Here is a 135,723-nt window from a genome sequence, read left to right as displayed (position 1 = left end):
GCAGGTATATTCTGCAGGGTGCAGTCGATTTTTCAACCTGCAACATGCAACCTGAAAATATACCAGAAGTGTAGCAACTCTCTTAAGCTGCTATTGTTTTATTATTGTAGCTGCAGCTGTTATTATTTTAGGGCTTGGAGCAATGTTTCTGTTGTTTGTTCTATTGTTCTCTCAAGGGGTATCAAGCCATTCATGTGAGACCTTAAAAAAGCTGCTACCTGATCCAAATATACCTGCTGATGAAATGTAATTCGCTCCTCAAACCTCAAATTAGCAATGCAATTATATCTGCTGCCTCAAAACAAGCTTGGAATAACTTTTTATTCAAGATCACAGAAGACAGAGAATTTAATTTAATAAGTATATGTCCTCCTTAGAACGAACCATAAACTATAATTAAGGGTTAACCTTGGTTCAAGGACACAATATTTCTACTTTACTTTGTCCATAGCTTCCTCTTGACTTAACCTTGCTTATCCGAGTTCAATGAGATGGTACCACACACTACGATTATCTTTCATTACTTGGACTATTTCTCAGGGTGATACAGTTTAATGTGCTGTTTCACTAGCGGCACTGGTATTGCACAGAGTGTTCACTGCCAACTCTCTGCCTCTTACGGGATTGAAGTGAGTCAAAAAAGTTCCGTATGTCCTCCTCTTGCACCACCTGACAACAAATAACAACCGTTAATGGAGTTACTGTTTGAAATATTGGTCAACTTATTTTTATTCAAAGATGAACTAAATTTTCACGTTTTAGATGAAAAATATACAAAGGATGTTGAGATGCTCTCTCTTCTCATAACTTTAATGTCCTTCAACTTTCTTTCCAAGTAAGACATGGATTTCCAAAATTGAAAACATTCTTATTTCTAGTTGGGCTGTCGAAAGTCAATCATCACTAACAGTCCTAAGTTAGGACCCGCTCTTACATGTATCTGAACATTTCTAAAAGACACATTATTCACAAGACGTTTGTTAGAGTGTTCAATTCAAATCTGACAACAAATATTCCTACCTTTCCTTGAACCACAAACTCTCTAAGATACTCTGTCAGTTCACTCTTCATGTCATTGTATTCTGTAAATAAACACAAGGCTAAAAGATATTTTGTTCACATATAACACTTGTTTCCCACAACAAATGATTTAATTAAGCCAATTCATGACTTAATTTCTCCAAGCTCTAGTAAGGACAAAGTGATAACAAGAAGTTAGAAAATCTCCAATAGGCTTACCGTGCATGACTTCCACTTGTGGAATGCGGTCCATGTTCTGAAGTGCCTGCATGCCACTCTCATATGCTGATACACTGGGTCTCTTCTCTCTACCCCTCTGTTCATACGCAAGCATTGTGTCTGATTCATCCATCAGATACAACACATCCAGGGACTTGTACAGGGACTGCAGTCAAAACAAAACAAACCAGTCTTACTTTGTAACACACTTACATCACACAAAACATTGCCACTTGTGATGAGACTGTCCATTGCTTGTTTTGTAAAGTTTGTTTCATGTTGCCTTGATAGCTCATCCTTTATGCATGAATTACAAATTGCTAACAGCAAAATCTTGTAATTATTTCAGTATGAGAGTGCTATTGTGAGCTATTTGTTAGGCTTGTGATCCATCCCTCTCTTCAGTTATTGTCATTTTGGGAGAGAAGAACAAGCTCCTTTCCTGTTTTTGATGTCTAATAATTTTGAAAGAAATTCACCAATTTTCTGTACATTAGTTGTTTATTGCAGCTGCAATTTTCTTATTTAATGAACAAAAGTCTTTGCCTTATGCTTATTGAATAGGTACCAATAAAAACACTTGGTTGGTTTTTAAAAAGAACTTAAAAGTTTGAGTAATCTACAAGTAGTTTCACAAAATTTACCTATGTCAACAAGACACTGGATTTGTTAACAACCTTTCAAAATAATCTTGGTGTACACCTTACCATACACTTGTCACACTTGCACAAGTTTGACCGCCACCCAGTGTGCCAGTAGGATGCTTTATTATCAACTGTCATCACACTTGCTTGAAGCTGAACAAACTTGCAGTCTGAAGGACTGTTTTCATATTTCACTCCATTACTGATTTTTTCAGTAACTTGTTCCTCTTTATTGGTTGATTTAACTGATTCTGATTGGTCAGAAGAAGTAGGCTCTTGTAAATCAGAATGTGCAACATTATTCAAATCCTACAATCAAGAAATAAAAAGTTTGAACAATAAGAAAGTACCCCTCTCCTTTTTGCCTATTGGAACATCATTACAAAGTGATTTTAACTACCTGATCTCTTTTATTTTTGTCACAAACTTAAGTGGACAGGACATGCACTTTAGGTAAACAAAATGCTTCACCACAAAGGGGAATAGGTTTTCTAATAATATCAACAGCAAAAGCAACAGATGTTGAACTACAACAGCATAAACCATAAAACACAGTGTAAGTGTGATTTGTTCTTCCCCTACAGGGCTGATGAGGGGGAACTGTAACGATGTTATGATGTCATAGGCTGTTCGGGCTTGCGCAGTAGAATGAGATGTATCCTGGATATCGTTGTTGTTGTATTGCGGCTAGTAATGGCAGGCTTTTATGAGCTTTATTGAAACCATTGTGTTATCATCCTTTGGTCTCATTTAGACTATGCTACATGGTGTCAGAAGTGAAACACACATAGTACTGCCGCTTGTGGCCTGGCCGGAAGCCAACTTGGTGAGTTTTTTGAAGTATTTTCTGTGAACTCTCCTGTTGATATCTCTGTACAAGTATTATGCCTACCACGAGTGAAGAAGGTGGTGGTACTTCGGGTTCACAACCCTCGATGATAACTGTTCCTGTGAATATACCACTTCCAGAAAGGATGGATTTAAGCGGTGGAAATCTTCCTGTCAAATGTCAACGATTCTGTCAAGCGTGGTCAAATTATGAAATCGCAGCTCAGCTAAAAGACCCCGAAAACCTGGGCAGAAATAATGAATGACAGGCAGCCACGTTACTTACGTGCATCGGTTCTGATGCATTAGACGTAATTGATGCTATGGAGTTTGAGAACGAAGACCAAAGAAAAGACCCAGAAGTGATCTTAGAAAAGATGAAACAATACTGCACTGGGGAGTGCAATGAGACCTATGAAAGGTATGTGTTCAACCGTCGGGACCAAGAGTCAAATGAATCAGTTGATGCTTATGTCACCGCATTATGAAAATTAGCGAAGAAATGCGACTATGGGTCATTAACAGACTCACTTATTCGTGATAGAATGGTGGTGGGCATCAATGACAATTCTGCTCGTAAGAAGCTCCTGCAGACAAGCAAGCTCATTTTAGGACAATGTATAGACATCTGCAGATCTTCGCAGACATCAGCAAGGCAGCTAAAGGAGATGAATCAAGAGAATGTCCGTTTCGTGAAGGAAGACAAAAGAAAAACAGTTGACAAAAAGAAGACAAAGGTTCCAGAGAAGAACCAAAACGAGTCACAAGAACGCAAGTGCAAGTTTTCTTCCAGGCACCATCCTTTCACGAAGAAGAACTGCCCTGCATGGGGAACATCTTCCAAGAATTGTGGCAAGCCAAACAATTTTGCAGTGTCCTGCCAAGAATCTAAGAAGAAAGTTCTGTCTGTGGATTACACATCCGAAGATGAGGAGTATGAATATGTGGCCGAGATTGAAGTGAAAGAGCAGGTTAATGCATTAGCCTCCAGTCGTCACCCTAACAAAGTTTTTGCCACTCTACTGGTCAATGGAAACCAGGAAAAGTTTCGGTTAGACAGTGGATCAACAGTAAACATCATGACTGATGAGACAGTGTTAAAGCTCTGTGGCCAAAACGGCTTGAGTGAATTGGAAGAAACCCCTGTGACCTTGGTAATGTACAACCAGTCAGAGGTCAAACCCTTGGGCAAGAAGCGATTCAAAGTCATCAACCCCAAGAACAATAAGAAATACAGCATTGAGTTTCATCTTGTTCATGGTGATTGTAAATCCATTTTGGGCTTGAGGGCCAGCGAACACCTTCAGCTGCTAACAAGTCAACAGCCAAAATATTCTTTCTGTGGAGTCAAGTGGTGTGGAGGAGAAAGGTCCCAAGGTGGAAGACTACATTTCGCAGTACACCGATGTGTTCACTGGAGAAGGCAAACTAGAAGGGCTACTCCACCTGGAGATAAACAAGAATGTCCAACCAGTCCAGCTACCTACACGGAAAGTCCCCATTGCCCTCAGAGAGCCTCTAAAACAAGAACTGGACAGATTGTCAAATATTGGAGTGATTCAGAAGGTTGATACACCTACGAACTGGATTTCAGCACTTGTGGTCACAACAAAGAAAAATGGCAAAGTTAGACTGTGTATTGACCCAAAACCATTGAATGAAGCTTTACACGGAAATCATTACCCCTTACCTACAATAGATGATGTCCTGCCTCTGTTATCAAAGGCCCGTGTGTTCACAGTATTGGATGCAAAAAATGGGTTCTAGCACATACAGCTGGACGAGCCAAGTAGCTTTGCTACTACCTTTGGAACACCCTGGGGACGCTTTCGGTGGCTTCACTTGTCGTTTGGTGTATCCCCAGCTCCAGAGGAGTTTCAGAGGAGGATTGATATTGCACTTGAAGGCCTACCAGGGCGGAATGCTATAGCAGATGACATCCTGGTGTTCGGAGCAGGAGACACCGATGAGGAAGCACTCAAAGATCATGACCGAAACCTGAGTCAGCAGAGGGGCATCAAGCTCAACTCAGAGAAGATACAGTTCAGACAGAAGCAAGTCAGCTACATGGGCCACATCATATCGTCAGAGGGTCTCCGGGCTGATCCAAACAAGCTGAAAGCCATCAATGAAATGCTGCCTCCTACGGACAAGGAAGGTGTGCAGAGAGTACTAGGCATGATTAATTACGTGCAGAAGTTTGCTCCCAACCTAGCAGATTTGGCCAAACCACTGAGAGAGCTTGTCAAGAAGGACAATGAGTTTGTCTGGGATAAAGAGGTTCATGGCCAGTGTCTAGATCAAGTGAAGCAGGTTCTAACCCGGGCACCTGCGCTCAAGTTCTTCGACCCCCAAAAGAAGACTGTACTCCAGTGCGACGCCTCTGTGAATTGTCTTGGAGCGTGCTTGATGCAGAATGGGCACCCTGTGGCGTATGCCTCCAGGGCTCTGATGCGTACTGAGACTAACTACGCTCAGATAGAAAATGAACTATTAGCAATTGTCTTTAGCGTTAAGCGAGTGCACCAAAGCGATTGCAGAGAATGCTGTTGCGTCTACAGAAATTTGATTTAGAGGTTTCCCACAGAAAGGGTACAGAGATGCACATGGCTGATCCACTTAGCCAAGCTTACCTTCCCCTGGTTAAACAAGACACAGTTGACACCCAGGAAGTATGGAATGTTGCCGACACAAGATCACCAACAGAAGTTGAGACTGAGTATATAGACATGGCAGAGTCTGTGCCCATTCGGAAACTAACCTTGCAGGAAATCAAAAGTGCCACTGAAGTTGATGCAGAGCTCCAGGCATTAGCTCCTATTATCACACAAGGCTGGCCAGAGAGAAGGGCTGATGTACCCTCCCAGTTGCAGGTCTATTTTCCCTTCAGAAAAGAGTTGTCAATACAGGATGGTGTTGTGTTCAAGGGTGAGCACATTGTAGTACCATCTAGCCTCAGGCAATGCATGATGGATAAAGTACATGCCAGTCACCTGGGCATTCAGGGGTGCCTCATGAGAGCCAAAGAAGCCTTCTACTGGCCAGGCATCTACAAGCAAATCACAGAATTCATCTCAAGGTGCAGCATTTGCAACAGCTACAAACCAGAGCAGCAGAAAGAACCTCTGAAATGTCACGAAATACCTACACGACCATGGCAGAGCATCTCGGCAGACCTGTTCAAGCTCAATGGCACCCAGTACTTGATTACAACTGACCGCTATTCTAATTTCTTCGAGTTGGATATCCTGACGTCTACGACAGCCAGAGCGGTCATTAACAAGCTGAAACCTCATCTGGCAAGATATGGTCTTCCAAACCAACTCACAACAGACAACAACCCACAGTTTGACTGTGCTGAGTTTCAGAAGTTTGCAGCCGAGTACCAGTTTGAACACGTTAAAACGTCTCCACGGTATCCTCAATCCAACGGGAAGGCTGAGAACAGTGTCAAAACAGCAAAGAATATCTTGAAAAAAGCTGCTGATGCAAGCCATGACCCACACTTGTCTCTACTGGACTTCTGGAATACACCATCAGAAGGAATGGACAGCACCCCTGCACAGCATCTCTTCTTGTGTAGAACCCGTACCGCACTACCCATGGCTAGCCACCTGCTTCAGCCAAAAGTCATTCCCGATGCACACCTGAACTTGCAACAGAGACAAAACAAGCAAGCGCTCTCCTTCAACAGAGGTGCATAAGAGTTGCAACCATTAAAAGATGGCGATGTGGTGCAGGTCTGACCATTACCAGGTCATTCAAAGTGGTTTAAAGCGCAAGTGAGTAGTCAGGAAGCTCCACGCTCCCATCAAGTCCGCAGAGAGGATGGTAGGCTCTACCGCCGAAACTGTTCACATCTGTACAAAGTTCCTGAGAACTTTCAAGCGATGCCAGACGGAGACATAGGGGAATCGAAGGTCAATGCTCAAACTCTACTCCCCACCAGGAAACCTACTGAGGAGACACTCCAGGTGCCCCCTGAACCTTCAGCGTTGCAGTTACCAGATGTTTCGCAGCCAGATTTACAGCCAGCTTCGCCAAGTATTCCCACTCCTGTCTCTACTAGAAGTGGCAGGATTGTTAGGAGACCCGCTTACCTCAGGGATTTCACCACCTAGGAATCCACTGTAAAGGCTTTTCGAACAGTTCTGAACCGTGAACAGTGTTAGATTTGTTTTGTTTCATCACTTGTCCTTTCATCCATTGCCTACCTTACCGTCCCTTCATTTCTTTGTTTTGTTTGTTCAAGAAGGGAGATGTAACAATGTTATGATGTCATAGGCTGTTCGGGCTTGCGCAGTAGAATGAGATGTATCCCGGATGGAGTTGTTGTTGTATTATGGCTACTAATGGTGGGCTTTTATGAGCTTTATTAAGCCGTTGTGTTATCATCGTTTGGTCTCGTTTAGACTATGCTACAGGAACTGCTATCAAAAACTCAAATTGTTTGTTTAACAGCTGCTCACCTCTGTCTTCATTCCACCTCCTAGAGTGAGAAGAGGGAGCAGGAAGAGAGAGAGAGAGACCACCAGAGACAAATAGTTCAAAGCCACTGTTGTGACTGTTTTACTACTTTTATATCATTTATATGTGCTCTGTTTTGCTCAAAATTAGTATCATGATAAAATCATTTGCACACCTCTCAGATAATGGACAGAGAAAACAGTACTGTAAATTCACTCTTGCAAGATAGCAGTGGTTCCTCTTATGAGCCTGCAATTGAAGAGATGGAACTACCTACCACTTCTGATTCTTTCTGTTGTTCAGTTTCTTTAGCACTGCAAGTCTTAGTGCTATCTTCATTGTGGCTTGCTTGTGAGTGGCCTTCATCTGAATCACTTGGCTTAACAACTTTAATTTTGGCCTCTGTCTCTTGTTTAGAAACAATTTGTTGACTAGGGCCAATAAATATTGAAGACTGCTGCTGCGGTACTGCTATACATGACATAAAAAAAAAAAATGAACAGAACACCTATAGACATGGCAAAACATGTAATGCATTCTCAAAAAATGTTCAGTAAATAAAATACAAAAACATTGACAGGGCTAAGCCTAAAGTGTACACAAATATACCCTTAACCTTCCATGAGTGATACACATCTGAATTCTCTACACAGTATCAATGTCAGCTGGTCTGTCTCCTGCCAGTTGGGATTTTAACCATGTTATGTCCATTAATGTTACTTGTTTCACTGCTTGTTTCCATTGGCTCTAAAAGTCCCTTTTGGGGAGTGGTCAATTAAGATATTTATTCATTTATATATATTTTTCTGACATGATTTTGTTTACCTGACAGAGAAAGATAAGCTTGAAGGAAACTACATTTTGTCATACAATCATCACAAATCATCTCTTGAAAGTCACCTCCAGGTGGCGGCAGATTCCCCAAGTGCTGAAAACACAGGGTTCACATAAGTTTTCAAGGTAGGGTGTCAATAACGAATTCCAATGGGTCAACTCCCAGTGCTACCACTGAATCATTACAAATTTTCAATTAATTTGCTGGGTCATGTAGCTGATCTTGTCAGGTTTTTGACCTGAGACCCTTCACTTATCTGGAACACTGACAAACATGTATGTGTAGCATTCTTACAGCATATACATGAAAGGTTGACACCGGAGACTCGTTACTATCTCTCAATATGAGTTATCCGCACTGCAAGAGTTCTCAAAGCTCAGTGCTCAACAAAGCTCTCCTTCACAATGGAAAGTTAACCAATGTAAAGGCATTGTACACCTGTATGTTCAAATTAAACAGAAACTAAACAGGTACAATATACACATCCTATGTTGCTATCATTTTATGGAAACTGAATGTCTGATTAACAAGACTAGCCACAAATAAAACAAACAAATTATGATGCTGGTCTAACCTCAGTGCATTTTAAATCTTTAACTTCCATATCAAACATCTTAACAAGTAAACAGGAGACAACAATAGACACTGGCAATTAAGGGACACTGTTTCAAAGTACCACCAAATTTTCAGAACTGATATTTAATAAGGGTAAAGGTAATTTGGCTAAGTTGGTAGCCAGCGGATTCCCTCACATGATGTGGGTAAACATACGGTTTAGCAGGGCCCCCTAAATGCTAATCGCTATGAAATCAGAGCTCTCCCTTTGAAGCCAAAAACCATTTTGCTTATGTTGTGTCATGTGATGTTACATCCAAAGGCTTTTTGTTTAAAACCCATCCCTTCCTCTGGGTATGTACTAAGTAGTGGACCAAGTCAAGACCCGACGATGGAACCCAAGCTTACCCTTGAGTGGTACCAGTCCTCACAAATAATACACTGAATCATTTCATCTTCAATCTGCAAATAAGATCAAACATATTAATGTGTAAAAGTACACATCAAATTGTTGTGTCCAATTAATGTAATGATTTGATTTACCACCCTCCTTCCAACAACCACCACCATTCCAACAATGCCACCCCCTCCCCCTGCCCAACTAAAGTGCTTTTGTTAATAAACAGACCTATTTCAAATAGTGCCCCTTTTCCACTAAGCCCCTACTTCTATTTTTTAGTAAAGTACCATCAGAGTACAAAGAAATAATCCATGGTTTATCCTCCTCTAACATCACTCCCAACAGCCTTATGCGCCTCATGGTGTGAAGAGAAATAACTAACTAAACTAACATCACTCCCACAACTGCTATTTCAACAGGAGAACACGATAAATTATTCCTTTCAGGCCTGGGGTTTCAATAAGGGCTGATAATGGAGCAAATTGACCGGCCATGAGGACAATTTTGCCTAGCTGTTTAGACCATGAAGAGGAGAGATCTTCTTAAACAGCAGTCCAACTCAAAAAGTTTTAAGCCCACTTGTGAAAACCAGCTGCCCTCCCACTGAAAACATTAATGAAACCCCTGCTTTTAACAAGAGACCCTGTCTAAACCATAAAAGATGACAGCTTTTATTACAACATTAGTGAAAAGGCTTCACCTCATCTTCCAGATCAGGATATGGTCTGTGGCAAGTACAATAAACTCCTCGGAAATTCTGATTATACTTGTTCATTGTATTCCCTGCATCTTTTTGCTACAATGAGAATAAGTTAAAACTTGGTTCAAAAAATTGTAGTACTATGTCTGAGTTATAATGGGAAGAATTCCCTTCCTTTAAAAACTTGTTGATATAAACATGCATGTGTAAGCGTACAGACAAATATGATTTACTCTAAAACTGACAAGGACAGTAGTGTCTGAAAAGAAATGAAATAGAAACAAATAGACACTGACAATACATTGATTAATAAATACCTTTTTAAACAATTGACCAAAAAATTTGTCAAAGACAAGAGTGTCAAAAACTTACAGGGTATAACTTGCACTTGGAATTACCAAATTTCTTGTTTCCACAGTCACAACGAAAATTTCTGAGAAAGAATAAAAGCCTTGTAGATGACATATATGATAATATCTGGTGATTGTTGCAAAGGCAACATAAGAGGGCATCAAGAATAGTGATGGTCCTTATTAGTCTACCTGCACAAGTGATGCCAAAGCTTGCTACAAAGGAATTAACTGGAGCTGTCACGCATAACAATGAGTGAGATATATTGCATGCAGTTTTGTGCATGTATAGTACACTGCAGGTGCTGGAATTCCCATGGTCTGTAAGGCACATGAAAATGGCATGACCGGCTTGTATTGCTATTGGTGAGAGTGTCTAAGAAGTCTTTTTAACACTCTTCTATGCACCCTTCCTTCGAGCATCTCCACATTCCCTGTGCTAGAGATGCTTTTGTGAGAGTGTTCATGATTTACAGCAGTGCCTGGGCCAGAAATTCTTTTGGGTATAAATCCAGCTACTACTTTGTGATATTTTCATGTCAACCTGGATGTTTACTGAGAAGAGAGGACAATTTTAACCACTTAAAACCCCTAGCGTAGTAGTCACCTTTTAGTGTACAGCTCATAGAGCACATGTCCTTCATGGCAAGTCAGGGTACAAGCTAAACATACCCCAGCTGGCTCCGCATCTGTTGGTGAACACGTGCCACACGCATAAAGTGCCTGGCGCTTTACATAACCCTGCAAATTAGATATACAGATACGTGATTCTTCTTCTCTTCTTTAATTGATGTTTTGCATGAACGGCATTTTAATAGCACATTTATCAGTGTTAAGAAACTTGATAAATGAAAAAGAATAACTTCTTCAGCGCTGTCCACACCAGCATGTTTGAAAATGCATACTTTTTTTTAAATTTGTTCATGCCTATCATCCACACTTTTGCGATTGAAGACACTCATAGTTTTCTTCAGACATGCACACAGTTGAAAATGCAGTCCTGAGTGGAGACATTTGAAAATGGAAGAGTGGACAGCAAAAACAGAGGCTTTTGAAAACACTGACTGCACAGCACATGTGAAAATGATAGTTGTAGTGTTTTAGCAAACATATCAAGTGTTTTTTGATACATGGACTGGGACATGACACAATAATAGTATTGTGGACACGGATCGTTTGATGCATTTTAGTGCAAAAACAAACATTTTTTAAGAGCGCTGCCTAGGGGGTGGACCATTTGAGTTTTGAGGGTGGGGGATGGGGTGGGTAATTTGTTATTGGCATTTGCAGGACTTGCGTGTGCATTACAATTTTTTTTCTCCATTTAAAATACTCATTTTTCGGCTCACCAAACATGCATGAAAGTTTTCTTGGCAGTGGTCATGTGTATGTGTTTTTTTCTGGTACGTGTATACTTCCAATATATTTCTCAAATTCACCCACCCCGTCTCAAAAGTCCAATGGTCCACCCCTGATAAGTTCATGTCACGATGGCCATAATCCTTGCACTGATAAACTTCCAGTTTTAGAAATTGAATTTTTAAATAAATTAGGCTCAGTTTGGTTGACAGTGAATAGATTGAAAATTGTCTTGAATCATTTCAATAATAGGTCTTAAATGAAGCGTAAGATCTACCCTAAAATGAGCTAAAAACAGTGTAAGCTTAGTTTAAATGAACTTACGGTGAGGTAAGTACAATGTTGATCGTCGCTGTCGCCCAAAACAGCTCTCGCCTCCTCCTCTAGTTCGTTATCCTCATGCAAAACATCAACCATAGATACCACTTCGTCTTCAAGGACTCCAGCTTCCATCTTTTCAGCTGTTTGTTGGTTCTTTCTCAAAAAACACGAGAAAAATTCACACACACAAAACGCTAAGAACAAAATGGCGCGAAACTTGGATTCGATTGCAGGTCACATGTTACGTCACATGTTTACAAAAATAATCGTTACCAGGCTTTCTTGACCGGACTCGCAGATCTTTGGAGCAGTCTGGGTACGTTTAGAGAGCAATCTTTGGACTCCCATATGAAAAGGACAGGGCGCTCGTCGTAGGGTGTTCAGCCTCAGTCCACAGTGAGAGCTTTTGCAGTACCTTTTGTATTGAACCGAAAAAATATGACATGAGATGATGTGTTGTTTTAGAATTGGTCGCTCTTATTAGGAGTGGAAAAAAAAAATTCAAGCCACGCCCACAAAACAGGATCTTGATACTTCTTAATATTATTATAGGGGTTCTTTTCACTATTTTATGGTTAGTATCAAAATTGATTACAAAATGTTACAGGAAATAGTGATGGGTGCAATTTTACTGTAATGTTCACCCTTAACTTGCTCCCCGGGCGGGAACTTTTTCTCGCCTTGTTCACTTTTTGAGTTCAACGAACATGTCAGGAAAACAAGCGACACAGAGTTTTCTTCCGAAATACTACTGACCTCATTACTACCACAACTTGAATCTCCTCTTGTCTATATTCTTGAAAATTGCGACAAACGAGAGGGGCATATTGGAAGATTCAAAAGAAAAGCTTTGCTGAAAACTATGTGCGCCTTGTGGAATTCAAATCGCGGAATCGAGACTCAGAACTTGTTATTAAACGCGGTTGGCATCATGGATAAACTACAATTTTGTTGCTCAGAATTGATTTAAAAGTTCACCGTAAAGTAAATGTAAGGTAACAAACTGCACTTTATCGCTGAGCTTTTTCACCGTAAATCTATTTTGAATTCCCTAACGAACTTGTCTCGGTTTAGAATCTTTCCTTTTCTTCATTCAGTCGCTTTTGTTGCACATTTACGAGCATTTTTCAATTAAATCTTTCGTATCAAACTCTGCCCAGCTGAGCTGAGTTATATTCTTTGGCTCGTTTTTCTGTTTTTCGGGATGTATTGCCCATTATTGTTTTATTTCCGCAGTAAAAAGTTATCCAAATCTCTAATGACTGGTGACCGAGATCACTAGAAACCCATCATCTGAGGATTAGAATTTGAATGATTTTTGTAAGTTATTAATTGTTAAACTAGTTGTAAACACTGATATTTGCTCACTTACTGAATCAGTAAGCCAGTTTGATATCCAACTGATTACGTGTGCTAATTTAAAATATTTACATACACCTGACGTGTGAATACGAATGAGGGAATTTCTTTTAATCCTTCTCTGGAGTACTTATTTTGAAGTTCAAGAGGTATTGTTTAAATCCAAGGTGCACCCAAATTAATTACGTCAAAATGTTTTCAATGGAGATTTGCAAATGATAGAAATTACTAGTCTCAACCGGTGAAATGTATTGAACACGTATTAATCAACGAATAGAGACAAAAAGGGAACATCAAGCTGTTTTGAACAAAGAATTCACCGAGCATTTCCTTTTATGTCATTCAGAACAAATGAGTCCAGCCATTCCTGATATATTAAAAATAAAACTTAACCCCGGGGCGATGAGGAATACAACGAAAATTACTTACTCATACTCAATCTCGGTGCAATTTCTGTTGTTTTGTTCCCTTATCTTTCAGGCGAAGTTAAAATCTCGTACATCGGAAACAGGTTCAAATAGCTTCTTGTGTTAATTGTACTGAAGTCTACTGTTTTCATTGCTATATTCAGTTTACTATCCGGCAAGGACTGGCAATTTATTCCGTGCTCACTCAAACAAGATTGAGCAGCTTCCAAGTTATTACCTGCAAAATTGCTAAGAGTATATCAGGTACGTGAACTGGTAAATCTTTTATTTTCAGTCTTTTTTTAATGTGACCGGTGAACTGAAAATGTTTTTTTTTCATTGCCGTCGGGAACTCTATATCTTGCGTAGGAAGTAAAGAGTTAAAAAAGTAAACTTCTCATTTGAAAATAGGGATTGCGACCAATTTAAAACTTGAGCGAGAGTGTTTCAGGGATACATTAACGTGTTTGTCCTTTAATCCCTGAAGCCCCGTGAATGTGTTGGTAAAACGAATCCACGGCATTGGTGTTTGCCGACTGAACTAAAAGAAAAAAATTAATATTCCCGACTTCGTAACAAAAATTTTAATTTTTCAGTTAATATTGCGATTATCATTGGGTTGGCCTCTTTATGGAAAGCAAGCTGGTAGCTGGTGATCCGCTGCCATATACATTGGATACTTCATAATACACTCTTCAAAACAGAACTGAAAATATATATTTTTATGAATATAGACTAACTAACCCATATTAGTCTGCCTAAATATGCCCTATATATTTGTAATCTGCGACATCATTGACACTCGATGAATGCAAGCTTCAGATTTCTTCGTTCAGCGCGCACCTGTCATTTTTAAACCATTTGAATGGGTGACTGAGTTTTTACCTTCATCATTTTTCCTTTGATCAATTGAACTACAACGCGTCATTTTCTATGGGTATCGTGAGACCACCGATAGTTGCGGTTTTCCTTGCATTGAATTGTTGTTAGTGATTTTTGAGTTACGATTTTTGGGTCCACTGTACCACCAGTGTACCAGGATAAAAAGTATTTTACAAATGACGAATTCTTCAATGGCAGTCACATGAACTGAAAATGATAAATGTGAGACTTACTTAAACCATCTAATGTTAAAAGATGTTAACTGAAACATCCTAGATATTTCTTACTTCTAACAATCAGAACAGAGGTTGCCAGCTGTTTTCGATAATTCACCGAACAAAAATCATTTTGGCTTCGGCTGATAACACTTTGCCTCAGTCAACCTAAATTACTCTGGATATCATAAATATCAAAGTTAAAAGCTCATATAAGAATTGTTTTGACATACATTATACAGTAACTCACGTCAAGAAAATAATGGTTTACATCCATTTGCCTACTAGTGAACACGTATTGTAGGTTTATGTTCAAAAATTTAACTTAAAACTAAGTCTTGCACTGGGCGTGTATATCGGAGTATGCAGACCATTGCCTTCGAGAGGGCAGCTGTGGATTAAAGATACGCTGTATTATTACTGAGAGGGCCAATAATTAAAATAAACCAATCAGTCATAAGACTTGGTGATGTTCCCACAGTACTTGTTCAAGCATTAACGTAATAAAACATGGTCTAGCTCTGATATTAATGAGAATTCAGTGATTTTGCCCTCTATGTTATAAAACTGACTACCTTTTTACAAAGAAAACATAGTGGGCAAGAAAATACACTCATATCCAAGATGTAAAAAGCTGCTTTGGGGAGCATGCGCAGAATCCTTGCACGTGAGTCCCGGCGCTACATGGTCTACAATAATTCTACAATTGAAGTTCACTCAACAGGCTCAGTTTCATAATGCGCTCCGTAGTTTGATATAAATACATAGTTGTCATCATTTACTTCAGTTATAATGGTTCAGACGCAAATGAGAAAGAGCATGCGAAAAACTGAAATGTCCTCAGAACTAATTTCTCTGAACGCAAATTGAAACACTATTTGTCTAGCTAGACACATGTCCTGATTAAGAACTCTCAAATAGCGCTTCTATACTTATGCTTTATCTCATCAATTATAATTTATTTTTAACCGCGTTTTCTAAGACGAAATATTACGCAACCCGAAAACAGAACATTTTCGAACAACCAGTGTTCTGTTGACACAATCATCATTCAAAGCAGATGTAGATTCCCTTACCGGCAAGTTGTGGTGAAATGTTTCCAATTCGTACTTGTTCGTTTTCTCGTTTCGTTTAAACATTAAAGTGCACTAACCCCAAAAATTTTTTTTTCGCTAAAACGAATCTAGACTTTATTTGAAGCATTTGGGCGAAGAAATTTTTGAATTTGGTTGAATCCTCGACTTTCTATGCCCTTTCAAAGTCGCGCTTGAATTGTTTCACGACCGCGTTTTAGGGAGTCTGGGGCGGCGGTACCTGATGACGTCTACCCAGGAACCAAACACAATAGCGCCTCAGTCAACCCTCTGTATTTGCTCGAGAAAATGGAACCCAAAACTGATCGTTCCGATGTATTTTGGCACTAAAACGTCCAAGTTTTGTCTCAGAATCATTCCTTTTTCGTCACTGGAGTCAGAGTTAAGTTTCGATTCGGAAGATTCCGAAATAAACTTCGATCGAGCACGTGCGACAACTGTGAACTCACTGCTTAGAGCTTTGAGAGCAATTTACAATATTTCAAGCGACGAAGGGGAAGACTTCTTTGTGGACGAGCTGCTTGTACATTAGGAATGGAAAGCTAGATACGAAATGGAGGAGCAGGCAAACGAAAAGTAGGAAAGAAAACTCGAGGACTGCTTTGGATGGTAATTTCGTCAACTAAACACAAGATTCCCACGCGTATTTATAGCCCGTTTACATTTGTCCGTAGCGAGAATGTATTTTGTCAAGGTGTGACTGTTCTGTTAAATCCAGTTTGTGTTTTACTTTCAATTGAATGCTTCATGTTTATAAGAGCGACGTACGTGTTGCAGTTTTGGAGACTTGATGACCTCCAAAACATTGGCTTCGATCGATTGAAAATCGTATTGTTTGGACCTGTATTTTTGAAGCTGCGGGAAGCAAGGTGGAAGGAAACATTTCATACAATTACCGATTTCACATTGTCACACGTTTTAACTCGTAACTCCAAATAACCAATGTAAATTGTTCTTAAAGTTTGCAGTGAAATTCGTCGGATAAGCGAAAAGGATGTGTTTCCTAAGCGGTCCGGAGATAATGTTACGCGGTCATATTTTTTACGCTGTTGCACAGAATCTTTGTCGCACTGCTGATTTCCAAACCTTCGAAAAACTCTGTGAGTCTAAAAATTTTGTTATCATGTAATTCTAAAGGATTGATCTTCGACTTTCATCTAAATCGAAACAGAAATAAGTGTTGGTTAGCGGCGTACAGTTGCGATCTATTTACATATCAGTATAACGCTTCTTTATCATGATCAGATCACACAACTTTGCCGGTTATGTTAATATATAGATTTAGGCCAGCCTAAAGCGTAGCTCCTGGGCCGGGTTGTTCAGCGCCAAATAACCCAGGAAATGGTAGAATTTTGATTTAAGTTTTGTAACTTTGCCGTGAGGTTTTCTGTATATTGTTTGGCCTTCTCTTTGGAGTTTTAACGATGACTATATACACAAGACAAAGCAGTAAAAAGCATTTGTATAGACGAAAAAGTTATAATTCGGTTAACTGTTAATCCTGGGTTAGCGTTAACCGGCTTCCGAACAATCCCGCCCTGTTTTCAACAAGTTAACCTGGGATGAGCCCGCGATCCAATCCAAAACCAGCACTTTGTCAGCGGTCAACTTCAAAAACACACGCGACCGCGATGAGCTGTAAACTTGAGCCCACGATATGTCACGTGATACTGGTCAGCGGATATCTTGTTTTGACAGGTGTCAATTGATCATAACATGGATGTCCAATATCAAAGAAATACACGGTAAACCAAGGCTGCATGTCTCTGTCAACCTATTATTTGGAGTATGGCCACCATGTTGCGCGACTCCGTCGTCGTCGTCGCCGTCGTGCGTACGCGCCCACAAGCAATACCGCTAGCCATGATAACCACGAGAAAATCAACTCATGGGTTTCCTTTTCTTTCCTATATGAGAATGGGGCTCCGCTTGGGGGCCCTTCGGGCCGCCGGAGCTCCGCTATAAATACTGCGGGATTGGAAGATATAGGTTGTCAATAGTATTTGTACAAATCGCTGGTTAGCTCTAAGCAGAAAATTTATGAAAATAGCGTTCGAAAGTCTGCGGAACAAATTCTACTGAGAGTTCTTCAATGGTTCTCACAGATTCAGTTCGCTTGTTTCGGTTCGACAAAATCAGCCATAGTTTACGTCTTTATTGCACCATTAGCCGATCATCGCCAGTAAATTGTACAGCATATCTTTCTTTGAATCTGGAATATTGCTGCAACAACCGATAGCACCTCTGGAAGGCGTTTCAGCGCACTTTTCGAATGTGTATTGCACCATCCCGAAGGAAATGAGAGGACGCGAGATATCCAACCTTCCTGGGTAGACGTCACAAGAGCCGCTGGACCCATTCTCCTCAAACTCGGTCGTGAAACAAAATGGCGCTGTTTTGGAGCTATTTTCGAGATTTCGCCGGGGCACAGAAAATCGAGGATTTAACGGAATTTTTTCGCAGAACTATTTCAAATAACAAGTAGATTCGTTTTAGCGAAAAAAAATTTTTGGGGTTAGGTACACTTTAACGATCAGTGGTGTCGATCATGCTGTCGCAGTCTTGTCAGTTTTTTGACACATGTAGTCAATATCCCACTTGAGTGGGCTCGCTGTAATCACTTGCTTTATACACGAAACACACTAAACTCGATTTGCCCTTATGTGTTAGTCCTGCTGGCTGCTATGGTTTGACTTTAAAGCATGTCTTCTAAGCTAACTATGTCTAACTAACCCTTCATCGCACTATTCCTGAATTCTGTTTCAACTTTGAAAGGAAAGGTTACGGGCTCCGCCAAACGCACACTGAATATCAGGTACATGTTGCTTGCTGTGTTGTATTACAAACACGTTCAACGTTTAAAACGGGTCTGCATTTTTTGTTAATTTGATGTTTTAAGTCGAATTGTTTCGTTCATGCTCAGATTTTTTTCTGCTCATAAGAATGGATGGTGAGTATGGAAACGAGCAAAAGATATAGTATGTGGTTACATAGGTTTACATGTCGGAAAATCTGCCCGTATACACCATAAATGATTATGAAAATAGTTTTTCCGGTGAACTCTTTAACTCGATTAAGATCTTTGCTATTTTCTCTTCTTTATCAATCAGCCTAAGCACAGTTGTCTTGATGGTATTTCATTTCTAACGGGTAATTTTTTCTTTCTTTTTGCTTCCCTTGAACCTTTTCCAGCTCTTGTCCCTGTGCTATTACAACAAGCGTTTTTTTTATCTGCAACGAATTCTCATTTGACTAGCGAGAATGTCGCCCACTTGGTAACCTTTTTCCTCTCTCAACATGCTTTCCCCGTTTTATTCGGTTGAAGTTATCTTGACTGACGACAATGTCCTAGACTTGGTAACGAGTCCCTCCCAAAAGTGCATTTACCCAATGGTAATCTATTTTCTTTAGGTAGTAACGTAACAAACACAGCTGTCCGCGATGTCCAAATGAACCAATGTGTTCATTTTTTACTTTGACAAGTGTCTCTGCCTTGTTATCTAAACTGTGAAATGACCCACGATTGATTCACTTATAGACAGCTGACAGCTGAGCCAATAATGTGCAACTGACAGTTCCTCTCAGAGTTTAAATAATGTTGATTCACTATAGCCTAATTGTAGATCTTAAGGTCCAATTCTATTCTTTTGAGAGTGAGAAATGTTCTTAACCTAAGCACGTTGCATTGCTTCTGACAATAGACTTAGTCTCTGAGAATTTCTCTATCACATGAAAACCGTTTCCAAGTAGCTGTTTGTTTGAAGTCAATCAAAATTGACAAAAACAACCATCTTCACAGTCCCTGTGCTTGAAACCGTCAATGCAACAAGTCACGTGATATTCTAAACAGGTGTACAGGAAATTCAATTGTGCACTTCTGTTTCAATTGATTCCACCGGCTACAAGATTACGAAAGAGGAATAGATTTGAAGAAAATTGTCCTTTTTGGTAGTTAGGACTAACATTTTAACAAAGATTAACAAGGGCAATCAATTACAGCAAAATTTACGTTGAAATTCTTCGTCGAAAATAAGATAAAAACTGCAATTTATTCGTTTCAGCAAATTTATACGTTTCCTTTGTTTAAAATGTCACCCTGGATGAAATTTTTATGACATCATTGTCAAGCAAGTTTATCCTAGTGCACCAAATAACATTGTTTATTGTAAATATGCGAGTAACACGTGACATTTGAATATCAAAGTATCAGCTAGACGAAACTGAATGTATAAATTGATGAGGTGATTCAGAGCCGAAAAATTGTGTTACAAATTTTCGGGAGCCAAGCTTTCCAGGAAATCAAGTTAATCTGGTTTGTATCACTCCACGACTGGTAAACGAACAGGTAAACATACACGATGACTTACACGAAGAGTTCGGCGAGCTTAATCCAAAGCTCTATTTCTGTTGTCACAAAACTGAAGTGCGTGGTATTTAAGAATTAGAGAGAAATGTAAAACGAAACAATCCATAGGTAAAAGCGAGGAGGGAGGTTATGTTCTCAAATAATTAGATCATTTTATAAATTCAATATCATTCAGCGGCTTCCTTGATGAGAGAAATTATACACGCGCAGAACTGAGAAGAATCGATTTAACTGCGTTTTAGTCTGTCATAAACATTTTTACCCAATATTAGAGCACACGATATCTCATTTTATTGTTATTTACAATATAAACAAAAAGTGAATATGAAGGAGTCTGAAGTGAAATTCTATATCCCTTAGGAATAGAAAACTGTAGCCATATTCTTGATCCACGGTCACATGATTTTTTATAATTGTTGTTATGCACAAAGGGTTATTATCCTGGCATTTGCATGCACGCCATGTAAACTTGTGAAGAGTGATCTCCATATCGGCTATAGATCTCTGGAGGGAAACAGCTCACAAATAACATTATTAAATATGCCAAGCTATTAACTAGCGAGCAAGTGGGTGTAGTGTGTTGTCGAATAGGTTTATTCTGCTTGTTCATACACACCGCGTGGATGTGTGTGTTTTCTACATTTACATAATGTGCTATCCTACTTAAATATGCGTACACAAAATATAATATACAATAGGTGCTAATTCTCACGTGCCAATATGTTACAGTGGGTGTAGAAAGTGTTAACTCTAACATAATGATATATTATCAGTTTTCCTTAAAATGTATCCTTTCCCTTCCTGTTGAGAAAGTATGTCGAGTTTCCGTTCAAGGAAAAGGCTTGTTACTAGCAGTACTTTAAAGATTCGCTTGCCACCATCAAAACATTTCTGGTTACAAGCGTTACCGTGAAAGTCTTCGGCTCAGCTGAGGTATTATTCGTGGACTTGGCCTAACGGATTTTGCAGTTGACGTTTGCCAGTACAACGATTAGGCAGCTGCACTTTTTTATAGAAACATGTTGCTACGGCTGCGCACGCTTAATAATACCAGAGCACCATAAAAGCAACAAATTACCAAGTGAAAAAACGTACACCAATCATTTCGAGTAATTCTTCTTTTCAATGTTCTTCTCTTCGAGTAAAGCGGATTTAAATGCAAAATTTGGTAAATGGAAAATTCCCTTCGATTTTCAGGTGTTAAAAACAAAACGTCATCAAGCGGTTTCTATTTGTTTTAAAATATAGCCCACGGTATAAATTAGCATATTTCAAAGACGTCCGCATTATCTGGAGTAAAGTTCGTAATTGTAAGGATCGTGATGTGGTGTTACAAGATGACAAAACTTGTAATTTCCTGAGACGTACAAAGGAATGATTTTTCACAACACTTCTTAACCCATTTGGCGTCATTATTTATTTCTGATCATTTATGCAATTAGCACATTCCGAGCACCGGACAAAGAAAAATTTTGAGTCCCCGACGAGACTAGAAGCCACGAGTCCATGACCTCCTAGATACCGGGTGGGCGATCTAACCACTAAGGTACAGAAATACGCATGGAGAAGAAGTACTAGGTTCACATGTGGACCATATGAAGTGGAAACTGTTCCTCATATTGAAATATAAAATCAAACAAATAGCAATCATTGTTATGACCAACCAAAAACATGGCGTAAACACAAAACAAAACATTTCTTGACTCGTCTGAATCGTCCTTAATTAAAAGATAGATTTTGTTTACAGCTTTCTTCCGCTGGTATTCGACACAAAGTCAAGTGAGCTATTTAATTAGTTCGTTTAGAGCAAATATTTGTTGGTTACCTCAAAAAGGGGACTGAACTCAAGAGCTCCAGTCCTCTAGTGCCATAATGTATTCCTTTACCTTGGTCATTATTTACCGAAAGACGATACTGGTGCTAGGTCTCACTGATCTGTCACTGGGTAACTTGCGCGGATTCATAACAAATGCGAACCAGCGAGCGAACGTATCGAGAACAGAGCACTTTTAAAGGTAAGCAGTGTTCAAAATGGCCGTATACAGTCAGGCTCATTCTAACTTCGCTCACTCTTCGAAACAAAAACTTCGAAGAATTGTAATAACTGGTTTTGTCAACGTTATTTCCTCTATAAAGAGTGGCCGGAACACTTAAACAACTACAGAGTTTGTAAATTATGATTTACGCTATACCAGTTTTCGGATATGATGGATCATGATACTGTAAAATGGACTAAAATGAGAGCTTTCGTTATGCAATTTTCTTTCATCGGAAAACTAAGTTGATTTGTTGACATAAACGGTGAAGAAGGAGATCAAAACAAGCTGTTTACCAGTCGCTTTCTTATTATTCTCCAAAACGTCCATGAACTAGCTAGTTTCGGATTCTTTCTGACGAAAACCGAGCGCTAAATTCTGAATATAATTGTTTACAGTCTATCCATGTTTCAGTGAAATATAGTTAACATCGATTTCTTGCTGTAGGGGAAAAATTCTTCACATTTACATTTCTTGAAGACATAATCATATCCAGTTTCACCTGCTCAGCACTGACAATGGCGTCAAGGCTTAAGTAATTTAATAATCTCAATTTTCTCAGTTTTCAATCTAGCTCTAGTAGTGGCTGAGAATCGATTTTTCTTTGCAAAAAGAACCATTCAAGAAACACGTTTAAAGTACTGATATTGCAATCTGTTAGTCAGTGCCTAGGGAGGGCTCGACCGAATTTGGGACATTTTTGTTCGTTTCTTTGTATAATTTTAATTAGTTGAATTGAAAACAAAGAGAGCAAGCTTTTCACATTACGAAGCACTTGTATTTGATAGTTTTCCTTGCCCTGGCCCAGTTCCAGCCCAACATATTTTGAAGTCTGTCAGTTTGTTATAAAGGAACACAACCCCTCCGGAACAAAATGTGATTTTAACAAAGCCAAAAAAAAATTATTTACCAGTACGGACTGAATTATTGTTAGTCACAATTAACGTTTCATTTGGTAAAAGACACTGCCTAGTTGTTCCCCATGACACGCAAATGGCAACTGCACTTCTGAACATACAGGCGGACAAGGTAATCGAGAAGACAGTTGCTACACTTGGTTATTTTGCTCTCGTACTTAATCACGTTGGAAGATGGCTTTGTCAATACTTTCTTCAAGTGACATCAGCCTCAAAATTCATGCTAAAAGTTAATACCGTCATTACAGACGTACGTAGCTAAAACTAGAGGGTTTTACATGTATTTGAGAGAGCTGTTAGACCCTGCCACTAAGTGTAGGAAAAAAGAACCAGATTTAGCCAGGACCGAGTAAAATAATGTTAAAACTGACCAATTCATTAGTTAAAAAAACCTTCAAAACATATTGTTTTGTTTGAATTAACACATTTGATGATGGTGCTGTCTTCGTCAGTTGAACACCTCTATTTTGAGCTTGAGACTGATTATTTCACTTGTGACGTAATGCTCTTCTTCTCGCCACCGCGTGATGCGTCATCTGATTTATAGCAAGTAGATATATATTGACTAAAGCATTAACCAAATGTTAAATGTCCGATAGGTCGTTTAAGACCTATTTTTATATTTTTTATAAGACCTATTATTGTTTTTTTTTTACCACTATATATTTGGTAATTTTTCTAATTTATAGCAAGTACATACATATTGAGCAAACCATTAACCAAGTGTTTAGTGCCCGATAGGTCGTTTAAGACCTATTTTTATATTTTTATGAAACCTATTATTCTATGGTTTTTTTTTACCACTATATATGTGGTAATTTCTCTGATTTATAGCAAGTACATACATATTGACCAAACCATTAACCGAGGGTTAAATGCAGGATGGGTCTTAAAGGGGGGGGGGGGGGGGGGGTTGTCTATCTTTATTAGCTGGTATCTGTTATTGTTTAATGCATCGAATTACTTTCAGGCAAAAGCTTCCTTCCCGTAGAATATCCAAGGAATGATCCAAGATGACCTGATTTGGAAATAAGTTTATGTCCAGCAAGCCCAAAGCGACTTCATGTCCGCTTTCTGTAAACATCTTAGTAAATAAAACTACAGAGAGAATGTGATGCTTCTACACTTGCAAGATTAATTATTGCGTCATACACTTTTCTGAACAACAAACATAGCGTGCTATGGGGTCAATATGTCAAATATTTACGCCAACAAACAACTCTGTTGTTTTTAAACGCTGTTGTTTTAACACTGAACATCAAACTAGGAGTTGGAAGAGTTATCAACAGTTTTGTTTGGAAACGACTACTTGCTAATTTGAAACTACCAGGGGGCAAAGATATTGTCACTTGTTAAAATCATTTTCATGCTCAGGAATTATTTTCTAATGTTCAGTGCCACCTTGGTTTTTTTTTTCTCCGACGATAGAATAGCTTTAAAAGAAAGTGAAAGATTACTCGTTTTCTCTGAGTGGTATTCGCCGGGAAAATCGTAGTTACGTTAAGTAGTTCGTAACATTCGCGTTGCACACCGCGATTTTGAATGTATTATAGTCTAAAGCTGCAAACAGGCCGGCATTCTGTTAGCGTAGAAAAAGTTTCCTGCTCGTAGGATGAAATAGGAAAACTCGAGACACATTCAATGGAATTTTTCTTCTAGAAGAACGCGTTGGATGAGTAATCTAAAACTGAAATGTTCGGAAATATTACTTGCTGTCTGATGTAACAACAGCACGTAGTAATTTCATGGATGTTAAAAATGAGCTTTTTCAGAGCCCGCTTTCATATGGTAAAGGTGAAAAGTTTGTCTTTAATAGCTTATTAAAAAATACATTAAGTTAAAACTACTTCCCCTTTGTACATCACGTTTTTGTTTCTGGCTGAATAATAAAACGAATCGATCACTTTTTATTGAATTTTTTTAAAGTAAGCTTTCAAATTGCTGATTGGGATGTCTTGGAGCACGTCCCACAAGAACATTAACTTCTATCTGTCTACTTAATTTGCTTTCATAGAATCTTATTGGTTTTCAATTTATATTTCACAGCAAATATATCGCGCGCAGCTGCTACAGTTGGTGTATTTTACAAGGAGAAAATAGAATAGCAGATTGTCAGAGAATAGGGAACTGCGATTCACAGTCGACCGGATTCAACTGGATTCTACGTATACAGGTCAGTGAAAAAGACGTCAAATATAAAAAAGTAAAGCTTAATACAGGCAGTTAATATTCAGAAAATCCTTATACATCTTCCCATGGATCCCTTGTCTTAATGAAACACTTTCATCTCAAATTGTTATGAATGAATGTTACTCCAGTTCGCCGACCTACTGGCATCTGTAGTCAAATATGATGTTTCGACTTCCTCGTATAATACCTAGAAAGGTGTTAATCACGAGTTCGGTCGACTAAAACGTGACATTACATGCGTTGCTGTCGACTGCGGCAATAAATTCGTTTGAAAGTGACGTTTTTAAATTATTTTGCCCAGAGTTCATTACAAGACACTTAAAGCATCAAAAGAAAATGGCATGTCTGTCTCAGTTATCTTGATCTCGGCTTTAATAAAGGAAAACGCCAAGAATTATTATCAAGACCTGTCCGCAGTATGGTTGATGACTTGTAGGCGCCTCTTATGGCAGCTTAAGTTTCATTTGTGTCAAAACACGTGTTCTTGTTCAAACAAGGGTTTCAAGATTACATTTAAAGAATTTTCAATTTATTTCTGGAATTTCGGGTATGGGATATAATATTGAATTGTGGGTGTGAAACGATAGCAAATACTTTACACTACAGTTTTATCCTTGTAACAAAATTAAACAAAATTTAAATTCACGGGTAAGAACACCCGTTGAACACTCCTTTCAGTTTTTCTAGAAGTCAAAGCGATCTATGTTTGCTGTTTATATTTCATGTTAGGAAAATGTTAATATTTTTATCTCAAACCATATAAATAAGCATTAGAAAATAGGAAATACTGTAGATTTATCATAATTTCGTAAGATATACATACCGTGAAAACAAAAATAGAAATGCAAGTTGAACAAAATGTTAGATGGTGGTTGATAGTTTGTGTTACCAACCTTAATTAAGGTAACTAATAACAATAGTATGCAGAAGCTTATGACCTTCACTAATGGACATTTGAATTCGGAATAACGCCAAAACTTGAAATGAATTTTAATGGCACAGTTCTTTAATTTAAATTTTGTATTATTATGGTACTCTATATTTATTACGATTGTCAGAGAGAAGTTTTACATGTAATTTTTTTCCTTGTGAGAGAAATCCGGCAACGAAGAAAAATAACAAACATTTCGGTCAGATTTTATCAGCTGGAACCGACAAACAATTAAAAAGCTAAATGTAATATAGAAGTAACTCCCTTTCCGTATTAAAATAAGTTGAGTATTTTAATACATTATTGTAAGTTGGAAATTGAACACCGGAACTAAAGCACAGTGGATTCATATAAATCAGTTGGCCAGCCAATGCCTTGACGTTATTTTTCTTTTTGAGGCTTTGTTTTGAAAACCGTACACAATAGGCCTGAGGTTAAAAGTAAATTCTAAAATTCTGCCATTGTATTCTGATTTTGGCATCGCCGCTTGTATATTAAGAAAACAAATATCTATCATTTAACTTTAACACAAAATAGTACATTTCCTTCGCGAATGAAATTCGTTTTTTGATTTATTTTCATGTTAGGTATTTATATGTTAAAAGCATTTTAAGCACATGTACTTAAAGTAAAATTAAACATTATTGCATGACAATTACTGCACAAATAATATCCATTAGAAGCAGGGCTCTTGCAGTCAGATATTCATAGAAAATCATGAATTAAGGATGAAGGTGATATATTTCTGACTTATCGCAAAATCTCTCAGTAACTCAGAGATCCAGAAATTGAAAGCGAATTACCTCGGCTTTTCACTAGTCTAAAACAATATTCGCCTTTTACTCTGTTGAATTTGTTCAGCATGAAAATAGGCCGGTCTGTTAACGTTTGACGGAAGCGCAGTTGGATGTAACAAGAATGTGGTGCTTCAATATCAGTAAGAGCAACTGTTTTGCTGGAATCGTGCTGTGATATTTAAAAATACGTATATGTACCACTCAAACTGAGCTGTATTTTCTAATAAGTAAACTTGCTTTCCAATGTATCAGACAAACATTTATGGCCTATGATAACACCTCCATCCTTCTCTCTCAACGCTCGAGATCAAGGAAAACTGGCATGCACATGCTCTAAGTAGACCAATCAGATTTGATAGTAAGTATGTTGTATCTTCCTCTTTACAAAGGCGGGCTGACTTTCCTGCCCTGGGGCCCGTTTCTCGAAAGCTCCGGAAACTTTTCGGGTCAGCGAAGCCATTTTTAATTAGTCTATATCTCAAAACAGAGAGGGGTATACACCTGAAACTTTTTGTATGAAGAGAACCTCTCTTCATATTGAGAATACGTGAATAAAACAGCTCTGTAATCATAGGGTTTGAGATTTTGCTACGGTTTTCCGGGTGCTAAAACATTTCGGGACCTTCGAGAAACAGGCCCCTGCTCACAAAACTCAGCATTGAAAAAGGACCATAAAGAAGAGTTAAGTAGAGCGATTGCAGATCAATTGGACTTGAAACCTGGTTGACCTCAAGCTGATTGATGATAAACTGAGTGCTTAGATTTCAGTCATTTAACTTGTATTTAACCACAAGGACCACACAAGTGTTTGAGATCAAGAACCGAGCTTTATCCTGGTTTAACTTGTCAGTCTCAGATGGAAGCAAGAATATTTCTCAAGTTACATGTTATGCATTTCTATTAAACTGGAAAAGTTGATATTTGCTTATAGGATAAGTGGCATATCAGAATATTTACAATCAGTCGCTATGATGGCTATGTCCAATGTTCATTGCTGGGCTGGCGGAGTTTACTCAGCACAACTGCTGTTTGCGTGTATTTATTTTACCTAGAAATCATTGTTTTGCTACTTATACTAGTTACTTTTTTATGCAAGTTATTTTTGCGCTGCCATTTACTTGACCAAGGCGGTATCCAACCAGAAGCTTCTGCTACCTTGGTCACTGCTCACATATAAATTTTATTTCTTTACAGGGTCATATTTCTCAATTTTATCACTATTTTCATTACTTTACCTTATAAAATTTATCTAAAGCCCTGTATAGTGTAAATAAAGAATTGAACTGAATTGAATTACTGTTAAACTACATCCAGTCTGCGCTATAAAAGTTCTTATTCATAAATGTCAACGTCGGTAGCTGTTCAAGAGATTAGTGGAACCGAACTTTATTTATGTACCCCAGTAACTTATTTCAAAACACTTTTCTTTGTTTTTTAGGGAAAATGAACAACTCCACACCAGTCAATCAAACATTGCCATCGCCTGAGACGATAACACCGTTTTCTATAATGGCTTGGAGCGTAGCCTTTGGCACGTTAGCAGCCATGGCCATATTTGGAAACTCAACCGTCATTCTGACGTTCAGTCGAAATATTAAATTGCACACGCGCACTAACTACATTATAGTAGGACTAGCAACCGCTGACCTGCTGGTAGGATTCATTGCAGTTCCACTCTATATCAGCATGATACTTCTGTACAAACGTCATCTTGCAATACCTCTGGTTTTGAGTGTGATTTACCACGCAATGGATGTGTTTGGAGGTTTCGCTTCCATATTTCATTTGATGCTAATAAGCTTGGAACGTTTCTATGCTATTGCGTTTCCGGTGAGTCATCGGAATTCATCCAAAGTTGTCTATTTTGGTGTTTTAGTGATTTGCTGGGCGACTGCAGGATCTCTATCCTTCATCCACTCAATCAGATACAGTAACTACAATATCACAAGAGCTTTCTTCATTCTCTTTTGCGTTTGCTTCACGGTAGCCTTTATTGTCATCTGTTCCATGTATCTCGGAATATGGCGAAAAGCAAAAGCAAAGAAGTTGATGAGGAAGGGTTCAAGGAAGACACTTCAGAAAAGAGATCATGAAGTCATGATTGCCATGTCCCTTCTTATCGTCATTATCATTTTTGCCGTGACCTGGCTGCCATTCTTTTCTATAAACGCAGTTTACTTTTTTCAATCGGAACTAAAACGAAGAGCAATATCGTTTGAAGTCATTCAGTTCACCAAGCTCTTACACTACTCCAACTCCGCCATTAATCCAATTATTTACTCGCTAAAAATTCCCGGATTTAAAAAAACCTTTACAAGCCTGCTAAAGCGGGAGTCAACGAGATCACTAAGAACTTCGTTTAGTATGTTACGACGAGACTCTTCAAAGAAGCCTGTGGCTCAAGCTGATAGGCAAGACCACTGTTGATTGTAGGTGCTGAGAGTAGGACGTAGAGAGAGAGAGAGAGAGAGAGAGAGAGAGAGAGAGAGAGAGAGAGAGAGAGAGAGAGAGAGATAGATAGATAGAGAGAAATCTAAAGGCTGTATATCGCGTTAAGAATATAAAAAGTAATTATTCAAATCATCATACTGAGGCTGTGAATGTTGTAGCATCGAGCGTGGCCTAAAAACACAAGTTCTGAAAAATCGATCACAGGAAATAAAACTTCTCGTCTTAATTAATGTTAGGTCAGCGCTCTATAATTCTACGTCGCACGTTTTACACTTGTTTCAGTTGTTATATCCCATCTACGATATAGATCGTTTTCACGTGACGTCATCACTTTCTAAAATCCAAACTAAAGAGCCACCGAAGTTTTTATCCTCACCAGGCATAAGAGGCGGTATATTTATATCTGTTTACAATTTTACAGCTCAATAGCGTGCTTCGTTTGGAATCCAGAGCATTTTGAATTTTAGGGTTGTGGGGGTGCGTGACACAAGGTTGCAATCGAGTTTGTCGAAAAATGTGTACTTATCTCATGACTTTGAGCCTTTCTAGAAGTTAGAGCATTAGGAAAAGTGCTAATGTAAATGCTTGTTTGATCAGTACTGATAATCAGTCGCCTAGATAGCCAAAGTAAGTTCCAGTTTACACTATTTCCCGGCCGCCACATTGGTGTACCACAGAGGTACACCAACATGGCGTTTTTATACTGGGCTCTGTAAATATCTGCGAAACATTTCGACGAATATCTGAAGTTTGAGAAAACGCACAGGCCTAAAACTTGGAGAAGTGTCTTATTTAGTTATCTTCTGCAACATCATAATTTCATAGCATTTTCCACTGGATGGTTTTCGATTTTTTTTTTATTGCGTGACAGTGAAAACGACCTATTGTTATGGACGCGTTTTTTTGCTCGGAATAATCAATACGCAAAAACGGGTTGGACTTAGGAGACTTAGTGAAAGTCCCGTACATAAATTGTCTAGCATCTGAACATACAAAAAATTTTGGATTTTGTGCACTCTCTGGTTGACTAAAAAACTCCAACGTGGTTATTCGCTTCAGCTGAAAAAATTCGCGTCAAAATCTTAACTTAGCTATAGAATTCTTTAAACTTTGGCTGGGATCGGAAAATAAGTTATTTGTGCCAGAAATGCATATATTGAAAAAGGCGGTTACCGACTTCGTTCCTGAGGTAAAGCGTGTGGAAAAACACCCTGGTTTCGAAACAGTGGCGCATGTTACTCAGAATGTTCTCCAGGATTTAATAACAAATATCGAAGATATTTCAACGGAGGCAAACTGTCGTTGTCTGTTACGTGATAAATTCAAAATGTTTCATTTCTTTGGAGTTCTTTGAAGCCATCGCACCATGGGTATTTCATTTCAACAAAAGTGGTTCCTCCCAAAAGCCTGTTAGGCCCACAAGCAGTTTACAAGGGTCCGGACAAATTTTTGCACGGACGAATTTTGTTCGTGGACCGCCTGTTTACATGGATCCGTGCAAATTCTGTTACAGATTGTAGTGGTGTATACACGGATCCGTGCAAATTTTAGACCAGTCGCGGCACCTGAATGGCTTTTTTACGTCTCTGTTGTGATTGGTTATCGCTAATGTTTTAAGTCAATCATGTTGCAGCCGATGCAGAACGCGGCAAATCAAACAGGGCGATAGACAAAAACTTCACGTGGTCCGATGCTACATGTAGTTATTGACTACAAAACAGGAAAAGCCGGGGAAGGAGTTGATTGGGAAACGGTCCGGAGCAAGTACGAAGACGTAACCAGCTAATCCGGCTAAAATAGCGATGCATGCTGCCAGCGCTCGTCTCCTCATATCTGTAATCTGCTTTTGTTTGTTTCTTTTGTCTTAAATTTCACAAAATGGGACAAACTAGGGACAAAGTGTAACAAACTGTTTCTTTTTTGCTAAGCAACCAGGCAAAACATAACTAGATTCGAGGCCTTAGCTTAACTGCGCTATCCGAGTAAAAAGTTGCTCGGTTCGGGTGTTTGCACGATTCCGTACGAAATATGGAACTGTGTCGGTCAAAAAATTGACCTTCTTTTTTCAGGTCCCAAACTTGCAGAGAGAGACAGCGCGGGGGCCGATCGATTGTGTCGTGTGAATGCAGTGCGAACTCATTCATTCTGGAACGAAACTCATTCCCGAATGAAGATCATTCCAGAATCATGTGACTAGCCCTTTAACAAAGTAAAAAAACCGTGTTCTTTTCAAAAGAAATAAAGCTTCTACACTGACTGTCAACAAAAACAAGCCTAAAAAAACATTTATAATGCTGCATGCTAACTTTACTTTGTTTTACTACTTTTCAGTCACTTTTACGCTGTCTACAAGACAGCACGGACAAAATAAAAAAAAAAAAAATCATAAATGACATTATTACCTTATCTGAGTGCCTCCCTGGGGAATAGGTGTTCCCTTTAAATTACTTAGTAAAAAGAGAAGGCAAAAAGTGCTCAGTAGCAGCTGGCATGTCTTTTAAAGTTTCTAGAGATGCCACTTGGAGAAAATTTAGTGCAGCGCAATAGGGAGAATAGCGTGTTTCTGTCGAGGGTCTATGGGTTGATAGTGGACTCCGTGAAACATCAGCGCACAGACCCTAGAAACACTCTTAATATATAGATTTAGGGCAGCCTAAAAGCGTAGCTCCTGGGCCGGGTTGTTCAAAACCCGATTAAGCTAACCCAGAAAAAGGTAGAATTTTGATTTGAGTTTTGTAACTTTGCGGTGAGGTTTCTGTATATTGTTTGGCCTTCTGTTTTGAGTTTTAATAATCACCATATACACAAAAAAAAACAGCAAAACACATTTGTATAGAAGAAAAAGTTATAATTCGATTAACTTTTAATCCTGGGTTAGCGTAAACTGGCTTCCGAGCAATCCTGCCCTGTTTCCAACAAGCTAACCCAATATGAGCCCGCGATCCAATCGATAACCAGCGCTTGGTCACCGGTCAACTTCAAGAAAATACGTGACCTCGAGGAGCTGTAAACCTGAGCCCGCGATATGGTCACGTGATACTGGTCAGCGGATACCTTGTATTGACAGGTGTCAATTGATCATAACATGGATGTCCAATATCAAGGAAGTACACGGTAAACCAAGGCTGCATGTCTCTGTCAACCTATTATTTGGAGTATGGCCGCCATGTTGGGTAACTCCGCCGTCGCCGTCGTCGTGCGTACGCGCCCACGAGTAATACCGCTAGCCATGATAACCATGAGAAAATCAACTCATGGGTTTCCTTTTCTTTCCCATATGAGTATGGGGCTCCGCTTGGCGGCCCTTCGGGCCGCCGGAGTTCCGCTACTATTGTTACATTACATGATCAGTGAAGAAGCTCATGAAAGGCAGCTTCTTATAAAAAGTTTTTTTTTTAAACGAATTCAAAGTAGAAAGAATTCAAACCCAACCCTCCTCGTCCCAAATATGGATTCAGGTGAAAGATAGCTCGAAGAATAAGTCAATTAACTGGCTGAAAAGTGAGGCAAACTACAATTCTGTAAAACGACAGTTGGACACAGAAGTTTCAGGTTGCTGAGAAACCCAGGTTATCATTTCTCATTTCGCACGCTTTTGCAGGTCAACAGATGACCTTCAAAATTTCTTTTTGAATGTTAATGGTACAATAAAACATTAATTTTCAGACCTCACTACAAATAACAAACCTGACAAGTGACGTCACGCGGGTAATAAAGTGAGGTCACGCGGGGAGTATCTCAATGACGGTTTGAATATTTTCTATTAATAGGAGGTTAATAAACGAAGTTGTCATTTGTTATAATTTCATCATTCTTAAGTTTGTCCCTCGTAATCACAAAATCGCATCCATCGTAAAAAGAACTTGAGAGTAGCTTCTTGTGTTTCTGCTAGGGGGGCTGGCAGCGAGGCCTGGAACCGAGTTTCTATGATCGCCCCAGTTAAGAAATTTGGCCGAGCGAGACTAAGTACTGATTCGTGGAAAACAAACATGGCGGACTTCCATTAGCCTGCGAACGCAGACGTATTTCCGGCTGTCACTTGGTTCCGCCGAAAAATGTCTGCGAACCCGAGCCAGAAAACGATTTCTGTGACGTAGGAATTCTAAGCCAATCACAGTTTAGCTCAAATAACCCCAGAACTACTGCGCGACTCTGCGCGAGGTATTCGCTGCGAGGAGCACTCGAGTTTTATTCTATCATGGAATCTGATTGGCTAAGGAGAAACAAAAGTCATTACGTCACAGAAATCGTTACCTGGCTCGGGTTCGCAGACGTTATTTTTCGGCAGAACCAAGTGACAGCCGGAAATACGTCTGCGTTCGCAGGCTAGACTTCCATGAGCGAAAGGCGTTTGTAAACGTTTTGCATGTTTGACGTTCAAACATCTTAGGAAATGTTCCAGTTGCCCAACATCTAAATTTTGGATATTTTGAGGCATCGGGGATAAATATTCCAGTGTAAACTTGCGAGCGGGAACTCCATTATGAATTAATGTCGATGTTTAATTCAGTGGGTGTGAGCCAGATTGCAGTCATCTATTTCATTCGAGCAGTGGTGCATTCGAGCATTCGAGTAATGGTGTCATATCAACGGGATAAACTGAAGTGTTTCTGTATTTCTGGACTTTGGTGGTAAGGGTTGCCTTTTTTGAACAGCTTCGTGACCCTTTACAGCGTTGAAGTTAGTTATAGCAATACAGTAGGTACGGCGCCTTCCTGTTACGAGCCGTTACGTTAAGGTGGAGGATTTTGCCTCTCACCGAATAACTTATCAGGTGAGGTCTGTTTCAGTTTCAGACATAGCATCTGGCATTATTTGTTGAATACTGGATACGTCCCTCGGCAGTATTGAGAATCATCACCATCTCTTTGGTCCATATTTGAAACTAATAATTTATTTTTATGTTTCTTCATGATCATCCTCAGACTTTCGTTTTGATCTTCTAGACTTTACTGCTTGAATAATTGGCCCCATTAAGCAGTTATGATAGAGATTTTGCAGGAAGTTTGACTTTACTACCTCATTTTGTTGACCTTTCTGTAGTCCACTATTTTTTTGGCTGCCTCTGAAACAGTTTACAAACAGTTCATGCTCCTCTATTCCACAAAGAATTGCCATTTGAGACAAGCACAATTAAAGAATGCATTCATCTGACTTTATTTTAGCTTTCCTTATTGTCTTATTTTACTGTCCTTTCATTAAAGGAGCTAGCTAGGCAACACTTCAGGCCAATTTTGATATGTTTAACTCCTTATCCATCTCTTTGCCTTGAAGGAATAAAACAAAGATCCCTTGCAATTGATACAACTTCTTGTTATTTTCCAAGGCGTTGGAGTCAAGTATCAAAATTGGCCTATTTCAACATCGTGAAGGTTCTGTTGACTCAGGTTTGTCCAAGCTAAAGTCATTTTTCTGGGTAAATGACCATTTTGCCTGTCTAGCTCATTACTAACTAGCACACACATACAGGTAACAGGGCTCATTTGCCTTCCCTGAGTCCCTGGTTTTATTTCATATCTCAATTTGCAGATGAGTGTATGGAAGCCCTATTTCAGTTGATCTCCAGAAGTATGACAGAGTTTTCTTCCACCACAAATCATGCCAAAGCATGTGAGCAGAAGCTGCTTTCTTTATTTCTACGGGTCAAGAAATTCTAAATAGCTTGTAAATGAAATACCTCAACCTAGTAAAAGTTCACAGTCAATCTGTACCCAGCAATTCCATTTTGGGCATTCCCATGCAGAAGCTCAAGAAGGAAAATGCTTTCAAGTTTTAGAGTTCAAACTGGTACTGAACAGTAAGGAATGGAGGTTTCCAAAGCTTTTACTATCACTGCATTATTGAAACATGCCACTCTTGTTGAGTGCTCTGTAACTGTCTTCAAGTTTCATGATTTAAATCACTCGTAGAATGTCTTCAAACTCAACATATCACAGGGAAATCATAAAGTAGATGCGGTGTTTTATAAGTAAATCAAGACGGACAAAACTGTAGATAGAAAAGCCTATTGAATGTAAGCTCGAGTTTATAATACAAAACGCTGAACAGTTAGGAAATATTTCAAAGACTTACATTCGGAGGCTTCGCGCTATATGATGGCAGTCAAGAAACAGTTCGACATCGCTATTTTGCACAGAAATTAGAGAAGAATAATTGCAAAGGAAGTCTTCTCTTTCGTCGGTGTGAAAATGGGAGTTAAGTTAATGAACTTTAGAATTTCCACAGCAAAATAAAAGCAGCATACAATAGTTATCTTCCTGATACAGCAACCAAGAATGTGAAATTCACTTAAGCTCAGCAGGAAAATATCAGCCTGAAACTTGTCGCTAATCTGACACAAAGTTGGCCGTCATTCCCTTAGTCCTGATTGTCTCAGAACTGTTGCTAAAAAGTACTAAGAGCGAATAAAAAAAATATCGAATCGAAGGCAAATCCTGCACAGAAGTGGCGGCGAAACATGTTGCGGTTCCGTGTTATGTTCGCGATCTGTGCATGCCGGCTACGGTTCTCAAATGATTGACAGATTTCTTTACTGGGGCGAACATAGAAACCAGAAAAGCGGCGAGATCAAAGGTAGCTGCCAGCCCCCCGCTCCTGATTTCTGCTTTCGCTCCAAACCATATCGTACGATCTAATCAAGGCCATGCATGTGGCTTATACACGATAATATGTTAATTGTATGACGTTTGAATGATCACCTTTTTATCCGTACACTGTAAGTATTACTCTCAAGTGATGTATTCAATGTGGAAGTGAAAGTAGTTTTAAACTGCTTCGTGATCGATCCAGCTAGTTAAGAATGCATTAAGAATGCGTTAAGAATGCGTTAAATTAATAATCTGACTAAAGTATTGCTCGACTAGGAATTAAATCTTGGGATTTACTTCTAGTTACGACTTCAGATGGCGTTGTTACGGTTATGGTGGGAAGGCTGGCTCGTCTGGCGCAGTTGTCTTCAGCTAGTCGTGTTACTTTGTGGTTGTTGCCATGAGTATCCACAAAACCGTTAGCGTTATCTCCAAAGCTTCGCGGAGAATTTTTTACAGCGAGGCTATCCAACTCGATAGAATCACGTGCAGGAATCATATACTTGAGTCCGAGAAGTTTGAAGAAAGTGTCTCTGTATTCTGGAATGCGTAAGCCGTATACCAGTGGATTAACTGCAGAGTTACTAAAATGAAGCAACTTGGTAAAGTAAAAGATTCTCCACGAGACACAATAGTGTCTACAGAAATGAAGTACCGCGCGAACCACGAAAAATGGTAACCAGGCAACAAAAAATAAACCAATGACAATGAACAAGGTGAGAGACGTCTTTAAAGCTGTATCCGGGGCTTTCCTGAGGCGAGTTTTGGCTTTGAACCAGATACCAGTGTAAGTCACAGACATTATCAACAGCGGTATCACAAACAGAATGTTAATTAGATAGAAACGAAAATCTATGGTTGGTTTGCTGACTGGCAGAAAGAAAGAGCTGGAAACAAGAGCGGAAGTAATCCAAATTCCCAGTAAGAAGACATGGTACATCCTTTGCGTGGCTCTTCGATGTCTCCACGGGTAAACTGTTGCAAAGAACCGCTCGATACTTATTGCAGTCAAATGAAAAATGGAGTTTAACGCGGCAAAAACATCCAGGACGTCATAAATTATGGTTATCTTGGTATTTCCGGAAGTACTGTTACCTTTCCAAGCCAAATATAACATGTACATCCACATTGGAATAGAAAGCAGCCCCACCAATACATCAGCTATAGCTAAACCAGCCACAAAGAAAGTCACGTGGTGACGGAGATTGGAAGACATGAAGAACGAAGCAAGCACCAATGTATTGCCAAATATGGCAGCAATAGCAGCAAAGCCACAAGGTAGGCACCAGGCCACAAGCTCACCAACAGACAGCTCGGTCAGCCAGGGATCTGGTGATATGCTTTCAGTTAGATTCGTCGTGGTAGGATACATGGTTCCTCGAGCTTAAATTCTGTGAAGGAAAAAAAGTAATATACACTTAGATTAAACACATAGATGCATATCTGGTGGATCAGAGTTTACTGTCTGCAGTAACTGTGGTCATTTTACGTTAATATTTTGCTCAGTAGGCTTCAGAACAGTGCCAATATGCAAACAGACGCAAATTTACTGTTCATTAAAGTACATTAAAGTCTTTCTCGGCGACATTGTTTGGCGACATTACTTCCATCTCGCCGATAGTATCGATCGTTGCGATCACATAGACACTACTAACATGACTGGCAAGTAAATCTGACCAATAAGGATATTTAAAAAATACGGGATGTGCTGTAGTCACCCGCTACCAGTGCTCAGATGTAATTTATTGGACTGTATTTGTTTTTATATTCTTCATGTCAACACAGAGCTGTCTTGCGCGTTCACCGATAACTACATACATACATATACGTTTTATTGAGCCTCCCCATTGGGGCATTTCAGGAACAATCAATTTAAAATTTACAATAATTAAACTGTTTTAAATGCACGTCACGTTAAAATGTTAAAAATATGTTCAATTAAATAGAAACTAAGATAGCATCGTAAATATGTATAAAATACTAAGCCATTTAAAACATTAAAATAATTTATCGAGATGCTTAGAAGCTAAAATTTTTTTTAATAGCTGATGTAGCAAGGTCTTCTTAAAGGTTGCTACCGATTCGCACAGTTTTAAGGTCGGCACTGGAGAATTCACCAGAGGAGTAAAACCAGCTATACATCAACGATGAAGCATGTGAGGTCCTTCCATTAACCCCAATTTTTTTCTTTGTTAAACAGGAGGCAAAAAGTTTCTTTTTAATTCCTTTGCTGAATGACGAGTTACATTTCTGTATTTTTGTCCCGTCGAAATGGCTTGAAATGGCGAGATACACTCTCCTTAAATGTAAAGCTTTGTGGATGAATAGTGGAAAGAAAATGTTTATATCTCGCTGAGCCCCTTCCCGCAAAAAAACCTGAGACGGCATCTGCCACGGAGCCCGGGCTACGTAAATGTCTACCGGTACTTCTTCTTATTCGGGGCCGCTTTAAATTCTAACATTTGCTTTTCTTCTCCATAGACCTCAATTATGATTTTTTTCTCTCTATTTGTGGTAGGTCTTCTTCTAGTTGCGCCTGCCTGTACACTGCTACTAAGCTACTGAGCTTCTAACAGAAAGGAAACGGCCCGGGGGGGTACTCCCTTATATGAGTTATATAGGTACGTGCGGCCCCAAAGGGTATGGTTTTTCAGCCGTTTTGGTCCATTTTAGCTGATTTTGGCTATTTTGGTCAAATATAGGGTAAGGGTTTTGGGAAGCGGGCCGCACACCCCCTAAACATGAGTTTATTCAGCTTTTTTGGCCGCTGACTTGAAACCTACTTACATTAGGAGGAATCTTTGTCTATTTTTCTCTTCTTTACGCGCTGCACGCGTGGACACTTGCTGCCAAGATCTCGCGACAACGTCTGCTTTTACTCGGTTACCGTCGGTTACTGAACTAAACCATGCCTGATGAGGCGTTCAACTGTCGACAAACCTAGGTTGGCTTACTTTTGGTTTTGCCGCCATTTACCGAGGTTTCCTACTGTGATTTCACGATTAAAAATTTCACCTCACTAAAGTTAAAAGAAAACCAAGGTAAACATCTCTCGTGATAACAAGGGCCTGTATGTTGAATAAAGAAAATTACGAATGCGCGCGCGTCAATTTCAACTGCAGGGCAGATTAAACATTAATGATTAATAGGCCTGCTCGCAGCCACTTAATTGAAGTAATTCTCTCAGTCTTAAAATAACGCTATGAATACCCTATGACGGTACATTTGTCTTCACGGCCGATAAGATTAACTGAAGAACAGAAATTGATGAACACCATCTCAGGAAATTCATACTTGAGAAATAACACATTTTACCAAATTTGGTCATATAACGATACAGCCCATGATACCTAATTAGTGAGTTTTCACCTGTTTATAAAGACATATGTTGCCTTATTTAACTAACCAGCCACAACACTACAGACAGATATAAATTACCAATGATAATCGAAACATTGTCAGCTAAATGATAATTATTGGCTCAGTAAAACCTACGTAAGCGAGAGCTTATTCACAAACACGTTAAAATTGACACTGATCTGTTTGAAATTGGAAAACACAAACTTATCACAGTTCCGTCCAACGTAGCAATTTGCTGACTTTCCTCGTGTTTCCTCAGGAAACGATCATATCTACCTATTTTTGTGTTTTCCTCTTGCTGTCTTCCCTGATAGACAGGACCTATTGTTCTTCAGGTAAGATTCTAAAACTTTAGTTGTTTGATAATGTTTAGCTGTTAATGCTTTTAAGCAGGTGATGTGTCCAACACACTTTAAAAACAAATTATATAGAAATGTTATAAGAAACGATTTGGAAATACATGAGACAAGAAATATAAGTGATAGAAACCGACGTTTCGGTGCATCTTGCGCCATTATCAAGGTTACATAATTAAAGATAACAAGCGGTTTGTGAAGAGGCTAAGTTGAAGCGAATTTGCATAAAAGACTGCGAAGCTAATAGACCAATTTCGCTATGTTAAAATTCACCCTAACAAAATAGACCTCAGCACGAGGCTCTGGGGAATAACCCCAAAAACTTTGTAGTTATTCCCCAGAGCCTCGTACTGGGGTCTATTGTTTAAGGCTGAATTTTAATATATCGAAATTGGTCTGTTACATGAATACTTTAGCACGAAGAGAGTCAGACTGTATGCAGATAGAGAACCTAAGTTGTTGCATTATCAGAAAGGAAATTCCACCAAAATAACGAAATAGTCGAAACACCGTCGGCGGAAAAATTTCACACTTTGTTTAAAAGTGAACGAATAGTGTTTTGCTTAATTTCTTTGTCAGTGTTTTGTATTCGGTTAATAGTTTCTTGCCATTTGTATTAAGCTTCTTTCAAGGCCATGCTAGGCCCCTAATTCATTACAGATTTAACCATATATAAGACATAAGACGAGGTTTTATTACGAGCAATACTAGGTGGCGATCTTTGTTAGCCCGCTTCACACAGGCAAAACGAGCACTAAAAGTTATCGCATTTACTTCAATGCACATAGCTTCTCATAGCTGGGAACGATTTTGTTCGCCCAAGAAGGGGACGACTATTCGAGAGTGAGGGCTATTGCGTGATTGGAATGGGGGTGATTTCTTCTCAAATACTGCGCGTATAAGGTACGATGTACTCCTTTAATTAGGTACAACTTGTGTAAGAAGGGCAAAAGATAAAGAGCAAAATTAGATGATAAGTATGCGGTTGGTTTATTGAAAACAGTTAAGACAGCATTGGTGGCTCTGATGTTCTCATTCAGCATGTATTTATTGAACATTTTATCTCGTATGCCCATTTCTGAATGCAGATAGCAGTGAAAATGATACTGAGATTATCCGACCCTAGAAAGGGTTTTTGAAAGTGTTTTTGGCCCCAGCACTTTGGAGGGGTGAGGGAGGGTGATTATTCCAACTTGGAGACCATTATTTTAAATGTTTCTACCACATGGGGGCGGATACTCGAGGGGAGACTGATCAATCGAGTGAGGGCTATATTGTTATTGCTCGAGGAAACACAGACCATCTTATCGCATACTGTAGTGTATTGTATCACGTTATCTTTTTATAAGTCTTGCATAATATGCAAGTCCGTATGTGGTATTTTTTCGTGCGTGATTTGCACTCTTCTTCGTACAGCTGGATCAGTAATAATAAAAATACCGCTACTTACATGCAGCTTTAAGAGCTTTAAGGTCTAACGACGCGGGCAGAATGAAAGCTAACGGAATTAAAATTTCAAAAATGGCTACCATTGCGCGTTTTGGCAACCCAAATCCGCCACGTCCGTACTAAAGACGAACGACCTGATGGTCAATTGTTTCTGTTGTTGACGCACTGTAAGTATTTCAACGTAAGTATTTTCTAGCAGTCAAATGTTGCCCTCAGTATATACTAAAATGAGCCAATGATTTACGTGTTCTTGAGCAGGGTATATATGTTGTAGGACACCAGAATAACAGCTTAGTTGTAATTTTCTGCTGTCCTTAATCGTTCTTAGCTCGCAGAATGCAAAACCCAGCTAAAGATTGCGAGACTGTTAAAAAAAAGATTCTGTGATACTATACACACTAAAATGTCAGATAAGATACAACTACTCGGAACTGTTAAAGAAAACTTACATTGAAATATTTCCAATCAGTCATCCGGTAGTCATACCAACACCTGACAGCGGGAGAGTGTGCAGAGGAAGCGCTTGATATTACATCCCATGAAAAGATGACGCCATTAATTATTGTACATTATTCAACGATAAGCAAAGCCATTAAGGAGCTTGAAATGGTTCGATTACTTAGCCATTAGTAGTGATGGTCTTATCAGACGAAGTATGTTATTTCTTTAGACGAGACACTCCTTTCTACCAGGTGGTTACATAGCCTTTGATATATGCATTTTTCGATGTTATCAGTTGTTAAGTATTTATCTCTGCTGTTGCCTTTTCTGAATTCCCTGTAACTTATATAAAGCAATTCCCTAAACGTACATCCCAAGAAACTCATTTTCGCTGAAATGTTCCCGCATGGATATATAACTGTTGAGATGAAGCTTCATAACCAATGACCGAGTCTTATTCAAAAAACGTAATCATTTTTCGCGCCCCATCCACTCCTCCCCCTCCAAGGCTACTAAATTAAGACTTTATTTTTTCAAAACGATATAAGTTTTTTGAGATTACGACACTCACGCTAGGCATGGAGCTTGCCTCAAACTGAATAAGACCGTATATTAGCAGAATTCGTTTGTTGAAGCTACGACAGCGGAGCTTAACTTAACTTAAATTTCCTTCGGAGAGGAAAAGATAACCGCCAGATAATAAGCCCCCCACTAATATCTTTTTCAAAACTTCTTCGTTATAGGTGTATATAGTCTATACTGCCATTTAGTGGGTGTTAAATATGAATTCAAAGCAATATCTTTTTGTCAAGAACTCAACCCTTGGCCGACGCAGTGGAACAAAATGATTACTCTTGGTGAATTATTTTAATGGAACGTAAACGCCAGAGCAAAGCTTAAGAACAAAAAAACAGGTTTGCTATCAAAATAAAGTACTCTAAGTCTTGCCGGCGGTTATTTTCACTATAAGAAGATAAATAATTCTGATTAAGGTACAAAAAATTTGCAACAAAGAAAACCGCCTTCTCGCCGTCTGGTCTCTTCCTTGCACGGCGACACTTTTCATTTCCGTAATTCTTATTTTGGTCACAAAGCAAAAAAAAAAAATTCTCTTGATTTTCCTAGAAAATTTTTATAACGGTTTAGGCAGTAAATCACTCATGTCGTTTAATTGCTTGCTGTGAAAATTTAGAGAACAGACAAAAAGTGCCATACCTTCATAGCTTCGAATCCTTTTATTTAAGTTCCCACGGCTGTGTTTGCTAATGGAAACAGTGAAGGTCGAACCCAAAATATTTTTCGTGAGTCTCCAATGTACTTTACATGTGATACAAAAGTAGCATTGGCTATCCGTGAACAGTGTTGTAAAGAGTTAAGTTACTTGCAAATTTTAGATGTGCATCTATTTTGCAGCAGTATTCCATTACCCAAAACATTCGATGTTTTCACCGGACTCATACTCGTTTACCGTGAAGCACAAAGCTTATAAGGAAAGCTTAAGACATTTGCTTTAAGATTTCCACCCACAAAGACAAAGCTCGAAATGAAATATACCTTCAATTCCAGCTGGATTATTTCCTTCCTGAAGACCCCTGCTATTCGTAATGTTCGACTCTGCTGTTCAGCAGCCTTGAAACTGTCTGGAAACAAATTGAAAGGTCTTAAAATCGAGCTGTCGAACAACCACCTTTTAACTTATGAATTTAATAATGCATTTTACTGGACCATCAATTAGCCGCTACTGCAAATGGAAACGAAGAAAATACTCGAATTTGGGAAGACGTGGCACCTATTTTAAAAGAATTTGATAGGTTTTATAATCTAGCTGCTAACCACCCACGTTCTACGTTTCATATTATCAGAATGTTGAAAGTGAGATTTCCTCGAAAAGTGTACACTGAATAAAAGTGTTAATTAAATGCAACAGTGAGATCGAGATGCAATTTCTGGATGCATTATGACATTGATGGCACAGCCCAGGTCAACCCAGTTTGCTTACTTAACGTGACTCTTACGATTTGCTTGAAGGGTAAAACTGCCTGGTGATTTGGGTTAATACCCAAGAGAATGCCTACTGGGGTGGTGTTGGTGGTGGGCTCAAAAAATAACTGCACAAGGGACAGTGAACTGCCATCACTTCGAATAACATAGAGCGCCGGTCTCGGTTTTGGATTCCTATTGTCCTCGGAGCTTTTGAATTTATTTTGTGTAGCAGGAACACTCTTGTCTTGTCTTAAATCATGCTTTAAAATTCAGAAAATGGTCGCGTGCAACAGAACTTTAAAAGGATGAGGAAGGAACAAACGATTGGAGTTGAAAGAGTTATTGATCAACAAATTTGTAACTGCGCCGCAAAGTTGACTTTAGTGGCCAAACAGTTGTCTTATTAATTGTTTCTTTTTTTTCCCCAAAATTATCTGGACGTACTTACGACTTTAATTACGCTCTACTATGGCGAGGCGTTTACATGGAAATTTTGGCCAACTGATGGACGGAAAACAAAACTAATTCTGACTTAGTAACCTAAAATTTATCTGGGCTGGATCATTGCTCTGGCATGAAATTAAACAGTAAGCGCAGCACAAAACTTGATTTACCGAGAAAAGGATTAACGTCAATCCCACCGAATTCACGAATGAACTCTTTACCCTAACCTCCAATATTCAGTTCAACTACGTTTTATAATTAGCGCCTGATAAGAGCGCGGGAATACTCCCAAATCAAACGGTTCGGTGATATTTTCAGAGTAACAACCAGGCAATCAACAGATTTGGCTAGTGTGGCTAATTCTATTTATCCTTATAACATTGCGACTTTTTGTTACTTGGGATTACATACCTTATCGATGCAAAGATTGGAAACTTTCTGATTCTGGAAATGACGAGACGAGCGGGAATGCGCGCGGCGTCCTGCGGTTCGTTCTGAAATTCAACACCGACCGTGTGCGGCGAAACTCTTCAAAGGAAAGGAAGATTGAATTGAAATTCTGTTTCATCTGTCGCTCTGTGAGATTGAGATTTCTTTTATGTAACAAACAACGTGGTAGGCTGCAAAACGTTTTAATGCTATCAATTGTAAACAGATCTCCCTTCCACTGCATATGATCACAATAGAAATCCGGTGCTAACACGGCTGGTGACAAAATCAATTTGCGAGCAAAAGATATTTGATTTCAAAAGCCAGCACTGAGTTGCAATTTGGATTTGGGTTGAACAGCATCATTTTAGAGAATTCTTTTATATGGCATGAATCGGCGCTCTGTAAAGTTATCGTATTGTTGTTGTATTTCTAAGGCTTGTCTTGTTTTAGTTATGTGCAAAGACGTTTTTCGTTAGAAAAGGAAATTTGTGTACATAAATGAGAGTCGTTAATTATCTTCTTGAATGCAAATTACTTTCCCTGGCTGAAACTTAATGAAACGGTGTGCTTCAAAGGAACTGAAAAAAATAATAATAAATGATGATAATTAGGCGTGTAATGATAAAATTCAAAATAATTCATCTCAACGTAAATTTATCCACATACAGTACACATATAAATAGCAAACGCTATATTGCTAGTAAAGACTGCAATAGCGGACTCAGATACAATGTGATCGAGCTTTCTTCTAAAACGCAATTTAGCTACAAATGAAAAGAAGTAGAATTAAGAGCAGGCCATTGATGGCCATGACACATACTACCACTGTTTCATGGGTGCAAATCAAATAACTCTTTCACGATTTAGTGTATACTATATTTGCTCTTCGTTACTTACCTTATATTAACGTACAGATATGTCAAGAAGGCCATCAACTAGGCTGAGTGGAAAATGAGCCTGGGGAAAGGGGGGGCGGGTTCTACTCAACCAACCCCTTAGCGGCTTGTATACCATTTTGACAGAAAAGGTACCCCTTTTGAATATCTTTAGCTGAAAAAGGTGTCCCTTTCACATACTTTTATAGCCGACCCGTATCATCAATAAATCGCAAAAAAGGGAAATCTTCCCATCATTTTTATGTAGTGTTTAATAAATTAAATGATGCAGCCATCAGGTGCGTCTGTTCGAAATGTTTTAATAAAAGTCCCTTTTACAAAAATATCTAAATGACAGATTTCCCTACCCTTTCATTTCATTTCACTTGTGCAATCCCTACCGTTTTATATACTTGAAGCCTGAAAAAGTTACCCCTCTCGACCAGAGCCATATAGGCCATTATGGAGAGTACCCCCCGGGCCAGTGAGAGCCTTGTCGAATCACTGAATACTAAATACACATAACAAAATGATGAACGTGACTCCATCGTTGTTATTTGAAAGCCGAAGTAGAGACGACTCACTGCTGTTAGCCAAATGGAATAAAGCATACGCTTTCAAAATATTCACATCAAACAAGCTGAAATAGCTACAAAGACTGCAAACGCAATGGAGAAACTAAATACCTCATCCAAAACACACATTGCCGTAGTTACGCTAGCTTTTGACCCGTATGTTAAGACGCTTACCGGTTTCTCTTTAAAAAGTTATTGGTGTAGTTTTTGACCCTTCAGGATTTTTCTGAAAATTTCTTTGCTCCGTTGTTTTCTACTTAGATTATCCAACAACAGAACACCTTCAATCTAGCTTAATTATTCAAAACTTTTGCTGGGCTTCATTTCCGCGACTTGAAATACAATTTTAGACCCGCCCAAAATAGCAAACGTGAAAATTCATCATCGTCGGAAGGCAGGTGACCATAACCTTCCTCCAACCGCAGCAATCCGCTTGGGCACGCGACAATTTGGCTTGGCCGCAGCATCCCTTAGATTTTATTTATTTCATTTTTTTTAGTCAGCAGGACCTCGTTGATAACAATTTTGCTGTACTGAAGGGTCATTTAAGTTACATATTCGATTATCTTCCAGAAGGTGCTGTACATACCGTCGATACAGGCTGTGTGGTAGTTCTGGCTTTTTGTTTGCGTGCGTTCGAACGTATTGTGAATACTCTTTCACAGGCTCGCCTTGTAGCCGACGAAACACTTGACCCACAAATATGAGTCAGCATTTCCTCACTTTGGCAATCAGCAGTTTATTGATACGACGGCCATTTTGAATTCTACTGATTGTTTTAAATAGCTATTATGGGATGCTTAAGGAGAAAATACATACTAAGATCAATGGAGTGATGAAGTGTCTACTAGAGCGATGCTATGTGAAATCAAATCATTGAGCATCTTAGCAGGATACCTCCCCGACAGGCGTGGAACTGGCTCACAACCACAGCATCATTCCCGAAAGAGGATTTCTTGGAAAAAATGGCGCCACCTCATCGCCCTGCAGCACTCCAGATTTTAGTACGTTTGAAAAGTTCATAGATAATTTCATCTACCATTACAACATTGTTGGAGTTACTGTAGAGTTTTCACTTTAAGCACTGACTAAAACCTTTGGTAATCATTAATTTTGCGACACGGCAAACATAACCAACCTATTGATGGAGTCCAAAGCTTTCTTGTCGACAGGGGCAACTGTCAGGGGGGGGTGAGGGGTTGATAATTGTGGAAGCCTTCTAGGGTCCACCTCAAGACGTGTATTTGCTGAGCAGATCTGTGGGCAGATCTAAAATCAGCTTGTTCAGTTAATTCTCAGCAAAGGATCAAAAATAGGTCGAATCTGTTTAGAAGGACCTTCTTGCTTATTGTTCTGCCCGGATGAGAAATCAGTCACACACTCTTGTAGTTTACCATAGGAAAGAGATCGCCTTCCTTTGACTTCAATGACTTCAAACAAATACCAGTACTTTTAGTGCAGTTAGTCGTAGGATAAGACAGTCGTATTATTTATTTAATGCCAATCTCCTTATTTTCATTTATTGTATTTAACGTTTCTGTGTGTGTAGCCACTGGGCTGGCGGTGACAAGGCGATGAATTCTTCCCAGCAACATCAATGCGTCGTATCTTCCATGGTATCACGTCCTCCCTGTAATGCTTCAGCAGCGTCTGTTGGTCTTCATGGCTCTTACTACTTTAGTTACATCTTTGCGCGTAACACTGACTCTAAGCTACACGAAAAAGGCACGGACTCTTTCGCCCTTTTCTCCGTCTTGTCTTTTTAATTATGCGTTCTTCTTAGAAAGTGAGTGGATACTTTTCTAGACAGCCAGCTTTGGTCTGTTTTGTCTGTGTCCCGCAGGACTTTCCCTTGTAGCTAAAAGGATGCTCACAGTGTGATGATCAGTGTCTAATTAAATGGTAAATAGATAACGAAAAAGAGTGCCAGAGGTGCTAACTTGTAGGGGGTCTGGAGATATTTGTAAATTTATTTTTTAATGTATATTTTGTTTGAAAGCCCCCCCGGCTCCGCCGTCCCTGATAGTGATTTGTCTATTTCAATGGAAAAGACTTTCTGAAGGAAAGCTTGTCAAGAAACGATCGATTTCAAAACAAACGCTCCATAATAACCATTCTTGCTTAGACATGCAGACCGTTTAGGACATAAGCTAAATTTTTGCTAGAAATGCTGCCGTAAAGTTACGAAACGAAGTGATGATAGAAACACAAAGACAAAACGACAATTTTCCCTCAGGATACTTTTTAAAACTGTTTAAGATAAATAAAGTTAGACCAGAAGAAGCTAATAAAAGACCAAAACAGAGACTAAGCGGGGAAAAACGTTGAGAGAACTAGAATTAGACCACTCAACTGGGACCTCCGACAACTGAAGGTATACCTTGCTCAATCCGGTGTCATTTGCCAACATTTAATGTCCTATTATTAATGCCCTGGAGGTAAGATTAATAAGCCTACAATGACTCGTGTTTCAGTAGTCTTCATGCTTATCTTTGTATCACTTTTTTTGTCTTCTTTAAAAGCTCTTATTTTCAGTCAAGCTCACAATTACCGACTCACTACTTTCAAGGTATTGCTTTGCGATGCTCTTCAGCTCGACCGTAATATTTAAGTGATCCTAAAACGGTTAGCGATACAGATAATGTGTCGTTTTTCTTAAAACTAATTGCTCCACTGGTACAAATGAATCATCTCCATCACAGCTGTTTCTTGACAGGAAGCGCTCTATTCACATTATTAATTCATATATACACAGTTTTGACTTGGAAATTTCTATTTTTATACGACACTGACATGTATTATGACATTCACCCATCGATACTATACATTTTTTAACCACCGAAAGAGACATGTTGAAACTATCCACCGTGTTTATAATAATTTTCGGCATTACAGGTGTTTTAGCAAGCGCTTTGACTTTGAAAGGCTGTGCTATTTGAGACAAAATTACTCAAAACTTCCATGAATTTTTCGTACAAGACAAGTAATGTTTTTTTAATTACTCGGATAAATTATTGAGCTTTATTTTCAAAAGGAAATAAGTTTGACACCACCTAAGAAAATTAATAAATATGAAAAATAAATAATAGCTTGAAATACGAAACGTTCGACAGCCTTTGCACAGTTGTATCTCGTATTGTTGTGAAAAGAAACGACATATCAGTCATATCAGCCGGCAAGTCACCAAACTCAAGACAAAATATGTTGACCTAACCTTCAGCTCGGGCTCGGCCATGCAATTAGCCAAGGAAACGTCATTAATAAGTGCAACAAGATGTTTATTTAATGCGCTCATTGCTTCAAAATTCTGTATGCATGTGGCACTGGAGGCAACCGAGCTAACCTGTTGAAAAGAGTCCAGGCAGGATTCTGAAAACCCTGAAGTGTTGTGGAGCTATAGTCTTCCACCTCATTCTTGATTTACAAACAAGTAATATTTCAGGTATGTTTGTACGTAATATCTCTTTGACTTTGTAGATCATTGCGGTCGCTTTGGCCTTGGGTTGAATAGCTGACACATCAAACTCCACTAAGCCTTACCGTGAGTATGGTATTGTGATCAGTCAGTAATTTGTTCCATATTTCGATGGTTTTCCCTGAAGAGTGTTACAAATAATTCTCAATACTGTTCGCTTCACAACTCTGGCTCAACTTTGTTATTTACATCTATTGGGTGACAGAATGCCAAAATGACACTGAAATTTCTCCAGACTTACTTAATGCGAGCCCCCTCTGCGATTCTTTAAATTCTGTGTAACCTTTTGATTTTACCGGTTTTCATATTTCCAAATGCTTTGGGAACACCATTCTAATTTTCCATTAGCTTTCCATGCGCATTTGGTTCAATATAAAGCTCCTTCATTGAACTAATCGTATGGAAAGAATAATTATCCGACCTAACTATCGAGTTGCTAAGTCTAATTTAAAACATCCATAGACCAGACGCCAAAGAAATGCGATAATTATTGGCAAAGAGGTGTTTTAATCAGGGTGTGTACATGATTCAAGTGATGGAGCCACCTCGACACCCCAACAGACAGAAGAATGAGTCTTTTATGACTAGGCTGGTGACTCCATGTCAAATACCATTTAACAGAAAATCGACACTGACTGCGCACATACAAGTAACAAGCGCTTGACCCCTGGAGGGGGGAGGTACTCCCAGAAAAGTTGGATGGGGGTGTGCGGCCCACTTTCCAAACCCCTTACCCTAATTCTGACCAAAATCTGCGATTTTTGCTACCCTTTATGACTTGACCAAAAAATTGGATACCCTATTTATCACCGTTGCGTCTGGCACAGTTGTCCTAAACATAAGTTATGAAGGGCTTTTGTTGATGGTCTTATCGATAATAATAAAAGAAGTAGCTTCCTCTAAGAAACGTACCCAATTCAAGACATGAGTGCAAAAGCCATACCCTATTTGTGACCAAAATGGCCAAAGTTGATACCCTATTTATGACCAAAACGGCTGAAAAACCCTACCCTTTGGGGTCGCACATACCTATTTAGCCTATATAAAGGAGTACTCCCCCCCCCCCGGGCGCTTAGTAAAGCGAGAGAGACAGGCAATCTGGGAGAAGATGGTGAACTTTTATCGTGCGCTTGTCGCAGTAATAGAGGAGCTGACATATTATGACTTGTGTTAAGATAAGTAAAATCTGCAAAGAGGTTAGAGACTCTGCACAGCTGTAAGCTGTAAGGGGAAAGTGAATGTAGACTCCTGTGAACGACAAATGGTTCCCATTAACCTAATTCAAAATGGAGGATCTCTTCCTTTGCAACTGATATAGCCATTACCTTGATGCTCAGTTGTGGAAATGTAATTACTTTAACAAACGACTGGTATCCGGAGATTTTAGAATGAGTAATGAGACATGCTTTACGGGTCAGCGAGTTCAATCAGGATTAATTTCTTCAGTGCTAGTTTTTTTTTTTTAATGTGTTGTTGTTAATTGCACGCTGTATCAGATGTGCCCTGGAGGTAAGACTAAGAGTAATAAAAATTTACTAATTACCTTGGTCTTTACATACCTTATTACATGAAATTTTCGCGACACGTTAATCTCGCGAATTTCGCGATTTAAAAAAAATTTAACATGATGCGAAAATTAAGTGACTCACATTACGTCAATAATTAAAAAAGCGACTTCATTACCATTACACACGTTTATAACAATCATTTTGAACTATTCTGTGGTAATGTTCTGGTCCTCTTCATCACTACTGCTTTCCGTCTCCACTCCAGGTAGCATTTCTTTTGTACAATCCTCGAACTGTCCATTTACTGGCTCCTTGTAGTGTTGTTCCACTAGTTGCTTAAACCTTTCAATTGCCTTGTAGACACTGTGAGAACATCTTTCTTTTTACTGTTTAAATAATCAGGTTGCGTTTCTGTTTACTTGGACGTTGTTGATTAATTTGTTTGATCAAATTCAGGGACATCTTAAATAACATTGACGAAGAAATATAGTGTGTCTCATTCAAAAACGCGAAATTAAAGTGAGTCAAAATGCAAAATTTTCGCAAAATCGCGAAATTAAGGTGTCGCGAAATATACGAACCTCAAAATCGCGAAATTAACGTGTCGCGAAAATTTCATGTAATAAGGTAGTTAATTTTTGAAGGCGGCAAACATCAAAGGAGCAAACAAAGATTTCAAGATTTATGTTGGAAGGTCCAGGACCGTGCACAATTAACTATGGTCAAGACCAAAAAACCGAACAAAAACATACAACAAAGAACTTTGTTGGCATGGGTTTCATAACCATTCCCCTCTATTAAGTTTTTAACTATGGTGTTTAGCGGAGCCATTGAAGTGCCATCCCATCCGTATTTTTGTCATCTTTGCTTTGTCTCTTATATTTAATCACTCTCATTTTCACCAATTAAAGGCTCCTACTTTTCATGTATTCTTTCGTGATTCATTTCAGCTTCTGTAACACGTTATTTTAAATAACGTGTTGTTTGTCTAAATATCAAGTATTGATGGATCACGCTTTTTGTCACGAAACACCTCAATTATTGAAGCAAGACTGTGAAATCCACTCATGGTTCACGTAGCTATAAAGCTACGTCCGTTTTGATACGACACTGACAGAGATAATTCATTTTTGCCAATCAAAAATTACAGTAAAAGTTATGCTAAAAGTATCCATCAATCTGCATATAAAACTTGCAGTATTGCAGACGTTTTGCTATATTTCGTGTTGACTTCGTTATTTGAGACAAATTATCTCAAGACTTTGATGTATTCTGCCCGTTGGTGAAAGAGTGTTCCAGTTTTGGAATATGTGTTTACTTTGTTTTGTTTTGTACAGTTTTTTTGTACCCACTGCATCGAACTGCAGACGAAGCCCTCTGCCAATAACCGGGCATAAGCTCACATCCTGAGCATTTCTCTACCAGTTTGCTCCCTCGAACGCGCTTCTTATGGGCGATCGATACATTAATTTCATTTTTGAAAGGAGACATTATGTTTAATTGAGTCCAAAAGCATATAAATGCCAGTCAAGACTAAACAACTATTTGAAAAACAAAACCTTCCGCGGAAGTTCTTATATCTCGCGCTGATGAGATTAGAACGGCATCTCAGAGGAATATCATCAACTTCAAGACAAAATATGTTGACCTAGCCATCATCTCAGGCTTGGCCATGCAATTAGCCAAGGAAGCGCCATTAATAAGGGCAACAAGCTGTTAATTCAATGTGGTCCTTGGAAAGGAAAGTCACTGTAAGTAAATTCAACTGAGTGTTTTGAAGTTGTGAGAGTTTGTTTGGTTGTTTTTAGCTTGGCGCTGTAATGGCGCGTAATCCTGTGTTTCTCTCGCCATAAAATTTGAGTCAATTTCAGTCGAGTTTACCTCTCTGATCCGGTTGCTGTATTTAGGAGAATTTCTGTGGAATACATTTAACGAATTTCCTCGCTTTCTGCTATTCAATTTACGGTAGAAAAGTCTGATTTCAAGTGATTTTAAAAGTAACGACTGACAGAAATCGTTTTTGTACTGAAAACTTCAAACTTCGTACGAAATTTCACCCCGCAAAAACAATTTTGGAGAATTTAACTGGTGAAATAAATGCAACTAACATAAAGTAGTTCGAAAAAAATCTGTTCTTTAATACATCTTTCTTTGTCTACGATCTGAGTTACTCGCTCGTTGCTGAGGTTTTTTACAAATCGTTAGTAGACGGCGCGGAAGCCGATTCAGCGACAAGAGTTACGTAAACAAACCCATTTGTAATCTGTAAAACCAATTTACTGCAGGAGAAAAAAATAAACATGTTATTTGCCGGCTTAGGTCGGTCCGTATAGTGAAAAACTGTGACCTCGGGCTTGAAAATGCTGCCCGAGGCCGCAGGCCTCGGGCAGCATTTTCAAGACCTCGGTCACAGTTTTTCACCATACGGACCTCCAAGCCGGCAAATAACATATATATCCGTTGGAGGTAAGTATAAGAAACATTACAGAAAGGATTCTAAATACCCTGCAAAAAGGTGTTGTGGGTCTACTGTCTCAAACTTTCAGCTGGTTTCTGTTTTACAAAGAATATTTGAGGTATGTTTGCACGTAACATTTCTTTACCATACCGCGTCGCTTCCAGTGCGCCTTGCAGTATGATATTGAAAATGAAACTGTGAAAAATTGGGGATAATTTTTCCAAATTTTGAAGTTTGGCCCTCATGAGTATCACAGCTTGATCTTGCTGTTGGTCACTTCGCAAGTCTGTTGTCTTATTTAGGGCAACAGAAAGATGGCGAAAGTGTCGGGGAACCGAGCTTTGGAATAATTTGGAATTAATTTACCGTCGAGAAAACGGACAGTTATCAGAAGTTGCTTCTTATTTTTCAAATGAGTCGAACCACTGTTATCAAAGAAAAATGTCAATCTGTTTCCACGAAAAAAAATTGCGCACTTTATGTAACTGGAAGAAAAGCAAATTGCCCAGTTGTATTTCTTTTTTAAATACGTACTTGGAAAAGAATTTGTTTTTTTTTTAATTTTCTGTGGTTGGAACCTTCACCCGGCAACACTTCAATACCTTAGGTATGTAAGAAGTATGGAAAGGTTTTCAATTTTATTATTAAAATTAGCTTCAAAGCTTTTGGATATCACTTTTAAATATTTATCATATTTGAAACCTTAAAATAGCCCCAAGGTATTATATTTTGTGACATTTGAGAAATAAGTTGAGCAGGGCCGTCACAGATTTCAAAGCCTTTGATCTCTGACGCAAGGCACTTTGTCAACATGATCATTTGCACAGAGATTGATGAGTATGATTGAGTATGATGCGTTCAACATATGAAACGAAGAACCTTGTTAGGTCAATAATCTAAGGATTTGAATTTTCGTGACGTCATAGTGCTTTCCAACTTAGGTCCCAGGGTCGTTTCTCCCCAAAGCGAGGCGGGAGGAATGGAGATCCTGGAAACGAGGCTGACCAGACTCTTTCTTTTTCATACCTGGCTATCGTGAGTACTTCTTTGAGTTGATGAAATGTGCCGTGGATATTAGCTCCGCAGTGAGCATCGTTGTGTTATTTACCACCATTACCGCGCTTTGGTAAAAAGGGTTTGGCTCACGCTTTATGTGAGACATAGACCCTATGCATAAATGGCGCCGACATATGAATAATAATACTTATACATCCTAAGCCTCACATTCATGTGAAAAATCCTTTGCCTGGAAACATGAGCACGAGGCTAAGGATGTACAAAGTCTATTAATATCTCAAAGGAGGTATTAATCCTGATCATGTATATGGATTAAAACCGACGTTCGAAGTATTTATCTGACATATTTCGTGGTTTAATTGGGAGCTTAATTAAGTAATGACGACGGCGACCCCGAGGATAACGCCTAGAGAAAACTAAATCTATATTTTACCTTCGAATTTCTCAATTGTGTAAATCGTTTCAGTGCGACTATCGGTCTCAAAATTTACCCAAGCTAAATATGTAACGCCAACGTTCCGCAATTTCAACTAAAAATACGACAAATTAGCCGCCGTCGTTCGAGTTCTCCAAAATACGCAAAACTAAGTCATTTCACGTTGTTGTTTTGCAGAGGACGACAAAGAAATGTACCAAGATTTATAACGCACGAGCACAGCTATTGTTTTCCTCATTAAAACCGTCGTCGTGGTTTGCTTAAGCTCTTTAATAAGAACATTATAAAAAGCCCAAGAGGACGCGGAAAAGCTTGCAAATTTATAGTACCATGTTTTTGGGCTCCAGCAAGAAGCAAAATACTTTTTGTCTCGTCACCTGACATTGTTACCATTGTGTGGCTCTCTGACAAATGAAGAGATCGTCCGGATTTGACTCGAAGACTAAGTCATTTGAATAACACAAGGTTGTTTGGATTGCACGCTGTTTTCTTTGCCTTGTCTGATGTTGACAAGAAGCGGTTGCACGCGTCGTTGGTTTTGTCAGTCTGTCAAGTAGGCCAAAACGTATGAAGTGAAACTCGACAGAAACAGCTAAAAGATTTTATGAAGAGCAAAGTACCGACAGCTCCAACACACTGCATACGAAGTTGTTCGGCGGAACCAAATTCCAGACAAGTTGTCAAGAAAAGGGTTAATGTATAGGAATACCGTAGTGCCATGTTTTCGATAATGCGAACCATGTTGTCGATTCCAAGTTGACAATGCTGTAATTAGAAGAATTAATTCACTGGGGAAACTGGTAAGCTCTAATGCGTGGCCTTACAATTTGAATGGTTAGCACAGCGGGTGTCTAATATTACATAATTAATCTGAAAGTTACAGTCACTCAAACCCTATCGTGACATACTGAAGTAGTTAACGTATTTGATTTCGTCAGAAAGAGCTTGTATTAATTGCAAACCACAACATTTCATAGACCACAATACATAATCTGCGTAATTCCCTTACAAAAGGGATTTATATGTATAAATCCCTTACTAATCGATCAATTCAATTCATTTGCCCCGCTTCATCAGGCCCTCCTCCCACTTTCAATTAGTTTACTATTCACACGCGTTGTAAGATAAATATAGGTCAGTGGATAACAAAAGACAATGTGTGAATTATAAACTAAGTTATAATAAAGTTATCTTATCTTATCTCAAAAGAAACTTAGAAAGTTCTTTACGAAGACATCAAATCTCACAACAATGTCAACATTTGTGAGTCAAACCAAGCGAAGTGTACCCCTCAAGATTTCGTTAATGAATTGATTATTTGAATATTTTAACCGCTAGTCGTTTCAAGAATGCAGTAATGAATTTTATCTTTTTCTCAGCTCGTGAGCGGGCGAAATTCAACAATTCCTGGAATCTGATTGGTTCTTGTAGCAGGCGTAATTTTGTCATCCGGACCGCCACAGCGGACGGAATCCGTCGAGTTGATCTATTTTCGTGAACGAATTAGCGGTAATCGTCAATCTTTCGCCCTTTTTACACTTCATAGACGATTCACCTCTAAATGGCAAGGAAATTCACTGTAAGTAGATTTAATTGAGTTTTTTGAAGTTGTGAGAGTTTGTTTGGCTCTTTGTAGCTCGGCGCTGTAATGGCGCGTAAACCTGTGTGTCTCTCTCTGTACAATTTTAAGTAAAAAATGAGTCAATTTCAGTCGAGTTTACCTCACTGATCATTGCTGCATTTGACAGAATTTCGGTGGAGTACACTTTACGAATTTCCTCGCTATCTGCTACTCAATTTACGGTAGAAGAGTCTGATTTCGACTGATTTCGCAACGACTGACAGAAATTGTTTTTGTAGTACAACTTTAAACTTTGCACGAAATTTCACACCGGAAAAACACTTCTGGAGAACGTAACTGGTGAACTAAATGCAACTAACGTAAAGTAGTTCGAAATAAATCTGTTCTTTAATACATCTTTGTCTAGTACATGAGTTACTCGCTCGTTCGCTCGTTAGATTTTTTTACGAATGGTTTGTAAACGGCACGTAAGCTAATTCAATGACAAAGTTGGGTAAACAATAAGTACTTAATGATTGGCCCTAAGGGAAACTGTGAGTTTTATTTCCCCGAGACCCTCAATGTTCTTTAATTGAGGTCGAGGAGAAACAAAACTCACTGTTTCCCGCGGGGCCAGTTATTAAGGTTTTGATTATACCTCCCAACTCAAAAATAGAAAATAAACTACGAAAAAGTCGTTTGCTTAAGAGCGCAGCAAACAATTGATTCGTCGCCATTAGGTGAAACAAAATGTAGTTCTGAGCGGGCTCCTTAGCGATTAGCTAAAGTAAAAGAGCACGTCATTGTGTGATTTCACAGGGAACCAATAGAGTTCTTTGACCACTGGAGTGGAGTCAGAAAGCAAATCAAGTATATTTTGCATTGATTGTATTCACTTAGAATTTCTTCGTAACTGACCTATAACCAATTTTCAACATACCTTACAGGAAGACGGTTTTCGTCGTAATCAGGAATGGATGGCGCATTACTTGTTAGCAGTACCCAGTAACTGAATTCGTGGTAAGGTTTATGAGATTAATTACGTCCATGTGCAATACCAAAAAGAAATAATAATAAAGTAATGGACTCCTTAATATTTTAATTTGAGATACTTTTATCAATTTGAAGGGAATGTTAATCTTCCTCGTTCATTTTGGAATAAGAAGAATAAGGGATTGGTGGGCCCCAGCACCGTACAGACTTCTACTGTGAAAGTCCTACAATAAATTTAAAAACTATCCGCACATATGATGATTCTACTGGATTGGACTTCTGCCTGCACTTTTATAGTAGTTAAGTTTTCATTCGGTTTGCCGACTACAAACGAGGTTTATTAAATCTTTAAACTGATTTTGGCAATCTCGACTAAAACTGTTTAAGGATACTTTAATAAAATCGATACCACTAAATTCGCTAAATCCAGTGTCTGCTAAAGTGAAAACTTGTGACCGCCGTTTAACGCTTGAGAGTAACAGCAGTTGCTACCTGTTGATTGGCTGAGAGAGGGTCAGAGTAACACACGTCGTGTTGCATGTCAGCTTGGCGCCTTGAATTCTTAATGACAACAATTCTTGAAAAAATAAAATTTACCTCACCGGAGTCCTTTGTGAATTGATCAGATTCTCAGACCAGAGCTGGCATCAAACAAGGAGGAAATAGAATAATTCAGTTTCCATTGAAAGCAAATAGCGGATTGAGTAAAAGCAAACTAGTCACCCGTCGCAGCGAAATACATTACGGATGTGTCTTCTTAGCCAAAATATCATGGTGGCAATTGTTTAAGTTTGCCAATTTGAAAAAGTTATTTTCAAGTTAGGCTACCATTTTCCTTTATTTCATAATTGCTTTTGAAGTTTGCAGATTGACCGGCTGATCGACATTTCATGTTTCTTTCTTCCAATCGTTTGGAACAAACAATTATGTCCATGATCAAGAGCCAATCACTGTTTATCAACTGTTTATAAATAATCGAGCCAACAGCCGGGCTCTGATCACTATGATCTCATTTCTTTTTGTTCTCACTTACACTTTTTTGAATTTTGTTGCTACAAATACAAATCAGGTCTACTCTTATTTTTCTTATTGGTCTTGGGTGAAAAAGGGAACCTGCGCTAAAGTTAACCAAGTGAACAACCAAGCCCCTCGATATCCAACTCCAGCTACAAAGTCCACGAGTTTGACAAGCCTTACACTTCCACAATGTGATTAAAATCTCTAGCTTTTTTGTGGACGTTTTTCGCTAATGAATACCGGCCTTGCTGTGGAGATCTATTTTTCACTTTAAAAAGGCTTACTGTCCTTAGTGGGGAATGTCGCGACGCGACGCTTCACGATAAGCCCAATTATGACATTTGTGATGCAGATCTATGTCAAGGGAATGAAAAAGCAAAGCTGTAACACCAGAAATCGTGAAAAATGGGTGAGATTCTTGTCTGGAACAAACATAGCTGCTGCACCGAGCGTGATACATCATGCCATGGATGCTGATAACAAGTAAGAACGCCTCGAAGACACTCGGTGCCTGACGGGCCAGCCAATAGCGTACAACCTCTCCAAGCTTATCAGCAGCAAATGGAGAATGGAAGCGATGCCAGAGACGACATCCGGGGTGATAAACGCTCTGTACAACAATGAATTACTCATCCAGGACACACTCTCAAGCCAAATTGAGACCAAAGTCGCCGTCCAGAATGGTATCGACAAAAGGCCCACCAGGATGTCAGCAGCTGCAAGTCCAACCACAAAGTAGGTGGTGCGCGTTCTAAGCTTCTTAAAACAGATAAAGGCTGCTATGACTAGAGAGTTGCCGAAGATGGCTAAAATGGCTACAAGGCCGTTAACGATACACCAAGACACCAGTTCAGCCAGGTGCATCTTGTTGAAAGACTGCTGATGGACCGACATGGACACGCCAGATGACTTATTCATCGTTGAAACCTGTGCTTCGGAATTCCGTTTCTAAATAAACAACAAAATGTGTTATCATCTTTTTCTCATTCACCTTAAACTGGTTCACCATGTTCTCTGTAAAAGACTGCAATGAAAAAATACCAGAACGTTTTGAGTTCAACAAGTAGTAACAATTACCACCTTCTAAACAGTAACATTCGCATTTTAATCTAATGGGAGACTAAACAATTACGTGGCTAGGAGCGGGTTGCTCTATACAAGTCACGCAATTGTTTTTGCCTCTACTATTTTTGAGTTGACAACCTCTTTACCTATTTTCAAATAGATAAAGAGATTGTTTCCTAGTTTGAAATACGTATAAAAGGAATATTCAAAATATTCAAAGTTGCATTTATCAAGGTATTGTTTGTTTAAGCACTGTGATTGCAGCTCCCTTCTTATTACAGCTCATCAGTTCTGTGGTCAAAATCAGGTGGGATATGAATATTTCAAACTAGTTTCTTTTTTTAATTTAAGAACAATTTTCCCTGCATTTTTTGCAGGCTATATAAATTTTTCCCGTTTGAAAGTGATTTGAAGAATAGCCGTGAGCAGTGATTTACCATAGTGATTATAATTATTTGCCATCTAAGAATGAATCTTTTTGTTTGCCCGGCCGGGGCTGTAGACGCCTGCTTTAACAGAATTTAATATATGATGACCTTACCGTAAAATAAGTGAGATTCCTCGTGCGTTCTGATTGGTACAAACCCATAAAAATCCGCAAAGAAATTTCTTCACAGCATGAACAGGAGTTGTCGCTCGTCTGGCATAACACCAATAACGTATGGATATCTCTTATTCAGCAGCAGTCGCAAACGGTAGGTGCAAAGAGGAACGGATCACGGAATGGTCGCTATATAAGCTCACAAGAGCTGATACAGCGACTCGTTTCACGCTTGCCTTAAACTACAAGTTTTTAAGCGCTTTCTGAGCTTTTTGTTGTCAGCAAGGCGTTAGCTAGTTACTTAAAATCCCGATTTAAAATAAACAAGACGAATCCGAGGATTGTTAACATTGTTGAAAACCTTAGCCTTGATATGTAAGCTGTCCACTTGTTTTGATTTAACTGTATGACTATAACTATGAAATAGAGGTGAAATATTATGACAACGATTCCTCGTTGTAATAAATCAAACAACGTGAACAATCTTCGGACGGACACGTCCTGTTTATGTTATATTCAAAACTGTCAGATGGTGCTGTATTTTAAATTCGGACAGTTTTTTCTGTGCACCTATGTGCAAAAACAAAACAGCTCCGTCAACTTGTCATCTGAACGAGTGAGCAGAGTTTTTTGCCGATTTAGCAGAATCCATCAGTAGCTCTCTTACAGCAAATTGTCTTCAATAAACTCGATGCAATAACATCAGAAAGAGAAGCTACATCTGAGAATTTGAAAATTTCTCCAGCCTGGTAAAATCTTTGGCAGTCACTGGGTGGTGAGTTAACTGGGCATAAACACGGTAAGCCTGCTGGCGTACATTCTTGTTATGCGTGTCTTCCGGAGAAAAACTCTTGTAAATTATCAAAATTATTGTTGCTTTTCTGTATGTAAACGCGAAGTCTGAGGCATCTGATCGCTGAATTCAGCATTTTTCAGTTTGAGAATTAAAGCTCATCTCTGAAAACTTTTCTGTGAAAATAGTATAGTTACCGCCAGTTTTCTTTTTCGATCCCAATAGCGTTTGTTGAAATCCTATTTTTTACATCATCCTAATTTGGGCAAAAGACTTATGTATTTAGCACGCACCATCTTTAAGCCACGTTATTACGAACTCGATCCGGTTATCATGGACACACTCGGCCGCATCATAGCCATTTACCGGTTTAGTTTCTCACGAGACAGTTTAAAAAATAGTATATTGGCAAAAACGAAACGAAGAAAAAGTGGTCAGAGGCATCGTTTAAAATTCGGCTGCGCCTTTACTTCATTTCTCTTTCCAAGGTTTAAGCTAGCAATTCACAGGTAACTTACGGCTTTAGTTCAAAAATTGTCATGCGACTCAGCTGTTAGAATCTACTTATTTCTCATTAAATGTTATATTACATCGCAGTTTCAGTTCAAAACTGGTATTTGGTGTTTAGTTTGTGCAAAAAATTTACATGTTTGGTTTCAAAAGTGTACTTGATTTCTACAGAGCATCAGTTTTTCTCTCAATCACTTACATGTTATTTGCAGGGGAGGTATTTTTAAAATGAACGTTTTCCTCACGTTATAAGGATCCTTTTCGACGATAAATGAAGTGTGATCCTGTTCACCAATTTGCATGAACCCCTTTATGTCTAAATTAGGCACTGTCAATAATATTGAAAATTTGTGCCTTTTCCCATATTCTCTTCAGCGTTCAATATGAATTTAAAGCATCTTAACTGCAAGCTAATTTCCCTTTATATATCATAATTATCATATATATTCATAATTAAAGCTAAACTATAGGGAAAAGTCTGTACAGAAAGCTGCTCAGACAGTGAACTCACTTTCCGTAGTATGGATGTTATCTTATCAACTAACCAATAAATGAAATTGTTTTACATAAATTTTGCCCTCCATTTCAAAGCTTATAGGACATATTAATGATGCCGTAGTCAGATTTAGTGAGACTGGAAACTGACTCAACTTCCTTTGCTATTCTATCGAGGTAATAAAGCAGTATTTCGTAAAAATGGAACAGGACCTTTCTCAGCACAACTGTTCCAGTCAAGTTCGTGATTTCTTGTAGTTTACTTGCAGTTTGTCAAAAGGAAGTGTAGGTATCTAAGCATCTATGCTTTTTACCATTATAGTCATGGCTAGTGAAGTGAATAGTGTACCTCTCGCATGGCTTGTGTTCATTTTCGTCCCTCTCTCTGTCCCAATCACACCAACATAGCTCCCTGAGAAATGTTTGTTGATTTCACTTTTTCTCCCTGGCTCTCTCTTAATCTGTCTAGTGCTTCCCATGAGGTCCGATAATTATCGATAAAACCTCTCAGGAGACGTTTTAAAATTTCCATACGTCAAACTCAAATAAAAAAGGATAGTCTGTATGCAGATGTGTTTTAAATTTTGTTTGCCCTGCTCTTTTCAACGACATGTTCTTCCGATGTTTTCATTCTACTGTTCGCAAATTAACGCGGAAAAATAAAACACTTAAAAATAAACACTTAGATAAGCTATGTGCATTTTAATATTTGCTATTAATTATTTTGTTACCTGCCCATTCCTTTTGAGAGGTACGTATGGCCATAGCTTCTAACTGTGGGATCTCTCTTTTTCCTAACATACATCAGAAATGCAAAAAGATGTAGACAGATGACGAAAAAAGTAGAAAATAGCAAATAACCACATGGTAGAAATGAGCTCCTTTCAAAGTCCTTAGGCTAACATTAGAATTGCCTTTCTAAGAAATATCACACTGTATGTGGTCAATCTGATGAGACAAACTGAATCGTTTTATAGAGAGTAATTAACCAATATTTACATTTTTAAGAAAACGCAAGGGACTGCTAACGACTAGTTTTGCTTTGGATATTCGTATCTTAAACTAAGTCGGTGTGGTAAGAGACATTGTATTTCAATTTTTATTCCCAGTAAAACCGTCATTGGCGCGGTTACTCATAGACTGCATTTTTTGTCCGTTTATTTCAGCTGTCAGTAGTTCTGAGTTTAGCGTCTGTACTCCCTTATGTGAACATCAAGCGACGATGATAAGGTTTCACTTAAAGCTGGAATCTTTGATTTATCGCTGAAATGCAAAACGTTTAATTAAACATTTAGTTTGTCATAGAGAAGTCAACGATAATGCAGCTTAGTTTTTGAATAGGGGTATTCTAAGTAGTAACACCGGTCAGCGTGATTTGTTTACCACGAAAGGGCGTCCTATCGATAGAGATCTGGATTTCCAGTGTCTTTATCTTGAAGATTTTTGTTGCACTTGCAGTTGCAAAGAAAGCAGTGAATACTTTAAGACCTTTCCCGGCGTCAAGAATACACTGTAGATTAAAATTGGACAAAAGCACACTGCATACTGCAGCGAAACTAATTACCGTTTTAGTGTTGGCGGTTACCAATCCTACAATTTACACTTTATCTACTTTATCGAATCTCCGATATTGGCCTCTTTTAAGGTAAGCTCATGTTGCTTTTGCACAAAAATGTCGATAACAGAGCTCAGTGCGTTTAGAGGACTTAATTTAAGTGAATGGTTCCTATTATTAGCAGGAATTTCATTTGCTTCCGTTGAGTCCAAGCTCCGGAACAACGCTAGCCAATGCCGTGGCTCAGAAGACCAAAACGTTTGCATAATTATGTCTAATTTTCAGTAGTATTTGAAATTCCCGCGATCGCGTACAAAGTTGCGAAAACTTATAATGGAACCCACTTTTGCCTTGAAACACTCGTTTGAATTTGTACATGGTAGCCATATGAAAGGTCAGTGGGTTTTTCGTAAAGGGGATTCGTCGCTTCGACAGTCGGAATTTCAATTTTTGTCATCAACGCATTTCAACGCCACTGTCTATCGAGTCAGTGAACTTTTATACTTTCCGTGTACTTGTTGTCTTGTCTGCGATAAGAGTGAATTATCTCTTGACCTGCTGCACTTGTTCAGGGCCCAATAGTATCAATCAAGACTGTATTTTTTTCAAGCCTTAAACAGGCGATAGAAAAATGAGACAAATCAGCTGTATCCGTAATACTGGATGTAGTCGATTTAAAAATTTTGTCGAAATTTAAAATTGCGCCGTTTCGGTTATACTGAAACCCTCTTGAGCATTTCGTGGTCGTGTGGCATACAATACTGCGACCTAGCGAGTTCTTGTTACCCGTTGAAACAGCTCTTTTGTGTTGATTTTTTCTGGATCTTAACGGTCGTGATGTTCGTTTGATATTAACTCTCTCGTGGCCAACAGAGATGGGTGGTAAGCATTTGGGAAGCGTGCCGAAAAGACTTCAATCCTAACCAACTTCAAAGACGTACGTCACATCGGATGTAACACAAAAAAAAACGAGGTTGAAATCTTAAAAGGTTGATACGTCAGTCACCATCCTGCCTGAAGATAAAAATGGATGGAAGTGATAATCAGTAAAATATAAATGTCCTTATGCAAGATCGGGAGACTTCAGACCAGCGTAGAAATCCTACGTCTCACACAGAGAAATCCAAACAGGTCAATGACCAAAAATCCATTCCTGACCCTGTTATAAAACCGACCCCTTGTATTTCACATTCCAAAGCACCGATGCCATACCAGCTACCTTCTATGAGTTACATGATAGATAAATAAACCGAAGATTTCGTTGAGAGTCCATTAACAGTTTTGGAAACTGTCCCACTTATCAAGTTTTCAAGCATCTAGCCCTTATTTCGTCCTCCTTACAGCACAACACTGTTAAAAAGGCAGCGACTCCATGGAAAGATACTAATCAGGTGTAACCTAAGCTCGCGTGTTTTATAGCCTCAAATAGGTCAGCGAAAACCGAGAGATCTTGGTTTTGGGTGTAAGTCAACCCGAATTTTCTGACTTCAATGTAATTAAAGCTGAAAGATTTTGGTATAAATTCCGCAGCTGATGCAAACCAGTAACACATTGACGTAACACATTGAGAAGCCTCAAGGGACCATTTCAAGTTTGTTTTTAGCGACATAGTGGACTCAGTATTAGCAAATTAAACCTAAGGTGCTTTATCACTTGTTTTAAACCACATTTGAGTGGCATAAAATGTCTATTTAATCCTTAGCAAAACAAATATTCAGATATTTTACTTCCGAAGGGGTGGGGGTGGAATAACACTTAACGCCTTAACGAAAGGCAAAAATAGTTTATTTATCATTTACCCTGAAGGTTGTGATGTAAACGAAGAGCTTTGATCTATTTTACTCTAATGGAGAGCTTCTTAAAAAACACCAAATATGGGCAAAATAAAACACATTTAACCAACTACCTATTATAAGATAATAAAACAGGTTGTGCTTGCGCAAGGAAAATATTATAATTTGATGTTGTCAAATTAGACCAAAAAGAATATTATATATTTACCTTGGATATCAAGACAGAAACTGCACTTACAAGCCATGAATTAAGCCAATGGCAAGACAAAGGCCTTACTTATATGATTTTGTCTATTTAGTATTTTCCTTTATTCTTAAACAGATTGTCGGAACAAAACGCGACTTATTGGCGCCAGCAATCACGAGCACGTGTTTAATTTTCAACTTGCTGGATCAAAATAACAATATTTCAAAAGGATTTAAAGCGATTTTCCGTAAAAGTGTAAACACTTTGGAATCGGAAAGGAATAGTTATTAGTATTAAAGAAATTAAAGAAAACGGTCTCTATCTGTGCTCTCTAAATTCCATAAAGCCTTAATAACAAGTGTAATAAGTTTGATTTCGATGCAAACAGTTAACACTAAAGAGAGAAATTCGATAATTCAGGAGACAAAAGAAAACGTAGAAATGGCTTTATTCTCATAGTTACCATGAATAACTAAAATCTGTCCCCGTAAAAAATATGACTTCCAATCGTTTTAAGATAAGCAAGAAATGCATTTAGTTTGTTGATTTTCGCAAAGCTGATATGCATTGGGTGTACTCTTTTGAAGGCTGAGCGATGAAGAGGCAAATATGTTGGGCCTCCATGGCTGAAACAGGTGTTTGGTGCAAGAAAGTTCACCAAAGATACGATGTAATTTCATTGAATAAAGTTGTTGTCGCTTTATTTATTGGTTTATTGGTTTATTTATTATTCTCTCGTCTATAGACGCCTGCAGGATCCGGTAATCAAGTCTTGACGACAGTGTACGCCACACGAGCCGTCTTCGGCCATCCATTAAGAACAGCATTTGGACGGTATTTGAAATATCGCGACTGGTGAAAGGGGAGGAACAACCATTTTATGGACTTACAACTGAATAACGTTTAGAATCCCCGGAAAGACACGGTAAGCCTTGAATCTCATAAGTTTATTAAAATAAGATTTGCTCCTGTCCCTGAATGTCTACAATTTAGATTTATGTTTTCTTTTTTGCCGATTTTATCGCACTCTTAGACTTAGCATCCAAATAATAATGAAATTTGCAGACTCCTGGCTACAGCCAAGGAAACAATCACTATCAGAAAAAGTAAATTGTTGAGGCGATAAAACGCAGCACTTTGTGACCGTTTAGCTCGGCAATTTGTCAATCGACGTAAATTCCACGGAAGACAAAATGTTATCTTCTAGAGGCTAGAAAACCATTTCTTCTGGGTAGCAATATCTCACCATGTACATAAGAGGCGACCAAACTTGTTTTGCCCAGACCTTCATAAAAGAAAAAGTTGTTGGTCGGAGTAGTGTGTAAAGTAAAAGGGTTTAATTTTTGACTGTGTGTCCAAGAATTTATAATTAGCAATACGGCAAGAGCACGGCAAAGGTTTTGTTTCTTAGTTTTCTTTGTTGGCGAAGGAACTGGTAGACCTTAGAACAGACTTGCCTCTAGCGTAAGTTGGGTTATAATTATAGTGTAGATGAACACAGCTTTGAACACTGCGTAGTTAGTCATTCAAGCTAATGCTGTGTGTTCGCATCAAGCCGTTGATGATTAAATCAATGTTTCTAAAACCTGTCTTCATATCAGTCAGGGCCTTCTTACTAATCCATAGGAATCAAACTGTGTTTATTTTGTGACATTTAATCTACACTTTCATTAGTTTAAATCAAGAATGTCAGAAATTGTGTTTAAGAAATGTACTTTTGCTGTTTTTCCGAGAGAAGAGGAACACAATTGTAAAATCAATATTGCGACGATGAACCATTGACTGTGCAGCAGATGTAATTGACTTTCCGTGAACAAAGGGGTTTGTAAACAATTTTATGTCGCTATAAATCGTTCGATAAAACTTCCATGGACAACTGCAAAGACTATAAACAAGCTGAATAAGATATACGCGGCATTCACAGGGCTTAAAGTAGTACCTGATTAACACTGAAAGTTACAAAGGCAGTTCATCTCGATTTCGCTACGTTTTTATACTGCCATTATACTTGTCGTCAATACCATCCAGAGTGGGGAAGTAATTTTCATACACATAAGTAGGGGCAAGCAGTTCAGATAAATATCTTGCTTATCAGCATGGAATAAAAGCTCAGCTTTGACAGTCACGATATAATGCCCAGAGTCAGGCGAAGTTAATTTCCAAAAAAAAAAGTGTGTAATGGAGAGTAACAATGAAGATGTTATGGTACCTGACGGGTTTACTGGCCGCATTAATTCGGAGTAAGTGAGTGAGTGTAGTTTCTGTGATACTGTATCGCCTCCTTTGTTGAGCACATGATATCTTGCGTGGGTTTTTGTATCCTATTCTACTCTGGAGTATGACGGCGGAGGATCAGAAACGTTTAATTAAGAAGGAAACCATCTATTCCAATTGTTAAGAATGATTGTTAAACCAAATTAAGTTAATTTAACTTAATAAAAGAACACTCCAGTTGTGGTATGTCAAAATAATTAGAAAAATATCTTAGTGAAACGCTTGGTCCATCGAATGGCTAGAACTGTGACTAACCTAGCAATTTTTGAAAGTTACCTCAGGTCATCATAATTTCGAGTTAAAATCGAAGTTTAAGTGTCAGCTTTCATGAATTGCTTTCCTTCTTCGCTTAGAAACGTTAATAATGTCGAGGGTGAAATAGGGTTCGATGGCATAATATAAACACTCAGGAACATGTTGCTTTGGGGTTAGAAAGGTTTCGGACAAAATAGTATATTTTTGGCTCTATTTAGGATCCACCTTGTGCTAATTACGATGCCTAAAGTAACCGAGTTTACCCTGCGAGAACAAAGGGGCTATTTAATTTCTAATGATTAACGATATTCTGGCTCCGAGATACATTATAAAGTGATATTCGACCTAGTATGGAGTAATGACACTATGTTGAGTCGAGTGAGCAGTGTATTTGAGGTACTCAGTTGTTCCAGTGCTTCCTCCATGCTTCTACACGTACTTTGTAGGGTAGCCAAGTCACCTAACGTCGTATTTTGGGGGAAAAACATCTTCTACATGAATATCTATAGGTGTATATTTTTTCACAGAGATACGAAGAACGCATGACACAATTTGCACATGATTTCATTTTGTGCTGTATGATTCTAAACTGATGACAGAAGAACAAGTTATTCCTCCATTCAAGCAAATGTCCAAAATGCAGTCAACATGATAAAGTTGTTTTAGATCTATGGATGCACTGAGTTATGTCTCAAGTTGGCTACTTCTGAAAATTGTATTGCCATGACGAACATGCACAGATGAATGATAACACGCATTTTTACCGATTTGTTTACTTTGAATTCGATAAGAACACCGCAATGAAACCTCATCGTTTTTAGAGATGCCACTATATGAAAAATAAATCTGATCATTGCCCGAAACATATCTAACGTCGCTCGAAATGAAGCTATATATGCATTTGTTGTCATTATAGAGCGCGCTTTAGATCGCAGTGCCAAGTAACAAAGGGACAAGTTGGTGGTGTACTCCTGCAACTTTTACTTGTAAAAATCGCTTTTGTCACTTACAAGAACATTGTCTATCGTGACAGGTAGCACGAAATGTCTTCAGTTGTAATGATGTGTTTTAGCTATACTGCAATATGTTGAACAGAAAGAGTAGATCTTAAGTCAACATACTTACAATGTTTGAAGCATCCTAACCAACAGACGACATTTTAGACCCGTAACTTTGTGTTTCCAGTATCCCTGATTATCATTCGATGCACTTTTACTTTTTCTTCCTTTTCATTGCCTTCAAATAATTGTCTGCTTATGTGTAGTACCGTCTAATTGTGTTTTGCTCATGCATAATTGTAACCATGATCTCTAGTGAAAAATAGCAGATTGCTCCCCTGAGCTGTCAGAGAGTGATTTAAATAAGAAAATAAATTTGGTGATCGAATGATGAAACAATTATTGAACTCAGATATCGCAGCTGTCAATTTCTTTTGATAAAAGCAAGGAAAAACAGAAAGCCATGACGTCATAACTGTAGTTTTCCAATCAGAATGTTGCACGAAGTTGCATAATTTGATTTTCTTAAAGGAGCTCAGTCACGGTATTTTGAGTTATTTTGGCCACATACAAAATTACCTTTAAATGGTAGGAAACCTGAAAATAACAGTTTAATAAGATAGAAAAACACCAAAGACATAATGATAAACCATAAAGGAACAAGGATGGTTAAGGATGGAGAAGATTCACACGGGTTACAAACGACGAATTTGAAAAATTGAGGCTATGCGCAAACCGTGACTGAGCTCCTTTAAAGAAATGATAAGAAGCTCGTCCAGATTTAACGCAGGTTAAATTTTTAAACATAACTATTTTGAGACGTATTTACATTAAAACTTTGTTTAGTTTCTACAAACACTAACTCTTAATTGTTGACTGAGAACTGATACGCGAATTGAATTCGATGGCGAATAGCATAGTAGAGGTTTCCCTAGACTACACGTCGTTACCGAAAGACTCGGAAAGAAATAGTAGCTGTTTTGTTAAACGTTTATACTCTTGACTTCGGTCTTTTTGCTGATTCTCCCAGATCGTCCTAGTTCAAGGAAACAAGAGCCTCGTTGTTTGTGATAGCTTTCACAACCATGTTCTATCTTTACATTACAATACATTATGTATTATTTCAAATTTTATCGTCTTTTGACGGCCCAAATATCTAACTGATTATTCGTTTGTCAATAAACATACGTAAATTGGCATACATTACATCTGAATTGTAGAGTTGTAAATATCTGTGAGTTTAAAAATCTGCAAGCTAAGAGGTATTAAGTTTCGTGATAGTTTTTGTCCGGGAATCACTTCAAGATTAGTGAGCAGAAATTGCCTTATCGTCAGGCAGCTGTTAGACTGGAAAATCAATCAACCACATTATATTCTTAATTAGTGTCTGTGTATTTGCTTAATTTTTTGGATATAAGGCATAAGGTTCAAAACTATGAAGCTCATTGTCATTCTTCGCCAACCGCTCGAAATAATTTACCAAATATTAAATCTGTGATATTTGTGAAATGCAAACAAAGAGTACAAATATACAGCGATACTACACATCAAATCAAAGGAGACCTATCGTCAAACTCGTGGATTAAGTAATCTAGAGATGAAACATGTTGGCGAACTTGCAATTACTGGTGTATTTTTAAAGGCTGTTAAAAAAAGCTGGGTTCGTACCACGCAAGGTCGCAATTATCTCACAAAGCGTAGGCTTTTTTCGTTGGCTTTTGGTGCACACATATCACAGAATAGCTAGGGTGGCAAAATTGCAGCTGAACAGAGAGTGGTAAAGGCTAAGGGTTCTTGGGTCACAGAGGACACTCATGCCAAAGAAATCACAGAGTACTCCCCCCCCCCCCCCCCCCCCCAAACACACACACACATACACCCAGATCTCGATGTTGATGTTTGTCTGCCTGCTGGGGAAATTTACAAGTATTCAAGACGTACGAGCTTACAGACCTTTTTCATTGCATTTCACTCAAGGCTATAGGTAAGGTTTCTTATGAGACAGCACTTCTTTGCCAATGTAGAACCGCTTGTCTCTATATATATATTGCATGTAAAGTACATCAAAATAAGTAGCCTCATTTGCAATCATTTTCAGTGTTGATCCAAAAAGTCTTTCCACCCACAAATATGTGGTCCTAGAAGCTCATAGAGGGGTTTCTTTCCCTTTGTTATCTTTTCAATCAGGAAGCAAAAGTGTAAACAAAAGACAGGGTAAAAATCATTTAAGCTTATCAAAATCAAGTATTTGGGAATTTTTTTCCAAGTTTATGTGCATTTCACATCCCACTCAGAGTTCAGATCAATATACTAAAATAAACAAGACAAGTGTAGAGAACACAACTGTAATCTAAACTTAACTCGATGTCGGTTGAACGTGGACTACTCAATTGATTGAACGTTGGATCTCACAGGAGATCTAATCAGCCAAACTTGAAAAGTAATAAGTCAAAGACTACTGCAAGGCTGACACAAGGTATATCCAAAACAATATTTTGGCTGGCCTCAGGTTTAGATGTTACTAATTATAAAAATGAAATTACAATATTATATAATGGTGCCGATGTTTGCCCTGGTTTCGTTCATTGAGAAGTGTTCGTTTCGCTCATATAAGTTCATTAAGGTTCTCGAATAAGACACATTCTCATCGAAGCTTACCACATTTGTGGGTCACTTTCCAGCAAACAAATGCTCATCTCCTGGTCATTTCGAACGCCTGGACGAGTCAAATGCTCATGAAATTCAGCGCTCAAGTTGGCCATAGTACTAATTCGAACATTCGAAGTCAACCCCACTTCAATCTAGCGAAACACGTAACATTAATGGTCGCGTAAAAGCTACAAAATCATCCATTCGGGCTGGTACGATACATCCTTTGGGTAGTAACCGCGCAAACACGATAGCGAGGCTCGCGCTGACTGCACGGTTACTATTCCAACATGGCGTCGGGCTCGGTAACTATTCCAACATGGCGTCGGCCTCGGGCGTTCTCGTTCGGGCCGACTAATTACGAACGGTGTCTACACCTGAGTGAGTGAGTGAGTGAGTGAGTGAGTGAGTGACACATTTGCATATCGGGGTCCCCGCAAGAAACACGTTTCTACGCTTCGCGTATCCACGAGTTTAAAAATCAGAGATTTATTATCCAACTTTTGTAATCACTGAGTTTATCAGCGAAAGAGGCAGAATGTGACAGTTTTGCGTGACACGCGCTCACCAAACTATACAAGAAATTGCTCGTTTCGAGCGTTATTTGGACAATATTCACTGCAATTGGATAATAATTCGTGCATATCGTCACATAGTCAGTCTTTCTCTTCAAAATAAACAACAAAACGAGTGTCTCTTAACATCAGCTAATAACACTATTAAAAACACAGTTAAAATCTTTACATGTTCTCAAACCTAAAAGCAGTCCTTTAACCGTTTTGGCGGGCGAACATTTCCACCAGATCTGGTACACATCACAGGTGATGTTGGTGTACATTCAGAGGGTGTGGCAGAGAAGCTTGAGCTTCTTTAACAGTTTGGGAACTAAAACGTCCTCCTCTAAGATTGTTGACTACATCTCGTCGGGTTAAAAGATGTCTAGTTCATACTCTGGTGATGATGATTCTTAAGTCTTCACCAGGTGACCACTGTTTTTCCCAACACTCTTCCTCGCAGGTTTACCTCATAAACTTCTAGGTCCAACTTGTTTGATTATTGTGGCTGTCTTCCCCAACTTTTCTTTGTCGGATGGTAACTCTCACGTCCCTCTGTTATGGTGGTGTTCTCGATTTGACTTTCTTCCTTTTAACTTTCCATACAAGGGCCCAATCGAATTGACGCCAACACGCCGCTCCATTGTACTCTGAATATTTTTACTTTGTTGGTTTTACATTTGAGGACATTTTCTACTTCAGCTTCAAAGCTCTAATACAACGACTATTGAACCCAACTAACAGTTCACATTTATTTAAATCAGTCTCCTGGGACGGTTACATTGACGCCCGTAACGTGAAATGTATGCCTGACACGTCGGTTTGTACACGTCAAACGGTAATCGGAACCAGCCAAAACGACCAAAGAATGTGTTGAAAATTTGAGATAGGATGACTTCATGGTAGTTGTACTTGCTAGAATCATTTTGGCATCCAAAACAGACATCTCTTTGCGTTACTTAGTCTAGTTGCCACTTATCCGATGGTTAGGAGAGGATACTCGGTGAACTTTCAGGAGTGCTTTGTTTAGGAATTGCGGGTCAACACAGATTCTTAACTTGTCTGGCTTTAACTAGGCTGGATACCCACTTGGTAGACTCTATCACTGGCATGATAATCCCGTCTCCAACTAACTTGACCAGTTCTTTTAAACGGTGTCTGAGGTCTACAGGAACTTTTCGAGGAGGATGAGCTACTGGCCGGACCCTTTCATCACCTTCCATATGATGTAGAAAATCTATACACCCTAAGCCTTCGGACACATTACTGTATCTTTTCAGAATTCACTCTTTGCTTAGAACCTAGGTGTGGTTTAAAACGTGTCATTTAGGAGTCAGCAAAGTCAGGCACCATTACCTTGAGAAAGTTCAGTTCCTGATATATTGAGTTACTTCGCCTGCAATTCACTCTCTTAAATGGTCGGTAACCTCGTCTTTTCTTTTCACAGCTTTGCTGATAAAATATCTCAACAAATCTGATTATTTTACTGATAGCATAGATACTGATTATTGACATTAAGGTGACACAGCTTGTGTAACACGCTAACACTTTATACACTGGGCATATTCTCTTCCCAGACCCCTCTCCTCCCTTGTTTTCTACATTGGGAGGGCAGAGAAGACTTTTGTACGACAAATTTGTCTTCTATTGAAACTCTGGTATAAATGAAATAATTTTATTTATTATAGAGACGAGGGTTTAACGGGAAAATACACCACTTGTAAAATTCATGCGAATTTACATCCGGCACTGTACTGGCGTATTTTCCATATCCTCACTAGTGAAGATATGGATGACTGCATTGATATCATGTTTGACCCATAAACTGTACTTACATTTGTTAGTGTATGATCGAAACATGTTCGGATCTTCCTCGAAAATCTTCGGAAATTTCGGTTATCTTCTGAAATGTTTGGTAATCTTCCGAAATTTTCGGAAAATGTTCGGAAACGTTCTTGTGGCCTTCGGACAACTTATAGAGAATCTTCGGAAATCTTCGGAAAGTGGTCAGAAAACTTCAGAAAATCGTCAAAAATGTCGTTATCCTTATGTTTGTGTTTTAACAAAATAATACATGGTTGCTTGTGGATATGGAATATCTCTTCTTACGCGTTTGCTGCGTTCACTCGTGGGCCATCGCTTGAACAGAACAAAGTAATTGAGAGTAACCAGCTCAGCTACCTGATAAACACGACTTACTGTACAGCAAGTCTCTCGTTCCCTTTAGCTCACTGGTCTGTCTTGCATCAAGTGAGTTGTCAAATGTCTGAACCGAATCACCCATGACAATGGAGTGACGTCACTTACCATTTGTGCAGATTACTTCAGTTTACATCAAGGGCACGTCTACCGTCGTCGCAACGAGGGCGCCAACTACATTTACTCAGATGCATGTTTAAAGAAAGTCGCTTTATCAAAGCTTAAAAGGGAATAAATAGCTTTTCCATTTAAATGTTCAACTTCAGGAACTCGTCAGTTAACTCTTTAGGAACTCATTTAGTTAAAATCTGTGGTCTATTGACATTGAATGATGGCTCATTTGGTTTGCGTTCCATTACTAGTCCTCTCATCGTTAGTTAATGTAACAATGTCACACAATTCAATGCCAGTTGAGATTTTTCAAATCGAACTTATTCAGGATTAGCTGTTAACCACAATCAAAGCACTTCAGTCTCCTTTTCAAACGCCTTCTGAAACGCCTTGTAATGTCGGTCAGTTTAGGTAGTCCCTGTGTCGATCACGTCTTTGTCAATCAGTCATACGTAATTCCATTTTGTATTATTTTTCTAGTATAACAGGTTTCTGTAATAGAAGTAGCGAAGATTAAAGTTATAAAAAAATAATAAAAGCCATATCCAATTTTTGAATACTCGAAGTCTCGTTACCTAGCAATGGAGCTCGAGTCCAGGAATGGGCTAGCTATTTCAGACCACAGATGACGTTACAAATAGCACGCATGAGAATGACTCAGGTTTCGTTTGACATTAGGTAGACACAGGTCAAAACAAGACCTGGCTTTCTGCGGTCTTCATTTTCCCAACATGGTACATCCCTCCAGCTTGTCCGCAGAAGAACTCTCGAAATGCTGTTGTTATTCTTTGATGGGACAGTAAAAGTCAGAAAGGTTTCAAACGTCTTCATAGAAAACTTGCTAAAATCGGTATATTTTTTTCCCGACAGCTAGAAACGATGAGGTCTTAGATCCTTGGATTTCCCGCACTTGATTTGGAGCAGTAGTTTTAAAATGTTGATCAGCTCACCACATATTTAAAATCAAAAGTATAGCTGCCACCATAACTTGACAGGTATTTCTCTTTGATTGGGTTGAGCAACAACCAGAATATAAAACAAATCTAGCATTGAAAATTGGGCTATTATTAAAATTAGTGGAGGTACTTTGTTTAGAGGTCGCGGAGACGTGCGGAGACGTGCGGAAAAGTGTGTGAGAAAATGACTCACATTTTCTCTACCCCACGCCAGAGACCAAATGAGTTTGCTTCTTTGTTATTTCATTTTCTGCGCGCAAAATCTCTTTTTCTCTGTGGCAACAGGGCTTTGAAATGTATCTTAGTTTGAGAAACGTCTGAGCGCAAGCTTTATGTCAGTTAGCTGTAACAGCTTATTTGAACTCTGTTTCAAAGATTTAGTTTTTTTTCTGAAAAGAGTATGGTAAGGCATTGTTTTTCATTTTGCTGGGAAAAACTTGTTTCTTAAGACTACAGTTTTTCTTTTCCGATCTCATCGTGAAATTTTATCCCGCTTTCAGGCTTTATTATCCGAATCTCGCATGAAGTTAGATGCCTGACAAATCATAAAGGACATTTTCTCACGGAAAAAGAGCCAGCTTCATTTGCTTTTATCTTGAAATTACAGAAAAGCCGACTTTGAATGTAAGCTAATCAATATTCAACACAGTTGTAATAAATGTACACAGTGTGACGCGTATTTGATTATACAGGAGTTCTATGAATGGTATGGTATGTTGTATGTTACTACATTTTACTAAAATAATTAGATATTTGTGTAGCATTGGATCAAAGAAAAGTGCACACTTCATCTGAGTAGTCCCGGCCCAGAAAGTTATCTGTTAAAAATGCAAATGTCGACAAAAAATATGACATCTTATCGTATAAAACTGTCACAAAATTGTCATTAAGTTTGTTGACACAGCTTATTGCGCGTGCATAGTTATAATGCAAAGATTAGTTTTCCCAAAAGACTGGGACTTTTTAATATTCCATTCTCAAATTAACTATATTTATTAAAACAATGTTAATATTGGGTGGAAACTTATTTACACTAGCCATCACTTACCGCGGTGTTTTGCGGACTGGGCATCAGATAATCATCGGCGGTAGCAACCACAGTTATCTTGAATTTACTAGGAAAACATAGGAAAAACGTCACAGAAGTTATGGGTTGAAAACTACTCTGTCAGCAATATATCCAGCTCATTAATCAACAACAGGTAACAAACGCTGATTCAGGTTCTTTCTTGTGTTTAACGGTCTGATCTGTTCGCTGTTGAATTCTGCAGTCGATATTTGACGATCCCCGATTTGTAAACTGCAGACAGAATCTAAAAACACTTGATGTGCTGCGTTGAGGTGATCTAGTTAAATATCCCACAACTTGCAGTAAAAATACTGGCCACTGTTTCTGTGGATATGCGACTGAATTCCATTATGATGTTTTGAATAATACTGCTGCTTCTATACGGCGTCAAAATTCAACTTCGTTGTCAGGAGTGATCAATAAATCCCTGCTTGTAAATACAAATCATTATCGTTTGGCTCAAGAGCAAGTGACCAAAGATATCGATCGAGAGTTTGGAGAGGTTCTTCTATAGAATTTGTAACAACCGTGTTGTGAGTCAAAGCGCAAAACAAAATCTTTCGAGTCGTCTGTGAATCGTGCTTTAGAGACAATCATTTCAATGACAGTAAACTTTTCAGTAGTCCGACAGGTCTATGCAGTTATTGAAAAAACGAGAAATTTTGATTGATATCAACAATTTTGCTGCATAATTTACCACTTCATCTCATTGGCGCAAAATGTTCTCTTTTGAAGCTTGCCTTAATGAAATAATTTCAAATATGAATGAAGAAACATTATTCAAAAGCTGAAACAGAAAAATAAAAAAAATGAGAAAGAAAAATAACAAGAATGGCGAGTGCATGAGATAAAAATCTTCTGAGCGTGAGTTGACTGAGTAAACATGAAAGGAATAAAAGCTACTGAAATACTGAATAATTTCTATTGTGACAGATACAGAGAAATGAGTGGTCAGAGCCGGCCTATAAAGTAAGAATTCTTTGTGATGATGGTGATGATAAATTATATCTTTTTAAATCCGCCACGATAACTGGGTTATTGTTACGTAGATTAAACTAATTTCTGGCCCATTTGAATCACTTTGGCAATTAGTACGGCGTATTCAAGATAAATTTGTAACCATATTGCATTTACAAGATTAAATCACAATGATAAAATAGCGGTTTGATGACAAATGACTATTTGGCTTGCTCCTTTGAAAAGAGAAAAGGCGGTGACACCCTTCATTCTATCTCTATAATAAAACTCAATCTCCCTTGGAACTCCAAAAGTGTCTTTTTATTCTTGGGAATATGAAGATGAACATGATTAGAATTTTGGCATTGTGGTTATTAACACTCTCTGTTGCTGGATTTCATAAGCGTTTAGAATAATCTATAGGGTGAAATTCATTTTTATTAAATTATTTATATAGGTTTAAATCAAAGAAAGTGAAGAATGATCATCGCAGTAAATTTTCCAATTTAAGCAATTGGAAAGAGGAAGCCTGAAAAAATCAGGGCTTCAACGGGATTCGAACCCGTGACCTCCGCGATACCGGTGCGATGCTCTACCGTCTGAGCTATGAAGCCACACATTGGGAGCGAGATCAATTAATTTAGTTCATATCTTCCCGTGAGGAGTGAAATGATGTGAAGTATATATGAAATAATTCATATTTGAACTGCGGTTGTAGATGAAAGTGAAGAATGATCATCGCAGTAAATGTTCCAACTTAATTTACTGCGATGATCATTCTTCACTTTCATCTACAACCGCAGTTCAAATATGAATTATTTCATATATACTTCACATAGGTTTAAATCGTTAGTACACTCCACGCAGTCTAATTTCAAAATATTTTTTGTACTCCCTAACAGTTTATTATTAACTTATTCAACCAATTTTTACGAGACAGCTTTCTCGTTCTTAAGAACAGGAACAGTTTATTATTAACTTATTCAACCAATTTTTACGAGACAGCTTTCTCGTTCTTAAGAACAGTTTTTCACGGTCTTACATTTCAGTCAAGTCCATGTAAGTTCATTTATTATATCTCTCAGTTAGTACACGTTCTGTGATTGGTCAATTTAGCAGGCCGTACTCTACTGGACGGCCCGCTAAAATTTAAAGCTGTTTTTGTTGCCAAACTGTTTCGTGATTCATCTCCAAGTGTTCTTAACTTTTATAGCAAGTAAATGTTTAAAACTTTCTTTTGCTTTAAATTGTGTCGTGCCAGGAGCCATAATCGGGGACGGAGACCGTAAGTCTTGGGATCCGCGCGCACCTATGATATGGGACAATTTTTCTATTTTTAGAACAAATTGCGCCATCCTGACGTCATATATCCGCGCGGATCCACGCACATGTCCGGGGCTCTCGCGTGGATGTTGTCACGTTGCGTGATCAAATGGTGAGAGTTGAGAGACCTTGAGAGATTCTCTTGCGTATTTTTCACAGCGATGGCAGGGAATAAGGCAGGGAATACGAACCAGGGCGCTTATATGTAGTTTTATGCTCTGCGCTAACGGAAAAGGTGGGTTTTCCAGGGTCGAAAACAAGACTTCAATCTCGCGCTGGAAATGAATAATAAGATCTGGTCGCGCTAGTTGTAAGCTTACGCGTATGTTTTTGCGTTTGTTCTGACTTAAGAGTATAGCAAGAAAACTCTCTACTCTGGTATCGAGTTAATTTTTGAGTTTCTCAGACAATGGTTAATCATAACCAAAACCTGTTTTGATGGTTTCTTATTGTTTCTGCTTGTTTGGTGAGTTTGCAAAAGTTTTTGAAAGGAAAGTCTGACCCGTACAATTAGCTCATTTGCATAGTGCAGCTCGTGCACTTTCAAGTCCGCGTCGGTGTTTTCAATTGTCAACAAATCTTGAAAAAGATTTCTTTCGTTATCTTTTGTGCTGAGATGCTGCAACAAAATTCACGAACGCAAAAAATGCTACTAACATCATGTGTGTTTCTTCAACATAAGCATAGTGAAGTTTTACACTGCGGAAATGAATATAAACAAGGAGTTTTGATAACTCGATCAACAAAATCGAGATCGTTTTTCGAAGTTGATTAAAGAAAGCGTCAATGTAACTTTGCTGATTATTTCTGCTTTATTCACATATTTTCAGCTTAGCTTTTAATATGTTATCAAACATTTATCAATCTTAAACATATTTAAAAACTATAGAGTTATTGTTTGAGTTCGATGTACGTTTTCACACGAAAGTGCGGCGCAAGTACAATTTGTCATGTTTACTGACTGTACAAAACAAGCATCGGCGGGCGCTCTCATTCATCGACAACAGAGAATTTAGTGGAATTTTACACGAATAAAACTGAGCAGTATCTACGGACATAAAGTTATTGGGCCTTGACGAAACAGCAAGCGTTGCTTACAATTCAGGCGAAACTCAAACTGACCAAACTAGCAATTATTTTGTTTTACTTTTCAGTCGCGATAGACTGGCAAATTGCTCGCAAGCGTGTGGCAAGAGGAGCTAGGAACTATGAAGTCCTAAAGCTCTGCTATATCTAAATATATCCAGCTGGTTTGTTGCTGTGTAATGGAAAAGCTGTTAATCTTCAACATATATGAAATTTAAAGTGGAGTAATGTACAGCTCATGTAAAAGAAGCATCCGTCGGAACACAACTTGGTCAGCGATATATATAAGCTCGAAGCGGAACATACCTAAATTCGACACTGTCTTACTTCACTCGGCTCAAACTGGAGCAGCTTACGACGAAAATACTTAAGAAAAATTCCAACAGACGTAAACGCATTGAGTTGTGGGCCAAAAACATGAAAAATTTCGGGAATTTCGGACGCCATTTCCCCCGCGCGACATCCGCAAAAATCCTCGCAGCATGTACGTGCGTGTGCCTCAGGCGATGGCGCAATCTGTTCTAAAAATAGAATTATTGTCCCATATCATGGGGACAACCCCAATACTTGAAATGGCGCGCGCTTACGGTCTCCGTCCCCGATTATGGCTCCTGGTCGTGCTAACGACTTTACCATTTCAAATTGACTCGTTTTGCTTTCGAGGTGCGTCAGAAATTTGAAGCCGTTCCGCGTGAATAGAAATCGTTCCCGAATCCTTCAGACACACAGTAGAGATATAATAAATATATTACTAACCTCGTTTTCTCGGTCCGTACTGTAAGTTACGAATCCTCGTTTTTTTCCCTTTCGATTTATGGCCCGCGCGCTTCGCGCTTAGGCCATAATTGGATGGAAAAAAACTCGGTCCGTTAGTCTGATCTCGGCCTGAACTCAGTTAGCAAGAGGTATTTACATGGTAAATCAGCGGTGACTGTGTCTGTATATAATCTACTCTGAAATATTCCGTCTTTGTTAGGAAGAGAAGCTACTCCATCAGAAAGAAGAACATGATTTCTTCAAACTTCGTTCCTGCTCATAGTTTATACTAGAAATCTAACTGTGATTTGAGATAGACGTAAGAATGAAAACAGACTGGGTGTGACAAACAATGATTTACCAAAGAGAAGATGGAGTTCCATGTTCTCCAGAATATAATGCACACTCTAGGTCTAAAAATACTGCTGGTGGATGCACTAAGAAGCCGAGCGCGATTGCGTTCAGCAGTTTTTCTAGACCTTTAAAGTGCATTATCTTATTAGAAAATACGAAAATAGTCTATTTATATCTGACAAGGGGGAGTGGGGGGAGGCTGATTGCTCTGGCAACACAACATCCGGGACTTACGTGCTGTATAATTTGCAGCCGCGCATCTTCAGCTCAGCTCCAGTAGCAGGTGTACACAGGTAGCAAAGGGTTTATGAGGTGTTGCGTAATGAAGCAAAAACTATTGCGTGACGCTTGAAAGTAACCAAGGTATGAATAAATCTGAACAGCGATACAGTTGGGAGACATGCGATGGTAGTGAGGGTAGCTTATGTTGACAAAAGAGGATGACAATTTTTTTTTTCATAGATGACAAATCAACTGGTACAACTTGCAAAAGAAAAGGTGCGACAAGTGTCTCAACCGATTTCTATTGTTCATCTTGTCACGTTTGTTTTGTCAAACTGCCTCTATAAATATAAAGGTTTTCATGCGTGAAAGATTTAATATCCCATTCTTAAATTAATTATGTTTGTTAAAACAACGTCTGTATTTATATGACGATGATTTCCTAACTTTGATGACAGTGGCCATCGCTGAAAGTGCATCCTACGGATCACTTACTCGGATGGCACATAAATAGTGCTGTGGTACCATGAAAATTATAACTTGCTCCGAGCTTAGGGAAATCAAATGAAATTAGCCAGCTCAATATTTAATGGATTAGTGTCATCTTCTTGTATTCTAGTAGCCTTATCCTCTGAGTTAGGATACATTTTTGATACATTGACCCAAATTGGTGTACTTTCAAAGTACTGAATTTCTGATCAAAGTTTGAAAAAACTTCTATCAGTTCTGTTTGGTCAAATGCTTTTACATACAAAATTTGTTCAGTGAGGTTTACGGATTTTCATTGCAAAACGGCGTGCGATTTACGCCTTGAACCAAAAGCGACGCCCCTCTTCCTTTAGAGGCCTGCTGCATGATTATAACACAAAGTAATCATTTTCTCAAAATTTGTAACACCATAAAGAAGCCACGGCTGTGAGAAAATATCTGTGCTTTCTTTGTTAATCGCTTTATCATATAGTTGTGTTTACCTGCTAAACTAAGACTATTGAGCGATAAAATTAAAATTGTTAAATTGATTCGCTGACATTGCCTAATGCATTTTGCTTGGTCAAGATTTATATCTAAAACCTTTGAAAAATCCTTGGCTTTTCATAGCTGTCGCGAATTCAATGCGGTCGCCACTTTTCTTTCACAAATATATACGTTTTAATGAAAATTTGAAAAAGAATGGCGACGTTAATTGCTTCGGACTGCGGGTGACCAACTATTTACACAAGAAAAAGTAGAAAAGAGTTTGCCGCTTTAAATTTCCTTTCAATGAAAGGATGATATCGGGCTATCAAAGAAAAATCCACATAGATCAAGACTGCGAGATTTATTTAAAATTAAGCAGCAGCTGTTTGAATTTTTACCTTTTCCTGAGGTTCCTAAATGTCGGAAAATTTAAGTGCCATTTATATTCAGCAACAGCTAAGACTGATTTACGTAACTTACCAAAGGCCGGCGGAAACTAACACTACAAAACAAATTTTCGTTGACGAGTTTACAATCGATATCTTAAGATGAAATTTTGTTGGTTTCATCGATTGTATATATCATCTTTGAGGCTGGTTTTCGTTCATTAAAACTTCAGGAGTTAAAGCTTTGTTCACAGTGAGAAGTACCCCACTGGGAGGAAAATAAAATTCATCAATTTTGAGTCGCTTGATCTTTTGAAAAACTAAAATAGCAGATGCTATCATTTCCAAAAATCCCACAACTTGGAGAGCACTTTGGCAAGCGGGAATACTATTGGGTTCTCAGTGACAGAGAATAAATGCTTGATTTCTAATCACTCAGTCGACCAAAAACGGAGAAGATGGGGTGCTTTGCGTATTAAGCAGTTTAATACTTAAGATTTTAAAAGTGTTCTGGATTTTTATTATGGTAATTAGCAATATTAGTGATACTGTAGTCATCTGCGCTCTCCGAAATACCCGCTGGGCATCAGAAATTTCAAAGGTTTGTTTGCTTAAATAAAAACTACAAAAGCGTGCTGACGAGTAGAGCTGTGTTTCATAAGGTGCGGTTAGACTCATTAGCTTCACTGAACCTATCTCAGCTAGCAGGCTCAATTCTCACGGTAAGAGTTGAATAATGCCACAATAATACGTAGATCTTCTTTTTAATATTTCCTCGAGGTACGCATAATGTTTTCTCAGCAGACTCATATCAAAACAACCAGACAAGCTACGGTTTCAATCTGAACTTGCTTGGCTTGTAGTTTGGAGAGGCTTTATTTGCGCGTTATTTTAGCTGTCACATAATGAACAGTGACGAAAAAGCGACTAAAAAGTGTTTGTAATCAGGTTGCTCTTCCAATGCGCCATAGGAAGATATAAATACTATTTGGTTAACGCGATAATTTCAGCCCTGTATGTCGCGCTCCGCCCGCCGGCTTAAGTTAGTAACATTTTATTGAAATTGCATACCAGCTGATAATGTGTTTAAAAATGCTAGCTACAAAATATTTCTTACCGAAACACGAAAAAACGTCACTGTGTCCGTTGTAATTAAAATAGGGTTGGTTTTAAACTCTCTTCAACAGGATATTATCGGTTTGATTTCTCAGTTTTGGTAAGATTTTATTTTAAACTGATGATTTATGAATAATTAATGCCTCGATAACCACCTGACATATGTTTAGTTAAATAAACATGGGCCTCGCATAATGTAGGACATTTTAGATGGTATAAGGAGGCCAAAGATTCCATTCACTTACCGTTAAAGGCAACTGATCTCACAAGTCCCTCCAATTCAGCAAGTTTCCAAGTTCTCTACTGATACAAAAAACATTCGATTCCCTGTGGCCTATCTTATTGTAGAGTGTGGAAAACGAAGAAGATCAGCTCTAGGATTACTTATTGCTGCTGCCGGCTGCCGGCAAAAGGTTACAATCCCAGTAAAACGTTGTCAAATTCTTAATATACAGACATAAATCAAGGCCTTTGCCATTTTTATTGTAAGCTATATTACATGTTAGCAGCTATTGTTCAATTAGTTTCAAGAGATGTCCTTTTCCGGCTAGTTATTAGAAACACATTTTGTTCCTTTGGGAAACGTCGATTCTACCAGCAAATTTGTGATAAGGCTTGCCGTTTAAATTATTACCTCGTGCAAGCGTTTTCGGCTAACATCACGTTAAGTCGCGTACATTGTCGATTTATTTCTAAACACTGCTTTGAGGTTACCTAGTAACCAGATGTTTATAATGGCGCGATAATTGTTATGGGGGAATAGACCACCATGCATCTAAGCTTGCAACTCTAGGATCCTGAATATTAACGATTTTACAGCATCAGAAGCGTAAGATACAGAATCAGCTCTCGAAATACAAAAAAACACACATTTATTGACTTTTGTTGTTAAAATTTACGTTTTCTCTTCCCTTACTGATTTGCGCATGCCCTTGTAAAGAGATAAAGACCACCCACAGTTGTGATGGTAAAATATACGAAATTTTAAATAAATTCATTGTTTTCTATTTGCCAGAACAACCAGTAATTCTTTATTTCACTTCAGTTCGATGTTGTCATTTTTTCGAGGTTGGATACCAGTCCTTAAGGAGACAACTTCCCGAAACATTATTTCAAATATTTGTGCAAAAAGTATTCGCGAACAAAAAGACCAACACGAGTAGAGTCTATCGCGCGGTAAGATTTTTGCATATCTTGGTTTTTCTTTTTTTCTGAATAATTCTCAATGGGTTTTAATGAAAGGAAAAGGCTACTACGATAGTAAGGCTCGCTTGTATTGTTGATTAATCGGTTATATTGTCAGTTGTTTCCTAGTTTATTTACAGACCCATTTCGATTTTGCGTTTGGACAGTGATCAGGCGCTCTGAATAGCACAGCACTTTGAAAAGGTAATCATCGCTGAGAAAAATTTCAGAAATCCCTTCAGCTAAGCTTCGTAATGTTCATATCCGATAAAATACTCACGTTATATGTCAATAAGATGCTTAAAAAAACAGACATGAATTTTACCTTATCTACAATCCTTAATATCATCAAACAATTGTGTGTTTATCTGAGCATTATCCATAGCCAAATTTAAAAATAACTGAGTCTATGTCACTTTTTTATATTTAAGTATTTCTACAACGTGCGGTTTGTAAACAGAAACAATACTTTCACGCCATTAAGAGACTTCTACACATTCGATTCGTCCATTGAATGATACAAAGTTGTTGATTGAATTGGTGGTGAACCTGGCCTTGTCCGATCCAAACCAAACCAGAAGGCGGAATAATTAGAACTGCGTACAGACAGGATACTCGTATTTTGTTTTATTGAAATTTATTCATAAACTACAGGACACCCGCGGTGATTTGTTTTAGGAAGACATGCGGTTTTCGTCATCTGCACGAACTTCCCTTTCTTGAGATTCCAGCTTAAATCAGAATTCAACGATGGGGGTGTAGCATCTAACTTATGAAACAACTGTGAGTATGATTAAATTCGTTTTTTGTGTTACAGAAGGATAAAGTTTAGATAAACCACAGGTGTATTTAATGTCACGAGCTCCGATTTCGACAAAATCATCAGTCTACAAAGAATATAATTTCTTTTCTCCATAATCAGATCACTCAAATGAGGGACAATCACGTATTCTGAATCATTTCAAACACTCACTAACAGCAATTTTAATTGCATTGAAAGCAATAAATACTACCAGCTGTGATTGGTTACAAAATTCTACTATCTTTGTAGTTTTTTGCTACATTTACAACCGACCTGGGTCTGGGCACGCGAAATCTTGAATTCGGAAAACAGAGGAGTATTATATGGAAAGCACGGCAAGACTGTCTGACCCGCGCTGAACACACATAAAAAAACCCACAACACATTACGTTTGTTTTTAAAACCCACTGGCTTTGATGGTGAAGTTATTTGCCTATGATGTGTATACAAATCAAATAGATAAGCGCAAGGGAAATGAAACAGGGAAATAAAAATCTAATCGTCATTATGAAAATGTGAGATGAAAATTCTAGAGTTATACAAAATAGAAGATTTGGGATATAATCTTAACGAAAGCCGCGTAGAAAGACAGTCACTAACATAGATAAAAGATTTTTTTAGTAAATCATCTTCGGCTTCGTCGCAGATTAGGCAAACACGGAGACATTTTCACACTGTACTTGACAAGAATCACGTTTTATGTCATTTAATGTGCCAGTTGTGCTCAGCAACGACACTAGTCACCATACCATGTTGTAACATTCAAACGATTGTAGCTATATATTTTTGTTTCACGCTATTCGGGAGTTTTTATCGACGCAGGGTATAACTAAATATTTTTCTGAATAATTCGTGATATTAGTAGCTCCATACATATGTGACTGTTAAAACAAACTTATTATATATTTTTACACTGACAAATTTCGCGATATGTGACGATTCGGCCTTCTTAAATCATTGTCAAATAAAATAACAGTTTGAACACTGTTTTCACTAAAAGAGGATTAAAAATGCCAGCTTGAAACAAAGATATCTCCCAGAAGTATATCTCCGAGCTCAACTTCTTTATTTGATACTGGTGAATTTACCATAAATGTTGCTACACGGGATCAAAAGACTCGAGGTTTTTTTTCCTATTTTTACTGGTATTCGTCTTTGCGGTTCTAGAAAGGATTGAGTCCATTCAAAACCAATTTTGGATTGTCTGCTTATGTGGATTGCACTGTAGCAAGTGTTAATTGAATATAACTTGTAGACATATCATCACAGACTAGGAACTGATATCGCTCCTTGTATACCAATTAGCAAATAATCAACAAGGCCGCGGCTTGTCGTCAATATCAAATAAGCGAATATCCATGAACTGCTTTCTTAAATCATTCAATAACTCCCTTCCGTGTTAAATTGTACAAAATCGAAAGACAGCTATAAACACGTCATTTTGGTAAAATTGGGGAAGCGGTTGTATAATTAGGCATTCAGAGCAGTTGAAAGTGGAATAAAGCACGCAAAGGGTGGTTTTCACAAACGCATAAGTAACATGCGCAGACGCAGTAGAGCGCTGCTAAGTAACACCTTCACCTTACTGCGTCTGCGCATTTCAGTTTATGTTCATGCGCTAGTGAGAACCAACCTGTTAAAGAAAGCTAGTCTCTAGAAAACGGTTCATATTAACTAAAGGAAGCCAAATTATTGCGGAGCTGAACATAGCATCCATTGTACAAATCTGAAAAGGAAACTGCGCTGAAAACCGAGTAAGTTCACTGAAGTAAAAACAGGTAAAAGACAACTGCAGCTGTCTATAGCAACTGGAGTTTGCTTATTCTATCACGAAATACGAGTGCTTAAATAGTTTTACTCTCCACGTGCACTGCAGTTTTGTTAAGGAATGTTGAAGGTTTCCCTTGCTGTATGGGTGAAAAGTCATCCTATATCGCTAGTTCATGGTCATTTGTATACTGCCACTCAGCTATTATAATGCTTTCACGATAAGCCGGGGCCATAGAGGTAAGAATGATCTAAAAACGGTCTAGTAACAGCACTTCGTCCCATGATGACAGTACGGGTCAAAAAGCCTGCATAAGGAACAGCCCTTTCCTAACTATTTGATTAATTCTCACACTACAGGTCTCACACCACAGGAAATGGCGTCTAACAATTCAAACAGCACCAACTCAAGTGGTCCCACAGCTGTCTATTCGGGTTCCCCGCCTCCTTTCATCGAATTACAATACCTGATATTATGGTGTGTGGTGTACTTGATTCTCGCCACTTTCGCCATATGTGGGAACGTCCTCATTATATTGGTGTTTTCAAAGAAGCGAAACTTAAGGACAAGGACCAATTATTTTGTGATTGGCCTGGCACTCGGTGATATTTTGGTGGGCACCGTAACGATTCCATTGTATGTGACTTTGCTTATTCTACTGTTCAATCAGAACTTCAAGCCAGCAAGCTTTGTGCGAAAAATATTCAGCCCGATGGATATTCTCTCTGGAATGCTCTCTATTCTCCAGTTGATGACAATCAGCGTTGAGCGAGTGTACGCCATTGCCTTCCCATTGCGTCATCGCACTACATCCGCCCGCATCAACTTCGTAATCTTGGCAACAGTGTGGTTAATGGCCGCTGGTATTGCCTCTCTTAACTTCTTCATACCGAAAGGCCCCGAATGGAAAGGCACGTTCCTCATTTATTCCACGCTTGGCTTCTTTATACCTTTCTCTGTGATTTTCTTCGCTTACACGTCGATTTGTATCATCATAAAACATAAGACAAAGATACCGCGCAACAGAGCTCGAGTTGTCAAAAGAGAGAGCCGTACAGCGCTCACAGTCTTTGCTCTTATCCTTCTTTTCCTCGTCACATGGTTGCCATTTTTCAGTCTTAATTTAGTGCTCTTCTCCTGCACAAGTTGCGCAGCAGCAGTGCCGTTGCAAGTTGTTTTATTATTCAAAGCGCTGCATTACAGTGGATCCGCATTAAATCCTGCTGTGTACTCTGCACGCATGCCTGAATTTCGACGACCAATCACCATTCTTCTCAAGGAAAGAAGATTTACAACATCTTTCTATCGGCATTCGATAGAGCGACAAACACTTAGGAGAACAAGTTCTCGACGCCGAGATGTTGAACTGTCAGACATTAATGATCAGCGGACGAGCAGTTATAGTGGAAATGAACCACGTGCTGTTACTACAAATGGAAATGATTCGGAAAAGACTACGATTGTGGGAGGGATTTGATAGCAGCTGAACGGAAAATGCACTCATTACACGAAAGGGTCAAAAAAGATAAAAATACAGTTTTCCATTGTACGCGAAAATATGCGTGGATTATTATATTATCGCGGGGATTAGCTTTCCGATTGCGAACGTCGCGGAAAACCTCATTGGTACTTCGAGAAACACACGCTGTCCACTGAATCTATGCACATCTTTCTAACCTAATGGAAGGTCTAGTATCGCCGCCCCACCCTGTTTTGAGAAATCCCTATTAATAGGCCAAAGTAATTTTGTCGTGGTTCAACTAAACCCAATAGCCTTGTTTAAAACATTCAGTTCTATTCTTAACAATAATCGGTTGACGAACACTGAAAAAAAAAACACGTGAAAAGTAGAGGATATTCTCAGATATCCCTTGTGCCATAAACATAATATAACAATAAATCTACCAACAATAAAACGTTATAACAATAAATCGATTAGCGAAAGAACTATGCAGTGTTTTTTGCTCTGCACACCACCCTGTGATCATGGAGTGGCTTATCATAGACTGGCTGTTATTTAGGCTGTCGCGTCATTTGGATTAACATGACGGACTTGCTATCAATACAAATAATAAAGCGTATAGGCGTAAAAAACTGAAAATTTTTTTTTATGTTTTATGCTGTTAGTTAAGTTTAATCGAAGGTTGGGTAGTCTAACAGCTCTGATGCGTCTTTCAATATTAATCATACATAAGCAACCTCGAGTTAGATTTCTCCCCTGAACGTCAAGAAGCCTTTAATAGGACTTACATAATAAGGAGGAAACAGCTCTCCTTTGCTAGGATAGAGGAGTTCAACGGTGATCAATTCTACACCTGAGACTATGTCATTATTATTACAAAGTAAGACAAATTTTGCCAACTCTTTAAAACCTATCATTTCAATCATATCATATAATGGATGAAGGGCAGGTTTGAAAATCTGCTTAAGATGTTTCTTAAGGACGTTCCCGCGAAAATTCCCAGTCAATAGAAATTTTTCAGATTTTTACTGCCGTCAGATAATGAGTTACTTATGTCAGAAATGCAAAAAAATTGGGGTCACCGATTTCGTTGCAGAGATAAAGCGTTTGTAAAACTACCCTGATTTTGAAAAATTGGCGCTCGTAATTTACCATGGTCTACAGGGGTTTATAGTTAAAAATATCGAAGGTGAGTCGACGGAGGTAAACGATCTTTGTCACATTTTGTAGAAGTGGGTCTGTTGCGTAAATAATTCTAAATGTTGCCAACGTTTTCACAAAACTTAACCCCTCGAGAGGCATTTGTAACCGCCGCACAGATGAACGAGGAGCTAAAAATAACGGAATTTGATGGTGCATTTTGCAAAAAATTCAAACCTCTAATCGATAGAGTTTGTTCATATTTTCGCTAAACGTAGAAAATCGGTAAAGAAAATGATCCATCAAAAGAAAAATAGGGGTCACTGAACGTCCAAGATCGTTAAATCCAAGCAAAGCTATAGCAATGGCCATCTGCCCTATCATTGTTCATTTTATTACTTAGCGCGCGCATCGATGCGTGTGAATTTGCTTTCGCAGTAAGGATGCGCAGAAACAATTAGCGCGAACATCCTAAATCTGGTTGTGGAACCACAAATAAGGTTGTCATAGATACACGTAATTTATTTTTGTTCAATAGTGCACTAACATAGAATTATTTAAAATCTTGTAAATGTGTCGTAACGACATATCTGTAGAGTAACAATCTAAGTACCAAAATTATTAAAAGCTGGGAGTTTCCTGTTATCACTATATGGTTTATGTTTGCATAAATACATATGATATACATTACTCTAAATATAAATATAATTCTCCAAGTTCCGCACTTTGTTGCTGTTTTTGTAGTAACAGCTTAACATTCTTTCATATTTTTGGAGAATACCATTCGTATCAGAGCATAATTGTAATTTTTCTTTCCTTTTTAACTTGGAAAATATTATTTTCCAAGTTGTAGTGGTGAAGCGATTTCACTCCACCACTCCTTCACTCCTTCACTTCCTGTTAGACAATTGAAACCCCGGGGGGGAGCCCCATATGAAAAGGTCACGGATGCTCGTCGGAAAATTTGGACATGGACATGGCGAAATGAGGAACAAATCGTTGATAAATAAAAGAAACGACATTCCACAAGGCTGGGAGTTCTACAGTCTTTAATATCGCCTTGGAAAGGGAACGAAAAAAGAAAAGAAGAAAAAAAAAGTTATTACAACACGGGGTATTCGTATTTGGTCACTCCTCCAAGTACGAACCCCACCGAACAGGGCTTAACTATGTTGAGCGGACGAGACGTGGTGCTCTCCTTGTGATATAGTGAGTCTACGCTGAACGAATTTTTTTTTAGCTTCTAAGATGAGAAAAGGTAACAAAGAGAGAAAAAAAATCTCTGATACTGGCTGGGAAAATAAAGAACGAAAAAACTGACAGCAATGAAAATGAGAATTATTACTTGCTTTTGCGATCGGACAAGCGGTACTTTCTTTATAATTGTCTCGGCCTCTTCGATAATAACTCCGTCTCTCGAGGATAACTCGGTCTCTCGGACCGATAGCTTCATGAATGTTTTCAACAGTGTCACATCTCCCCGTGTATTCTCTTACCGTTGCGTTTTGCACTATTTCTTAACAATGCTTGTAGGCTTTAACTTTAACTTAACCTACGGATTAAAACCTTAAGTGAGTGGCATCAAAATTGTCACTGCTTACAGACGATCCATTTTCCAAGTTGAGTGGCTCATAGCCACTTTGATTTTCTACCAATATCTCCCAACGTGGTGACATGGTGAAGCGTGCTTCCAATAATAACAGAATCTTACAACAACGAGTAGCAGAAGGTGCAATTTCAGCAGTTTCTGGTTCCAGACACTGACAATAAACGTTTCAGACCATTTTCTCCGATTGTAATAACTTTATTATCGGCAATGTTTTTTTATTCTGTCAATTATTATTTACGAAGAAAACAGCAACAGCGGTCTCTGCACGCGGGACGCGCTAATGTTTGAATAATTTTAATGACAGTGAGTTTGGCACCTGCCTTGTGTTCCAACCACAAATTGAAAAATACGACTCAGTTTAGCCAACTTCTACATAACTTAAAGAAACTTCCACACTTGAAGCAACTAAATTTAAAGCGACAATAAATATAATGAAGTTATGTTTCATTTTCAAAGCATGTTCAATTATTGTCAGGTGTAGCTTGAAAATACTTTTTCCCTCCACGGTGTGAAATTACAGCGACCACTCGATTTGTAAATAACAAGTTCATATCATGCTATTGCACAGTGATCGAACGTGTGTTGACTACATTTATACAATTATTGGCAACCTATGCTATAGTTTTGGGTAGACTAATTTATTAGCTCGTTCATTCATCGTAAAAGCTATCTCCTTCATTATCTAGACAATTAGCAAGAAGCCGTTTGTATTGTTATTAAATAGCCTGTGGTTTGAGGTATTTTATTTTAATTGGACGAGTCTAGGCCACTGTGAAGTACGGTTTGCGCTATGCCGGCTGTGAAACATGCGTATCAATAGAATTACTTCAAGATCGGTATTTAAGAGAAAAGGAAATTATTTATTTAAAGTTCTATTATCAAAGATCTGATCTGTTTCTGTAGAAGATTTGCCTGAAAAATCATTCAGATCAGATCGCAAAACAAATAACGGATGTTAAACAAAGCCACTCTGAAGAACTCAAAGAAGAGGAAAAGTATCAGAATATAAACAAACAATGAGAAAAGAGTGAGTGCAGCCACAGACTATCTATTTGGTAAGTATCACTGTTATCATTTTAAAATTTCCTTTACAACATAAGCATTATATGTAATAGTTTTCCTTGTTCTTCTGTTTTCGCCGAAATCAAACGATTTTCTCTCCCAGATGCAATCGCCATTGTGTTAAAGTTCTTTTGTGTTGTATTTGTTGGAGCCTATATTACTCAGTCAGAAGCAGGATGAGATATGGTGGGACACTGGCCTTCAGCGTGCGATGGGCGAATCTCTCCTAAAACAATATCAGCGTTGAAGTTTTTTTGCCTCCTCAGAAGATAAGCAACCGAAGAACTGACATCTTCAAAACGCGTAGAGAAGTTCTGTAATACTCCTAATTTTTAATCATTAGATCGTTTTTCAAAAAACATGAAAACAACTCATTTAACTTTTAAAAACGTGTGGTTACCCCCTACATTTCATGTTATGAAATGGAATGGCAAACCTATTCAACACTTGATTAGTTTCTGGTTGTGAGGAAAAGTTATTTAGATTGTATTTTTGGGTAAGCCAGAGGAGAGCTGTCAGGGACGATAAAAGCGCCATTCCAGCGATTTTGTTATCAGACATACCAAAAGTGGTTCTTATGTTACCATTCATCATGTAATTTAAAGATCTATATTGATGTGTTTGCTTTTCTGTATGTAAAGACGAATTCAAAGGAAATGTGTGAAGAAATATGTTTTCCTTCTTTTTCAGAAAAATGCTGACGTCAGCATTTTTGTCAGAGATTCAAGGCTAATTATCTCGGAAAAATGCGTGCAATAGACCTTGCTAAGATCGAATTTTCTGACAGGGTCCTGACCTGGCAAAAAGACCTTTATATCTAGTAGACACCGTCCTTAAGTTTAGCTGTACAGTAATACGACGTGAATAAGATTTTAACCAGAGTTGTCAAAATCATGTTAGTTGATATCGCAGGATATAGATAGCCGTACGATTAATAGAGTTTGATTGGTTGGATCTGGATTTGTGCTAAAAGCGTCATCTTCCCCTTCTCCCCTCGCAGAGAAGGGGACCATCAATCAGTCTCCTCCAAGCAACTCGGTTTTTTGCCGCCACCTCTGCCTCCCTCCATGTCTTGAATCAGAGATGTTCTCTCTCCTTGTTAACCGTTCTTTGCCCCGTCTCACTTAACTGTCCTCTTCTGCGTTTGCCTTCGGGTGCCCATGTTAGTGCTATCTTGGGATTTTGGTCTGAAGACATTCCCAAGACATGGCCCGGCCATTTCCATCTCCTAGCTCTTACTTGTTCACTGATTGTTGCTGGTAAAATAGAAAAGCAATAGAAAAGCAAAAAATAGGAATCAAAATTATGCAACCCTACGAGAAACTAGCTAAAACTGAGATTCTGAGGATTCTGAACATTTCGTGAGGTTGTTTGCTCGGCTTTGCGATTGTATTACATGCGGGTACGTGACACGTTGGAGCCCCGGGATTATGGACGTTTGGTGCCTTTTTTAGCTTGAACCTGCAGTGACTGGAGCTCATCCATAAAGTTTTGACTGGTGTTTTAACAGGCAGCAATACATCCATATGGTCACACCAATAAGTGTTCTTATTTATAACGGACAAAACTGAATCTGAAGTTGACCCACCTGTTAAACCGCTTCGTTTCATTTGCAGCTAACGAAACATTGCACAGAAATTAAGAATACGTTTTACTTTTTGTTTCCCATTTAATTTCTTTCAGGTAGTAGAAGACAGTGGTGAAAGAAACCTACCATGGCAAGTCTAGATCCTGTTTTAACCTGGATATATTTTGTTCTTCTCTGTGTTACAAGCATTATTGCATTACCAGCCAACATCACTGTTCTGACCTGGAAGCCATCCAATCCCGATGATCGATTGTGTTTTGCAAGGCTTGGTCATTTACTAGCCAGTCAAGCTCTCGCAAACATCATTATAGCTATTGTTTTTATCCCGCTGTGGTTGTTTATTCTAATTGTGCAACACAAAAACAACACCTCAATGAATCTTGACGAACTAAATGAAATATGTGTTCATAGTTTTGATGTCTTTCATGGATTACTAGCTAACCTTCATCTGGTTGTTATAGCAACAGAAAGGACGTGTGCCATTGGCTGGCCAATCATTCATCGCACGGCAGCAGATCGGATCACCTACATAGCAAGCGTCTCGCCCTGGTTGGCTGCTTCTTCACTATCATCAATTATGATAGTCATATACTATTTCACTAGGGCGCCAGTTCTCGCAGTTGTCTCTTCCTCTACCTTTTTTGGATTCCCCGCTCTTGTCACCTGTGCTGTATTCTTAATGGTGCCGCTGAGATTGCTTCAACACGAGTTAACTCCATCACAAGAAAATAACGTTGCAATTAGCAAAGCAATGGCTCTCGTATTTTCGTCATATTTTATTACAAGCTTGCCATACCACGTTGTCAGTGTTTTGAACTTCTTCTGTACCTCCTGCGATCTTAACAAGCTTTCTACATCAATCGGATTAAGATGTCTTCTGTACAGCAGTTCTGCCCTAATTCCCATGACAGTAATGTTATCAGTGCCTGATCTGAGAGCTAAAGTACAGTGGTGCTGTTTCAGGTTTCACGCCATTAATGAAGAATCTCAGAATGATCTGCATGCTATGGAAATTCCAGGTATTCAATCAACAAACAACTCATGCACCCTTGTTAACACAGTGCAGAAGAAGGACGAGCCTGTACAAGATGAAATTCCACTTTAAAGAGGCTTAGACACCTACAATGTATTACAATGTCTAGACTGGACTAGAAGTTCAATGACACCACACCGAAATGATATTTCAAGGGGCACGGTAAAATGAAGACAATTGATGGGATTAGAAAATTGCACTCTGATGGATGTCGGACCGAACACGTAATACGTAACTCGTAGTTTAGTGCAGTTTAGTTCAGTTTCAGTGCGGTTGATTACGAAGCATGCTCAAATCAACACCCCAGTCTATATTACAAAGTATCTAGCTCGAGGCTTGATCGACTTTCTCGCTATTTTTGTGGGCAATTTTATTCTCCTCTCAAGTGACACGTGACAAAGCGATGCTTTTTGTTTTTACGTTCTTCGTACCACCGGACCTATCTGTTCTGTGTCCCTCGTAGTTTTCTTCCAAATGCTGGTTTTTGTTGTTTTTTTTTTTGTTTTTTGTTTTTTTCATTTAACACTCCATCTAGCTTAGGAAAGTAAGACCTTTGTAGATGGTTCACTCGTTCTCAGTTGTAGAGGTCAGGAAAAGACCCCGGGAACGAGTTTTCGGCCAATACGCACTGGAGCTTTGAACATTCAAATGAGTTGCAGTACTTTTATTAAAGATACAAAGAGAACCGTCTCCACGCTTTCATGTTGTCTTAAAATGATTGTCTACCAAAGGATGTCTAATAACCAAGATAAGGCAAATAAATGAAATGTTTTGAATAGCATCTGTTAACTAGATTTTTTGAGTCAACAGAGCACCCAAACATTGCAAAAAATAATCAGCAACATCGGACATGAAAAATCACAGAAACTTGATATGCGAATAACTTTTCATGCAGATTTTATTCTTTGGTTTAACGAATGTACTGAAGTGATTTGTGTATTCACTAAACTTGCCATCAAATTAACAACTCCAGTAATCGATGATAATTTTTAAATTGGTGAAGGTGGCCGACAGTTTGCTCTGTTCGAATACGACAGGGACGGCTGAATAAACACCAGCATTTAAAAATGTTAATTGAAACGATATCGAAGCACAAAGCACAGCCAAAATGACAACGCTTGTTTACTGTGTTCGGAATTATAAATGTGTGGGATAAAAATAACTGAGATTTTTTCTTGACTAATTAATTTTCGTTTTGGTTAAACGTGGTCAAAACTCGCGAACGGATTTCATTTGAGAATACGTTTTTCACACCCATGGTAAAATTTTGATTTTAAACTCGTTATTCAGAAATTGGAAACATTCGATTCATGGTTTGAAAAAAGGATATTAGCAAGAGTAGTTGTCTTCAAAATTTTATTATAAACAGTAGTCATTTCAAATTAGTTGCCGTGACATCTCGCGAAAGAAAACTAAGTTTTGACTACTCCTTGATTTCCTTAATCTGCCAATTTGTTTGCCTTCGTTGTTTGTTCGCTGTAAGGTGGAAACAATTGATATTCTACGACACAAAAAGCTCTGCTGAAGGTTGACAGTTGGTAGCAGTATTCTATTTATGATGCGGGCGGCCAGCCACAGAGATATGCTTAAAGTTAACACCAACAAAAAGGTAAGAATGTTATTATATAAGACGTTTACCAGGTATTTTTGTAGATCAAAGCCAATTTCTCGTCATATATATATGGCCTAAAGGAGATATGAAAAAATCTCTGATGTGCTAAATACTAAATCTCGACAACCGTTTAAAGCAAGAAAACGCGTGAAGTCTTTTCCTCCTGAAACATACTGATATTCACAAAGTGATGCTTTTGTTCCGAAACAAATGAGTATGACCCTTAATTCCCCAGCATGATAGAAGGAATTCAGTCAACAACCGAGCCCGGCAGCACCAGGATATAGTTCTCGGTCTTGATTTTTAAAACGACCGTGAAATGCGTAACAAAACAATGAACAGATAAAACAACAAACCCTATAAATAATTTAAAATGAAAGAGCAGTGTAAGGAGAATAAATCTGGCTTACCTTTAAAAATGCAATAATATATCAACGACATTTGTCTTTTTGTGTTGCAGCGAATATAAAAGAAACTAACATCGTGTCATGACCGTGACTCATAATTAACATTGGTTTGACTCGTTTCCTTCGCGGTTTAACTGATGTTACAAAGTGACACGATTCTCTCCTTCCTTTTCTAAACATGAACAGCATGAGATAAACAGAAGCTCGAGAACAGTCATCACACCATAAGCAGCGAGAAGCTAATGTCACTTCTATAGCCTGAAGACGAGGATCTCTAATAAGGCGAAGGATGATAACTAACACCAATTCATCTGGGGATCACTTGATTGGTTCCAACAGAACTAATACAACCGAGGCGTTCCAAGAACTGGTTCGCACAAGCGCTGCTATAAAAATTACATTTTGTATTATCTACTCGATTATTTCTTTTAGTATCGTCTTGGGAAACATTATTATTGTTTCAGTTTTTCTAAGAAAGCATAAACTACGCACTCGCACTGCCTATTTTCTTGTGAATCTTGCGTTTTCGGACATCATCGTGGGTGGCGTTGGAGTACCTTCTTTCATCTACATTCTCGCTAATTCAGTGGAATTTCCAAGCTTTGTTTATACTCTGTGGAACACAATCGACGTATTCAGTGCGACAGCATCCATTTGGCATTTAATGATGATAAGTATAGAAAGGTTTTATGCAGTAGGATGGCCATTCCTGCATCGCATATCTTCTAAAAAGCCATATTTCTGTGTCATTGCCCTGGTATGGAGCGTATCAGTAGCGCTGTGCTGTATCACAGTGACAGAAGCGTCCAGATGGCCTTATTACACACTCTTCGTTTCTGTGGTTTCTTTCCTTTGGCCTCTATCAGTCATTCTTGTCGTCTACATTGCCATGTTTGTAATTGCGTCAAAAAGTGTTCATCACAATCATCAACAAGCCCAAGGCGCAGAAAAGGAGACACGCATCGCTAAAGCAATCTTGCTAGTGATTGGTTGTTTTCTAGTGGCTTGGGGTCCTTTCTTCGGCCTGAACTTTGCATACTGGGCGTGCCGTTCATGTGTTGATATCAAATACGAAGCGATTCTTGCTTTCAAGGTTCTTCAATACAGCAGTTCGCTGGCGAATCCTGTCATATACACACTGCGACTTCCTGGTTGCTATGAAGCATTCATGGAGATGTATGGCCACTGGTTAATTAAGTGTAAAAAGTCTAATTATCTAGATAACTTGGAATATCCGCTTGCTCCTTATGACGACATATCTTTGATCAGAATTCGTGGCATCAACAACATCTCGTTTCATTCCCCGTCATGGCGAGTAAATCCTACAAAGCGATCGATGAAAACACGGGTCGGCAATGGAAATTCATCAAGATTGTTTCGAAAATCCAAAAACATGACGTTCTCGTCGGTGATATAGTCGACCATGTGTGATCTTGTGACACAACATTAACATAACTGGCCTGTGTTTTTAATTTCGCCGATTCAAGTCTTAAGACTTGACATTTTCATGTACAAACAGTGTACTTGCTCCTCAACGATGTTATCGTTGTCACATGGTCTCAATGAAAATTAGAGGAAAAGACAATTATATTGGTTTTAATAACCACAATAAGAAGATAACTGGGAAGGGGATAAACAAATAGGATCAATATGTGTTTCAAGCAAGTAACTTTGTTGTAACCTGGGAATAGGCAAGAAAATTTGTCCTTGGACACTTTCCGGGTAGACGGGCGCAACCAAAAAAATAAAGAACTCAGTTACTGCAAGATCAACTCAAGGACGTTTAGCGAAACATGGCTTCAGTAGTCTTGAGTCGTCAAAAATATTTCTATTTTTCCTTTTCCCTTGATAAATTCTACAAAACCAATAGAAGAAAATAAATATTCCTTTATTTACTTCTCTTTATTTACTTATTAGATACTTTATATCCAATAATCAAACCTGTAAGCAAAACTCAAGGTAATTTCTTTCATTCTTTTATCTGTTTGCAATTCCGTATTAAATGGACGGGGAAGACGCTACAAACTCGCTTTGGTGATTTTCAAAATGAATGCAGTCCAAAGATGAAAAATATTGCATCCTCTTAATAAATAACTTATGATTTATTATGAGAGATAAACGTTGATAAAAATTTCTTCATCCACTTATTGATATCCATTGAAATATTACATCAGAATATGTTTGAAGTAACAGTCTACATGTAGTCTGTAGGTCTAGTATTTTTGGGCAAATGAAGAACTTTTCGCCATTCGTATATATTCGATGTGAAAATCAAGATATGAAAGGGCGTTTCATTACTCTATGCCTCTGCTATCTAAGAAACGTTTCAGTGTTAATAAAATAAAAATCATTTTTCAAAAGACTTTCTTCACCTTCTCCTAGAAAAAATTGCACGATAAGTAAGTATGCGCTGAGTCTAGCTTTTTACACCTCAAACGTTTAAAAAATATATAAAGTGACAAAACAAATACATATATATATCTGACCGATTTTCCAAACAAAAAGGTGCAAATCCTTAACACGGTTTTCATAAATCCAGTCATACATATTTTGTTCAGAATAACACAACTATCATCCTATGTGGCGACACTCGAGCTGTCGGCCGCTGGCGCCAAATTAGATTTTTGGAGACACAAAATGTTTCCTAATTTTCACCTCTTATAGCCTGATATGGTTTTGGAATTCTAAATTCTTTTGGGTGAACATTGGATGCCGTCTCCGGTGAGAAAAGTTGCCCGATTTCAATGCTTACATTGAATTTAAGACAGTAGAGTTTATCCCGCCAGCTTAATACTGATTAGTTAATTCAAATTTTAGGCGCACCAGCCGTATGCAAGACTAGGGGGTTAGAATATCATTAGGGTTAGGGCATTAGGGTATTGGGGTATTCGGGTATTAGGGTGTTAGGATATTAGGGTATTAGGGGATTACGTTATTAGGGCATTGGGGTATTAGGATATTAGGGTATTATGGTATTAGGGTATTAAGGTATTGGAGCATTCGGGTGTCAGGGTATTGGGGCATTGGGGTTTTGAGTCTTTAGGGTATTAGGGTATTAGAATAGAAGTGTATTAGGGTATTGGTTTATTAGGGTTTTGGGTATTTGGGGTATTGGCGTTTTGGAGTATTAAGGTATTAGGGTATTGGGGTATTGGGGTATTGGGTTATTGGTGTATTAGTGTATTAGGGTATTGGGGAATTACCCTCTCGTATCCGCTTTAGCACACGTTTCATTTTTCTCTTTTTTTTTCTGTCAGCCAATCATGTCACATATTTCCTTAAGTATCATTTAAATTTTATAACCGTTTCATCCATATCTACTTAGCTTCAGTGTAGCCCCTGAAGAAGGTTAGTCCTATCTAACCGAAATATTGGGTATTAAATTTACCCTTTTCAGCCGTACTGTCAGCCTTTCAATTGGTTTTATGAATTACTCTTATACCCTAATATCCTGATAGTCTATCATCCTAACACCCTAATACCCTAATACCCTAATACACTAACGCCCTAATACCCTAACGCCCTAATACCTAAATGCACTAATACCCTAATACCGTAACACCCTAATACCCTAATACCCTAATACCCTAATACACTAATAACTTAATACTATTATACCCTGATACCCTAATACCCCAATACTGCAATACCATAACACCCTAATACCTAAATGCCCTAAAATCCTAATACCGTAACACCCTAATACCCTTATACCCTGATACACTAATATCTTAATACTATAATTCCCTGATACCCTAATACCCCAATACTCCAATACCGTGTTGCCTTAATACCGTAATACCCTAATACCCCAATACCCTAATACCTTAATACCCCAATACCCTATTACCCTATTACCCTATTACCCTAATACCCAAATACCCTAACAGGCTAATACCTTAACACATTAATACCCTAATACTTTAAGACCCTAAGTCCCTAATACCTTAACAGCCTAACACACTAGCACCCTAATCCCTTAACAACTTATACCCCAATAGCCTAATACCTCTTAAACTGCAAATTTCTCGGATACCGACGTTTATTGTGGTTAGTACATAGGGAACATAGGAGTCATATTTGACCTTTTCTCCAGTTAAATTCGCCGTACAATTGTAGCGCGAATCGATTTTTTGTTGATTCATGTTATGATAAGTTGGTTGTCCTGTGTGAGGTATTGTCACGTGATCTTGAGGATCACGTGTGGTGTAAAAGTACTGCAATAAACTCTTGAAGTTGAAGCGAGCAGATGTGTATTTTCTCATACTCATACCAATTCAAATGACTCAAAATCAAACTGTGCACATCCGATCGTGTTGCGATGATTAAGAGTCTGTCCACGAGAGGACCAGGCAGACGTGGCACATGCCATCTCACCGATTTCTCTCAAACTTTCACAGATGATTAAGGTCATTAAGTTATTCAAGAGTCCAAAGTAGCTCGGGCTCCCGGTCAATCCTCGGGGTGTTAGGGCTTTCACATCAAATCCCAGGGATAAAACCCCGAAATTAGCTCTAAAATTGCACTTCCAACAAAGATTTCTCACACTAACAGAATGCGATGGATTTTCATCTTGTTTAATCCAACAATTCTTTAAACCTTAAGCAATAAAAGGTCCAAAGTTGGAGTGATTTGAAATTATTCTCGCCAATCTAGAACATTTGAAAATTAACCATGTCACGCAATAATTTTAAGAAACCACAAATTAGTCTTTTTAAATTGCAAATATCTCCAATGGGCAACGTTGCATGTCGACAAACATGTAGTCACAGTAAAACCCTATTATAGTGCTATGTTTCTGACGAAAACAATTTTTGGCCTCTGTGAAATATTCATGATCACATTCCTCTGAGGTACGTGACAGTCCAAGCTAACTGGAGCACTCTGTGACCATAAGCTGCTATTTAAGGAGCCGATTCGAATCCTGTAATGGCATCAGTGACTCCAATTTGTTTGTTTCTCAGCTCTAAAAACCTTAAGAGATATTTATCAGCATAGCTAAGGAGTTAAATTAATTATATAAATTCTAACAGGTACTAGTAAATCTAGTAAAACCGATACACTCTATGCCGGAAGTCGACAGCTGAAAGCAAAGAGTGTCAGGTATATTTTGCCACATTTTGTTACTTTCCACTCTTATTAAATTTATTTTCAAACTTGGAAGGCACTCAAAGTAATTTCCTTACAGAAGAAACAGCACCCCTCAAGTGAATGTAGGTGTGTGGCGTGACACTTGTTTCTGTTACATGTATCAGTATATCTACTTGAATTCAGAAATAATATTCACTGAGCTCGAAAAAAAAATATAGTCTATCTTTGACAGGCAATCCACATTCTACAGCGAATTAAGTTCTTATCGGTTACTTTTCTAAAGTATATTTTGGAGATAGAGGTCTTTCAATCAGGCTAATGTAAACACCGTCGCAATGAAAAGTAAACAAAAATAAACCATGGTCTCGCTCTCCCGAGGATAAACCCCAGAATACGTTAAACACAATTCGTAACATCAAAAACACCAGTGAAAACATTAAAAACCGCATTGCAAACTGCTTAACTAAATCCCAAACTTAATTTTGGCGGTAATCATCCCTCGTAGAAAGGGGACCTTCACATTACATCACGCATTATTTTACCGTTGAAAATTGACAAATTTACAAACGCACTCACTTGATCACACGTGTATCACGTATTTTCCTGCGTGTCAAGTCTCCCACGACGTCTAAGAAAACCACGGGAAATCCTGCGTGGGGACACCTTGTCAGTATAAAAACTCACAATAACATTCAGAGACTTGAAAATTGGCTGAAATGAATTCTGAAGGCAAGTTTCTCCTGAAAAATTTTGGGGTCAATTGAATAAAAAATTTGCGTCATTAGATAAAAGTGGTCGTGACTACAAAGCGTGACTAATTTGTACATTCACGCTTTTCACGGCGTCGACAAATCTGGATCAGACGGGACCGGATCACGGAGCGGATCACGGATCGGATTACGGATCGGATCAGAAAAAAAAATTCAAAATTTTGTTGAGCAAATTGCACTACTGTGACTACTGTGAGCAGGGCGTTTTATTTAATTTAGGTGTGATATTCCTTTATTCTTTTATAATATCAAGCCAACTTGGAGCTGGTAAGTAAGTAAGTAAGTAACCTTTATTTAAATACGATAAGTAATTAAGCTTGCAGCTTGTGGGGTCGTGTATAAATAAACAATAAAGAATAACTACAAAATAAGAATTAAAAAAAAAAATTTACAATGTAAGATGTAATCTAGTTTACATAAAAATTTGTAGCTAATAATAATTACCTAATTATTAACATTATGTGACTACTAAACGTATACCAATGGGCAGTCGAGTCATCTTCTGCAGTATATATTCGCAAAGCTAATGTCCCTGACCAAAGTAAGATTATTGATCATCTTAGAGAAGCTGTTTACACTGTTCGCCATTCGGCATCCAATCGGTAGAAAATTCCACAGAATTGTACCTCTTTAAGATACGGAGGAATTCTTGATATTTGATTTAAAATGAGGGATTTCCAGCTTAAGGCTGTTTCTTAGATTATAGGAGGATGGTGATTTTGCAATATGTGCAGTCATACAGGGTGGTGAATCATTGTAGTACATTTTATAAATTAGTTTCAAAATGGAGTTCTTATAATAGGTTCTTAGAGTGTCCCATTTGGCCCTAGTGAGGGCTTCAACTGATGGTAGGTCCTTAGGAAAATTGAACATAAGCCTTGCTGCTCTGGAGTGTAGTCTTTCGAGTGAGTCGAAGTCATCTGAGCGATTCGTGCCTCCCCATACGGATATACCGTACGTGACTGCAGGGATTATAACTTTGAAATATAGGTTTAAGTGATCTTGCTTAGGTAAAAATCTGCTCTTCTTTATGAGACTCAATTTGTTGACGAAGCTCTTCTTTAGTCCCTTAATATGTGCTGACCAGTTCAATTTATCGTCAATATCGACACCCAAGAGTCGACTTTGTGTGACCCGTTCCAGAATGTTGTTTCCAAGGTATATGGGTGGGTGGGGGCCTGTAAAGGATCCTCTGTGGATTAGCATGTATTCGGATTTTTTCGGGTGCGGGGTCAGCTTATTTCTCACACACCACGCATACAACTCGGTTAGGGATTGATTTAGCGCAGCGGCGACCTCGTCTACGCTCCTCCCTATGCAGTAGATGGTCGTATCATCAGCATACATATGGACGGTCCCAGACTGAACTGACCCCACGAGATCGCTTGTGTAGAGAATAAATAGAGTGGGACCCAGGAAAGTTCCTTGTGGGACACCGGAAGAGACCGTGCAGAATCTGGATCGTTGCCCGTTTAGGGCCGTGTACTGCAGCCTAGATGTAAGGTAACTCGTCAGCCAATCTAGTAAGAGGCCTCGTATTCCAAATTGACATTGAAGCTTGTTTAATGGGATGTAATGATCTACACAGTCAAAGGCTTTCTGAAAGTCGACAAATGCAGCACCCACAACGAGACCTGAGTCTATCGCATCTCTCCAAGTTTCTGTCAGGTGGACAAGGAGGAGCTCGGTGGAGTAGCCCTTTCGATATGCCCACTGATTATCTGTTACCAGACGATTAAAGTTCAGCACGTGGTCTATAATTGTATCGTTGACACATGATTCCAGAATCTTGCTTGGTATGCCAAGAATAGAGAGAGGACGATAGTTTCCTCTGACCGTTTCGTCGTCTTTTTTATGTACTATCGTTAATTTTGCCGTTTTCCACTCCTGGAAGACGACGCCTGTCTTGAAGCTTAAATTAAACAGAGATGTCAATGGGGGTACCACAGTTTCTCCAAGCAGTTTAATTAACCTCGGGGCGATGTCACCTGGGCTGGTTGCCTTGTTCGTTTTTAAATTCGATATTTTATATTTAACAGTACTTTCTTGTATTCTGATGACATCTAAGATTGGTCTGCCTGTTGGGTCGATGTCTGTGTCTGCTTCAGTTTAAAGTACCGGTAACTGCGCTGCTAGTGTCGCGCCAATCGAAGAAAAGTAAGCATTCATCATGTTTGCCTTTTCCACGTCGCAAACAGCCAGACTTCCGTCGTCCCGTTTCAGTGGCCCAATTGGTTTATGGCATTTGGACAGATTTGTTGCGTCTTTCACGAGTCTCCAGTAAGCGCTGGAAGTTTTGACCTCGTTGACTTTGTTTTTGAAATACTCCGCTTTCGCACTCCTTACTTCAGCTGTGATGGTATTTCGTAGGTATTTATATTCCCGCCATTTTTGATTATCGCTCGTGTTAACCGCATCCTTGTAGAGCTTAAATCTCCTGTTCATTTTCCTCCTGATATCGTTATTGATCCATGGAAGTGAGTGACTTCTCACCTTGACCTGTTTCGTCGGCGCGTGATCGTTTGCAATTTGTAGAAATAATTTGTTCCACATCCATAGCGTGTCGTCCGGATCATCAAAAATCATAGCTACATGAAAAGGAGCACTTTCGATATCGCGTTTGAAGTCCTTCTCGTTCAGTTTGTTGTAGTTACGGGACTGTACAAACTTCGGCGGTGGACGTTTACAAACAAACCTAACAACAGCGTAGACGAGGTTATTGTCTGAAATGCCCAAGGGACAAGAGCCGGCATTTTTAACCAGGTCCTGACGCCTGGTGACAATGAGATCTATAAGCGTGTTTGAAGCTGGAGTCACGCGGCTATCCGTAGTGATCACATTCTGCATATTAAATAACTCAAAAATTTGGTTTAATTTTATGGAAATTAGCGGTGCCACAGTTTCGTTTAGAGTAAGAAAAAACTTCATGTTGCAGTTGAAGTCACCCAGCAGGAAAATATTGTTCGTTTTTAGCCAAGCCCTTTCGAGAACAGCGCTAAAATTTTCGAAGAAGTTTACTTGGTCCGGTGGGCGGTAAACAACTGAGAATAAACATTATTCATGGGAAATTTAACTTCAATCCAAATAGCTTCTATATCTTTGTGACTTAGATCTCTTCGATGGATTACTTGTAAGTCTTCCCTGTAGTAAAGTACGCATCCTCCACCTTTTCGTCCAATTCTGTCTCTGCGGATGAATTTAAGACCATCTATACTAAGCTCAGAATTTCTGTCTTTGTTGTGGAGATGACTCTCGGTAATTCCAATAATGTCAAATTTACAAAGTTCCTGCAGAACTTTCGGCTCATCAAGTTTATTTCTCAGGCTGCTGATGTTTAGGTGGGTGATTCTCAAAGATTTTGGAGAATAATCTAAGCTGGTGAGAAGGTCTCCTAGGTGGCATTCCGAAGGTTCAGCGTCGATGGAGCTTTCATACGGAACATGATTTTCCTCGTCGTGCCCGATGTTTGACAAGAATGAGGTGCTCGACAAGAAGGGGAATGGGAGAATGGATTTAAAAGTACACTGCCTGCAAATCCAGTCTAGTGTGTTTCCTTGGATGTTGATGAGCTCCTTTGGCTTTACGTCTCCGCATTTCATATGATAATAACTTTCACAGGTCGCACATTCGAGCAACCGATGGTTGATCGCTATCGTTCTGAGACATCCCTGACAGTGCGTTCTCGTGGAAGGTCTCCACTGATGACCATGCGACTTAGATTAAACGTTGAGTCGGTGTTCGGGTAGTGACTAGCCCTGAATCCGAAGTATCCCTTGACCACAACTCGAAGATAAGCAACATGGCCACGACACGTGTACGAAGTCATGAAGCCAGTTTTAATCCGTTCATTCAATGAGATAGTCACTCCAGCTTTGCTAAATAGGAACTGATCATCAGAGTATCCATATTTCGACCCCTTAATAGAGATGCGAGCTACAAATAGGCCAAGTAGAGCGAAAGCAAGCGGAGCCATAAATTTCGTGTCCGCCATCTTAACATCATGTCATGTGTCAAGAAGGGGTCACAGATGAATTTTCTTCAGGCTGTTGGGTATTGATTGCGATGATCAATAATGTCTTCATATCTTTCTCCCCAGTTCAACTATATGATATTTCGTATATTCACTTGCACTCTTCACCATCTACGGGTATATTACGAACTCACAATGTGACCAGCTCCCAGCTGGCTTGATAGTTCAGTTGGTAGAGCACTGCACCGGGTTCGAGTCCCGTTCAGGCCCGAATTTTTTTCAGGCTAAATTCAGATAAATGATATTTCGTATATTCACTTGCATCAAAGGTAAACTGTCATAAAACGAGTCAGTATGGTAATAACAGGACGAAGGTATGAATCGAAACACAAAAACCAAAAACACTAAAAAAAAACACCTGATGATTTCGAACAATTTCCGTTTTTGAGACAAGTCTATACTTCCTCACAAGATGTGACTTTGGAAAACGATATTTCGCACTGGAAGAAAACGAAACAAACCATATGTATTTCAAGGAAATATAGCTGTTTTACAAAAAATTGTAGGAATAACATCGATAGTGTGAACGATAACGCAACCCGAGAAAAAACAACATTTTAGGAGTTACGTCACGATTTTTAGAGTCATTTTTTAGGGTCGTAAAGAGTTGCCTTTAAATAAAATAAAACGTTAAAATGATTGTGTTCTAGGTTAGAAAACACTTAAGAGGCAAGAACAAATCAAAACGAAATGAGGATCGTTAAGGATGGCAAAGATTAGCGAGGACTGCAAATGACGAACTTGAAAAACTAGGCTAGTTTTTTCAAGATGCGTAAATCGTGACGTAGCTCCTTTAAAGCAAGTCATGTCCTTCAGCTTTCGTACGTAAGTTTTCTCATTAACTGTAACGCCAACTGTAACGCTCACATCTGACACAAAAATGTAGCCGAGAATTAGCTACTGATACTAACAGCAATTTCAAAAGCGAGAATGAGAGGTTCACGCAAGCTTCGAGCCAACTAACGTTCAAATATAACTACATCTGCCTGTTCATTACAATTTAAATTCGTCGTAAATTAGGCGCTTATGTGGCTTTTTAAATGACCTCTTGTCATTCTCTGTAATTAACATGTCATTGCGTCAAATTCGGGGTTCTTTTTTTCATTTAACATATTTTAGTTTTCCGCTTAATGGACAACCGGCTGTAAGGGCTGCCTCCTATGCTGCGCAGAATGCCCCTCAAGTCATTTATTTGTTATTGTATTAATATTAGTATTAGTATAGTTTTTTAGCAGTGTCCCCTAATTAGTATAGTGTATTATTTCCAGGCTATAAGGTTTTTTTGACACTTTAACAAGACGCATGGCTGCGTGAACTCGGGCTTTCAATATCGCACATCTGGAGTTATCTTTAGGGGACTGCCATATTGCGATTGTCACTGTTGTCACGCAATTTCGTTATTGCTAGTCATGAATAATTCTACTTGTGTTTATTTTTGTCTGCTGAGTGTAATGACTGTTGTTATAGTACTAGAAAACAATCAAAATAATATATTACCATATAGGATTAGGCTCCTACAAATGCCAAAGGTTGAAATTCAAGGACTTTTCAATTACTTTGAAGGCCAAGTTTTAGAAAATTGAAGGACCGCTTTTGGAATGGTTTGCATAAGGAATTTTATAATTATTTAATTTTATTTCTCAGCTTTTCCATGAAAGTACTGTAATTTTCAACTTGAAAATTGCTTAAGGAAAAGCATTGCTAAAATGAAGCCCCAGTCCTCAAATTCAAGTACTTTCAAGGCCTCGAATTTTTTGTTTTAAATTCAAGCATCTTCAAGGACTTTCAAGGCGAGCGAGCGGGAGAGCGAGACCATGGTTTATTTTTGTTTACTTTTCATTGCGACGGTGTTTACATTAGCCTGATTGAAAGATCTCTATCTCCAAAATATACTTTAGAAAAGTAACCAATAAGAACTTAAGAGCCAGTTCCTGTAAATACCGAGAATGGGATGACAGTCGCGAAATTTTCGATTTCTTCATATTTTGCCCAAATAACCTCTGTAGTGAGTTGTTTTCGAAAATACCATTCAAAGGTCCTGAAGCGCTTTAGTTTTTTCGAAATTGAGGAAAGTTTGAAAATCGCCATTTTAGCCGCCTGACGCCGCCGAAAATGGCCGAAAATTGTGCATTTTGTTTTCGCTCGTACAGATCAACGCGATGATATCTATCAATATACTTTGGGTAGCTCATAGTGCATGTCTTACTGTTTCTAAAGCATTAATTTGATTAGCAAAAGCTCCAAGTTTAATAACATTTTAGGCCGATACAAGTACCTTCATCCAAGTTCGTGAGCGAAATGGCTAATTTTAGCTAATTTCAATACCATCAAAAGCCCACTGGTACATTGAATTTGAAGTCGAAACTAAAATTTTCTGAAAGCCCATACTCTATTTTATGTTGTGTGAAAGTCTCTTCCGCGGCCCGAAAAAACTAACCCGTCGAGAGACATAAACGTGTGGTAGATTTTTGTAAATTCGTCACTCGCGAAACCAACATGGAACTTAGCTACCTTCATCAAGAACAAAAATAAGCGAATGGAAACCTTTTTTGTCAATAAGGATACTTGTAATCTGTTTTTTTCCCTTTTAGATTAACCACATGATTAACTTTTGCAAACATTTACACTTAAATCAAAATAGACGCTGCTTTTGGTACATTGTAATGTTATACAAATTTATTTCGATCACCGGCACGCGCATATCGCCCGAAACTGATTTTCCTTCTGCCTACTGTATGTTTCTTTTCGAAGGTTACAACTGTAGCACACATTATTCGTTCAATATCGGCAGTTTTGATTTTTGTGGAACACCCATGGCCACAGCCAAACTTGTCTTTAAGTAAGAATAAACATTTTGAAACGTGAAGTAAGCAATCGGTTACAGTTGCATCCATCATGTTTGGCGTAATATTCGATGTAAACATGTAAACAAGTGTGTAGTAACATGAAGTCCTAACTAACCGCTGACCGGTAGGGGGGAGAGAATTGTGCTAGCGGTAGGAATCGACCGTATTAAAGCATGTTGCGTTAATGTCTGTTGTCTTGGTACCTTTCCGGACACAAGATGGTGTCAGAAGCGAGATCGTGCTACTAGCCTACAGCTGCTGAGATCAAACCAGTCGGAGGAACGGATTGAATAGACGAATTGACCCGTCAAACTGCGCGCGGATCCTACACACGTGGTTTCAAACAAGATGGCGGAAAGTGTGTCATTTGCCAGACCGCCGGTACCACTGGAAATTTCGACGGGAAATCCCGCTCATTCGTGGGGGAAATGGAAACAAAAATTCGAAATTTACCTCAAGGCAATTGGAGCTGCAAAGAAACCTGATGAAATGAAAGTGGGGCTGCTATTAAACCACATCGGCGAGCCGTGTTTGGAAATTTACTCAAACTTCATCTTCTTACCCGAGCGTGACGACCCCGCCGGAGGAGAAGACAAACTCCCAGCCTAAAATCCCGACAACTACGCGACCGTTACGGCAAAGTTTGATGAATACTTTCAAACACGAGACCCTCAACTCATGCTGCGAGAGAAATTTTGGGTTCACCTTAAACGAGAGCCGACACAGACCCTTGATTCGTGGGTCGTGACTGTCAAAGAAAGAGCCGCCGAGTGCAAGTTTCCAGCCGATTTCTACGAGCAAGCAGTTAGAGACAAACTCACCTTTTCCTGCAAGGAAGACACCTACAAGCTAAAACTCTATGACGAAGGAGCAGCCCTTTCACTCGAAAAGGCAGTGAAGATCCTGTCTTTGAAGGAAGCAACAAAACGTGAGTTACAAGAATCAAAAACCTCAGAGATTGAGAGTGTCACACCGCGAGGGAACACGCCAGACCTTATCACTGATCAAGATACAGAGCAAAGGACCCAGCGAGACTCTAAGAGGAAGCCCTTCCAAACGAGTGGCCGGAACTGTGGTTATTGCAACCGCCGACATGCCCCTGGAAGGAGGACCTGCCCAGCTGCCGATACACGATGCAGCAAGTGCAATAAAATGGGACATTTCCCTATCATATGCAAGAGTGTACCTGTAAAAACAGTCAACCAAGTTCTCGAAACTGAGGATGCCTTTAGCCCCACATTCGTGGGAGGGGCTACCGCACCCACTTGTTCCAATACTTACATGGCAGAACCAGTTCCAAACCCTCAAACTGGGAGGTCCGACCCCGGATGGCATGTCAAGCTCAAGATCCAAGACCAAGACATGCTGACATGGTGCATTGACATAGGAGCACAAGTGTCTGTGATGCCTGAGGCCATCTACAAGTCGTCATATGGGACGCTTTCAAAATCTGACAGAGAACTTGTTGGAGCAGGGGATGTTCCTCTGGTGACCCTTGGATGTGCAGTAATGAGCCTCTCCTTAGCTGAAACAGTCATTAAAGAACGAATGTACGTAGTCAGAGGGGCATCCAAGCTGCTTCTTGGGGTACCTGCCATCCGAAGTCTTGGCCTTATCCATGAAATCCCCGGGACGTACAGTGTCAAAGCTGTCAATCAGATGCCTGATAACCATCCGCTCCGATCAGGGACAAAGGAGGACATTGTCAAGCAGTACCCGACGCTCTTTCAAGGCCTTGGCAAACTGGAGGGTGAGCATGCAATTCATCTAAAGGAAGGGGCCACACCCTTTTATCTGACCACTCCCAGGCGAATACCACTGCCACTTATGAAGAAAGTGCAGGAGGAGATCAAACGTATGGAGCAACTGGACGTTATTGAACCAATAGACGAGCCGACAGAATGGTGTTCGCCGATTGTGGTAGTGCCAAAGGCCGACGGAAGAGTAAGGATATGTGTTGACCTTACAAGGCTTAACCAAGCAGTCCGCCGAGAAGTTTATCAAATGCCAACAGTTAAAGAGACACTGAGAAGCCTCACAGAAGGGTCGGTATTCTCCAAACTCGATGCTAACTCAGGGTTTCACCAGATAGTCCTAAACCCAGAAAGTGCCAAGCTAACTACCTTTATTACGCCCTTTGGCCGTTACATGTTCAAGCGTCTTCCCTTTGACATATCATCGGCGCCCGAATAGTTCCAGAAGAGGATGGATAAAGAACTCTCTGAAATAGAGGGGTTCAAATGCCGCATGGACGATAATCTAGTCATCGGGAGAAACCAAGCGGAACATGATCAGCGACTTAAGGAAGTCCTTGACAGGCTAGTGGAGAGGAAACTCACGCTCAACCTTGAGAAGTGTTTATTCTCTCAAACCAGGTTGCAATACTTGGGCCAAATCATTGACAGTGAAGGAATCAGGAAAGATCCCTCAAAGGTTAAAGCTATCACTGACATGGCAGAACCCCAGGACATTGCAAGCCTGAGACGTTTCTTAGGATTGGTCAACCACCTAATGAAGTTCTGCCCAAACCTGGCTGAGAAGACGAAACCCTTAAGAGACTTGCTCAAGAAGGAGAATGCTTGGGTATGGGGCCCAGCCCAACAAGAAGCCTTTCAACAGCTGAAAGCAGACATGGCATCCGAGCAAGTTCTTGCACTGTACGATCCGGAAAAGGAGACCATGGTCTCATCTGATGCCAGCAGTTTTGGACTTGGTGCAGTCCTTATGCAGAAGCAGCCATCTGGCGAGATGAGGCCAGTGGCCTATGCTAGCAGATCAATGACTGAGACAGAACGTCGTTATGCCCAAATCGACAAAGAGGCTTTGGCTATCACTTGGGCACTTGAACACTGGGCAGAATTCTTGATCGGAATGAGATTTAAAGTAGAAACAGATCGCAAGCCATTGATTCCGTTGTTTTCCACTAAGTTGATAGACGAGCTTCCAGTGCGCATACAACGCTTCAGGATGAGACTCATGAGGTTTGACTTTGCCATCGCACATGTTCCTGGTAAACTCCTGTACACAGCTGATTCACTGTCTCGATCCCCGCAAGAAAGTAAAGGCCAGGAGTCTAAGTCATGGAACGACCTACATGACGAAGTTGAGGGCTATATGAGTGCTGTACTAGTGACTTTACCTGTCTCAGACCAGCGGTTAGATGAGATACGTTCTGAGCTGAAGAACGATGACACACTCAAACCTGCGATGCAGTATGTACAGAATGGGTGGCCTGAAGAGAAACGAAGAGTCCATGGGCCAGTAGCTAAATACTGGAGTGAACGCGGCAACATCTCCCTCCACAGCGGGCTACTCCTGAGAGGACGACGAATCATTATACCTCCAAGGTTAAGAGCGGATGTATTGAGGCGTCTACATGATGGTCATCAAGGGATTACCAAAACACGTGCGAATGCGGCCTCCTCGGTCTGGTGGCCTGGAATCTCCCAAGACATCACAAAGGTTGTGCAAAATTGTGCCACATGTGAGAAATATCGCAGAGAACGCATTGAGCCAATGAAAGGTACTGAATTTCCAGATCGACCATGGAGCAGAGTCGGCGTAGACTTCTTTCAGCACAAGGATAAGCATTACCTCCTGGCCGTAGATTATTTTTAAGAGATGTAGAGATATGCCTAGTGTCCAAGGATGTGAACTCCTCCCAGACTATCCTGCAGCTTAAAAGGATCTTCAGTCGACATGGGATTCCGGACATCTTATTTACCGACAACGGCCCCCAGTTTGATTCACGTGAGTTCGCCAACTTTTCCACTGAGTGGCAGTTTCAGCACATTACCTCATCTCCAAGATATCCCCAGTCCAACGGTGAAGTGGAATGGGCGGTCCAAACTATGAAGATGGTCTTAAATAAGACTAGTGACGAATACTTGGCTCTCCTGAATTACAGAGATATCCCATTGCATCATGGTTACTCTCCAGCACAATTAAGCATGGGTCGGAAACTACGTACTAGAGTCCCCTGTCACCCGGATGAGCTAAAGCCAGAGACCCCTGACTATGATCACATCAGAAGAAAAGAGAGGGAGTACCGAGCAAAACTGAAATTCAATTATGACCAGAGACACAGAGTAGTAGAGGGAGAGGAGCTGTCACCTGGTGACCGCGTTTGGATTCCTGACCTGAAAGCAGAAGGGACAGTAATTAAGCAACACGAATCTCCACGGTCTGTAGTCATACAGACCTCAAATGGCCAAGTCAGAAGGAACCGGAGGATGACACGAAGAGTTCTTGAGGGAAGGCCTCCAGTCTCACCCCAGAATGAGGGCTATGAGAGCCACGAAGCAGCACCAACAAGAGAGAGGAGCCCAGACGTTCCCTCAGCACTTGGAGCCAGCCAAGAAGACTACGGAGAACTGCCTGTTCCTGAGGACCAACCAGCAGTAAATGAGCCCTTACAGCCTGAACCATTGCTGACCCGCCTTAGACCTAGAGGAGCTCTTAGAAGACCGGAAAGACTTATTGAACAATGCTAAGATTGGTATTCATTTAGGATACTGGAGAACAGTGATGTGCTTATTGACATTTAGTTAAGTTAAAAGAAAAAGGAAGATGTAGTAACATGAAGTCCTAACTAACCGCTGACCGGTAGGGAGGAGAGAATTGTGCTAGCGGTAGGAATCAACCGTATTAAAGCATGTTGCGTTAATGTCTGTTGTCTTGGTACCTTTCCGGACACAACAAGGTGCACTTTACTTTAAAAACAACCGTCTCATCGCAGCATTTCTTGAAATCCTGGTCTGAGACCAGGTAATGTCGATAACAAAGCGCGAGCAGTTGACGAAGCTTCATGATCAACTGTCGAAACGTTGTACTTGTGGAATAAGTAAGGTGATTCAACCTTTGTATTTCTTACCCGAGTGCTTGCAATTCTTATGGATACAATTACCCCTGTCTGTTACCACCAAATTTATAAATGAATCGTTCGTTTCTTTCGCTAATATGGTGAATACCTCTGAATAAAACACATACTGTGACATCATTTTTCTTGGAGTGTTCCAACAGTCGTCCACGGCCACGCATAAAACGTAAGCAGCAAGACAGAAAAACCATAAGGGCTTCTTCGTCAATCGCACTACGCTGTCCAGATTTCTTTCTTACAAAGTTTCCAGACTTCGCTCTCTTTTAAAATTCCGAGACTTCGCCGTTCTGTTGGCCAGTCCGAATAATTGTCATGGTGTTAGTTGAGTAAGTTCTTGACTTTGTTTGGTGGTCCCAGTTCAGACCATCCGGCAAATGTCGATTGCGTGACAAACGGCCACTCGCAGGGTCCAAATTGGGTGAAGCTGGCGGCCAGCGAAACTGTTTGCTCGTGCAAGTAACGTGGTTCGCACTGTCAGCCTAAATAAACATCTTTGGACGAAATTGAAGGATGTAGGGGGAAGGGGGTGTTGTTTCATTCTGCAAGAGGACAGAACTCGACGAACTGACAGAGCCGTCCGCGGGTCCTGCTATCACGGCATGTCTACGTAGATTAATGGAAAGTATCACCGCGTTCACAAAAGTTGTGCAAACACCTTTCCTCTTTACCTTTAAAATACATGTTTGTCGTTAGTACTTTTTGAATAGAAATGCACCGGTGATAGGGCTGGAATACAAAAAGGACAAAGGAGGCCTAGAGGGCATCAGATCTTAGATACGCGGTGTGAGTTTACATACATATTCATCCCTGTTGCCTTCTGCTAAACTATATAGACAATAATATGGGCGCTTTCCAAAACTCGGACACTCAGAAGAGCTAAAATCTTCCTTTATTTTACCTTGAGAATTCACAATTATTGACCTAGCGAACTTCCCATCAACAATTAGGCGGTATAAAATAGTTAGGCATTATGTATAGCTGGTTTTCACATGACGTTACTACAATTCGAACTACAAAACTATTGATCTTCCTGAGATATTACTTTAATGATGTATGAGAGCAGCTGAAAACTAATATTCATACAAATTTTCGCTCGGAATGGGTTCTTGGTTTTGTGATACACTACGCTTGAATTTTGAAGCTTTTGCGTGACCCGGCATTTACATGACGGCGTCATGATGGTTAAAAAAGTGACTTATTTCGCGGAATTTGGCTATCTGAATAGTTCATGTCTTAGAAAAAGTATTATTTTAATGTTTTAGAGTTCCTCGAGGGATGAATTCACGCTTTTGTAGCAAAACTCAGTGACAGATGTTTCTGTTCGGTTTCCGGCCGCCATGTTGGTGCCCATACGGATGGGCACTAGCATGGCGTCTCCATACAAATCTCTTTAAATTTGGGTAAAAAATCTCTCCGCATATCTTACATAAGAAAAATTGCTGTGACCAGAATCTTGGCGAGAGTCTTTGTATATTTACTTTCGTTCATTTCCCAGATTCTGGACTTAATCTATTGAACGGTTTTGATTTTTATTTTGATCTATTTTGAATGGCGTGACACTGAAAACCAGCAATTGTAGCCTTATTTTGCGCATTTCAGAGGCAAAAATAAGAGCGAATGTACGGACTGTCCATTGGGACAAAAAAAATGTGTCTGTTGTAGAGAGAAGTTCACTGTGGAGAGGTGACCGTTAGTGGAGGTTCAACTGTATAGTTTATATAGGTTTAAAAAAGAACCGGTAACCTGAGTGAATATGTACGTAAATTCTCAACACGTACCCATTTAAGACTAGTGCCTCCTAGGCCTTCTTTTTCCATCCCACTCATGCCCCTGGTGCATTTCTATACCAAAAACCTAGAGCAATATACCTGTATTTTAAAGTTCAATAGGAAGGGTGTGTTTTTTATTAACGGTAATAAAGTCGAAACTTTCTACACCTTGGGAACAGAGGAAAGTCGCCGTTATGGAGCGGTATCAGTAGGGGTGAAATATGACACCGATATTTTCTTGGGTTTCAACATTTTTATCTTAAAAAAGGCTTAGTGTAACATGTAAATTCGTAATACAATCAAAATATATCAATAGGACAGAAACCAAACAGAAATAGAGACCAAAGATCTGCGGCATGCATCAAGTTTCGTGACCATGTCCAATAAAAAATGGGGTTTTGTGGACAGCGTTCGTCAGTTGTTGATTAATTGGCCTTTGTGGAGAGGTTTTTTTGGCAGTTGGGACGTGTTTTAGTGGCTGTTACTGTTGTAGAGAGGTGGCCGTTGTAGAGAGATTAGAATAAGAGTGACCGTCCGCCGGAATGAAAAAAGTGGCCGTTGCAGAGAGGTGGTCCTTTGTGGAGAGGTGGCTGTGCAGGTTCGACTGTAGTTCCCATTTTTTCACGCAGACATAGAGAAAACACCCTGCCTACACGAGGCGAGCAAGGAGCAGTTTAGATTCCCTGTCCACGCCTCCCGGGGCGGGGGAGCTCGTCGTACCTTTTAGGGGTTAAAAATGAAGTTTTAGTAGCGTTCAGGGTGTTCAGCCTCAAAAGGTCCAAAGCGGGAGCTTTTGCGATGCCTTTTGAGGTATTGAGCCGAAAAAAAATATGACGCGGGGAGAAAATGTGTTATGTAAGAATTGGTATCTTTTAGAGAAGAAAAAACAGGATCTTGGTACCTCTTAGGGGATCTTTGGGGATCAAAATTTTTGAGGAGCATCCCGTCCTTCTTATATGGGTGTCCCCTTCCCCTCGAGGTCCACGTCGCCATCTTCACTCACTTTGCAAAACGTCAGATATCGACATATTTGCTACAGTGGCCGATTGTCACGCAATCCACATTTGCCTAATTGTCCGAACCGGGACCACCAAACAAAGTCAAGTACTTACTCAACTAACGCCATGACAGTTATTCGGATTGGCCAACAGAACGGCGAAGTCTTGGAATTTTAAAAGAGAGCGAAGTCTGGAAACTTTGTAAGAAAGAAATCTGGACAGCGTAGTGCGATTGACGAAGAAGCCTTTGTAGTTTTCTGTTTTGCTGCAGTACGTTTTGCAATTGGCGGACGCCTGTTGGAACACTCCAAGAAAAATGATGTCACCGTATGTGTTTTATTCAGAGGTATGTGCCATATTAAGTGATAGGAAACGAACCATTCATTTATAAATCTGGTGGTAACAGACAGGGGCAGTTGTATCCATAAGAATTGCAAGCACACGGGTAAGAAATACAAGGGTTGAATTATCTTGCATAGTCCACAAGTACAACGTTTCGACAGTTGATCATGAAGCTTTGTCAACTGCTCGCGCTTTGTTATCGGCATTACCTGGTCTCAGACCAGGATTTCAAGAAATGCTGCGATGAGACGGTTGTTTTTAAAGTAAAGTGCACCTGTTTACATGAAATGGTTGTGTTCGAATATTACGCCAAACATGATGGATGCAACTGTAACCGATTGTTTACTTCACGTTTCAAAATGTTTATTTTTACTTAAAGACAAGTTTGGCTGTGGCCATGGGTGTTCCACAAAAATCAAAACTGCCGATATTGAACGAATAATGTGTGCTACAGTTGTAACCTTCGAAAAGAAACATACAGTAGGCGGAAGGAAAATCAGTTTCGGGCGATATGCGCGTGCCGGTGATCGAAATAAATTTGCATAACATTACAATGTACCAAAAGCAGCGTCTATTTTGATTTAACTGCAAGTTGTTTACAAAAGTTAATCATGTGGTCAATCTAAAAGGGAAAAAAAATCACAAGTATCCTTATTGACGAAAAAGGTTTCCATTCGCTTATTTTTGTTCTTGATGAAGATAGCTGGCCAAGTTCCATGTTGGTTTCACGAATGACGAATTTACAAACATAGGCACGCAAGGCGTGCAAGAGTTATTTTTTTGTCTGAAGTGTTGGAGATAGAAGCATTCATGGTACAGTAATGATTTGGTTAATTTGACAAGTTTTTTTTGGTTGCGATGTTACATCGGTCATGGTAAGATCGTTAAATAGTAAGCCATCAAATGTTTGACTGAACAAACTACAGTAATCTGACACGTCTCCAGATTAATGTAGATACCATATTATTTTCTAACAGGCAATTTGATTCGTTCTTTGATACAACCCGCACTGTGATTGGTGTGACACGCGCACATGCATAGCTCCCTCACTCACCGATCACATAACCCTTCCAACCCCCAAGAGGAATTTTTGCTCAAAAATACTCAACTTAATTTAGAGACTTTTTCGCATTTTATACGAGTCGTAAGTTTACCTTTTTACACAACACAAGACAACACAACTTCACCGAAAATAGAAAGAAAGAGAAAAAAACCTCTGACACGTTGAAAGTCTGATTTAATCAAATTGCACTTTAACTTGGTGCCACGCAGTCTTCAAAGAACATTTGAACAGTTTTCATACTTTTTACCTTTAAATATATCGGACTGAAATGAATGTCATCAAATATAACTATTAAACTGCTACTGCAGAGACGTAAAAACCTTCCAGAAATGAAAGCTTCTTTTTTGTTTAATATCCTGGAAACAATAGCCGATAACTTGTCAGCTCTAATTGAATTTACTCCCATATAAAAAACAAAAGTGTTAAGTTACCATTTGTTACTAAAGATAGCAAGCATCTCGAGGGAAAGAGTGGTGACGATTCGTCCGCTCTAATTGAATTTACTCCCCTGTGAAAAACAAGAGTGTCAAATTACACTTTGTAACTAAAAAACAAAAATATCTTGTTATATTTGCATGTAACAAGAACAAAACAATTGTTACCCGCACTTACTATGGTAAACGTTAGAACTGTTTCAAATCTAAAGTCTCGTCCCCTCTAAAACATGTCCTAAGAACTAGACGCGACGATTCGTGACCTCTAATTGAATTTACTCCTTGTGAAAAACAAAAGTATCAAGTTACCTTTGTAACTAAAAATAAAAATATCTCGTTGCATTTGCATACTACTAACTCACGAACAGTTTCACACCTCAAGGCTCATCTCGTTCATTTAACTAAAATCCTCAGCCTAACCCACAGAAAATGTCGAAGTAAACCCATTGAATACTTCCTCCTCTTTTATAGAGGAATGAATACGGCCGTTCTGAACTCTATCGGGATCAAATCTTCTCACATACCATTTACCTTTACAATAAGAAATTTGATTGGCTGTTTATAGTAGATTCAATCTGATTGGTGTGACAACATACATCTCTCACTCACTCAACTCACTCACTCACTCACTCACCCATTGACCCGTCCATAACATACCCGACGCGCCGACTAAGAGGTATTTTTTTTACAAAAAAATAACTCAAAAATGTACCACACGTTTATGTCTCTCGACGGGTTAGTTTTTTCGGGCCGCGGAAGAGACTTTCACACAACATAAAATAGAGTATGGGCTTTCAGAAAATTTTAGTTTCGACTTCAAATTCAATGTACCAGTGGGCTTTTGATGGTATTGAAATTAGCTAAAATCAGCCATTTCGCTCACGAGCTTGGATGAAGGTACTTGTATCGGCCTAAAATGTTATTAAACTTGGAGCTTTTGCTAATCAAATTAATGCTTTAGAAACAGTAAGACATGCACTATGAGCTACCCAAAGTATATTGATAGATATCATCGCGTTGATCTGTACGAGCGAAAACAAAATGCACAATTTTCGGCCATTTTCGGCGGCGTCAGGCGGCTAAAATGGCGATTTTCAAACTTTCCTCAATTTCGAAAAAACTAAAGCGCTTCAGGACCTTTGAATGGTATTTTCGAAAACAACTCACTACAGAGGTTATTTGGGCAAAATATGAAGAAATCGAAAATTTCGCGACTGTCATCTCATTCTCGGTATTTACAGGAACTGGCTCTTAATTCGCTGTAGAATGTGGATTGCCTTTCAAAGATAGACTATATTTTTTTCGAGCTCAGTGAATATTATTTCTGAATTCAAGTAGATATACTGACACATGTAACAGAAACAAGTGTCAAGCCACACACCTACATTTACATGAAGGGTGCAGTTTCTCCTGTAAGGAAATTACTTTGAGTGCCTTCCAAGTTTGAAATAAATTTAATAAGTGTGGAAAGTAACAAAATGTGGCAAAATATACCTGACACACTTTGCTTTCAACTGTCGACTTCCAGCATAAAGCGTATCGGTTTTACTAGATTTACTAGTACCTGTTAGAATTTATATAATTAATTTAACTCCTTAGCTATGCTGATAAATATCTCTTAAGGTTTTTAGAGCTGAGAAACAAACAAATTGGAGTCACTGATACCATTACAGGATTCGAATCGGCTCCTTAAACAGCAGCTTATGGTCACAGAGTGCTCCAGTTAACTTGGACTGTCACGTACTTCAGAGGAATGTGATCATGAATATTTCACAGAGGCCAAAAATTGTTTTCGTCAGAAACATAGCACTATAATAGGGTTTTACTGTGACTACATGTTTGTCGACATGCAACGTTGCCCATTGGAGATATTTGCAATTTAAAAAGACTAATTTGTGGTTTCTTAAAATTGTTGCGTGACATGGTTAATTTTCAAATGTTCTAGATTGGCGAGAATAATTTCAAATCACTCCAACTTTGGACCTTTCATTGCTTAAGGTTTAAAGAATTGTTGGATGAAACAAGATGAAAATCCATCGCATTCTGTTAGTGTGAGAAATCTTTGTTGGAAGTACAATTTTAGAGCTAATTTCGGGGTTTTATCCCTGGGATTTGATGTGAAAGCCCTAATACCCCAGGGATTGACCGGGAGCCCGAGCTACTTTGGACTCTTGAATAACTTAATGACCTTAATCATCTGTGAAAGTTTAAGAGAAATCGGTGAGATGGCATGTGTCACGTCTGCCTGGTCCTCTGGTGGACAGACTCTTAAATATACTGCAAATAGATATATAAAGCTTTTCGCGAGAGCCGTTGTGTGACTTTGCGATATGATAGTTCATCAGCCTATTCAAGTGCCAAAGTGTATCAGCTTGAACAAGCCCAACAATTTTTGTCTGTGGGCAAAATGTTAATGCTCGGATTGCATTTCAATTCGTGAAGTTCTCTCTAGTTCTCCTCGCTCCCGCTGTGCGGGGTTCGTCTTCCAATGCGACTTATCTGGCTGAGCAGGAAATTCTTGTGGTGGATTCCACGCCCGCGGTTGAAAGTTATAATCTGGCGTAATCATGAGCCTTTTAGAGGCTTGCGAGATCGCGGTGTTCTTTATTAGAGACTTTTTCGACAAACGCTACGGTGGCCTCAAGGAAACTGTTCGCTTTGATTTCCGAAATTTAATTTCAGGAGCTCAACCCTCCAGTAGTAGTACCATCGATATGTAGAGAGGGTTGCCTCTTGTCAATCTTTACTAAACTTCAAACCTCGGAGCGGAAATTTAAAATAGCAGCTCCCAGCAACTTCACCTCTGTCATCTAAAACGTTCCCAATGCGTATTAAAAAAGCCAACGTTTGGTCTTATTTAGAGTTGACTGTTAATTTAAGATTAGAATTGTAATAGAAATGGTAACTGAACTATACCCAAAAAGCAAACAAAACAAGTTTCCATTTTTAGTGCAACAATCGCAGCTAGACTTTGTAATGTAAAGCGATACACGTGCCTGCAAGATTGACTAATACAGTGATTTCGGGAGCTTTATCTACTGGTCAGAGGAATTACTCCAAAAAGCTTACAGATGATGGAAGGTCGTCATTTACATATTGTTTGCATAATGTGCCCCACCACTAAAACCCTATAGATTGCTTACGCAATCTCTGGGTTAATAAAGAGAATGCTAAAGTTGCTTTGGCCTCATATAATAGTTAACTTGAGAATTCTGGTTTTAATTTAACGAGGAACTACATATGTCTGGATTTATGAAAACAGTGTTAAAGAAATCAAGCGGTTTTTATTTCTTTTTTTTTTTTATTATTTAATTTTTTTTTCTTTGCTTTCCGTATGGCAGCAGCTTGTAAATCTTACCTAGAATAAAATGTAGGGAACTTCTTGCTGCGTGTTTTATTTATTTGTCCATTTTTTCATTATTTATCGCTACCCCTCCCCTTTTCAACAGACCATATTCGTATTCTCGGTATTGGACTCGAACTAGCTTGCAACTGAGGCTAATGAGGGGAGTCTTTTCAAATGCAAATAGCATTTATCCCTGTTCAAGGCGGGGGTACACAAGAATTGAAGTGAAATTTTAGGAAGTTGAAAGAGGGATTAAAAGGATAAAAAGGGGTTTGGAACACCACCAGACAGTTGAGTACCCCCCAAAAGGGCACCCCGGGTTGGTGGGCAACTGTTTGGTGTACGTCTACCAATTTCTAACTTCAAATTCTAATTTTAAAACAACATCAAATCTTCAAAATTTCCTATTTCCATAAATTTTACTTATCCTTTGAGAAAGACTATTTATCCCCAAATATACCCAAAAATCACCAAAAAAATTCACAAAACAGCCCAAAACGTAGCTATGTGAAATGAGCAGAGAGATTTTTCACTGCTTGAAACGTGAACGAGATATTTGCATTCAAACCATAAAACCCAGCAAAAATATGGCCTTCAAGTTAACCCCCGCCTTAATGATAATCCCCCACATGAGCCTCCACTGCAAGCTAGTTCCAGTCCAATACCGAGAATACGAATATGGTCTATTACTGTTAATTTTAGCCCAGACTACACTTGTCTGAATTTCAGTTCGCGCGGTGACTCTGAGAAGGAGCCCACCGATCAGCGTTCTGTAACTGCTGTCTAAAGGAAGTCTGCCCGAGGACATCATTAAGTCCAATAAAGGTGCAAGTCTAACGATATGTTAGCAAGCGTCGTCCATTATCGTACATGGAGCGGTCCTGAGACGTATTACATGTTATTACATGTAAATGGGGCGTCACTTAGCCCCGTAATAGTAGGCCGTTTGCACTGTGGCGATAATGTTGTGCTTGCTGTAGACAGCAAAGAGCTTTAGCCACATCAATTTATGACTTAGACGTGCAATGGACTAGACATTTGTAGCTGCTGTCGGCGTTATTTGCCCTGAACTTTGATGCCGCTTAAGACTTGGAAAAAAATCTCTTGAAGTCTGGATATGGCATTTCCCGCCCAACGAAATTCAAGTACATCCGGAACATTGCTATTTGCGAGCAAAACATGGCTAGGAACGGAGTGAAAAACATTGGGTCAAGCGCGCCAATCGTGAGTAGAATTTCGTTGTTTTATCAATTTTAGGCGTTCTCGGCCTGGCTAACTATCAGAACTGACCGTGATTCGCTAGCGCGGAAGAAATTTTTTTGCGTGGCTTCCAGTCGATAATTGACGTAACGACAACATGTTGAGTGTTCGCTTACTGCTAACTATGGCCTAGTTTGTTTGAATTTCAATCGATTCTCGATGTAGGAAGCTCTTGTTCAGTCCATTTAGGACGATGCAGGCCTTTAGAAAGGCGGTTTTGATATCTGGACGTTCGTGTTGATCTAGACTCCAATTTCATGTTAAAAGCACTCTTAATTAAATTGTACAATTCATGATTCAACGAAAAGACGGTGAATTTAGTTTTCCTGGCCTCTAAAGGTATACAGGAGAGTTCTTTCCTTTTATTTGAGCTACGATAAGCTTTGTGGAAAGCGCTAGCTAGCTCTAGGACAGAATTGTATCAAGATTATCAGTGACAAGTCAAATTCTGTTGCTATGTTTTTACGGATCCAGACAGATATACAACGTGGTTATAAATAGCCCTAACTAACTGGGGTATTGGAGTTTATTAAACAATTGGGTTCTTATATTTCGTGACTGAGGATTTGAACTCGGGTCTAACGAGGAGCAAATTCAGCTTGTAGTATGTTGGAGACCTCCGGATTACAAGACGGCGTCCTACTGACTGCAGCACAGTGCCTCCCTATTGTCATGCGCTACTTCTTATAAGTCAAGGGAATGGCACCGATAAGAAAATTTTGTCTTTTTGTACGTTGGCCACTTTTTTCTCAAACTGTGACTAGTTTTCTGCACCGGTGAATCTTTACCCTTCATAAGGACAAGTCTGACCCCTCTTCTATAATGAAGCAACTGACGTTGCACGTTCCAAGGAAAGCTTTTGACTTTGTCTCGGGTTTGTGAGCGGGTTGGCCCGTGTTGCAGTTTACTCTCGGCTTCTGCTGCCTCGCATCATCAGTAAGCTGGCTGGAGCTGCTTCTCTATCGAGCACCAGCGTTTTAATTTTTGCCATGATAGATGCGTTAACCTTGACAACAATTCCCAGCCCGGTCCATTAAGACATTACCAAGAATATGAGATTCCTTACATTCGTAAAATCGCTGAGGTTCAGGCGTCCTACCCCGCAAAGGTAATAGTGAAACCTCGGAGCCGACTGGCTCATAGCTGCCGGAGCTTATCCTGGTTTCTGCAGCGTGACGCGGCAAGGAGTATTTCTACTCCCCCTGGACGGGATTCTAGTTCATCGCAGGTCACTCCCCCGGAATTTATACCCCTGGGTTGAGAAAGGCAGTGTCTCGCCCAAGAACACAACACAGTGTTCCTGGCCAGGGTTCGAACCCGGACCGCTCGATCCGGGGACGAGCGCACTAACCATGAGGCCACCGCGCCTCCCCTCAAAGGTAATGCTCCATGGAATAATTAATTAAGCTTTTAGAATTTTAATCTCGTAGGGGGCTGCCTTTTTATGGGTTGTTCAGTATTTCGGGGAAGTAGTATTTATACTATTTGACATGACTACAGTGTTAAGGGATAAGCTTGAATTTTCAAGTGTGGTTACAAACAGTGCCATGTAATATTTAACAATTAGACCCGTAGCCCGCAAGGGCTACGGGTCAATAGGCCATGAGACGAAGCCAAATGGGCCATGGACCCGTGACCCTTGAGGGCGAAGGGTCTAATTGTTTTAGTATGACCCAACTAGTCGGACAGAAAAGGCAACAATAAAGTTGGCAAATGCAAGTTGCAGAAATTTATTTATTTGGGAATAAAACTGAAGAAAGCGTCACGCTCGATTGCGCCAATTTCGCTACTCGAGGACTATTACTAATAATCCTCTAGTAACGTAACCAATTAAAATGCAGGATTTTCATTAGTCCACTAGTTGGGTGATACTAAAAGCTTTTATCAACACGTTGTCAAGAAGGCAAGACTGACGGGAGGAAGAATACAATGAATAAGAGAAAAAGGTTTCGTGGAAGGTCTGGAAGTGTTCTCAAAATTGTAACAACACTAACCATATTATTTTATTTCAATTTTCGAATATTGATTAAATTTTTACAGCCATGTTTTATATGCATATAAATATTCACATACGTGCTAATGAAGAAGGCGTTGAAAAGCCCGGGGTTTCCCAATTAAACTTTAACGGTTATTAACGCTGCAGTAAATACTTCGGTCAGTGAGTATGATATGAGATTCGAGTTCACCCAACCCACTTCCATGTATACCTCAGTCGAATTATTTAATCGCTTGCACGTTTTTCTTCCTTAATCATATGTTTATTTAGAGATTTTGTCAGCCACCTCTATTATATTATCATCGTCATTATCACCCACCCATCTATCACGCCGCCCGTCTCCCTTTAGTAATAAGCGCTCCCCTCGAGTGCACCTTTTTAACAAGCGACCATATTGTAATAAGCGCCTCCATAAAAAAAAGTGACATTTATGACACTAACATAGAACAGACCGATTAGATGGATGAATTAAGTTCGTTTTCTCATTTGAACGTAATGTTGAACTTAAACTGACAGTATCTGCCGTTTTTCATCAGATTATAATGTATCAAATTCTTATGTATATGTTTAAAATGAAATAAGCGCCCCGTCCTCGATAAGCACCTCGTCTCCAATAAGCGCCCACCTTAGAACCATCAAAGGTCAATTAGAGCCTCGTACACTAAGTCGAATTATAGATTTACAGATTACGGTAACTTGACGATTTTGTGACAGGTCCAAGTTTTCTAAGAGCAAATAATTAAGGAAACGCCCCGAGTTGACCAACTCTCGCACTCATGTAAGCTTGTTGTTGTTGTCATGTAAGCGAGTAGTGACATCAGCGTTTCAGAAGCTAACAGACCTCACTTTTCTTATACCCTTCAAAGCAAAACATGCTTTAGGTCTCACACCACTGCGAAAAAAGTAGTAATCTCGGTAGATGAGATATTTTAACATAGCATGAATGAATTAGACTTCTCAAGCAATTTAAGATTTATATTTCGAGTTAACGCTAAGTCTGTTAAAAGTTTTCAACAATCGATCCCTGGCTTGGTCGATCAGCTGGCAGCGGAGCCGAGCGGTCGGTCAATCGATCAATCAAATCTATTGATCAGCTTGATTGGTTGATTAATGATCACTAATCTATAGAACGTTTGACTCCTGCCTGTGATCCGTAAATTCGTTTTCTCCGGCATAATACATTATTGTTACAGTGATCACATGTCGGTTTTCTCTTTTCTTCAATATCAGTAAAGATGAGCAATCAAAGAAAAATGTCAGTTTCCAACATTGTTATATCTAAAACCAATCACCACTCCTAGGAAAAGTTTTTCTTAGGGAGAGAACTATTAAGGTTATAACTTCGTTGCTTCCAGAGCGACAATATACTTTTGGTTCTCTTTATGAAGAACCGTTAGAGTTGCTACCTTGCAGTTCGATTTCCTCGGAAGCGGAATGTCGATCAGTCGTACCAGTGTCGCGTGCCGAATTGTGCGGCGACGAATCCAAGTTCGAACTGTTATCACGATTATAGATAGCTGACTGCAAGCTTGTCCAGTAACTTGCGCTTGTTTTCTTTCGAATCGAACCAGAAGCGAAGGAAGATAATGTGGTCCTGAAACTCTCTCCGACGTTTCGTGCCGTTTTGCTCACTTCGCGACAAGGACACAGTATGGCCGCAAACGCTTTACGGAAGTGAGGGAACTTGTGAGCATACAACACTGGATTGACGGCTGAATTTCCGTACTGAAGGAATTTTACAGCGCAGATCGCTTGCCATGAAGGCTTTATCTCTGGCTTTAAGTAAGTGATCAAGGAGAGTGTGAAGAAAGGAAGCCACCCAATGATGAACAACGCAATCATTACGATTACTGTCTTGGCAACGCGGACCTCTTTGCGAAGACTCCTTTTAAACCTGTAAGAGTTCTGCACCCTGTTCTTGCGAATAGAAATAACTACGGCAACTTGTGTTCCGCACACAATAAACAGTGGAACGAAAAAACAAAGTACTATGACAGTCACGTTGTATGCTTTTGGTGCTAATGCCATTCCCGGTTTGGAACACAGAGCAACTGGAATCGCTATCGACCAAATTAAGGCCAAAATACACAAGTAGCGTTTGCTGGTGTAGATACGATGGCTCAAAGGCCATACAATGGCACAAAATCTATCCCAGCTTAAAGCAACTAGATGCAGTATTGAACCTACACCGCCAAGTATATCAAATATCACCCAAATGTCGTGCAAATACGCATACCAAGTTTCTCCTTCATGACTAATAAACAGAACAACAATCCACCAAGGAATGGAGATAATGCCAACGAACCAATCAGTGGCTGCCAGAGAAACGATGAAGTAGTTGGTATGAGTACGAAGAAACTTGCTCTTGACAAAAGAGATTATCACAAGGCCATTACCAAACAGAATGGCTGCGGCAACCATAGAGTATGCAACAGTCCATGGAACGAGAATATCGTAAGTCATTTTTAAGTAGCCACTAGCTTCACTTTGAACGGCTGATGAGTTTCTTGTGGTATTGAACGAAGCTCCTGAAAAAAATTATTGCATGAGAAAAAACAAACTGAGAATTCTTCACTACGACATAAAACTAATCCTTGCCTTCAAAACTGATTTCGCTGTCAAGCATCATCTTCCCTGAACCGCGACCGAGCAAGGCCGTAATACATCAACGGACTTTAGAAATGACCAACATGGAGATGATTGCAATTGCAGTAAACAATTAAAGTTCTGACAAATTAATTCAATAGTGAAGGTTCATTTTAACTCCAGTCGTGCACGTACGCGCACAATGTTTATTTACACTTGATCTTTTTATCTCCCCCGCAAAAAGATCAGCTAAATCAGAATGGAGATAGGAGTATCTTTTACACTCATTGAACGACATGGGCTACTGCATCATATATCTGCCCTAGACCTCTCAACGAAGGTGGCGAGTTTAGATTAAATTATTTTCCATATACTCTTCAGTATCCCTCTTCATTTGCCTTGGTGTGCAGCAACTGTTTGCTATTGTTGTTGCTGTTCTGTAATCTATGGGATAAGGGTTGTATTTCTGATCTTAAGTTTCTTCAAACATGACGTCCTTTATCAAATGCACTAGAAAAGAAACAGTTCTCGCATGTCAAAGTGAGCTTATTTGAATGTGGCAAATTCGTGGGTTTGGTATATAATTTAACATTGATGCATCTGTGAACTCGACGTTGACATGTCACAATTGTAGTTAAGAGTTTCTTCGACCTCAGTTGCTGCTTTTTCGTTAGAAACAGAAGCTCGGAAATTTGATTATTACATGAAATCAAACATATTTTCTCCTGAACCATCGTCTGCGGAACATGTACAGACTACTGAAACGTTTGAACAAATTTCCGCTGGAGTCACTACTCAGGAATTGGAATATTTTAATTAGATTGCAGTGGTCAAATGACGTTTTTTCAGATTGAAACGATATGAAGAGTCGCAGAGCAGCAATAAACTAGGTCTGTTCCTGCTTCAAGTGAAGGAAGACTTGAGGATAATTAACTTACACTGAAGAAAAATTGTGAACAGTATTTCTTGTCAAGAATTTTGAGTTTAAAATGATTGCCATTATCGATGCTGTGATCGTATCCCAATATTCAAATACGGAGTCATTTTTTTCCCAGAGAGGTCTTATCAGGATTTCCATCAAGATTGCTTCAAGTCTTAGGAAAAGGGGAAATTGAAAGGCCAAAAAGGTTGCAAAGTGATCTTCATGTTTATCCATGTAATCTTAATTTTTGCACGCAATACACGAACTTGTAAAGATTCCAACAATTTCAAACAAGAGATAAATATAAATATGTTCCCTTGACCTTCACTGAGGAAAATTCCTTAAAGAACTGAAAGACTTTCGACTTTGTACCTTCATGTACCTTGAAAACACACTGCATCACCCGAATAACGTGTTCTGCTTGTAATAAACCTGAGCTTTCATCGCTGGTCTGTCTATTTAAATTGACTATCACTTCAGCATATAGCTATAATATCAGTTGAACTGGTAGTTTTTCTCTAGAGGCCTTCCCCACTGAGCAGTTAATTTTGCATGAAATTCGGTTTACATGGAGGCGTGTAAAAAAGATCGAACGAGATATAGCTCAGTAGTGGCTCATTTGATCTATTAACAAAACACAAAAGAAAGAAAACCAAGATGAGAACAGAAAAGCATCAACCATTTTAATTTACGTGTAACCAACAATAAGGCGATTGACATTTTCCACTGTTGAGAGTGAATTATCTCGTAATGTGTCAAAAGTCATTTCTAAACACTGACTGACTCGAAGCAGCAACAGCAAATAAAAATTCTTAAGGCCCACAAATCAGTCTAAAACAAAAGACGATTACACGACAAAGAACATTTGTAATTCCTTAAAAAATTTATAATGAAATGATGTTTTAAGATGAAACTGAATAATTTTCCGGGTTTTTTTTTTAAATTATAACTGACGTTGATTATTATGAGTAAAACTGAGTCGAGTTCATTCAGACAGTTCCAATCGTCTTAAATGTTACAATTCATCGTCTAAAGTTATTAAATTCATCGCCGCCAAAGGAGAGACACTCGGGCAGAATCAGTGACTTATTTAGCAGTTGAAAGTGGTTTAGTCATTTAAGTATATATGAGGAATCACCTTGAGTTTTGATAATGTGGTACTTAGAAAGTGTCAGTTTATGTATTCGGTCAGCGACAGAAGGAGAAGTTAACAAGTGAATTTAGTAATGGTGATGATAACGTTAACTCAAGAATTATTGTCCATAAAATTTTGTTTACAAATTACAAGGCAATGCGGTCCATGTCCAACACTTGCGTATCATAAACGCTGACTGAATACGCATGCGCAACATAAAGGTTGGAAAATTTTAAAACCACCTCGTATTCGAGAGTACTTCAAAAAAAACAACTTTTTTTTTTTTTACGTCAAAAATTATAATATAGTTTTTAGAAGGTATAATTTGCGGTTCAGTGATTTTTGCTAGAGCCAGACAAGAAGCAAAGTTTCAGTCTATAATGGATTTTAAAGTTGCTGTAGATGTTCAAGGGTCAATGTTTTCTTAATGTTTACCATCGTTGCTATTTTCAGAGTAGTAGGTCAGTTTTGTCCTGGAGGTTTTCAACATAACTAGGTTTTGATTTCGTGATTTCTGTCAGTGTCAAGACAATTTCAAATATTACAAAATAATTTTGCGTTGTCGTAACATTATTTCTTGTAGTCAAATAAAAATTAAGTCGTGTCAACTTACGCACCATGATGGCGATGCGGTGTTGTTGTTGGTTATGATACGGAAAATCTGTTCCGAATATTTTCTAAAACCACTAAGTAACAGGATATTCACACGAAGTTCACGGCTGAGGTAATGATCAATTGTGGTTTTGATTTCTTCTAGTTATGACGAAAAATATTGGATATAATATCAAATGTTCCCCGCATTGAAAATTGGTTTTTCCACTCACACACAAAAGGAAATAATCTGCATATTTAGAACAGAGCAAGTGCCTTTGTTCTTTAAAAGCGTCTAAAACAGCACGTCGTTTATCAAGTTTATCTAAATGAATAAAAACATCAAACCCACAATTGTAACTAAATTTCAGGACAAACATCTTTCTATATACATGTCGATGAAATGCTCGGATAAGTTAAGAGATCCAGACCCGATGGCGACAAAAGCGAAAGAGTTTCACGCCTGAGACTTCAAAAATTTGAGAACACTTGACAAATCCCTTTTAACCGCCTGTAGATCATTTCCTTTCATCAGTGCTCAATAAGTCCAAACACAAATCAGAATTACTAAGTACTTTCTCATCTTGGGGGTGAAATAATCGCATCTTAACCAAGACAAAGCTACAATGCCTTCTTCCTATTTTATAAGGATAATCCCTTTCTTCCTCTTCATCAAGTACGCACATGACTGAGTGGATTAATAAATCCCCGCCAAGAACATCTTTCACTCGTGGTTATGTCGTTCGTCGACAGTTTTTGGACAGACACGACTTGTTTTTTGGCTTACATTATTTTTTCTAAATTTAAAGATGGAAGCATTTGTATGACATTATTTATACAGTGACATGTCTTTTTGATTCTGAATTTGAGACTGAAGACTTAACAAACGTTGATTGACATGCGGTGTTTTCTCTCCCAGTCAGCTTCACAAATGTCCTTTAAAACAGGCAAAAATTCCGCATTTGCAGTTAAGACTTATTGTTTCACAATTAATTTCAAAAAATTATTTTATGAGCCAGCAGCGGCGGGACTAACAAGTCTATTTTCTAGTATAATTATTAGGCTTTTTATCATCTAACTAAATGAAGAAATAACTAACGCATTATTTATACAGTGACATGTCTTTTTGATTCTGAATTTGAGACTGAAGACTTAACAAACGTTGATTGACATGCGGTGTTTTCTCTCCCAGTCAGCTTCACAAATGTCCTTTAAAACAGGCAAAAATTCCGCATTTGCAGTTAAGACTTATTGTTTCACAATTAATTTCAAAAAATTATTTTATGAGCCAGCAGCGGCGGGACTAACAAGTCTATTTTCTAGTATAATTATTAGGCTTTTTATCATCTAACTAAATGAAGAAATAACTAACGCAAAGATACAGAAGCTATTCACCTGAAAACTTTCCAACAGATTCCATAACGAGTACTCCTGGACTTTGAAATCTCCGTCGTCAAGAACACGTTTTTATTTCATGTAAACAGAATTCGTGCGTTTGGCGCCGTTTATTAAGGATGTAGGTGTCAATTTAACTTTTATTCAACATCACAAATGAAAGTGGTCTACATATTAACATGCAATCAAGCGAGTGCTGTAATCTTATTGTATTGGTCCACGCTTCTGGAAGCTTGTGTTTGGGCCGGTTTATTTACACAGGTGAAAAGTGAAATGAACATGCTAGTGACTGCCAGCTTGTGCTACAATCAACGGATGAGGCTTATGACAATGACTCAGCTCTTATTCGTATTGAGCTGAATTCTAAAGAGGTTATTGGTAGATCGTGTCAAATGTTAAAAGCGAGGTTAGTCCACGGCCGAACTAAACAAAAACGCTAGTAGGTGTGGTAGATAGTTGAAAGTCGAACGGGCTTGTTTGAGAATTTGAGAATATAGTAGAAAATGTTTTTGTATGTTTGCAAGGAAGAGATAAAAAAAGATGTGCGGAAACATCACAATGTACTTCAGAGGAGCATATTATACCTGAATAATTTCAACTTTCTAGAGCAATCCTTTTTTGCTCCAGACTGACATTTTTTAAAATTGCTGTCAGTAAATGAATTGACAGATTACTGGCCGCCCAAGGCTCAGTGGACAGACAGACTGACACGCCTGATATGCACGATAGAAATGAGATCAATAAAATGAACGCACTAGATGTCTTAGACGTGGACACCGTTTATTACCCGGAGGCCAAAGAATATGGTGCGTTTTGTAATATAGAATCAGGGGCCCGTTTCTCGAAAGCCCTGGAAACTTTTCGGGCCCGTAAAGCCATAGCAAAATCTCGAACCTTACGATTACAGAGCTGTTTTGTTCACATATTCTTAATATGAAGAGAAGTTCCCTTCATACAAGAAGTTTCAGGTGCATACACTTCTCGGTTTTTAGATACAGATGGACTAAAAATGGCTTTACGGGCCCGAAAGGTTTCCGGGGCTTTCGAGAAACGGGTCCCTGGTTCCTATTCAGTTTGTGCAGTGCAGGTGCAGCTTCTAAGGTTTCGATCCAAAGACTGAAATCACTCTTTTCTACAAAAATAGTTATTTCATCTATGAGGGTAAATACTAAACTTACCATCTATTGTTTTTTTTTTTAATCAGGTTGGAAAGAAAAAAAGGTAGTTTTCGATTTCAAGCAAAAGCCCCCAAAACGAACACATGTCTAACCACTAATACTTGAGCATTTTAAACACAAACCACAAAAATCAAACGAAAGAGGTAACACTGGCTTAAGTGTGTACCTGTGTGAGTGTTAACCCCAATTTTATACTTGTTGTATGTAAGGTACTATGATTCCATTACTTGTTTGCTTGCTATCTTGTTAACCAAAGGAGAAACAATTAAACATTTGCTATCACGCTGTTTATCAACTGTACAAACATTTTAATGTTCGGTTATGTTTAGAAACATAACCGACCTTTTAAGTGAGAAAATACAATTTGTCCTAAACACCCTAATTTGCTACTCGGACTACTTGTTCCCAAAACGTCAATGTTGTGAAACATTAACACTCAAGCTTTCACGCTAAAAGACACCCCTCATCTCCTAAAACGTGTTTGCAAACAAGGTTTTTAAAACTTTTCTATTTGTTTCTTTTTAATACAATCCTGTGGAGATAGAAATATCTTATCAGTAAACAATTAAGGCAAGTTTTTTTGCGTGAGTAAGTTACGTAATTAGCGCATGAACGGTCGAATTTTAAAACAAGTGACCAGACTTTTAAGTTTTAACTGACAAACTACTACTCTTGCACTTTGGCAGGATGTTCAATCACAGTCAATCTAGAAGATACCAAATTATGCTTTTTGTTTAACAACTGTTACACCTATATAGCAAGAATCAAAAGGATGCCATGATGTCTACCTCAAATTGGAATTTTGTCAGGTGCAAGGTACCTTAAGATAAAACAAAAGTGTCCACTTAAAAAGAAATACATTCTAGTTGTTTTTCTCACACTGACCTATTTGCTGCATTGAAAAAGACATTAAATGTTTCAGAAACAAAGGAGTGGGTTTTTTAAATTTGGTTGCTGTTGTTGTTTTTGTTGTTTTTTTTTTTTTTTGCTATTGTTCTTGGCTAATCCCGCCATTAGTATGTGAAATCCCACTGCCGCGGTGTCTTTTTCCCCTTCAATTTAAAATTTCACTCCTGTGGATTTTCCACGTGTTTGATCTGATTTTAATGCTGAACTCAGGTCAAAAATTTTCAAATTTTGCACGGTGTTAGGATGAAAAAATGAAATGCCCTAAAATAGAAATAGCGCGATTAAAATAGAAAACTTTTGTCGCAATAAAGTATTTTTTATTGAAGAACTCGTTAGTCAGTAACGAATAATAACTTTTTCATGAAAATTAATCGTAACACTAACAATAAAGAAATCGAGTGGGCTTTTAATGTTGTAGCCCACGAAGAAGGCAAAATCTAATTCTCTATTATTTTACAACAAAAGCATATTTTACAGCCGAGACTTGTTTTTTTGTTTACAAAACAGAAACAATTTGCAGCGTACTTAAGGAACAGTAAGACCTTTTGAGCTTTTAGACCAATTCATTATATCTAAAAATACATCAAATAATTATTAAAACAAATTTAATTATTGACTAATTACTACCAATGGTGGGTTTTACATGTCCCTGAAGCATGGTAAATATTTTACTATCTTTAGTTTAAACGGAACTCAAGTTTGCAGTTAGCCATTGAACAGCGGTGAGGTTTCGTCTTAACAAAATTCTAGTTTGAATGACGTGTCTTAATCTTTTAGTGGTAAAATTGGGTTCCCTCGGGAAAGAACAATCTCTTTAACAGTTTTTCTGTGTTTTAGAGGCAATTGGCGGCCAAATAACGAAATACGTTTTCTGATAACAGAGGATTCAAACACTCATAGAATTTAGCACGTGGCAGCTACAGCAACATTGACAATGCTATGACGTAATTCGCTGTTAGCAAGTCCAGACACGCAAAAAACTTGACCTTTATATTTCAGTCTTTCCAATTTTCAGGGAGGTCCCCTCCCCCGAACAATTCTTAA

At 38.9% G+C, this 135,723-nt stretch overlaps 7 protein-coding genes across 11 annotated transcripts; 4 read left to right on the top strand and 3 right to left on the bottom strand.

Moving 5' to 3' along the window:
- Window positions 1-302: 302 nt before the first annotated feature.
- LOC110063122 (putative E3 ubiquitin-protein ligase UBR7) lies at window positions 303-11,935 on the bottom strand. 2 transcript variants are annotated; one of them, XM_089291012.1, is made up of 11 exons: window positions 11,702-11,935; window positions 10,626-10,759; window positions 10,041-10,101; window positions 9,669-9,764; window positions 8,977-9,030; window positions 8,004-8,106; window positions 7,456-7,649; window positions 1,947-2,192; window positions 1,240-1,405; window positions 1,021-1,082; window positions 303-669 (listed from the first exon to the last, which is right to left on the bottom strand). In XM_089291012.1, exons 1-11 carry the CDS (start codon window positions 11,828-11,830, stop codon window positions 568-570), a joined length of 1,347 nt encoding a protein of 448 aa, XP_089147138.1. In that variant the 5' UTR covers window positions 11,831-11,935; the 3' UTR covers window positions 303-567. The 2 variants fall into 2 exon arrangements, with proteins under 2 accessions (XP_089147138.1, XP_089147139.1); XM_089291013.1 differs by having other exon boundaries at window positions 7,456-7,646.
- Window positions 11,936-19,792: 7,857 nt separating this feature from the next.
- Window positions 19,793-29,573, top strand: LOC110058853 (adenosine receptor A3-like). 2 transcript variants are annotated; one of them, XM_020765622.2, is made up of 3 exons: window positions 19,793-20,000; window positions 25,021-25,147; window positions 28,331-29,573. In XM_020765622.2, the coding sequence occupies exon 3, from the start codon at window positions 28,336-28,338 to the stop codon at window positions 29,317-29,319; it is 984 nt and encodes a 327-aa protein (XP_020621281.2). In that variant the 5' UTR covers window positions 19,793-20,000; window positions 25,021-25,147; window positions 28,331-28,335; the 3' UTR covers window positions 29,320-29,573. The 2 variants fall into 2 exon arrangements, with proteins under 2 accessions (XP_020621281.2, XP_020621208.2); XM_020765549.2 differs by lacking the exon at window positions 19,793-20,000 and adding an exon at window positions 21,301-22,036.
- A 5,292-nt stretch (window positions 29,574-34,865) lies between these two features.
- On the bottom strand, window positions 34,866-37,393 carry LOC110062815 (adrenocorticotropic hormone receptor-like). Its single transcript, XM_020769793.2, has one exon. It carries the CDS (start codon window positions 37,300-37,302, stop codon window positions 36,187-36,189), a length of 1,116 nt encoding a protein of 371 aa, XP_020625452.1. The 5' UTR covers window positions 37,303-37,393; the 3' UTR covers window positions 34,866-36,186.
- A 19,812-nt stretch (window positions 37,394-57,205) lies between these two features.
- LOC110059022 (octopamine receptor beta-2R-like) lies at window positions 57,206-90,476 on the top strand. Of its 3 annotated transcripts, XM_089292865.1 has the most exons (3): window positions 57,206-57,320; window positions 65,995-66,174; window positions 87,586-90,476. In XM_089292865.1, the coding sequence occupies exon 3, from the start codon at window positions 87,603-87,605 to the stop codon at window positions 88,701-88,703; it is 1,101 nt and encodes a 366-aa protein (XP_089148991.1). In that variant the 5' UTR covers window positions 57,206-57,320; window positions 65,995-66,174; window positions 87,586-87,602; the 3' UTR covers window positions 88,704-90,476. The 3 variants fall into 3 exon arrangements, with proteins under 3 accessions (XP_089148991.1, XP_089148992.1, XP_020621387.2); XM_089292866.1 differs by lacking the exons at window positions 57,206-57,320; window positions 65,995-66,174 and adding an exon at window positions 76,253-76,447; XM_020765728.2 differs by lacking the exons at window positions 57,206-57,320; window positions 65,995-66,174 and adding an exon at window positions 84,502-85,439.
- Window positions 90,477-94,191: 3,715 nt separating this feature from the next.
- Window positions 94,192-95,898, top strand: LOC110063311 (uncharacterized). Its single transcript, XM_020770319.2, has one exon. The coding sequence runs from the start codon at window positions 94,215-94,217 to the stop codon at window positions 95,190-95,192; it is 978 nt and encodes a 325-aa protein (XP_020625978.1). The 5' UTR covers window positions 94,192-94,214; the 3' UTR covers window positions 95,193-95,898.
- A 748-nt stretch (window positions 95,899-96,646) lies between these two features.
- Window positions 96,647-101,384, top strand: LOC110059117 (histamine H2 receptor-like). Its single transcript, XM_020765833.2, has 2 exons — window positions 96,647-96,729; window positions 97,193-101,384. The coding sequence occupies exon 2, from the start codon at window positions 97,429-97,431 to the stop codon at window positions 98,554-98,556; it is 1,128 nt and encodes a 375-aa protein (XP_020621492.2). The 5' UTR covers window positions 96,647-96,729; window positions 97,193-97,428; the 3' UTR covers window positions 98,557-101,384.
- Window positions 101,385-125,952: 24,568 nt separating this feature from the next.
- On the bottom strand, window positions 125,953-130,298 carry LOC110048195 (D(1)-like dopamine receptor). The gene is made up of 2 exons (XM_020753979.2): window positions 128,562-130,298; window positions 125,953-128,491 (listed from the first exon to the last, which is right to left on the bottom strand). The coding sequence occupies exons 1-2, from the start codon at window positions 128,590-128,592 to the stop codon at window positions 127,344-127,346; spliced, it is 1,179 nt and encodes a 392-aa protein (XP_020609638.2). The 5' UTR covers window positions 128,593-130,298; the 3' UTR covers window positions 125,953-127,343.
- Between the last annotated feature and the right edge of the window lie 5,425 nt (window positions 130,299-135,723).

The sequence above is a fragment of the Orbicella faveolata genome, unplaced genomic scaffold (assembly GCF_042242905.1).
Source record: "Orbicella faveolata isolate gen_17 unplaced genomic scaffold, um_ofav_v1 contig_24, whole genome shotgun sequence".
Lineage (NCBI taxonomy): Eukaryota > Metazoa > Cnidaria > Anthozoa > Scleractinia > Merulinidae > Orbicella > Orbicella faveolata.
Note: the sequence above shows the minus strand (reverse complement) of the source record. Positions and strands in the feature narration are given on the sequence as shown.

Coding starts and splice junctions, on each gene's coding strand:
- LOC110062815 (XM_020769793.2), bottom strand. CDS start 37,302: ATGTATCCTACCACGACGAATCTAACTGAAAGCATATCACCAGATCCC.
- LOC110059117 (XM_020765833.2), top strand. CDS start 97,429: ATGATAACTAACACCAATTCATCTGGGGATCACTTGATTGGTTCCAAC.
- LOC110059022 (XM_089292865.1), top strand. CDS start 87,603: ATGGCGTCTAACAATTCAAACAGCACCAACTCAAGTGGTCCCACAGCT.
- LOC110058853 (XM_020765622.2), top strand. CDS start 28,336: ATGAACAACTCCACACCAGTCAATCAAACATTGCCATCGCCTGAGACG.
- LOC110048195 (XM_020753979.2), bottom strand. CDS start 128,592: ATGATGCTTGACAGCGAAATCAGTTTTGAAG. Junction 128,492..128,561: donor CAGCGAAATCAGTTTTGAAG/GCAAGGATTAGT, acceptor AATTTTTTTCAG/GAGCTTCGTTCAATACCACA.
- LOC110063311 (XM_020770319.2), top strand. CDS start 94,215: ATGGCAAGTCTAGATCCTGTTTTAACCTGGATATATTTTGTTCTTCTC.
- LOC110063122 (XM_089291012.1), bottom strand. CDS start 11,830: ATGGAAGCTGGAGTCCTTGAAGACGAAGTGGTATCTATGGTTGATGTT. Junction 9,765..10,040: donor CCAAGTGCAAGTTATACCCT/GTAAGTTTTTGA, acceptor TTCTCATTGTAG/CAAAAAGATGCAGGGAATAC. Junction 1,406..1,946: donor GCAAGTGTGACAAGTGTATG/GTAAGGTGTACA, acceptor TTTTGACTGCAG/TCCCTGTACAAGTCCCTGGA.